This window comes from Terrapene carolina, unplaced genomic scaffold, assembly GCF_002925995.2.
Source record: "Terrapene carolina triunguis isolate 2854851 unplaced genomic scaffold, T_m_triunguis-2.0 Scaffold517, whole genome shotgun sequence".
Classification (NCBI taxonomy): domain Eukaryota; kingdom Metazoa; phylum Chordata; order Testudines; family Emydidae; genus Terrapene; species Terrapene triunguis.
This window is the reverse complement of record NW_020664868.1, coordinates 3,391,720-3,504,624: the sequence shown is the minus strand read 5'-3', so window position 1 is coordinate 3,504,624 and position 112,905 is coordinate 3,391,720. Positions and strand designations below refer to the sequence as shown.

The following is a 112,905-nucleotide window of genomic DNA, read 5'->3' as shown; positions in this document are numbered from 1 at the left end:
GGGGGGAGGATGAGGAGGGACCCCCCACCCACCCTGGCATGTGGGGGGGAGGGGGGAGGATGAGGAGGGACCCCCCACCCACCCTGGCATGTGGGGGGGAGGGGGGAGGATGAGGAGGGACCCCCCACCCACCCTGGCATGTGGGGGGGAGGGGGAAGGGTGAGGAGGGACCCCACACCCACCCTGGCATGTGGGGGGGAGGATGGGCAGTGACCACCCAGCACTGTGGCTTGGCGGGGTAGAGAACAGGGAACGACACCCCCCCCCATCCCCTCCGACATAGGGGAGGGGAAGAGTGGGGAGCGACCCCTTCTCCCTGCCTAGGGGAGAGGGGGTGGAGGACGGGAAGAGTGACCCGCCCCCCTTTCCAGCCCCTGATCCCTGGGGCCTGAGTGGGGGGGATGGAGCATGACTATCCCCGTCTCTCAGACCCCGGGACTTGGGGGGGTGTTTCTCCCCCGCTCCTCTGGTCATGGGGGCAGGCGGGCGGTGAATTGCCTGCTTTGCCCCTCCACCTGGATGCCGGGGGTGAGGGTGGGGGGTGAGGAGCAGCCTCCTTCAGCCCCTGCCCCCTGCTTATATAGTGGGGAAATATGCCCTTTTTTTCTGACCCCGTGACCAGGTACCAGGAGGCAGCCTCCTATCCCTTATTGTGGCCCTCCGGGAGGGTTAAATGGGGGAGCCACCTAGTGCCAGGGAACATCGGTCCTCTCACTTCCTTCTAGGTGGCTGTTGCGTCAGTCCCCACCCTTCTGCCAAGGGTTTTCTCCCATTCTTTTTCTTCTGTGTCAAGGGATAGCCCCCCTCTCTTGTGCCAGGGGGAGAATGAGGAAGTATCTGGTTGCTGCCAGGGAATACTGTTCGCTGTTCCTGGGGTTTTCTCCTAACACTCCTTACCTCACTCCTCCCATGTCCTAGGGTGGTCTGCTCCACCCTCAGTGCTTGGAGATTTCAAGATATGTCCCCCTCCTTAGTCCTCAGGTACAGTGCTGCAGATTTTAGGCCTCGCCCTCTCTATCCTCTTTGCTTTGTGCTTTCTAGGGGAGGGGTCCAGAGTAAATGTACCCACTCTTTCTATTATAAATTCTCTGAGCTGGAGGGGTGGAGAAGAGAAGACCCCTTGTCCCCACAAAAAGAGATGTGGTTTTCCTCTCTTGGCTCCCAGTATCCCCATGCAGATAGAGAACTCTGATTTCCCAGTCGCTGTACTCTCTGGAGTTTGTTACTGGTACTGTAGAGACTCCCTCCTCTCTGGTTTGCCATCATTCCCCCCCTCCCGTTCATATGTCTCTCTTCACGAGTTCGCCGGAGAGCTTGGCCACCTCCGAGCTTCACCTCACAAAATAAATTCTGTGGTGGGTTAGCATATGCAGGTGAATGACAAATGATGGGCACCAGTTTATCATACCTTTGGTTCTAGTAGCCACTGCCCACCATCTCCTGTAGAACAAGGGGTCTATCCAGTCCGAGGGCAAAATTTGAGGATCAGGGTGTCCCAGTTGTCTCAGGGAGCTTGTAGCATGCACAGTTAATTGGGATGCATCAGGCGCTGGCTGGTAAAGTGGGGCAGTTGTCCCAAAGGGATTGGAAACTGCAGCTTTAAATGATTCTCTACATTAAAATAGAATAAATTTGCTTTCTTGGAGGGTCATCTCTCTTTACCTGTCCATTCAGTGCAGACATATATATCCATTTTAGCACATCCTTTGGGGGGTATCAAGCTGCATATGTTTGTAATAACCCTTCCCATAATCAGTTACTAAGGTCCAGTCTTCCTCACATTGAAGTCAACTGGAAACTTATCGACTTCTGTGGCAGCAGGATTGGACCACAGCTCTGAGGGAGCAGTTGTGTGAAGGGCTAGCAAGATTACACCGATCAACTTTGTTTTATTGTCTCTTACTTAGATTAGAAATCAAATCCTGTGTGTGTGTGTGTATGTATCACTGATACACAGTCACCGAGTAAAAACATTCCTATGTGATGTAAATCAAAATAACTTCAGAGATCAGTAGGACAGTCATGAGTTTTTAATTGTAAATGGTGTTGAGGAACATTTAGCAAAGCCTGTGAGACAGAAAACACAGTTTCTTTTAGCCAGTTAATTATAATCAGGAAGATAATATGATCTGCAGTTTCTAAAAGGCCCTTTAGTTTCATTTGCCCTCCAGGGCAGAATTGTGCACCATTTTTGTCCCAGGAATTCAGGTTTATTCTCTTAAAGTGTGACACTGTGAGGTCTGAAAATATTGCCAAGTGTGGCAGTAAATATTTTCTTAGCATGGTGAACTAAAGGTTTGGACCTAGGTTTTTTTTTTTTTACCATCATTCACATTCTTACTGGAAGAAAGAAATATTTGTGTATGTTCTTGTGCTTGGTTTACATAATAGAATGAGCAGACAGATTTACTAGGAGCTGATGTTTTTCCCTACTTGCTTGAGCTGATAACTGATTTTGTAAAGACTGTGGGATGAGCAGCTTTCCATGCTGTGAGCTGACATTGAAGGAGGGAGTTCAAAGCAAATGATATATTTATATCTGCTTTTGTTCATGTATTGATGGCTTCAAGAATCTGTGGTGGTAACATTTTCTGTGATAGTTACGTGTGCCCGTTGGTGTAAGGAGGTGTGTTTTCTGCATAGATTCTGCATTTCTCATCACTGGAACCCCTTTAGTAGAGGTAAAGCTGGGTTAGTGAGGACATTCTTATCCAAGGAGTAGGTGATGAGGGTGTGTTCCTAACCATTATTTCTGTGAAAGGAGCTGGGAATTACCTGACCTCTTTGAAAGGCAGTAGTGGCCATGTTGATACACCTCTACCTCGAAATAACGTTGTCTTCGGGAGCCAAAAAATCTTACCGTGTTATAGGTGAAACTGCGTTATATCGAACTTGTTTTGATCCGCCGGAGTGCTCAGTCCCGCCCCCCCGGAGTGCTGCTTTACTGCGTTATATCCGAATTTGTGTTATATCGGGTCGCGTTATATCGGGGTAGAGGTGTAATTTCTGCTTTTCCTGACTTGTAAAGCTGTTCGTTCAGTGTCACATTCTGATATGAAGTTACTTTTATTTTTTCCAGTCTAGCTTGGACCTCACTTTGTAACACCCAAAGTGCTCAGGTCCCAAAGGAGGTGTTGGATAATGAAGAGGGTGGCAGGTAATGTGCAATACTGAATGTAAAGTTCTTGTTTTTAATCGGCATTTTGGTTGCCCAGTTCTTGTTTGCATTGAACAAGTGAAATAAAGCACAAACATGCCCTGTTTCATTTTTTTGCAGTTATTCAAATGGAAATTAATTCATATTTTGGGGGGGAATCGACACTGTTTTTTGCCTTTGTAATTAAGACTACACATTTTTAAAGAAGACTTAACTTTTCATGCTGAGTCATTGTTGACCCAGTTATCCAATAGCAAAGATCTGAATGAATGGCTTGAATTACTGCAGTTTGTTTCTATATCAATATTTCTGAAAGTGCAGAGCCCTCCCTACTTTTTAATGATTATATTCATAATGTTCATTCTGGAGTTTTGCAGGGTTATGATGGAAGAGATCTTTTAGTTTTCCCTTATTCTTCTGCAAATTTAACAGGTTTCAGAGTAGCAGCCATGTTAGTCTGTATCCGCAAAAAGAACAGGAGTACTTGTGGCACCTTAGAGACTAACAAATTTAACAGCTTTCTGTTTCTTGATTATGGAGGGTGGTGGGATTATTGTCAACATTAAAGTATTCTCTTGAGCTGTGTCTTAACTGAATTATTGCTTAAAATATTGTGCTTTTCCCATTCTGTTTTCTCCACATACTACCTTTTGTTAAATTTGGATTCCTTTTCTCTAAATTATCAAGAAATGTTAAAACTACAACTGGCCCTGTTTACCCTAGGATTTTAAAATGTGTTATCTATCACATTTTGAAAACATAGCTTTTTCCTCGTGTATGTCTGGCCTTGGAGACTGCATTTGTAGTGCTGGGTGCACTCCCTTGTAGGAGCTTGTAATATTAGTTTTTTTCTCAGTGGAAAGGGCATTGTCTATCCAGGGGGGAAGGCATGGGGAGCTGAGTACAAGGGGAGATAATTTTTGGTAGCCAGAAGACAACACTTTTGACTTCTGGTTATCTGAGCACCAAGTTGAACTGCATTTTGAATACATGGCCTCTATCCCAAAACACAAGTTGCCATATTGATGCAATCTCTATCTGGACTCTTCTGCAAAGTGACTATAGTGTATTCAGCAAGCATCAGGTCTCTGTGCAACGAAGAAGAGAATGAATGTCCCGTCATATGCTCATACCCTGCATTCTAAAAGGCCTAAATGTTTTCCTGCTACAGTTGGTGGCTTGTTTACATATTATAAATTTTCTGAACAGGCTGTAGTAATTTTTTTAATTTAAGACCTTCCAAAATCTTTTTCTTTAGATAAGCAGTAAACATCTCTAAACATTTGACAGTGTTCCTTCAAATATGACGGATTATTTCTCCCTTTGGGAAAGCTGCAGTCATTTTACAGCATCAGATTTACAGAGAGACGCTGTACAATCCACAACATACACCATATCCTGTGTTATGTACTTTGAAAATTAGTCTAACTGATGTATAAATTGACCATGACCAAAAGCAATAAGTTTCTTTGTTGCATATTAAAGCAGCATGTTGGAATTGTATTGATTTTTAAATATAGTTGCAATGAACCTCTGAGGAAACCTTTAAAATCCCAGTTTTTCCTTCTCCGTGGAAGGTCAGTGATGTGCAGTTTCATAATCTATTGGAACCTCTGCATGTACTGACACACGGCAGCTGTGTGAGTGAGTGATCACACTTCACAGGAATAAAACAAGAGAAAAATCATTACCATTAATTGCCATAGACAATTAAAAAGACCTTTTTTGGTAATAAATTGTTTACAAATGAAAGTGGATAATATGTTACATATGAGATTATTAGACTTCTGACAATGATTCCTAAATCTGGATTTTTAGACAAATAGGGGCTTTTATATCTAAATAGTGATTTTATGGGGGATAGGATACCTAAATGGACTAGTGATAATTGGCATTTTAATCTGGTCAGATAGAGCTTGGAGTGGATGCTTGCTTATTTTGTAGGTGGACTGCTGGCTGATGTAATTTTTAATGGCCTGGATTCATTGATTTATTTCTTTAGCCTGCTGACTGATGTGAGATTCAAGCACTGATTAGTCAGTAAAAGAATGCAAATGAACCCATTTGATAAATGTAAAAAAAAAAAAAAATCTTCTGTGAGGACTAGCTGTGGGCCTGTGAAATTGGCATTTGCCCAGTAAACGGTCATTGAATACAAATGCTTGGAAGATGGTGGGTTTAGCTCCAGTGGCCAGTGAATTTGAGGGCTGCGTGACTGAGGTTAGTGTCTTTGTCTTGTTTATGCCCAGATCAGTTTGCAGTGTGACATGGTGATGTTTACCTTTTTCATATGTAATAGTTTGGAATTTTATACAACCCTGTCATCTGAGTTCTAGTTTAAAGTCTTGCTTCTAGTGGCATATGATACTGGAATGAGGAAAGTGTTGTAATAAATATGCTTACAGAACAGTATACATTATTACTTATGCTTTGATTCTTGTGTTTCTGTTTTTCTCTGTCCTGTTTTTTTTTAAATTATTTTCTCCTGATCTGGATTATCCACATTTTTGGTTGTTTCAGTTTTTTGAGTCCATTGGAAGTTGTTGAAAATAAACTAAAATCTGATTATTATTATTATTATTATTATTATTTTTGCCTACCACAATCCTGAGTGCTTGTTATCAAATATGATGGTGCACATGTAGTGTCCTTGGTTATGCTATCACAGTTGCTTTTTTTTATTCCCTGAGGTGCAGTGTGGCAATATGTGCCTATGGATTTGCGAGCAAGTTTAAGACCATTATCCTATCAAATGGCCTTACTCTCTGATATTTTGGTGAAGTACTCTTTTTAACCATTGGGGTCATCCACATTCTTGATGAAACCATGATGATTCTTCATTTCCCCTTCTTTTATTGCTGCTGTCTCTTGGCCCTGCATCTCAGCTTCCATCTTTCTGCAGATGGCTGGGCAGGACTCCCCCCCTCCCCCCCCAGAGAATCCATCAGTGCTGCTCAATTGGCTGAAGGGGTCACAGTTTAGCAATGCTTTGCATATTCCTTTCTCTCCCTTCCCAGGGGCAGTGCTGCCTCTGAAGTGCTTCCAGTGTTTGTCTCTCACATAGCAGTGCAAAGCTGTTTTATTAGGTCTCTGAGCCAGCCTTACTTATTTCTGACCATTACTTGTTGCTTTTTTGCTGCTATCCTCCTATACTTGATGACAAATTTTCCAAGTGTTTTCTTAGGGCTGGTCTACACTGGGGGGTGGGGGTGGAACGATCTAAGATACGCAACTTCAGCTACGTGAATAGCGTAGCTGAAGTCGAAGTATCTAAGATCGAATTACCTGGGGTCCACACGGCGCGGGATCGACGGCCACAGCTCCCCCGTCGACTGCGCTACCGCCGCTCGCTCTGGTGGAGTTCCGTTGTCGACGGTGAGCGCGTTCGGGGATCGATATATCGCATCTTAATGAGACGCGATATATCGATCCTGGATAAATCGATTGCTACCCGCCAATACGGCGGGTAGTGAAGACGTACCCTTAGAGTTTTTTTATATCCTTTTGAATCCTCATCTGATTAGGATGAAATTTTAATATCAGTTTTGTCTATCGAATATTGAGTACATTGGCATTTGTTCATGGTAGTTGTAATGTGCCCTAATTTTAGTTATTTATTAAAGGGTGTGGAGAAATGTGGTGACAGGAGATTGGAAGGAGTAAGACGGACTAATGGAGTAATGGAACGGTTCACTGAAGATCCAACACCCTGGAATATTGCTCTTGATGCTGCTAGATCTAGTTTTTATTCTCATTTTACTGCTTTTTTGGGGTGTGGGGGGTAGTGTTACATTTCTATTTGCAAAGAAAAGCCCTGCCTTCACATTCCTCTACAGTGGTTGGCTCTGACCGCAGTCTGACATTTCACTCTTGATTATTAGAGAATTTTTCTCTTTCCTAGTGAATGTATTTGATGGGCACCATGCATTCAGTAACTTGTCCCTTGGATCCCTGCTCTGTTAAACTCGTTAAAGATTTTCACATTTAATTGGTACCTGGTACTCGTATTCTTCTTCTTTTATCTTGCCTTTCAAAAGGTTGTTATACTTTTAAAGAAATTTTCCTTGCTGTCTGGGATTTCTAATTTTAGGACAGTGTCACCCAGGCTTTTCTTAGCTAATCAGTCACTGGTCCATTTATCTCAATTCCTTTGATGTCCAGTATGATTTTAGAGCGGGCCTGTGGTAGTGAAGCTGCATTGGTCCACAGAGTTAATGCTCTTACATGGCTGTGGTTTCAGGGTAGGCTGTAGTAATGAAGCTGCGTTCCTCCTCTCTGCTAATGCTCTTACATGCACCGATAACAGGGCTGTATCTATAATTTCTTTTGGATATTTCAGAAGCCTTTGATATGCTGCTTTGACCGTGACACTATGTCAGCTTGCCTTGAATCCTGTGTGCTGGTTACTGGGGACGCATCACTATGGTTCTAATAGATAGGGGATAACAGGCAGTCTGGTAGCAGAGTGAGATGAAGCTACTGCGGCCCTCATCATCTTGTTAAAAATAACAGACTGTTGTTTGAATTAAACAGTATATCGGGGTACAGGGGAAACTTATAAACTACTCGTCTACCCAAGTATCAGGAAAACCAGTAAGTTGACTCCCAAAAGTTGCTGCTTGGCAGTATATACTAGACTTTTGAGCTATAAACCTGGGATCTATTCTGCCTTATAATGTTATTTCTAACAATATTTTCAATATATTCAGCTTTTAATTGTCCTCTTACAGATAACTGATGAGGCCTTCTACATTCTCTTTCACTTTATTTCTATGTGTTATTCTGTAACCCTTGCCTGTATTTCAGTTTACATGTTGCTGTGCGTTTAATTCAAACTTTTGGTTCCAATAATGCTATGCCTGTTTTCCTGTTGTCGGCAGACATGCATAGAAATGTGAAAATCGCTCATTTCCAGTAGAGTGGTCGTGCTGTTTCAAGGTCTTGCCATTAGTTCTGGAAATACCTCTTTCTATTGACTTTGTAGACAGTTTCATTTTGGTGTCTTGATCTCTTACAAGTTTCCTGTCTTCAGTTAACCTCCTTCCCACTGAGTGTACCTTTGTCTTGGAAGCAGAGCTAGAATATATTGTCCTCTGTTGAAGCTGTGACCCCGACACATGTATTGGTGTATCTTTCATTATTGATTATCAGGTCTAAAATTTGGAATGATACAGTTCTGTCCCACATATGTCAGGATGTATATTTGAACTAAAATAGCTTATTTTAGGACTTGCTTTGCTATGCTGACCCCATTAACTTGTGACTTTTTGCTAGAGCGGAGAAACAGGTCTCTTGGGTCCCTGACTATCTTTCTGCCATGAGATGCACAGAATAGTTACAGTTGCTAGTTAATTTTTATCATCTATCCCAGGAGTGATCTAGTGACTAGTCCCAGGTAGTGGGGGAGAATGTACTTTTTTTCTTCTATAGGGCCTGACTCAGGGAAGTCAATGGAAATATTCCCCTTCACTTCAACAGAAGTTGGATCAGGCCCTAAGCTGTTAACACACAGAGCCTAATTCTGCTCTCTGTATACAGCGCTTTTGTTAGAATCCAGGGGAGTTCCACTTGCTGAGGAATTGCAGAATAGGATAGGACCTGCAATAATTTGCTAAAATGTAATGCTTTTTCTTTCAAGGTGAGAGAGAGAACTGTCACTTAAGGAGATGGAGGGTGTACCTATGGGTGGATGGCCAGATCAGATGCTGGGGACACCAGATGATCTTCCTGGTGACACCTTCCCCACAATTTCCCATAGCGGAACAGTATACTTATTATGCTTTCATCTGTGCACTGACACACACTCCTTTTGAATATTAAAAGGGAAATAACCTAGATAACCCTAGATATTACATTGGAAAAAAGGAACCAGATATATCAAAATCTCTGCCTCTTCATTTGATTATTTTGTTTATTATATTTTTGAACAAGTATTAAACTATTGAATGCTTTAGAACAAATTAGATTGTCAGCTTGCTACTATTGAATCTCTAATGTTAATGTTGTAGAAGTATAAACATGTCATGGTAAACAGTAGATGTTTCAATAGTTTTTTCAATAGATGTTATAGTAAGGTATTTATCTGTTAAATTAATATTAGAGTAATGCAAGTAGTATCCTGTAGGTATTCTGATGTTACTTTGCTTTAAAAGATGCTAGCTTTAAGGTCCCACAAAAACAGTCACAACAAGATATACCTCTACCCCAATATAACGCGACCCGATATAACACGAATTCGGATATAATGTAGTAAAGCAGTGCTCCGGGAGGGCGGGGCTGCGCACTCCGGTGGATCAAAGCAAGTTCGATATAATGTTTTCACCTATAACATGGTAAGATTTTTTGGCTCCCAAGGACAGCGTTATATTGAGTTAGAGGTGTAACTTAATACTAAGAGAGCCTGCAAATGCTAATGAATTCAAAGTATTTGTTAAATTAACCTCTTTCCCTCTCTCCCTTTTGGACTTCTGGGTGTATAACTGTAAACAGAACAAATGTGTTCTGATAGGCAGTAGTGTCCAGTGACGCGCTCATGTTCCTGATAACATCCCTGTCTACCCAGATGCTAAACTGGATTTGAGGACATTAGTCAACTGGTGTAAACAAATTATCTGCTTCTGTGTACATAGCTTGTTGGTGTCAGATTCGAAATGCCTGCACTTCTTGGAGGCATAGTTTTGAATTCCATCAGGGGTAACTTAGCCATATTAAGTTCCATTTAGCTTCCCATGTGTGTTGTGGGGTGTGTGTGTGTGTGTGTGAAACCTGAACAACTGTACTGGTGGACATTAAAGATACGATTGCACATTTTTTTGGGAAGAGACATGGTTGCCTCTGTTTTTTCTCCCTCCACTTCCAAATGTTGCTTTGTGTTGTGTGCACCTACTGGCTGCTGCTCTACACCACAAGGTGACTGTTTCAGTACTGTTCATATATTTTTTTTTAAAGCATTTGGGTGGGATCTGTCAGGTTGAAAGGTGCTATGGAGAGGTTTCTCAAACATTTACAGAGTGGCATATATTTTAATAGCATGTTTTCCTTCTCATTCATAGTCAAATGGACCACTTCCCTTATGATTCAGGGTCACTTACTATCTCTGTAGCAAATTCAACAATTGTTTACATAAAACAATTTAGAAAAGTGATTAATGCACTTTTAGTTTTTTAAATGAGATTTAGAATTCGAAATGAGGAAGAAGGGTCAACACCAGCTGACAGCCAACTCTTCAAGGGCCACCAATGGTCTGTGTACCATACTTCGAAAACCTGTGCACTGTGGAATAATGTAGTATGGCTGTAGATGTGTTTTAAAGGCCAGTATACTACGTAGGTTCCAAAGTCTCTTTGCAGGTTCTACTGAACTTTGATTTACTTTCTAATATTCCCAAAACCTCACCCAAGATCCTACTGAATTTTTCTTGATGTCCCCACAGATATAGCCTAAAATGAACATGTGATCTGTAGTTCGTATCTCTCATGGTGACAGCGGAAAAAACAGTCAATGTGGACAGATACATGGAGTTTTTTAAATTATCATTCTGTTTTGGACACAGTGTAATCTCTGGTGTGGATTGGCAGGCTGTTTAATTTTGTTTTCTTGATCTTCACATGGAATTGATATGTTAGGGTAAGTTTTCCTATAGGCCTTGATTGGAGCAGAATAACACCCACAATAAAGCAGTTCAGTAATATACAAGGCAAAATATATCTTCTACTAATAAAATTCTGTATTTCACTACTAAGTGTTTCCAAGCCCCAAGAGCAGCTTTATTAGAAGTAAAGTTTCTCTATCCTTTAAGTTTTAAGTAAGGATTCTTTTCTTGTGTATTGATCTGTGAGAATTTCAGTGACTAACAAAAACAGCATTCTAGATGTGTAGCAAATGGTGGTTCGATGTTGAAAGTGGCAGATATGGTTATGGAGACTTCACACTTACTGGTTGAAAATATGGAATGTGCAAAGTCAACCTTTGCTTCCATTTGAAACAAGTGTTTCTACTTTTGTTTGAGCACTGTGGACAAACAATAATCCCAAGGATTTGTATAAATTATCAGTAGGCAAGTTGAGAGAAAGGGGATTCTCTGTCACCTTCAGTGTTGAGTTCCTGGATTTATTCAGCCCCCAAGTGGGGGCAGGGACTGTAGAAGTCCTACAGGGAAACCTGTGAACATCCATGCTTAGGATGGTTACCCTGATTTTGGCTGTATACCAGTGTGCTGTGTACTGTTCAGAGCATGGTGGGAATTCCATCTGCTTACCGTCCAAGACTTTATCACTCATGTTCAACCAGAGGCCTTTCTTGGCCACATCCACTCTAGAAAGTCAAATTCTGCTGTCTTTGACTGGTAAAGAACTGGAGTTACCCATAACTTTGGTGATGTTACTCTGAATTTACATTGGACAGAATTTTGTCCTATCAGTTTGGGACCCCCATTGTATTTTCTCCTCTAAAACAAGTTTGAATTTACATAAGCTAAATAGAAATAGAAGGAACTGAATGATTTTAGACATTTAAAAAGTAGTTGAAACACTTATCATAAATCTATATCTAAGTTTTGTGGATAGTTCATAATGTGATGTGAGATGGGGACAGGGTTAAAAGCTGTTTGTTCATAAACCATAGAGTCCTAGTGACATCCCCCCACCTCTGGATGGGAGATATATTTACAATCTTAACACTCAGATTTTTTCATTTGGGAATTCTTTACGTAGAAATTTTTGTCTGATGTTAAAGTGAGGTGTTACAAAGGCCATGGCTTAAAGTAACACTTTTGTTTACACTGTGTGATGAGTATCGTCACTCTTCTTCCTTATAATTTAAGGTGAATCAGGCTAGATAAATGTATCCCTGTAAGAGATGAAGTACAGTCTTTTCATGTAGCTGGTATAATTTGAAGTTTAATGTCTACAGTGAATTTCTATCAAAAGATTAACTGGCACTGAGAGGACAGAAAGAATGGCTTTGAGGGGAAGTGGGGATGACAGTAGGATTCAGAAACATCGGAGCAGAGCGGAACATAAGTTTTGCTGTACAGTGGTTTGATTAAGAGTCTATAAGCCAGTCTGGAAGTCACAACCCGGATATGGTCAGGCTGTCAACTGGTATAATGGGACTTTCTACATTATTTTACAAGCACCTGTCTCTGGATCTTTGATGCTAAAGCATAGTAACATTAGCAGATAACTAATTTCAAGCTGCCACTTTTCAGTTTTTGTTTTGGGAAGCCCATTTTCATAAAACTTCTCATTTAAATAGATGCTGTGATTAAAGTTGAGCTAAATGAGCAAATAGACTGAGGTGAGAAATGGGTGGTAATCCCATTAAGCTTTAATTTTCTACTGCCTCATGTTCCCTTCCCTTAAAACCTACATCTACCTTTAACATAAGCCATATCTCCACTGGGACTGAAACTTAGTTAACTATGTTTAACTCAGCTCCAACTAAATTGGTATTTAACACAGTATGACTGGCCAGCATGGATGAGGCTAAATTATTAGTATGACACTGTTTTCTTTTTAAAACAACATGATTCTAATGCAATTTGGCCTCATCCTTGCTGACTCTTGAAAGCATGTTAGGAAATAGTTTGTTGAATTTTGCTTTAAACTTGAGTCATAGGTAAGAATCTTAAATCCAGTTTAAGGGAATATAGATGGTGGGAAAGTCTCTAAGCTTAAACCAAATTAAGAAGTTTAAAATGCTTTTCTTCATTTTTGGTGAAATGGCAATACCAGAAGAGGGATACCACCCTCATAATGGAGAACTTCATGCTTAATCCTGAGAAGTTACTGGTTGGTTTGTGTTCTGAATCATTAGGTTTGAAATCCCTTATGTATTTTTATAACACCTCGCGCCTGTAGGATACTCTAGTCACCCCAAACCCAGAGTAAACAAATCTGGAGGTGAAATAGCCATTTTATTTCCTTCATCATTCAAATGCAGGTACAACTCACTTGAGTCAAAATCCTTGGAGTACATTCACTTATTCTGTGAGTCCAAGAAGCAAGACTAACTTGAGCTTTCTGCTAGTCTGTAAACCTCCAGATCCCAAAGGCTTCCAAGAGGAGCTGATAGGGTGATGAGATTCACAAGACTCATTGTCCCGAGAGACTTCAGCATCACTATGGACACTCTCTCTGACATGATAAGCCCCAAAACTCCAGTCTGAACACTGCACCCTAGGTGTTTCTAAGGTACTTCTGCAAATCCCACCTGTGGTTGGCCATATTCTGGATGGGATTCTCGGGTTGCATGTGGAGGTAAGAAAGGCAGTAGTAATTGTGTGTTGCTGGTCAGACCACTTTCTACTCTATGTGGAAATAAACTCTCACTACTGCAGTGAAAGAAGAAATTACTACCACTGTCTTTCCCTGAAAACTTTTTGCTCCCCCAGTTTCAAAAACTTTCTTATGGAAAAAGAAACTCAGTGAGATAGCACAACTCCTCCCTTACTACTTTTATAGACTTTAGCACTGAAGCCCCTTTCCCACTCTACTGCCCACACGTATTGTCAGGGTTCTCAGGTGGCAAAGTGGGAAGGAAGAAAACTTGTGCATCAGTGTCAGAAAACATAGTCTGATACAGACAGCAGACACACAGAAATTCAAGAAGTCTATGCTGTTGTCGTAAAGGAAACAGAGAGCTCGCCTCTCATCTGCTTTTGAAGCAGTAAAGTCACGTCCTGCAGAGCTTTGCTGGATGATAAATTGCTTTGTAAACTCACGCTGCCGCCACTCTTACCCTAGAATGTGTCATCTGCCTTTGTGAGGAATTATATTGTCTCACAGAGGAGATCACCCATATGTGGGATGGGCAAGAAGTAAAAGTCGAAAGCAGGCCCAGAAATACAAGAATTTGACCCATTCACATGAAGTAAGCATGGAATCATTACAGCCACAATGTGTGACTCTGAGCCCTGCCTTTTCTAAATGGTAAAGCTAAAACATGTAGTTGTCTGACCAGTATTAAAGAAAACATTGCTTAGTGCTAAAGTCTTTGCAAAATACTGTCAGAGGCCGCCATCTCTTTTCTAACCAAGATAAATAAGAAGCTAGTACCAAAGAGTTTCCAGTGACACCTGTTAGCTGTCAGTGTCCTGGATAACTGTCCAGCTTCAGGGCAGGTCATTGTAATGAGAAAGCATTTGTTTTGGTGAATGACTGCTTTTGATTGGTAGCCAGGTGAAGTCCATTCATATTCCTCCTGCTGGGACACTTCTTTTTAATATTACTGTTCACCACCTGATACTGCTTGATATATCTGTCCTGTCTCCCAACATGCTGCAGGGGTGAATAGAAATGTTGAATGCCTCAGATTAGTTCTTTCACACCAAACTTGGGTTGTTGTGTGTGTGTATGTTTTTGGCAAAACCTTCAGAACCTCACAAGGCTCAGTCTTCTTACCCAGATTGTTCAATGTCTGTGTAAAGCTGACAGTTGGTGAAATAACTTAGGCTGAAGTGCCAGCAATTCACATCAAAACTAGTCTCTGCATCTTTTTTTCAAATAGTCCCATCTCCCAGACTTGTGAATGACTAGCCAAAATCTTTTCAGGGTGAAGAGCAGCTTGTTAAAGCCAACCCCTGCCAGATAGATGATGCTGGTAGGAAAAGGGAGTCACTTTGAAGAACTTGCCTCATAACATCCCCCACTATAGATGCCTTCCGATTGATGGTATGGAAGGTTGCTTCCCGTCCTATCAGACATCAAGCTGGCCTGTGGTCCATGTTTGTATAACCTCCAGGGTTGATTATTACAACTCATATCTAGAAATGAAGCTGTGTACTCTTAGAGCTTTTTAAAAATGAGTACAAGACACAGTAGCTCTCCTATTGTAATGTGTTCACAATTTTCTGTAAACTTATCATCAAGCCCTTCATGGGATTGTCCCAAGCTACTTGTGAGATCTCTTCTCCCTTCACGAGAACACTCACCAGAATGACATGCCACTGCAGTAATGAAATTGTCAGCCAATAGGAAGAGGCTTGAGGGTATGGGAGACAGAATTTTCACAGGGGCTTTACCTGTGCTGTGGAGCTCTTGCAAGTGATAAGAATGACCACAGAACCGGCCACTCGGCCATAATTGCAAAATTCATGTCTTCAGTTAAGCTTTCCCTCAGTTTTCTCATACATGTGCACATAGCACACTTATTCATGCAAACCTAAACAAGCAGAAAAACTCCATACGAAATCTATAAACTAATTAGCTCTTTGGGAGGTGCTTAGGTGCTTAGAGATGGGGACAATGCGTTGTTATTAACTGATACAATATAAATGCCCAAAGCTTTTGTGAATCGTGCTATACTCTTGGTCTGTGTCTTGTGGCCTGGGATTAATAAGTGTTTTTTTTAAATCCTTTTATCAGTTTCAAATTTGTTACATTATAACTCTGTTTGGTATCCCCTTGTTCTTGTTTTAGGAGGGTAAATGAAATGTGTGATAAGCCTGTTAACCGTTCATTATTTTTTAAGAAGCGCTAAGATACAATTTTCAAAAGCATAAAAGTTCTATGAGAGCTAAGCAAGATTTAAGCTTCTCAGTGCATAAGTCACTTTTGAAAATGGGACAAAGTCAGGCACTTAAAAAAAAATGTTACCGCTAATCTTTATACTTTTTGCCTACGGAAGTCTTTATCTTCTGCTAATCACTTTTTGTGATCACTCTCTGGACCTGTTCAGTTTCTGCTGAATTCTTTTTGGAACAGGTGACCATAACTGAACACAGTATGCAAGCCAAGGGAGTACCATTGATTTCTGTAATGCAGTTATATCTCAAATATTCTCCATTTCTTAACAGAACTTAATGTCTTGTTTGGTTTGTAATCATTGAGACTATATTGTGTCCTATTCCCTCCCTCATCCTGTAGTCTCAAGGAAACCCTGATTCTCTAAGGTGAAATGTAACCCTGATAGCTGAATACAAACTCCAGAAGTACTTGGGTGTTACTGTGATGGATATGTTAGCAATACCTAGCTTAGAATAAATATAATGTGTGCAAAGGTCTTTCATGTTGTGTAGTTCTTAATGTGGAACATAAGTGACAATTACATGTTGGGGGTTGACCTCTGGGAGCGGCACTGACATACTTGTTTTTTTGCATTAATGCAAATCATGCACTTCTAGTGACATAAGATACTGTTGAAATGAATCTCCTGGCTGGAAGTCTTGTTAGCTTTAGCGGCTTCTACCTTAAATCTATTGCATCTAGTGGATTTTTTTCCTACAGCCTAAATATTTGTTGCCTGTGCTGATGAAAGCTTCGGAAGATTCTTTTTGTATGAAAGAAAATGTCTCCAGCCACTTGTCAATTGCTTGGTTCCTGTTCCTGCTAGCAGAGCTGGTAGCAGATCTTTTCTGTAGCTCAGCTATTAAATTTATGGCTGCCGGTTCAGTGGCTAAAACCTGGTCATTATCTATGTGATTATAGTTGCAGGGGTCTTAAGTAATCATTAGGAACAATAGACTTACCTGTCTCCTTGAGGAACATCTTTGTCCAGTGAACAAACTGGTGGAGGTGGAGCTTCCAGATTGAGATACTGCTTAACTAAAGCCTGTTTTTCCCCCCTTCAGAGAGTTTTAATGACCCAGCCAGAGGAGGAGTCCAGGCCGCTTGGCTATTGTCCAAGTATTCCACCATCTGAGCTGTGAGATGTTACATGGCACTTAGATATCACAGTGATAGGGTCCTTAGAAATGCCTGAGATAGCTAGCTAGTAGCAGAATACCTCAAATTATTTGCTGGTGCTGTGACTTCTAAATGTTTAGGGCATGATTCTGCCACTCTTACAGTACCTTACCCTGCAATTAGTCCCATTAGAATCAATGGGACACCTTGCAGTTAAATATTACTCAAAATGAGTAAAAGTGGCAGAATGGGCCCTTCATTTTAAGTGTTCAGCTTGCTTGGTAGTCTGTTTTGAAGTAGAAATCAGGGCTTCTGTTATCTGCTGCAAATAACAGGTTGACAGAATTTTTTTTCAAAAGTCCAGAGTAAAGACTCTGAGTCTGTTGTGCAACCTGACATTTTATTTGGCAGCCCCGTAGATGCAGACCCTTCAATAACAAGGTCATTTCTGAAGAACATTTAGTGGCTGAAAATTTGGGACGTTCTTGTTTGGTAATGCATGTCGTTTTTTGCAGCAGCTTTGTTTAAAACGTAATTTTTGGTCTGTAATTGGAAACAAAAGTCTAATTTACTGTTGCATTAGATTGCAACACTGTACTTAGTGCAGGGGTTCTCAAACTTGGGGGGTCGCGAGCTGTCAGCCTCCACCCCAAACCCCGCTTTGCCTCCAGCATTTATAATGGTGTTAAATATATAAACACGTGTTTTTAATTGATAAGGGGGGGTCGCACTCACAGGCTTGCTGTGTGAAAGGGGTCACCAGTACCATAGTTTGAGAACCACGGACTTAGTGTGACTAGAGACTGGAACAGAGCAAAGCTTTAGCTATTTGTACATTTTTAGATGCTGCTCATTGGAAGGTGTTTTTTGTTTTTGTTTGTTGAGTTTTAGAGGGAAGGCTTGATCGTTAAATGTATTTAATCCACCTAATGACGGGCAGGAATCCTTATATCCCTCCCCCACTCATTTTCACAGCTCTGGAATGTGGACAGATGACTTCCGAAGTTCAGGTAATAATTTATAATGGAGCAGCTAGCATGACTTATCAGGGTTTAACCTTTTTAAAAAAATCCCTCAATATACGAGAATGGAAAATGAGATATGAAGTTTCACTGTTTTCAAAGCACTTAATCAAGGTGACTTAACTGGTTCAAAAGCAGAACCAAGGTGAATTATTCATTCCTTAATGCTTTGTTAATTTTAAGGTTCTTTTCATTTAAAACAATCACTTTGTTCAAAGGCAGCTAGGTTTATAGTTAGATTTTTATATCTTTTATACAAATTAAAACAGTATTAACTGAGTAGATGTTGGGTGAAGTTCTATCTGATATTGGTGAAAGCCCCATTGCTTTGGTCAGTAAAAAATATACTGCATAAAGTATTCTAGGTAATAGTCTTGTATGGGCCAGAGAGTGTGGGGCAGACAAGAGTCAACTTAGATGACTTAACAGGTTTCTTTTATCTTTTTATTTCTATAATCCACATAACTGCCAAAAGTATAGTGAAGGTACTGTTCATTCATATCTGATAATGGAATCCGTCAATAGCCACTAGGAATTTGAAGGACTCTTCTTAAATTGCAGCTACGTGTTGCCCCCATAATAGCTTAATTAAGTTTTAAAGTGAAAGTAGTTCAAAGCTACACTAACATGTTTAAAGGCCTGGTTTTTGTGTTACTATTTTCATGTTATTTAGCGTGTACACAAGGGTTGAAAGCAACGTGGCAGGGCTTGGTCGTAGTTGTGCCCAAATATACAAAGATAAACTGATGGCATTGTGAGATAGGAAAAATAGTTTTCTGCACTGGAGTGGGGCATCTTTGCCTCCTGGAAGCTGAGGTCACTTTAGAGGAGTCTCCAGAGGTCTGTAGAAGTACTGTGGCCAGCCACCTCTCTATGAAGGTATTTTTGCTGTATAGGAAACAGCCTATTATTGGCTTGGTGTGTGGCTGTTGAAAGAGAAATTATATCAATAGTCATTTTTAGACTGCCGATGAATTTTGTTCCTTTAGGAATATGGTGGCTTTTGTGCAGAATTGCTTGCGCTTGTGTGCTTTTACTTAAAATTAGAGTTAACTCTTAATTCACTTTTGTCACTTTTTCCACTTTATATCTCCTGCAGTCTTTTAATAAAATTGGAACTAGTCAAACTCGGAGCTCAGGTTTTGGGTCCAGTAGAGGCTGGGAACACTGTGGAGGAAGCATGGCTGTGTTTTTGGGAGAAGGAAGTGCCTCCTTTCAATCTGTAGGTGTACTGGGCACTGTGGGAATCAAGTACAACCTAGTGCAGACTTTGGGGAGGTGATATTGTGTACATTGAGCTCCCATAGATTGCAATTGGAGCCTGATGTCCAACTTTGTCTAGTCAAAATCATTGAAAAGTGGTGCGTAAGCTCCAGTATCTAACCTGCTGACATAGTAGGACCACATGGGATAAGAAGGAAGGTCCTCTCATGGATTGGTAACTGGTTAAAAGATAGGAAACACAGGGTAGGAATAAATGGTCAGTTTTCAGAACCGAGAGAGTTTAATAGCGGTATCCCACCGGGTCTGTACTGGGACCAGTCCTATTTAACATATTCATAAATGATCTGGAAAAAGGGGTAAACAGTGAGGTGGCAAAATTTGCAGATGATACAAAATTACTCAAGATAGTTAAGTCCCAGGCAGAGTGCAAAGTGCTACAAAAGGAATTCTCAAAACTAAGTGACTGGGCAACAAAATGGCAGATGAAATTCAATGCTGATAAATGCAAAGTAATGCACATTGGAAAACATAATCCCAACTATACATATAAAATGTTGGGGTCTAAATTAGTTATTACCACTCAAGCCAGGATGGGCAGGGATGGTGTCCCTAGCCTCTGTTTGACAGAAGCTGGGAATGAGCGACAGGGAATGGATCACTTGATGATTACCTGTTCTGTTCATTCCCTCTGAAGCACCTGACATTGGCCATTCTCGGAAGACAGGATACTGGGCTAGATGGACCATTGGTCTGACCCAATATGGCCGTTATTACGTTCTTAAGCTTCAGGCAAGGGTATGACACAGCTTTGGGTGGTAGTACTGGACAACCGCTATGGATAAGATGATAAACCTTGACGAGCATACTACATTCTGTCTACTGTGGATCATAAGGAACACCTGCTTTCTGCATGACCTTGCTGGGGTGGATGGAGCAGTAGTGAACTACCTTCAGTCATTCCCCTCAGACCAATACCAAAGAACTGTGGTGGGCAGCTGTCCCTTGTTTTGAAAGGCCATTATGTGTAGAGTCCCACAGGATTGGGCCTGGGTCATTGCCCTGCCCCCACGCTCATATTCATTGGGGCCTCTGGGAGATGTGGGTGATGGCAAGGGCTCTAATGCACTAATATGCTGCTGACACCCAGCTGTACATCTCCTTTTAGTGGACACACACTGCACAGTTACCGCTTGGCTGCTGGCGGAAGAGGAACAGAGCATATGGGCGGTGTCGCAGCTACTAGTCTGAGACTTTGCAGCAGGCAAGAAAAATTTCCCTCTCTTCCTCCTTCAAGAATCTTATCAGGGAATACAGATCTGTGACTGACTTGGGAGTGCAGATGAGAGTCAGAAGTTAAGGCCAGAAGGGACCACCGGATCGTCTGATCTGACCTATTGTATATCACGGGCCACCAACACCACCCAACATCTGAAATTAGACCAAAGTATTAGAGCACTCAGGTGACTTAAACTTCTGTGCCACAGGCAGCGAATAGGAGGGACCAAGGCACACCAATATCAAAACCTTTCTGCTGTGTGTATGTGGGATAATGAGCGAGATCTGAGGAAATTGAACAGGGCTGTTGACTGAGGAGACTGCTAGTTGTGGAGGGGGATTGAGTGGCTCCAAGGAGGGACAGCCATAGGGAGCTAACTGCTTTACCTGCAGGGGGCTGCAGCACCTGTCCTTCAATTGCTCCTCCCCTACTGTCTTAACATGGATGGGAAGGAAGCAGGCCCCAGACAGTGATCCCAGCTTGGTGCTGCTTCAGATAATCAAAAAGCACTCTCCTCCCCCCCCCCCCACATGGTGTCCATGCACCACTGTTGAGAAGTAGTTGCCTGATCACTCCTTCAGGCTTGTAGCCCAGTCACTTGAGGGGGAATGTCTCCCTTCTGCTTCTCTAGAGATGGATCCCTGGAGGGAGTAATAGAACACTTATCTGCTGCATGTTTGTTTGTGGTGCCCATGTAAAGAAGAATGACCCTCGCCCTGCCTGCAATCAAAAACCAAGGGGTATGTGTGCAAAAATAGTTGGTTGGTTAGTTTTATTACTTTAAATTCATGTTTTACTACATAAACCCTGTGTTTTAATTGTGGCTTCGGGGTAGCATGTGGGGGAAGTTGGTAGACTTTAATTGGGTAGAAGGCTGGCTATTGAGGTTTTGCAAATGCTGCTTTCTCCTCCAATATTTCAGTGATTTTTTTTTCACTTTCCCGTGGATTAGAGCCGTAACTCTTCTTTTAACTAATGTATTATCTCTAAATGGGCTTTTCTTTGTAAAATGAAAACGTAAGAACCTTTTATTCAGGAATGTATGCAGGACAGACAGATTTGTTCCATGAACTGCCAGTGCCATAATGAGCTGTTACATTCCACTGGGTCGCTAATCTGCAAACAAGATGTACCTAGTAGATGAGAAAGCAGCAGTTCTTTAAACCGTGTCTACATTAGACTTTATTTCCTTTACATTTCCCACTGGGGCAGTTTACGGGTACTAATGCTAGTGTAGACCATCTGCCATCATTTTAACGTGTCATCCAATATTGCTTGTAGTAGGTCTAGACCAGGGGTTCTCAACCTTTTTCTTTCTGAGGGCCCCCCCCAACATGCTATAAAAACTCCACGGCCCACCAGAGTCACAACAACTGTTTTTCTGCATATAAAAGCCAGGGCAAGCATTACGGGGTAGCAAGCAGGGCAATTGTCGAGGGCCCCATGCCACAGGGGTCCCCACAAACCTAAGTTGCTTTGGCTTCAGCCCCAGGTGGTAGGGCTGGGAGCCCTGGGCTTCAGTCCCACACTGCGAGGCTTCAGCTTTCTGCCCTGGGCCCCAGCAAGTCTAACACTGGCCCTGCTTGGCGGACCCCCTGAAACCTGCTCCTGGAGCCCCTGGTTGAGAACCACTGGTCTAGACAACAAGGTGGCAGAAACGCCAGAAATCACCAGTGCCTTGTCTATGCAAGTTTTCCCACTCTTGCTACCATTTGTGGTATTCATGGTGAAAAATCTTGAGAGGTGGGGGTGTGGTGTGGGATCCATGATTATCTGTTGCATCACAAACCCATATCTTTAGAAAAGTACATTAATGTGTATGTTATCGAAGACTGTTCTTTGAAACAGGGAATCTCTCATCATCTACATCAGGGGTCGGCAACCTTTCAGTAGTGGTGTGCCGAGTCTTCATTTATTCACTCTAATTTAAGGTTTTGGTGCCAGTAATACATTTTAATGTTTTTAGAAGGTCTCTTTCTATAAGTCTATAATATATAACTAAACTATTGTTGTATATAAAGTAAATAAGGTTTTTAAAATGTTTAAGAAGCTTCATTTAAAATTAAATTAAAATGCAGAACCCCCCCAGAGCGGTGGCCAGGACCCAGGCAGTGTGAGTGCCACTGAAAATCAGCTCGCGTGCCGCAGGTTGCCTACCCCTAGTCTACATGTTTGTGCAGCATTTAGTACACCAGGGACTTGATTCTGACAGGGCCTCTGAGCTACTGTAGTACAAAGTATATTAACTTTGAAATCCAGCACAGTGGTGGAGGTTGATTGAGTTTCTATCTAAAAGCTGGGCACTCTTTTTGTTACATGCACAGAGTCATTCAAAATTAAGGGCCAGATTTTCAGCTAGTGCAGGGGTGTTCAAACTTCATTGCACTGTGACCCCCTTCTGACAACAAAATTACGACATGACCCGGGTGGAGGGAGGGGGGGCCGGAGCCTGAGCCCCGCTGCCCCAGGTGGGGGGAGTGGGAGCCTGAGTGGGGGTGGAGCTCGGGCTTCAGCTTCAGCCCTGAGTCCTGGCAAGTATAATGTTGGCCGTGGTGACCCCATTAAGAGGGGTCCTGATCCACAGTTTGAGACCCACTGAGCTAGTGTAAATCAGTGCAGTCTCCTTGACTTGAGTGAAGCTCAGATTTACATCAGTTGAGAATCTGGCCCTAAAACTTTTAAACCACAATTTAGGTAAATTTTTATAAATACCTTGACTAGACAGTTGTAATAAATATATGTTTAAATGAGGTTTATTCTGTATTAACTACAGCGGTTGAGAGTTCTGCAAGAAAGTGTATGTTTTATAACTACATAAAGGGTTAAATATGCCATGAGGAAGTTCAGAGACCAGAAAACTGTGAAACAAATGGACAAAAGCCAGGAGTATTAGTGTTGTCTTTGAATTTCCTGTCTTTTGTAGGTTAGAATCATAACCTTGAGGTTCTTTTAAATGCAGTATATTGTCAGTGAAGTTAGTCAATGAGCAGGTTGTTAGGTACTCTTATCCGCTGTGAATAGAACCTGGCTGATGGGAAGGGCAGTTGTTGCTCTGTTTCTTAGTGACCTTTATGTGCAACATCAGGTGTATAAGATTTGTATGGTTTTCATAGCTTTTGTGAAACTGTTTAATTGTTCATATTGTTAACTCCATGGCTGCTGTAGCAATACACCACCAACATGGTGTGTTTTAGATTAGCCAATCGCATACCTTGGGTGTTCTGTGAAGCTGAAGGTTGAGTGCATCCAGACACCTAAGCACATCAGTATCCCACCATTGCATATGCTGGTTGTTCCCTAATTTCAAAATTTTTATAATACAGGCCCCCCCCCCCGGCCCAAAAAAAAAAATGCTGGGTGTGTGTGGGAGTTGGCTTTCTATATATCTTTCTGCTGTGAAAGTGAGTTTATAGGGAGAAGGGTTAGAAAAGCCTTTTCTCTATTTTGAGCCTGTTGTTAATTTTTTTCCCCTCTTAAAATTCACTGAACTGAACTATTTGAGTTCCTTCTCCTGACTCCTGTTCCTCATTTGGAACATCTTGTGGCCTAAATGCTACCCATAACTTGCTTTCTTTTATAAATCAAAACAAAATAGGGAGTAATGACTAGCTTCCAACTTAGTTTTTATGGCAGAAAACGAAAGTTGTCCTCTGGCCACTTATTGCCTGCCATTTAGCTGGGGTCCTGGGGAAGGGAGAAGGGGAAATAGAACCCTGCAATCACCCCCACCCCTCTCTTTGCTAGAGGAGATAGTATCACTTGAAAATGGAAAAAGATCAGGGTGGATAAAAACCAGTGATTTAAAAAAAAATCATATTTTTTTTATTTAAATTGGATTTTTTTGATAAAAGATTTTTCCTCAAAAAGCATATCTAAAGATAGTTTTAATTAAGATATATTATAGCTCAAAGATACCTTATCATGGAAGGATTATAAATTCTAATTCTATAGTATGAGACAATATATTCATGTAATGTTTAAGAAAAAATTTGGATTCAGAGACTGTTGAAGTGATGATAATCTCACTTTTAACAGCAGTAGCTTCTTCTGCCGGTGCAGAAAGAATATTTTCTTCCTTTGGAATAATTCATTCCAAATTGAGAAATCTTTTGGGACCTGAAAAATCAGGAAAGCTTGTTCTTCTTTTCCAGATTATCAACAAACAGGAAAATGAAGGTGAGGACGACTGAGTTATCTTCAGAAGCCAATATTTTAAGTTTCTCATAGTTGATTTAATTAAAAAAAAATTTTATTTAACTATTTTAGTTAAAAACAATTTTAATAAAAACAAACCTGATGTAAAAAAACGTGAATGTTTAACTAAATTCAAAAATTTGTATGCTTGTTTTGTTAAAATATTATGTTTGCTGTTGAAGAAAAAAATCCATAATACATAACGTTGTTGTTTTAGTTAAATAAAACAGTTTAAATGTCTGTCAGGTGATGTTCTCCTAATCCAGCATGGCAAGAAGATCCTTCAAATATTAATGATTAACCTGTTGAATTGGAGATAGTTCACCTCCCAATGACTTCATAAATATCTGCTTCAATTACCTTTGGTAAATGAAATAACCAAACAATCATTCATTTTCTGATATAGCTGTAAAACTAATCTGAAAAGTTTTCAAAATAAATCACTTTAAAAATGTAGAATGTGTACCTTCTAAAAACGAAACCTACATCTATCTCTGAGTTGTGAAGAATATGTATTAAGGTTATAAGAACCAACAAGAATGCACTTTTATGTAGAAATCCATGATTAAATAGAGTCTTCCTGACTAGTGATTTAAATCAAATCCACCCTGAAAAAGATGCACTTTATCAGGCTGTGCTGTAAGCTTCAATACATGTCCTCTTCAGAGGGAGGTGATAAGGATTTTGTATTTATCTTTAAAGGTACCCTAGATTTTAGACCACAAACTAAAATACATGTATCAACACAAGTTACAAATATATTTAAAACAATGTATTTGAAAATCATCTCCTCACCTGTCAAGACCTGTGTTCAGGGTTCTCTTGCTGACATCTCTAGCTTAGGGTAATAGACACATCATCCTGCTCTGTTTTAGGTGTTAGTCATGATGTCAGCTCTTGCTACAGAGAGACCACTGAAAGCAGATTTGGGGCAAGTAAAAGTAAAGAGGGTTGTTGTTTTTTAAATGTTACATATTTACAGTTGTAAGGCTACATGTGTATGTTAATGATCTAAGATCTTAAATAGGGTTTGCATTTGACTTCACATCCCCAGGAGAGTAACGTATAATTTTGTGAATGTTAGCAAAACTGTGGTATAGGTGGCTAGAAAGAATAATGTCACTGTCCTTCTTGAACCTTTTAAAATCAACTTTTATGCAACTGTGCTTCTGAAATCCATTTTTTCATCTTCAGCGTATTAAAAATCTAATTTTCAAAGAATATGAAGCAGATCTGATTTTGGGGTGGGGGGAGAGAATGGCAGAGGTATTTGCAGTTTTTTTTTTACCTTCATTGTAATAAAGTGTATATCTTATGATTTGTAAGCCCTTATCTTTTTTTTTTTTTTTTTTTTTTAATTAGAATAATATTTTATTTGGAAACACCATTTGTGACATGTTTGCCTGTTTGAAAGTACTCTTTTGTATCAGAACTTGTTTATCCTCCAACTGTTTATTTTTGTAAAAGCAGCAGTATTACATTTAAGGAAGTACTTACGAAGTCACCACTGGAACTTGCTTTCACTCTCAGAACAACTTGCTTTTGGAAATGTTAATTTTATGACCAGCCTCTAAATGTCTGAATGCCTAAAAATGAGATTTCTCAGTGAAAAATTACCCCCTTACTGTAGGGCAAGACAAAGGTGAATAGTGGAAGCCTGTTCTGGTTTCTGCATCTGTTAGCAGGGAACAGTCCAAATGCCTGGAGATTGGGTCATGTTTGCTGTATCAGTGGAGTTGGATTTGCTATATTAAGAACTGAGCTGGTTCAGGATAAATGATGAAGGAACGCTCACAGTTGCCCTTCTTTTTTGCTGTTGATTAAGACTTAGTACATTCCTCCCTTTATTCATTTCAGATTTAAAACATGGCACTTCGCCAAATAATTTCTGAAATTGATCCTCACATACAGTTCTGAAGCTTAGTTGTTTTGCTGACATTCTTTTGTGCGGTGTAAGGAAGCGGACTTCTGTGCAGGCCTATAAGAGGGTACCACAGTGATTTTTGTGGGGGAGGATGGTCAGTGAGGGGGTGCTGCATAGCATGTGTGGCATGTAGGCTGCGTGCACGCCCTTTGCCTAAGAATAGCCCATCTGTTGCGTGAGATTAAGCATTTCAAATCCAGATGGTTAAAAGCTTAAATCAGTCTTTCCTAAGATACAAATGACCCATTTCAGAGACTTTCTACACTTGGGCCACTGTGATGCAGTGAGAAAATTTACAACTCTGTGAGGAAATCCTTCCACACTGATATACCTACAATATGTTCAGCATCAGTGTAATGGCATCCTTTAGTGCCATACTCAAGGGTCATTTGGAGTTTCCTTTATAAACTCTGATTTCCTACAGCATGTAATTATGCACATTCCACTGGCATACAAATTGTCATTCCTGTTCCCCAAAACATCCCTTAAATTGGGTTAATTTGTGATCAGTTTTAAAAAGAACTGTTTGAGGATAAATACACTATCCCATATAACTTCATTTAGGATGTAGGAATACAGAATCCAGTCCTACTAGAACAGTGTGGGAACATCACTTCAGCATTCAGTTGAAGTAACTCTCAAGATTGACAAGTACCTTGTCCTCTCAAAAAACTTGAAATGTGCCTGTACCAAAACTTGGGTCCAGGAAACTGATGGAATGCCTTTCTACTACGAGTCTCATGATATAAAAATTAATATTTAGAAGTTCTAGGTGCAGGCTAGTAAACTCTTAATTGTCCAGCAACTCAGGACAAACAGACGATCCTATCTTGACATGGTTAATGTAGTTACCGTATGCGTATATACTCAATCATAAGCCGGTTCGTTTATAAGCCAACCCCCCCAAGATGGATAAGTAAAAATGGAAAATTTTTATGACCCATTCATAAGCCGACCCTATAATTCAGGGGTCAGCAAACTTTGGCTCCTGGGCCATCAGGATAAGCCACTGGTAGGCCGAGATGGTTTGTTTACCTCGAGCGTCCGCAGGCATGGAGGTAAACCTAAGTAAACCAAGTGTCCCAGCGCGCCAGCTGCTTACCCTGACGGGCCGGGACAGCAACTGGTGGGGGAAAATCGGCTTATGAACGAGTATATACTTGTTGCTTACCTGCACTTACAGTGTTGGGTGTGTTTACTGACTGACACATCTAACTTGGGGCTGTTATTGAGAACAAAGGCTCCACAACCTAGTTGTCGTTGTAAATTTTATTGTTCAGTATTATTTGATTCTGTCTGACCTGCCTTTTTGCTAAATTCTTCCGCTGGCTTATACCCACGTGCCCTTTGAAGTGAGCACGCACAAAGTTGGCTATATGTTTCTCCAATCAGTGTAACCAGGATTTTAAAGATCGTATCCGCTGTTCCCAGGAGGGAGTGACATATGATGTAACAATTTTAAAAAGTTACCCTTTTTGGCTACCGAATGCATGTATAATATAAAAATACAAATTTGGACAATAATGTGTAGCTTCAGATGAAGGTTTTTCAAAAGTGACTTGTGACTTTGAGTGCCTCAATTTTTGAGTGCCCAACTTGATGCTCTAAAGGGACCTGATTTTTCAGAGGGTGGATGCTCGGCACTTTGAATATCAGGTCCTATAAGAGGTACCTGAAATCAATGGTCACTCTTGAAAATCTTAGCCCAGTATATTATTGTTTGACCTAATTTATACCAGAAGGTATATAGAAAATGCAATGTGACTGTTAATGTTGTTGGACAAACTTTTGTAGCACTCCTTGTCCTGGGTGATTTGCACAGGTATTGGACTGACGTTTCCTAGATTTCAGCAGTAACTTTAACATTTCATATTTCCCCCTGCCCCCAAAGTTAAGGCATCTGGGGTGGGACAGGGAAACCACTGAGATGCCCAGATAAAGACTTAAACTTACTGGAAGCATTCTGTTCAGAAACAAATCTGCTTGCTTATTCTGTATTTTCTAGATTTCCCTTCTCTCTTGAACCTGGGGCCTGGGCTAAATATGAAGTTGCACAGGTTTATCTAAAAGTGTGTTTTTAAACTGATTTAGTTATCCCTGTGTGGATGCGCTCTTATGTTGATCTTCCTTGCATTGGTGAATTCACAGGTGTAAGCCGAAGCAGTTTTAAACAGAATATGTTCACACAGGTTAAAAACACACCTTTAGATAAACTGGCATAACTTGGGATCTTTGTTAGGTAACTGACTGAGCCAGATTTCTTCCGTACCTGAAGCTGATATTTTCAGAGACATTAATTGGTGGAAATGTCAGAAGATTGGCAAGGATTGGGAAATAAGCAGGTGTAGCAGCTAAGCTCCTAGAGAAGCTCTTTACATGCACATTTTCTCATTAATGGATGAGAGGATAGCACCCATCCCCCCTGAAAATAACATTCAAGCAAAATTTTTCTGAACCATTAATATGCTGAGCTTTCCAGGAAGTATAAGTAGTTCTTTAAATTTAATGTTCAGAGTAGCTGTTCAAAATAATAATAATAATAAAAATATTGGACAGAATAGCTTACATCACACAATATCCCCAATTTGCCCTTTCACCTATGGACTCTGGTTTTTAAGGAGTGAAGTATGGTACTTACAAATATAGAGATCTTCATCCCTCAGCCATGTCTGGTCTTTGAGGAGCTAAAGATACTAAAGAGAAAATCTCCAGATTTGGACTCTAAGGATCCTGTCATCACTCCTGGTAACTGACTACCATGGTGTACCGTCATTGCTTTTGTGGGTTTTAGATAATCTAGCCGGGTGACTCCGCTAATTTTAACCACCTTTTAAAGAAGTTGAATGTGCTTAAGATCAAGTGTTAAGATTGCCTTCTCAAACGCAAATGCACAATACCAATTTCAAATTTACAGCAGCCTTTGTCTGTTGTGTAATTCAGTCCAACAGAAGAACTTGTAAAACTGCATTATCCAGACATCAAAGCAAAGAAAATATTTTATACTAGCTGCATATTCAATGCTTAGCAACAGACAGAGTTACTGTGAAGACCAACAGTGTTACCAGTATACCAGTTAATTTCTGTCTCATTTTAAAAAGCTTACCACATCAACATCATTCTGAGATTTTCCTTTTAAGCAACCTCCCCTCTCCAATTTCTGCTATTTAAACATATCACCATATTGAAAAATAGTATAATTGGAACCATTCCTTCATTAGGCATTAGTTTAAGAGGACTTCCTTGTTTTAGTATATAAATCTTGGTTAAGTATATGGAAAGTATATTCCTTTTTATGGGGTTTACTTAGATCTTTTCACTCTCTGAACTACTATGATCCTGTTAGATTGAGTCTGTTCCCCCGCAAGTACAGGAGATAATCCTCCTGGTAGAAGACATATCAGATATTAGACTAGAACCATACTTGATCTTAGCTGGAAGGCAAACAGAAGACTTTACATTCTGCTGCTCTAGGAATTATTTTCAATATGTTAAACAGGAATACATATGCAGTGTTTCGTCTCCTTCCCTCCCCTCCCCTCCCCTCCCCCCTTCCCTTGGGGGTGGATGGGCTTTCTCCTGTCTCCAGAACTGACTCTTATTTCTCCCCTTCAAGTCTCTGTCAGGCTGACTCATTTTTCCTGCGGAGTACTTGCTCCCAGGCTTTCGAGGGTGGGTTGCTCCCTTCTCCAGCCCTCACCCTAAGGTCCTGTGCAAACTACAACTTTTAACTGAGTTTGTAACCTTTAGTGACATGGCTGACTTGTGGTTTGTGCCAACACACCACAAGATATGGCAGTTATAATGATGGCTGGGTAAGTAGTGTCCATCGTGGCTAGGCTAGCATGCGGTTAGTAACCATGGAAGTTAAATGTTTTGTCCTTGCCAGAGGCCTAGGCTGGCACATGTTATCCTGTAATCAGTCTGTCACAGCTTTTTGAACTGGGAGCAGGACCCTCACCTGTGTCTGTGTACCTGGTTTGGGTGGTCTTCCCTCCTGCCAGCTGGTGTGGTTGCCTCTTATGCTTATCTTTGTGCATGTTCTCCAGGCACTCAAATCCCAGTTGAGACCAGAAGGAGAACTGTCTAGTGCACTGTTACAAACTTGATTTAGGTGCATGGTAGGTGCAGATACACAAACATAAATGTGATGGAAGAAAAATTGCTGTGTGGACACAAACTGAACTGTAACTTGTAACTGGGTGAGGTGATCTCCTTCTAACTGATTACAAAATCATGGTTGAGGTGGTAGCATGGTCAGAGTACCTCTCCTAGCCTAGTATTCCCATTCGTTTGGGTGACCAAACATATACAGCTAAGCAGTGGGACTTCTGGGAGATGGCAAATGAGTGTGAAAGTCAGAATAATAAGATTGAGACACTGCATTGATAAAATATTTTAAGGAACAGTTTACAACTAGTTGCCATTTGTGTTTGTGATTAAATGCAATGTATTGAACTGTACTGACCGAGTCTTTCTTGAGTTCAGTTCTAGTCGTACTATAATTTCAGAGCTGTAATACTGATTATTCTTTTTCTTTTTCCTAGGGGGAAATGCAGGCTATCCAATGATGAGACTCAGTGAGAACTGAGCTGCTGCTGGTGCATACGGTATGGGAACAGCAAACTTCATTGCCCTGGCAGTCCGCCTGGATTGATAACTGTCACCCCTCCTCCAGCAAGCTTTGAAATTGCACGGAGTACTGGAAACACTAATCCTCTCGGAAGCAGTTGACTGTGGCAGGATGTGTGGATGATGATGATGGCAAGAAAGCAAGATGCTCGCACTCCCACCTACAACATTAATGTGGTGGGATTGTCCGGGACGGAGAAGGAGAAGGGGCAATGTGGCATTGGGAAGTCTTGCCTCTGCAATCGGTTTGTGCGGCCTAGTGCAGATGACTTTCATTTGGACCACACTTCAGTTCTCAGCACCAGTGACTTTGGAGGAAGGGTCGTCAATAATGATCACTTTCTGTACTGGGGGGAAGTTGGGCGTCCCCTGGAGGATTGCGTGGACTGTAAAATGCATATTGTGGAACAGACTGAATTTATTGACGACCAGACTTTTCAGCCACATCGTAGCACGGCCCTGCAGCCCTATATCAAAAGGGCAGCTGCAACCAAACTTGCATCAGCTGAAAAGCTCATGTACTTTTGCACTGATCAGCTAGGGCTGGAACAGGACTTTGAACAAAAACAAATGCCAGATGGAAAGCTACTGATTGATGGCTTTCTTCTCTGCATCGATGTTAGTAGAGGTATGAACAGGAACTTTGATGATCAACTTAAGTTTATTTCAAATCTTTACAATCAACTAGCAAAAACAAAAAAGCCCATTGTGGTGGTCCTGACGAAGTGTGATGAAGGAGTGGAGCGGTACATTAGAGATGCACATACTTTTGCCTTAAGCAAAAAGAATCTCCAGGTTGTGGAGACATCTGCTAGATCCAATGTGAACGTTGACCTGGCTTTCAGCACTTTAGTGCAGCTAATTGATAAAAGTAGGGGGAAGACTAAAATTATCCCCTACTTTGAAGCTTTGAAACAGCAGAGCCAACAGATAGCTGCTTCAAAAGATAAGTATGAATGGCTGGTTAGCCGCATTGTCAAAAACCACAATGAAACATGGTCGAATGTCAGCCGAAAGATGCAGTCCTCTCCAGAATATCGGGACTACGTGTATTTGGAAGGAACACAGAAAGCCAAGAAGCTGTTCCTACAACATGTCCATCGCCTCAAGCAAGAGCATATAGAGCGCAGAAGAAAGATGTATCTTGCTGCTCTTCCTCTAGCATTTGATGCTCTTATTCCTAATCTGGATGAAATAGATCACCTGAGCTGCATAAAAGTAGAGAAGTTATTGGAGACTAAGCCAGATTTCTCAAAATGGTTTGTTGTTCTTGATGAGACCCCTTGGGATGCTACTAGCCATATAGACAACATGGAAAACGAATGCATTCCTTTTGACCTGATGGAGACTCTGCCTGCAGAGCAACTTTATGAAGCTCACTTAGAAAAGCTGAGAAATGAGAGGAAAAGAGCAGAAATGAGAAGGGCTTTCAAAGAAAATCTGGAGACTTCCCCTTTCATAACACCTGGAAAACCATGGGAAGAGGCTCGTAGTTTTATTATGAATGAGGAATTTTACATGTGGCTGGAGGAATCTGTCTATATGGACATCTACTGCAAACACCAAAAACAAATGATAGAAAAGGCAAAGGAGGAGTTTCAGGAACTGCTTCTGGAGTATTCAGAATTGTTTTATGAGCTGGAGCTTGATGCTAAACCTAGCAAAGAGAAAATGGGTGTCATTCAGGAGGTTTTAGGTGAAGAGCAAAGATTTAAATCTTTACAAAAGCTGCAAGCTGAGCGAGACGCCCTTATTTTGAAGCACATTCATTTTGTGTATCACCCAACTAAGGAAACTTGTCCTAGCTGCCCAGTTTGTATCGACTCTAAAATCGAGCACTTGATCAGTTCCAGGTTTATAAGACAATCTGAGCGCAATCAGAAAAACTTGCTTTCTGATTCCAACATAGATAGGATCAATCTAGTTATTCTTGGCAAAGATGGCCTTGCACGTGAACTAGCAAATGAGATTCGAGCTCTGTGTACAAATGACGACAAGTATGTGATAGATGGTAAAATGTATGAACTTTCCTTGAGACCAATTGAGGGTAATGTCCGACTTCCTGTTAATTCTTTTCAGACACCAACATTTCAGCCACACGGTTGTCTCTGCCTTTATAATTCGAAGGAATCTCTATCTTACGTTGTGGAAAGTATTGAAAAGAGTAGAGAGTCCACCCTTGGCAGAAGGGACAATCACTTGGTTCATCTTCCTCTGACACTAATACTGGTTAACAAGAGAGGGGACACCAGTGGAGAAACACTGCATAGCTTAATACAGCAAGGTCAACAGATTGCCAGTAAACTACAGTGTGTCTTTCTTGACCCCGCTTCTGCTGGCATTGGATATGGACGTAACATTAATGAAAAGCAAATCAGTCAAGTTTTGAAAGGATTACTGGACTCGAAGCGTAACTTAAATCTTGTAAGTTCTACATCTAGCATCAAAGATTTAGCAGATGTTGACCTTCGAATTGTTATGTGTTTGTTGTGTGGAGATCCTTTTAATGCAGATGACATCCTTCTACCTATCCTTCAGTCCCAAACCTGCAGACCTTCCCAGTGTGGCAGTAGTAACTCAGTTCTACTTGAACTACCAATAGGACCACACAAAAGACGGATAGAACTGTCCATCCTTTCATACCATTCCTCATTCAGCATTAGGAAAAGCCGGTTAGTCCATGGGTACATTGTGTTTTTTTCAGCAAAACGTAAGGCGTCCTTGGCTATGTTACGTGCCTTTCTTTGTGAAGTGCAGGATATTATCCCTATTCAAATTGTGGCACTCACAGATGGCTCAATAGACATTTTAGACAATGACTTAAGTCGAGAACAGATGACTGAGGGACAGGAGATTGCCCAAGAAATTGATGGAAAGTTTACGACAATACCCTGTAGCCCGCCTCAACATAAACTTGAGATCTTTCACTCATTCTTTAAAGATGTGGTGGAGAAAAAAAATATAATTGAAGCCACTCATATGTATGATAATGCTGCTGAAGCATGCAGCACGACAGAAGAAGTGTTTAATTCACCTCGGGCTGGCTCACCTCATTGTAATTCAAACCTTCAGGATTCAGAAGAAGACACTGAGCCACCATCTTACAGCCCATTTAGAGAGGACACATCCATGCCCACTTTGCCCAAAGATCATTCTAAACTGTCAATGGAACTGCTGGAGGGGAATGATGGTCTGTCTGTCTTTTCTGTTATGAGCACTTTCGAAAGCAAGCTGAACAACAAAGTACCTCCTCCAGTGAAACCAAAGCCCCCTGTACACTTTGACATTACAAAGGGGGATCTGTCTTATTTGGAACAAGGGCATAGAGATGGACAGAGGAAGTCTGTGTCGTCTAGTAGTTGGCTGCCTACAGATGGTTTTGACCCTTCTGATTATGCAGAACCTATGGATGCTGTGGTCAAACCAAGGAATGAGGAAGAAAATATATACTCTGTGCCTCATGACAGCACCCAAGGCAAAATCATCACCATTCGTAATATTAACAAAACTCAATCTAATGGCAGTGGTAATGGTTCAGACAGTGAAATGGACACAAGCTCTCTGGAACGTGGTCGAAAGGTGTCTATTGTTAGTAAACCTGTGTTGTATCGGACAAGATGTGCGAGACTTGGGAGATTTGCCAGTTACAGAACCAGTTTCAGTGTAGGAAGCGATGATGAGTTAGGGCCCATTAGGAAGAAAGAAGAAGACCAGACATCCCAAGGATATAAGGGGGATAATGCTGTTATTCCGTATGAAAGTGCAGATGGAGAAGATCCAAGGAGAAGGAACATTTTACGAAGCTTGAGAAGGACAACAAAGGTAAGATGCTAATTTCTGGCTTTAGAGTTTGAGACTTAAAATATACCTTGGATTATAGAAGTCTTTTTCCTCCATGAGAAAAAAAGCATACACTTTCTAATAACAGAGTAGTAGGGGAACGGTTGACTTAACTGGCATCAACCTCACAAATTAGACAACCCAATGAGTATGAGCATTAAAAACTGGGCTCAGAATGACTCTTTAACGGTCATTTGTATACTTCATATATTTTTAAATTGCCCCTACACATGTTCTTAATTTCTAATTTCTGACTAGATCTCTGTGAACTGTGTGTGGAGGAAGGTAGCAGAGAGTGGGGAAGGAAGGAAGATGATAGTAAATAGTTCATCACCAAAGAACATCTCTCTTGTGTAGAGAGATCCTTGTATTGCACCTAAGTAAAAAATATTGTTCCTAATAAGTGTTGTTTTATTTAGTCTTAATAAAGCTTCTTGCAGAATACTCTTGGGTTACTTCCTTAAGTTGAATGTTACAATCTAACGTGATTGAAGCAAGAAATCGTTTAATAGTAAGACTGATGCTGTGCCAAAGAAAACCTAAAGTGTTTGTTTTACTGTAGCGAAAGTGGTTGTCTAACATGATTGCCCGTACTTATTCCGTACAGTTCTTGGGATAAGTGTGCCCCCCTCTTCTCCCCGGCCCCCGAATCTTTGAGAGCAGTGTCACTTGTAACCATTTTTCACCTTAACCCTCCCCCCACATAGCTTGTTCTCATGTAGGTTTCTGAGGGTGTAGTAGGGTGAGTGCCCAGTAGTTACTTTCATCCACTGAAAACGGAGCGAGCTCAGAGCATGCTGTTTCTTGGTGCTTCCCTCACCCTGTGTGTAGTTTTGGGGGGTTTGGGGTGTATAATTGACTGGTCTGAAGATTCAGAGCTTGGGTACCAGAGGCCCACTTTTCCCAAGAGGTGTGGGGCTTGTTGTGGGCACCTCCGTAAAGAGAAGGGATGAACACCTTATGTTATGTTGCACAGTGGTCCTTCTCCTTGGACTTACTGTGGGGAAATGCCAAAGAGTACAGAATCAATAATGATGGAAGATGTAATCTTTGGCTTGAATACATCTTTATATGTAGAATAAATGGCAACGATAGATTTTACGGAGCATGAAAAGGAGGCAGGAGACTGGTGACTACATAACAATTGGTGTCAAAATTGAGTCCTTAAAAGCACCTTGCTAGCAATTTTTACAGCCTTGTTTTTAACTTAATTTAGTCATACAGGAATAAAAATTTAAATTCTAACTCCCTCCTTTGTCCATTTGTCTCCATACCTGAAAGTATCCTTATCCATGCATATAATCCTACAATCATGAGATGATATCACGTGAATGCTTTGAGATTATTTTTTTTACACAGCAGCGATGTTAAACAGGTTTATCAGTATATTTCTTCACTAAAAAAGGAATGCTGACGAGCTTAACATATACAGTAACGAGAAGTTAACATGAAACTACTATATTTTGATACATTGCCAACAATTTTATGCAAATATATTGGTATTAGTATAGTATGTCATGGTTAGAGCTAGCTGCACCTGTTTCCCCCTTCTGTTCTCTTTCAGTGAACCCCTTCAGGTGTCAAGTCTCATGCCTTTACCTGTCCCAGGGTGGAATTCTGCAATTCTTCTACTCTTAGACTGGGCCCTAGGCTACAGTGTCCTGCCTATCCAGCAGGTCTGACTGAATTTGGGTAACCTGTGGTTCTTCATTTTGGGAGTCTGTGACCAATGGTATACAATGATTAGACAGGCTTCATAGAACCAAGTAATTGTTTATTTTAACATTTCCCAGAACATTTAGACAAAAAGGGTTTTAAAATAGTCTGCATGCATGTCTAGCTTAGCTAAATGCATACCCTTCCCTGACAGTAACTTGGGCCTCCTAGCTTCTTCAGACATCCTTAATGGGGTGTTGTCCCAGTTGGGTTTCCCTGAACAACTACTTGCCTCTTGAGAGAGAATTCCTTTTTAAACCTGCCAGAGTTCTTTTGATCTCATGTGTTCTCAGGCCTTTTCCTGTCCTGATTAATACTAGTTTTGTAGGTTAGCTGGAGAAGAGGCAAAATCTTCAAAGATAATAGTCCTGGTATTGTTCCTTTACCACCCTCAAGTGTTTGCGAAGAGGTGGCTTATCTTGAGCAATTCTTTCCCATCCTGCCGGTTTTTTCAGACAGTCTCCTGTTGCAGTAAATCATGACACTCAAACAGTCATAAATTATTATGCAGCAGCTCTGAATGTGTCACAAAGTACACTTAGCTAAAATCAAGAAGGAACCCCTCTGTGGCTCAGAACCTGAAACGGGAGAATAAACAAATGCAGAGGAAGATAAAAAGTCTTGAACCCAGAGAGACCCTAGAACTGAAGGTATCTAGATTAGGCAAGTAGATGCTGTAGGAATGGTTCTTCAACATTCCTTTTTTAAAAAATAGCCTAAGGTGCTTTACTTATCTCTGTTCTACTGATAACACTAGGCACAGCCATTGCAATCAGATTTACTCTTTTCCAGGGCGTCTCCACATTGAGAGACTGAGAGTCACAGTGTTTGGTGCCAAACTCCTTTGGCAGTGAACATCGATCTCTTTTCCACCAACTGTCATGTTTTGGCAGTCAAAATCCCTCCCCCATATTTTTATCCATATAGGCGGGGATGTTGGGAGTATCGAGTAGTGAGTGAAGTTCTCCATTGCCCCAGGACCGATGTCTTTGATTTTGCTGTGCTGTATGTCTCAGGCAAATTAGCAGGAAGTTGAGACTGGAAAACGAATACTTCAAAGTTCTTGAATCTACTAACAGAAAATATCACTGAAGCAGCATGGCTGTACACCTATTCCAGGGGTTCTCAAACTGGGGGTCGGGACCCCTCAGGGGGTTGCGAGGTTATTACATGGGGGGTCGCGAGCTGTCAGCCTCCACCCCAAACCCTGCTTTGCATTCAGCATTTATAATGGTGTTAAATATATAAAAAAGTGTTTTTAATTTATAAGGGGGGGTCGCACTCAGAGGCTTGCTGTGTGAAAAGGGATCACCAATACAAAAGTTTGAGAACCACTGAATTCAGTTGAAACCAGTCTGCACAACTGCCAAATTCCTTTACTGAATTAGACAATAAACAGGACTTCTGGCTTGCTGGAGCACAGGTTTCTTGAAATGGCCCTATGACTAGATATTAAATCGACATATTAAAAACTACCTTATTCAAAAGGAACTTAAGGTGGGATTTTCTGAAGTACCTTGTTTGTGGTAAGGTATTTAATTGTCAGCATTGGGAACTGAAATATTTTATCAATGGAACAGGTAGAACTGAAATAATTGAAGAGTGCCACATAGCCTTGTATGTCCACTTTACCTCAACCCTGGTATGGAGGGGGTTACCTGTGAGGGCATTAGTGGAGTTTAGTCTCTTCTGCACTCTCCTTTTGAGTCTGAAACCATCTCACTTGTGACAGAGGTTTACGTAGATTCCTGTCTACTAGGAATTCGGCTGAGACCCACAAACTCACTTTGCATATTTTGGAAAGGCATTGTGTTCCTATGAGGTGAACGGTGCTGTAACCGATTTTGTAATCTTTTATATGCAATTATAGGGTTTTTTTGTTACAGAGGTGCTTGTTGCAACTTCATAGTTAAGGCTGAGTTCCAATTTGCACTTAAAGTAGGATTTCAACTGCTTTGATTCGTAAGTAAAATGTGTTGGCTTTCCCTTCACCCTCCCACTTTCCTGGTTCTTATCACGCAGACAGCAAGCAGCAAAAGACCAGAGGTCCGAAGCACAGACAATGCGATGTTTTTGGGGGTTAGTTTCTAAGCAAGCATATTCCGAAGCCCTTCACACCAGTTGGGCGTATCTCTATACGCCGATAGTCTATTCCCCAGTGTTCTGCTCCCACCTCTGATGCCGCAGAGTCTTGCCTGTGTCCCTGTTCCCCCCCCTTAGCAAGCATGATTCCAATTTCGCAATATCTTCCCCAAGCTAGCAGCACTAACTCTGAGTACGCTATGAATTTTCTGAGAATTTACAAGTAAATCCATTGATTAATTTTGAGCAACAGTTAGTTAATTTGAGTCCATTAAGAAATTTAACATCTGTAAGTCATCTTTGTTTCAAATGATCTTAACAATGAAATAACACACTTCAAACTTCCCACGTAGTTAAAATTAATTGAAATCATGGACATAGGCTATATTTGAAGAAATTAAATTGTAATTAAGATGAGTTGTATCTGTTATGATACAGATTACAGACAGGCTCGGGTAACCGTAAATGGGGTCATTGTGATGTTAGATTACTCAACCAATGGCCACCCTTCCTCCACAGCTGATTTTTGTCCAGCAGTTCTATTGCATATAATGACTCATTGATTTGAGGCTCTGTGGTCTCTAGTCAGGAATTCTCATCAGTAGATTGTGGTCCAACCAGCACTGCTCTTTAAAGATTCCATGGTGGCATACTAGCTTGAGCCATCAGAGTTTGTAAGGCTCCCTACGCACTGCTTTCTCAACTCCACTGTGCATTCAGGAAGTACTGATGAACTGAGGCGGGAGTGCAGGGGAAGCTCTTAAAGCACAGACATGTTGGGTTTTACGGACGGGGCTCTCCTTATTCTCCCTTTACACAGCACTGATCTCTGCAACACAATCTGCAATGTCCTTTTTGGTTTAGAAGGCTAAGGGATAGATTCAGCAGAACACTTTGGCAGCTTTGTGTTACGCAAAGCTGTTGTTAAACCCATATCCACTGGCTTGTGAACTCTGGCGACATTGCACTGTTTTCGTACACCAATGAATCTGCCCTTTAAAAGTCAAAATTAAAACCAAGTAAGGTTGATACTACATATCTTGAAATAAATAGAAATCTTGCATGGTAGAATTCTCTTTAGGCTTCTTTTTTAGTGTTTGTGTATGACGTTTTAAAATTTAAAACTAAGGAAATTCCTGGGAACGCGAACTACATTAAGAGGCGAAGATCTATAGTGTGTATCAGTAATTTAAGGGTAAGAAATGTTGTTGTAATATTGTTGTAAATATCCAAAAATAAAGGATTGTAAACCCAAGCAATTAAAAATTAAGGTAATATTTAAAAGAAGTCAAAACATGTTAAAGAAAGAAATGCATATTTAAGGCACCTAAACAGCCTTAGCTCTGCTCTGTAGTAATGCTATAATAGGTAAGAAATATGAAAAAACAAACAAACTTAATCTAATCTGGGACCACACACCCTAAAATGCCTTAATCATAATCAGAGACAAGGTGGATGAGGTAATATCTTTTATTGGACCACCTTCTATTGGTAAGAGACAAGCTTTTGAGTTTACACAGAGTTGCTCTTTTTCCCCACAAAGGTCAGTTATAAACTGATCACTATCAGTCCTCATCCTCAAAGGAAACCTGCACAATACTTTCAAAAGACAAGCCTGGGAGCTTAAATTTATAACTTTGCAAGACACTAAAAATCATGGTCTTAATAATGACACTGGATTTATGTCATTTTATAACAATCTGTAATCCACTTACTCCCCTTTTTGTCCTGTGTCTATAGGGATGTTAAAGGGTCGCTTCACCTTGAATGGTCCTTTAGAATGTGGTGTCTACTTATGCTACGCTATCTGTTCGACCTTGTATTTAGCTATGACACTCTACCTTTTCCAGACCCGAGGAAGAGCTGGTTGGTCCAATTAAAGATTATTACCTCCCCCACTTTGTCTCTCTAATATCCTGGGACTGACATGGCTACAACAATATTGCATACAAAGATAGAAATGTATCCTATAAAGCTAAATTGCTACTTTTAATAATATGTAGATCCCAGAATTGAGACTTAACTCTTTATCTTCCTCCTTCAGGCTTCCACTTTCCTTATAATTCATGAGTAACATATCATTTACTAATTAGGTATGTAGGATAATGTACCCAGGAGCTGAGACTTTTGTCTGTGCATTTCAGCTTTACGGGTTTAACATTGGCAGTATGATATCCTATTAAAACAAATGCCTGTACGGTCAGTGTAAAAAGCACAGAACTTTATAAGCACAGCAGAAAGCAGTGGATTACTTTTTTAGAGTCTGGAACACCTTAGGGACAAATAATTTGCAATTAAAATTTCTCAGACTTAAACTTCCTCGTCCCAGGAGTGTTACCAGTGAGCATGCAATGATTAGTTTTAAATCAGTTTTCAGTTGATTGTCCCGCATCTTTGAGAAAAATTAAATATAAGCGTGGTCCAGATCTGGTATTGTGCCATAAATCAATAGGCCCTTGAATACTACAGTATAGAAATGCCTGTAAATAAATGGTGGAGTATCTTTTGAGGGCATGTATGTGGAGGGAGGGGAAGAATAGAGACGCAGAGACCATATATTTAAAATGTCGATTTGAAGGAGTAGTGTAAGCGTAAGTGATGAAAGTCCACTGTGTGTATCTAAAAGAGTTGGTATTTCCCAGCGCCCACGTCAAGAGGTCAAAGGGCTTGGTGTAAGAATAGCAGATCTAGCAACAGAGCACTGTGTGCAGAATGCTAATGGGGGAAAGGGCAGGAAATTCTCTGACTTCTCAGCTAATTTGCTAGTTGCTATGAAGCTGTGAAATTTACATACCAGGTAATGGTTTCACTGCAGATGTAAATGAAATATCTTAATTGCATTTCTAATACATCTATCATGGTAGTCATAGCTGGGTGTGTTTGTCATGATTTCATTTCATTCTTTCTGAGCTATTTTGAAATCAGCCTGTTGTCTGCTATATCTACTTGATTTCAAAATGAATTGTGTACATTTCAGGACTGCTCATGAGGGCAATGCTACCGAAAGTCTCTTCATGCACCGCCCTCTCCCTCCCCCCAGTGTGTTCATCAGAGGAGCTGTGCAATTGATGTTCAGAAAATACTGGTGAGCTAGAGAAACCGTTCTCCCAATATTCCTTTGGAAATCCAGATGCATAGCCTTGCTCATATGGCCTTGCCAGTAATACCTCATCTTTAGTACGCTCTTCTTTGAGTGAGAAAGTATACGTCTTACTTGCTGCCTACCTATGTGTTCCTTATTCTGTAAGGATGGAAAATGTGGAGTTAGTCCTGAAATAAGAGAATCCCCCCCCAAAAAAAAATTTCATATTTTCATTTGGAGAGTTGTGTGTGAATTATGAATAAACAGTAGCTGGTGAACACTCAGGTTTCCCTGCCCTTCAAAAGATGGTGAATTTTGACAGACAAGTTGAATGGTATGAAATTTGAACCTGGTGTAATCTTACAGCATGGAAAAAAAAAAATTTGTTGTTGTAAGGAACTATAGTGGTTTGCCGTGTAAACATCCTCTCTCACCAATAGGACTACAGTTTTGTTCCTGTAACGTGAAATTATTGAGAAGGCTATTCTTCAGTGATTATGTAAGGTCAGTGCTGCTCCTTGCTTCAAATTGAGCTTTCCACACAGGTTTTGCCAACTTGGGCTGTAGAAGATTGTTCCTTACAATGAACAATAATAATAGCTTCTAAATGGAAGGGTATTCTCATTCTTTCATCCTTAAACTCTTGTCTTCTTAAACAATGTTGCTACTGCTTTGCAAAACAGTGGTGATTTCATACTTGCAGCAGCTGTCCCTTGGCAAGCAGGGTAGGGTGGTATACTTCTTTTCATTGGCATTGGAGCGCTGTTCCTGAAAAACAAAGGAGGGCTGAATTGGTAGAAGTCTTGTACAGTCTGAGGAATTGTTTTGAAGTGGAGAGGTTTTTGCAATTTTTAAACCTTTTTGTATTGTGCGCTTGCTTTGAATTATAAAAATAGAATATCTTAAAAAAATCTGTCAGCGCTTAACACCGTTGGGAATTAAATTAGAATAAGAAAAAGCCTATTTTTAGAAAACTATATTCTCTATTCTAAGACCCTCAATGGCATGCAGACCTCTGACAGGAAACCAAGTTTTAATTAAAAAGGAGGTGAACTTCATCAGTTCTTGACCTATAAGGTGAGACAGTCTTACCTGGGTGGGAACAATCTCTGAGGTGCATGAGAAGTGCTGATACGGAGAGCTCCTTTCTGTAGGAAAAACATATATTCATAGACCTGCTAAACTGTGCATTGGTTTAAAGGGACACATTTTAGTAATTTAGGTGCAGAACTCAGTGCTTAAATATTGTGCGATAAGTGCTGTAAAAATCGATCACAGATGAAAATTCGAAGTATTTCTTAACTAAAAGATCACAGGACAGGGGAAATCTCCTCCAAAACCCATTGCTTATAGAATACCTGGATTAAAAAAATGTTTTGTGCTTGGCTATCTCAGAGCCAGCAGAGGGAGCACAAGTTAATTGCCAAACATAATTACTAGCTCTTGATGTTGATGCACAAACAATTAAGTAAATTGAAAGGCTTTGTTAATTTCAAGCTCCATTGGAAGCACATGGAGAGAACCTCAAATATTTGCCAAATAGAAAATGGCAAAATTAATAATTTTTATAATAATGACAATCTTTCAAGCATCTCAGAGGGAATAAATAATGGAGTAAAAATACTTGTTCTGGTGTCCCTTTTTTAGTAACTTACCCATTACATTTAAAGTGTTAAACTGCAATAGCATGTTACCCTGAGGAATTCCTGAGCTGGCCCCAGTCAGTGCTCTGATTCTTTGAGTCAAAATAAAAACTTACCTCAACTCATCAGTCTGTTGAACTCATTATTTGTCAGATAAGGGCTATATTCTGGCAGTTATTTTCCTGAGGTAAGCTCATCTGCATTAGATAGATACACTTGGATGTAGCAGGTATGTGCATAGATTTTTATGGGCAGAAGGGCCCATTGTGTTCATCTAGTCTGACCTCTCGCATAACACATGCCATAGAATTTCATCCTGTGCTTCCTGCATCCAGTGGTAAGTTGTTCCAGTGGCTAACTACTCTGTTTGTTTTTGTTTTAAAAATGTGCCTCATTTTCTGGTTTGGATTTATCTAGCCTCAACTTTTAGGCATTAGTTCTTGTTATGCTTTTGCTTGTCTAAAGAGCCTTCTACTCAGATATTATCTGACTGTGGAAGTGCTTATAGAACATGACATAGGTGCCTCTTAGCTTTCTCAATAAGCTAACTAAAGCTTATTAAATCTCTCTGTAAGGCATGTTTTCATGTGGTTCTCTGGTCCATTGTTTATGCAGTTAGTAACTGTTATTCTCCTTTTACAGATGGTGTAAATTAGGCCCAGAGGTTATGGCTTGCCCAAGGTCACATAGCTAGTTGTCATTTTGTTTTCCTGGTCTTAAAACGAACATAGTAACACTTACACACTTATTGCTTTGTATAGATGTAAAATGAAGGTTAATACTCCACATTTTCTTATCTGCTGAAAGATTTGTATAGCGATGTTGCAAAATCCATTAGCTATCCCTGAAGAACTGATTGAATCTGGCAAATAGAAAATAGGAAGACTTCAGTTAAGGCATTATGACCTCCATCTTCAAAGATCAAGCTGCTAATAAGAGGATCCAATTCCCTCTAATCTTTTTTTTAGTGACTCATCTGATACTAGAGTTTGTTGCAGGGCAGATTTTGTTCATTTCTTTGGGCTAAAATGATATAATAGAGCAAAATATACACTGGCACGAAATCCAAGACAGGGATGGATAGAGGAGAGTGTTCATCAGCTTTTAGAATTTGTTTGGTAAGAGGCAAATTGTGCTTGGCATTTTAATTGGTTCTGCAAGTTTTGTGTTGTTTTAACATATTCCTGTTTTGTCCTGCCAGCTTTTTAGTTAGTAGCCTTCCGCACTCTGTTCAATGTTATCTGCTTGTTCCTGTAAAAGGCAAAGATCCCTCCAGGTATGTGGTAGAAAACAGTTGGTTCATGAAATCCAAGCTTCAGGCATCACAAGGGGCTTGATCATACCATTTCAATTCTATCTTTTCATGAGTGTTCACAGTGGCCTTTGAGACAGTATACCTAATATAATCCATGCAGTAGTGCATTACTTAAAGCATACAGCATCTGCACCTTCATGAGGCCAGCTGTCAGAGTAACATGTCCAGTGTTGGCTTCTTTAAAAGAGAACTGGATAAATTCATGGTGGTTAAGTCCATTAATGGCTATTAGCCAGGATGGGTAAGGAATGGTGTCCCTAGCCTCTGTTTGTCAGAGGGTGAAGATGGATGGCAGGAGAGAGATCACTTGATCATTACCTGTTAGGTTCACTCTCTCTGGGGCACCTGGCATTGCCCGCTGTCGGTAGACAGGATACTGGGCTAGTTGGACCTTTGGTCTGACCCAGTACGGCTGTTCTTATGTTCTACTAGCCTTTCAGTCACTTTGATTTTCATGATAAATTTATTCTTTCTTAGCATCTTCCATAGTCTGCAAGCTTTCTGTAGCTGATTCAGTACTTGGTGTGATCACAGTTGGTAAGAGATGATGTAATTTAGTTCTAGCTACCTTGTTTTAATGCAACAGAACTTTAACTCTGTAGATTTTAACAATGGATTATGATGCTTTTCACCTCTAGGTTACTGGTTTGAATCCAGCCCAGGATGATAGGAAATTTAGCATATTCCAACTTCAGTGGTCCATATGAAACAAACAAATGGACTTTTGGCCCAGCCCCAAACAAGGATGTGTTTCCATATTTCAGAAATCATCATCACTAATTGGCCTGCAAATTGGCAGTCTCATTGGAAGCGAATAATTGAATGACACACTGAAGCTGAACGATCTTTCTGAATGCGAGAAATAGTTTATTCAAATCAGGTTTGATTCTCGGGAGTCAGCTTGTGTTACTGCTGTCTGGACTGTAAGTAGAAAACATCAGTCTCCAATATTACCAAACCAACACCTTTCACCAGCATTAAATTCACTTTAAAAATACAATTATTTATTATTTGTATTATTGTAGTGCCTAGAAATCCCAGTCATGGACCAGGACCCCAGTGTGCTAGACACTGTACAAACATAGAACAAAAAGACGGCCACTGACTTTTTTGCTTGGTAAGAAAGAAAGTATTACTATGCTTTTTCCTCCTCTTTCAGTTTCAGGCTGGCATATGTGGAGTTGAGTAGCCCCATTTGCCCACACTGGAAGAGTGCCTAGATTGAATAGGATTGCAGGGTGCCAATTTTATTCTCATTTGGTGTATCAGGTAAAGCATATCAGCATTGGAGAGTGGTGCTGGTAACCAGATTCCAGCATCAGTTCCTCACAGATGTCTAGTGGAAAAAGGTAGCTCTGCTTGTGACCTCCTTACAAGTTGGTTGTGATTGCAAGTTGGAAAAAGCTGCCAGCATAGGTGTAGTCATTGCTTGACCCACCCTTCAGTCCTCATTTACATTTGTAGCCGTTTTCTTTCGCCTTTAATCTTGTCGAGTAATTAAGTAGCTAAAACCTCATCCCAGAATGTAAGTCTTGTCCAAGTGAATTGCCTGAAGTTTTGCCTGATGTGGTTTAGATGCAGAGATGCCATCATCTATGTGATGCTTCTTGGCACTTAACCATCATTCCCCTTTGTTACAGGGAGAATGGGCAGCTTTTCCCTTAACCATCAGGCTGCTCTGGGCTGCTGTTAGAATTCTCTCCATATTCCTGCCATCAAAGCGATGCTGTTGTGTCAGTGTATCACTCTGTGCAATCTGATCAAATCCTTCAACACGCTGGGGCTGTGCCCTTGCAGTTCAGCTCAGTTGAGCAGAAACACTATTTTTTGCCAAGTTCCAACAGATCAATGAGCTACTTCAAGAATGCAAAGATCCAAATAGTTCTGGCTCTCAAGGTAATTCTGTTCTCTGAACAGCTACCAGACTCTGCTTTATTGCTTTTTTAAAAAACAAACACAACCTCATATACCATTTTGTCAGCTATGTACCATACTGTTGTCCAAAGCATAATACATTAGCATTTATTCAGCACTTCGTGTTTTCGTGTTCTGCACAGCCATTAATTAATCCACCCTCACTCCTCTGAGAGAGCTAAATATTATCCCCATTTTACAGATGATTAAATATTTTTAAAATAAAGACAGCTATGCTTTTAAGTCTGTGTGGAGAACTCTCAGCAGGATCATGATATAATTGCTTCATTAATAGGGAGTACAAAGCATAAACCTTGAAGCTTTTTGTCAGTTACCCACTTCTCGTTCCTGGTCCTTTGTCTGCTTTCCACTTTCTCTCACTCTAAAGCCATTCTCTACTTTACCTGTTACGGCAACTTCCAGAGCCTCTGTTTTGAGAGGGGAAGAACACTGAAGAATGTGCTGCTTCGTTAGGTGCTAATAAGTGGGTTCTCAAGCCCTTCCTTGGAAAGCAAGAGTATTGTCATTGCTGCTGCTTTATTCCTTGTCTCCCATCCTTTCCTGGTCTCCGTCAGACAAGAAGTTGGAGTCCTGGAGCAGATTCCAAGTGAGTCTCCTACATAGCAATGCAAGCATAAATTATAAATATCCCTGTATGCAGGCCTTTGTTTCTGGCAAGGTTCTTAATGCTGAGACCCAGCCAAGACACCTGCTGTTTTTATAGAAACTGTCAGCGGGCCTGAAGTGCTGTGAAGAGCCCTTACCCTTTTAAAGACCAAACAATTATATTCTCTCTGAGCAGGAGATGTGTGGGGCAGGCAGTTCTATTGTATGAACTGGACGTGCTTTTTTGTAAGTACAATTCTTGGTGATTTTTTTTTTTAGTGAATTCTAAAAAATAGGTAGCACTGACATGCGTCTGTCTTTCTAAAGACTTAATTTATCTCCTTTGTAGAGGCTTTCAGTCTGATTTGCTAACTGAGAATTAGCTGCTGTAAATGAAGATGGATGTTGGGATGATGTTGCTTTCTTCTTGCTGAGTGCCTGCTGCTGCTCTCTAACCCTTTTAATGGTTCCCTAATGAGTGATACATGCCCAGCTAAGGGCAGGGGACTGTCCATTAGACATCTGGCAGGTGGCACCGAAGGGTGACGTTTCCAGCTGAAATTTACAAAGTAACCCTTTTATTGCCTGAAGTTCTAGAAGGGTTTCTACATATGTTGTAGCCTCAAATTTCCTTGATGCCCCGACTTCGGTGCACACTGCATCTAGTCACAGGCAGCTAGAGGTTACACCATTCTGTTGCCTTTCGGCTGAGTCTAAGGCCTTGTCTACACTGCCACTTTACAGCGCTGCGACTTTTTTTTCTCAGGGATGTGAAAAAACACACCCCTGAGTGCTGCAAGTTTCAGCGCTGTAAAGTGGCAGTGTAGACTGTGCACCAGCTGGGAGTGCTGGTACTACTCCCCTCGTGGAAGTGGGTTTTTTACAGCACTCTCTCCCAGCGCTGGTGTTGCGTTTAACCGCGTTTAACATGGCTAGTGAAGACACACCCTCACAAACTTCTTTAGAAATCTGCTAAGTCATCAGAATTTGCTTCCTGTAAACGTTTATCAGCAGTTCCTTTCCCCTTTATAGTTCATCCACCTACTACTTCTGAGGAAGGAAGGAAGAGAGATTCATAGTTCTAGTATATGTATTCCGCCATCATCCTGCTGTGCTATAGATCAGTGGTTCTCAGTGAGGGCCCAGGGCCCACAGGGGCTTGCAAGCAGGTTTCAGGGGGTCCGCCAAGCAGGGCTGGCATTAGACCTGCTGAGGCCCAGGGCAGAAAGCTAAAGCCCCCACCACCTGGGGCTGAAGCCCAGGGCTCCAAGTCCTGTCACCCGGGGCTGAAGCCGAAGCCTGAGCAACTTCGTTTCGCAGGGCCCCCTATGGCATGGGGCACCAGGGAATTGCCTTGTTTCCTATCCCCTAATGCTGGCCCTGGCGTTTATATGCAGAAAAACTGTTGTGGCACAGTTGGGCCATGGAGTTTTTATAGCATGTTGGGGGGGCCTTGAAAAGAAAAAGGTTGAGAACCCCTGCTATAGATGATTAAAATGATGTACAATTTGAAAGCTTTCTAGTGATTGGAGTCATCCCAATTACAGCTTCCTGTCGTCTCATTGTTGGATCTCTGACTGAAACACCGATTGCAAACTTCTTCTCCATTGAAGAGGTCTCTCTTGTTTGTTAGCCCTGTCCAAGCATAGTGTACCGTACTTCCTAGGGTTATTTGGGGAAGATGAGGATTTTGTCATCTTGGCAGTTGTACGTGATGAAATTTGTATTGAATTTCAGTAGATCTGTGAGCTAGAGTATGGCAGCATTATTTTAGACAGCTTCCCAAAAGGGGTGTGCTGAGGTTTTTCATCTGATCTTGGAGCCAAATCTGAGAGGGCAGTGTCCCTTTTTCACCTGTTCATTTATTGCACAGAGCAAGCATGCACATAGCAAAGGGGCATGTGACAAACTGCACATCACAGACATAGTAGGTGTGGCAAGGGATTGACATTAGGATTGAGAACTGTAAAGTACATATATTAGAAAGGTGGAAATAAGTGTCTCCCTGTACTGATCTGCTCACTTTTTCCTCACTTTCTGTACACAGGACCAACACACAGAGGTACATCTAGTAGGTTACATTACAATTGTTGTGTGGGGTTAGCTTTAAGTATGGACAAGGTTTTCATTCCTTTTTTCACCACTTTTTTGCTACTAAATTTGTCACGTGATACCTGTTCTAAATTTGCTGTTTGCTTTTATTGGCACAAACAAGATGCTGTGCCTGTTGCACAAAAATAAACGTTTCTCTCATTATTGCAAACTCAGTATTGTTCTAATGTGTCCATGTGTGTCACCACTGCTATGCAGGAGGAAGTTTTATAGAAACACAGACTAAACAGGAAGTGATCTGTTCCAGCGGGGCGGGGATATAGACAATGGGGTGTGTGTGTGAGAGAGTTTCTTGGAGTCACATGGCCCAGCATCTGGATAGCAGTGCTCTCTAGGGAGGTTTGTTCATGCAGCCGTATACAGTTATTAGGCTTCTAGAATTACAGTTCTATGATATTGCAGATCAGGAGTTTGAGTAAGAATAATCAGCTCACCAGGGCTCAAAATAAATCTGGACACCTGCTCTCATAAGTTATTTTTGTCAAACTAGAAACTGTATGGACACTGAGCCACCACTGATTGATATTGTCCAACACTTCAACATCTGTGTCTTCCGCTAGATCTCCTACCATCTACCTCATCTGGAGAGAATGTTAATGCTTATTTTATGAATCAGTACTTATTGAAAAGCATTTGACTAGCCAGCTTGCCTATTGAAAAGTGTTTGACTAGCCAACTTTTATTCTTTAGATGTACAAGCATTTCAAAAACAATTAAATGCACATAGTGCCCAAAATAAGTTGCAGGGAGCGTCTTCACTCAACCAAAACCATCCTCTCTCAATCCACCTGCTTCAGAAAAAGACTGAATAAATGTGTAGTGTTGGGGAGGGAGGGAGGGACAAAAAATTGATAGGAATGGAAAAAATTCTGATGGATAAAGGGCTGTTCATTGAGAGTGCCCTTCCTGTGGTCCACTGATCTATAAATCTATGGACAGTAAACTCAGCCCTGTTGATCTCAACTATTGCAGCATCACTCAAAGAATGGAGATAGTTTCATAGATAACTATAGCTCAAACCATAAAGATGGGACCTAGTAGTTTGAATGTATCTAGAAACTGGTTGGAAGCCTGTGCAGTTCTAGAGCACAGATGTAATGTGCTCCCTACGCAGAACAACACTAAATAAATGTATCAGAGGGGTAGCCATGTTAGTATGGATCTGTGAAAAGCAACAGAGTCCTGTGGCACCTTTAAGACTCACAGATGTATTGGAGCATAAGCTTTCGTGGGTGAGTGCATCCGACGAAGTGGGCATTCACCCACGAAAGCTTATGCTCCAATACATCTGTTAGTCTTAAAGGTGCCACAGGACGCTCTGTTGATTTTTACTAAATAAATGGCCAGCCACAGTCTGAACTAGCTGAAGTTTCCAAGTGGTTTTAGGGTATGTATACACTGCAATTAGATACCATTGCTGGCCTATGCCAGCTGACTAGGACTCACAGAGCTCAAGCTTACGGGGCTGATTAATTGCGACCCATAGATATTTGGGCTTGGGCATGACCCTCTCACCTCTCAGGGTCCTAGAGTTTATGATCCTATGTATGTTGTGGTATTTTTCTTGTTATATTAATTCAAGGACATTCTCTTCTACAGAAACCAAAGCCAAAGCCTCGGGCATCCATCACAAAGACTCCGTGGGAAAGTAATTATTTTGGGGTGCCTTTGTCCACTGTAGTGACTCCAGAAAAGCCTATTCCCATCTTTATCGAGCGATGTATTGAGTACATTGAAGCAACAGGTAAGAATTTCTCTTGGGGCAAGCATCGATGAGTAAACTGTCCACTGCGAGCTTGGTACAAAAGTCATATAGTTTGTTAGGAAGTCCAGGATCATATTACCCTTGAGGGAGAGAGGGTTATGAAAATGTTTGTATGCAGATACCTTTGTACATATTGGAAAACTGGAATTACATTTTCCTTAAGCTTCCTGCATTTAACTCTTTAAGTAAGCCAGGTTGCACTGCACGCTTTTGGAAATAAAATAAAATAGGTATTATACTAAAATCTGTATTACAAGCAATCTGATAGGTTAAATTGAAATGATTGTCTTTACAATACAGTATTAGGCTGTGAACTTGAATTCCCATTCCTTGCAATTTCAGCTTCCCTGATTTGTATAAGTAATTGACAAATCATTTGTATTTCATGAGATTAGAAAATGAGATAATTTGCTCTGTTGGGATAAAGCTGAACTTTATTTTGGTGCCAATGTGGGCTTGGGTTTGTGGCTCAATCATACTACACTGAAATTGTATGCAGATACTCTAGAACCATGCACTTTGCTGTTTTGTGTCAACAAAAAATAGCTCCTTTAATTTCATTTTGTTTGGCAAATGTATTAAGGTTTGTAATGCACTGAAGATGTAAAGTGCCATTCTTGTGATTTCAGAAGTTTGCCAAATACTTACTAGCCACAGAACTAAATGTGGTAGACAGAGAGTAATATGAAAATACCGCTCCCCCCAGTCAACAATGTCAAGGAGTGGTGTCCTAATGAGAAACCCAAACCCAACATCCCCAGTGTTGTCATTCTCTTCATAGCACTGGCCCCTAACTTGATGTGTTTCATGATGTGCGTGGCTAGGAAAATCTGATTATATACTGAGTTTAATTTTCTGTCTGGCTCCTGGAGAGAGAAGGATTGGGTGTTCTTCCTTCCCCCTTACAGACCCAGAGTGGAAGGGCATCAGGAAGATTGTCTCTTTTTTACTTTGTTCATCCTCTCCCTGGATCACACCCCTACTATTGCTGCTGGTCTCTGCCTTATAGCAGAGTGAAAACGACATTACTTTGGCCTGCTTCACTGTGCTACTGTGAATTGCTGTGAGCAGCAGCGGCATAGATTAAGGGTATAGCTGCACTACAGCTGCTGCAGTTGTGCTGCTGTAGCGCCATAGTGTAGACATTTCCTCCATCAAAGAAAGGGGTTTTTCCATCAATGTACTTAATCCACCTCACCGTGAGGCAGTAGCTAGATCGACAGAAGAATCCTTCCATTGACCTAGTCGCATCTACACTGGAGGTTAAGTTGACCTAACTGTGGTGCTCAGGGCATGAAATTTTTCACATACCTGAGATATGTACTAGGTCAACCTAAGTTTTAGGTGCAGACCGAACCTCAAGCCTCTAATGTTCTTGACTGTTTTTCAGGGTGGTAGGTGGGGAATCAGTAAGAAGGGAGGAAGAGAAAACATTCACCTTTTACAACTCTGAGGCTAGGTCTACACTACAGCGGGGGGTCGACCTAAGATACGCAACTTCAGCTACATGAATAGCGTAGCTGAAGTGGCGTATTTTAGGTCGACTTACCTGGCTGTGAGGACGGCGGCAAGTCGACCGCTGCCGCGCCGCCGTCGACTCCGCTACCGCCTCTTGCCGCGGTGGATTTCCGGAGTCGATGGCAGAGCCATCAGGGATCGATTTTATCGCGTCTTCACTAGACGCGATAAGTCGATCCCCGATAGACCGATTGCTACCCGCCGATCCGGCGGGTAGTGAAGACGTGCCCTGAGTCTGCCATAGGCATAAGGAATGGCATGAGCAGCCAGTTAGCAACCTGTTGTCATGTCAGCTGAACACTCATGTGCGTGATAAAGAAGACAGAACAGTAGAGGGGCAGTAGTGGAAGGAACTATTGTTCAAGCATAACTTAAAATTGATTTAAAAATGACTCCATTTCCCATCCTTCAGTATTAGTGAGTGTTCTTATTTGGCTTTTCCCTTCCCTGTGTTAATACAATAGGCCCTGAGATTATTCCTGATTCTAACACTTGATATCAATCTGTTTTCTAGGGATAGAGAGTTCCCATACCTAGTTCTAGTTCCATTTCTGGGGGAGTGACTTCTAAACCTTTCAACACTGCAGTAGGGCTGCATGAAACATGCATTATTTTGGGCCTACTTGTAAATTTCCCCGTTTGCTTGTTCTGCACCTGAAGTGTGATGCAAGGATTTAATTTTGGAAGTTTGTTTAATGGTTAGAGATTATCCTTGAATTCTGCAGCTAGGGTTGAATTGTACTGAAAGTCATCACGAGATTTAGTTCTACCATAACTTCTGTCAAAATTCCTTAAGTGGCAAAGAATTCTAGATGCCCTAACTCAGGGGTAGGCAACCTATGGCACGTGTGCCGAAGGCGGCACACAAGCTCATTTTCAGTGGCACTCACACTGGCCGGGTCCTGGCCACCGGTCCGGGGGGCTCTGCATTTTAATTTAATTTTAAATGAAGCTTCTTAAACATTTTAAAAACGTTATTTACTTTACATTCAACAATAGTTTAGTTATATATATTATAGACTTATAGAAAGAGACCTTCTAAAAACATTAAAATGTATTACCGGCACGCAAAACCTTAAATTAGAGTGAATAAATGAAGACTCGGCACACCACTACTGAAAGGTTGCCGACCCCTGCCCTAACTATATCTGGATAGTTTACTTGATTCTGTTTGAAATACACTTTTGTGTGTGTGTGTCAGTATTTTTGATCCTTTTTCCCCCCTCCTCTGGTTTTTACTTGCTACTTTCAAAGCCTTGATAGCATTTGAGGTGGGAGGTGCTCTTAGTCTCTAGTAATGCAAATTCTTCTGCAGTAATAGCTATGCTCAAGATTACAGGCTTACACTAATGTGTTAGTAGCCCAACACAGTCAGGCTGCGGATTACAGTCTCTTTACGTCTGGATTTATTCCCTCTAATCCAAGTGTAATCAGTAATGATTAAGTATCATTAAGTGTGGACGAACTGCCTCAGCCTGCTGTTAACCCTGATAGCAACATCTGGAGTTGAGTGATGGCGTTAACACTCTCACTATTTGAAACTTCATGACAAGGGGGGAAATGCACGGACTTTTAATCATTCAAGGTCTGGGTCAAATGAAGCCTAGACAACAATCCAAAAAGTCAATTTTAAAGTGTGATATACTGACTTAGTTCCAATTAAATAACTCTTCAGTGTACGTCTGTATGCTATATTTGAAAATGCTTCTTTAGACAAATACTTTCTTCTGTTTGATCTAGTTGTTAAATGCCAGCAAAGCTTTGCTGGAGTGCTAAAGAAAGTAAATCTTTGGTGTCCTATCCCCACCTTCTCAAAAGTCATACAACAGGGTAATGTGTACAGACAAAATAAAGCGAGTGACATGTATATCAGGTTTCCGACTTCATTTAAAATTAAGACCTCAAGTATACAGAACCTGCTTTTAGAATAGAGTTGTAGGTAGCACCCCTATAACTTTTACTGGTCCCTTCCATTATGCTGTTCCTTTGTTAACGGTCTTGGGGTTTGACGTAATGTGTCGATGGAACTTAATATTCAGCTACCCTTCTGTATCCTCTTTGGACACTGAGTTTATAATGCTCTGATGAACTGGAAGGTGAAGACCCGACACAGATATTGAAAATCCAGTCACTGATATTTCATTTTCACTGATTTTTCTCCAGTAGGTTTGATTTATGAGCTTATCCCTTAATCCATATTGGGCTTCAGAGATGTCCTAATACCTAAACTACCTTCTCTGAAGAGCAGCTTTTTGCTAGACACAATTGCATTTTGGTCCCCATCTGTTCTAATTTTTTTCACAGTGGTGATATGGCGCCTCAGACCTGCGTGGTATTTAAATTGCGGTCAGGATTCATCTGTTGGAGTCTTTGCTTTGACCAATGGAAGATTTTCTCTTGCTTGGTGATATGTCCGTTTAGCTTGAGGGAATTGCCATTTTCTCCTGAAGAGCTTTGATCCTACAGCTGTGGCCTTGAATGGCCATTTTCTCTTGGGGGCTCTAAATTTTTCTACATATGTTTCAGCTTTGTTCCCTTATGGCTTATCTGAGGGAAGAAAGGGGACAGCATCTTTGTTGCTTTGATGGTATAATTCAGGCATTTGCAACATGGTGACCAAGACATCTGTAAAGACACAAGAATGTATTTTTCTAGACAGAGCTAAATTCACATAGTTCTGTTTCCTGCTCAACACCCAAAAGAGCAGGACATTCCTGAAGAGATTCTCCAGTCTGAAACCTGAAGTATTCTGCATGATCAGAATTTCCTAGGTTGCAGCTTATCTGTGTGTTTGTATGGGGGAACATCTTTTGTCATTGCAGTCCAGCTCTGTCCACTTAAAGTTCATGAGGGAAAAGAGATTCTCTTCTTGAAACACTTTATAAAACATGGTTTCTGTCTGTTGCATGTGCCTATTAATTTCCCTATCAGTGATACAAGTTCTAACATTTTTAATTTATTCACCGTACCATATCTCTGACAGTTTGTTTATACTGCAGAGGAATGCAGAAATTAAAAGGAAAAATGTACCTGTGGAGAAGTGGTCAGTCATTTGAATTACAAATGATTGAGTTCTTTTGTTGTTTGTTGTCGTTGTTCTTACTATAGTATTGCAGTAGTGCCTACGAGTTCCAAACAGCAATCAAGGTCCCATTGTGCTTGGCACTGTTCAAATGTATAACATAGGTGCTCCTTGTCCCCAAAAGCTTAAAATCTAAATCCTTTAGTGTAGGCAGATTTTAAAAGTTGCTACACAATCTGCTTTGGCTTGGCTGGAAAATTAAACTTGTTGCTTTCTGGGAAGGGGTAACTGCTCTTGACCTACCTGACTATTTTGATCTACCAGAGTAGCTGAAAAACCCAGGCTCCATCTCTTCCCAGTCACCATACACCTGTGATCAGAGAGCCAAGTCAACACATTCAAACTAATGTTCATCACCTCCCCATCTGCCTTCTCTCACCAGAATAGCAACTCAGTTGTGTTCTGTTTAGCCTCTTCTCTCCTTACCCCAGAGGAGCTCAGTTCTCTTTGCTTCCATTCCATGTGGCCCCTCTCTTTCACCGTCCCCTCTGAGTGATGTCACTCATTCTTCCCCAGCCTCATCCATGGCCTCTTTTTGGCAGGTAGGAAACCTGACCCGTTTATTTGCCCAGATATTACTTCTACTTTTCCTGAGCTTCTGGGTACTGGTTTAGTTAAATTGGTGCAAGCTTCTGTGCATACGTTCTGGTTTCAGTTTAAGAATGTCTACACACAAACAACTGTCGGGAATGGTACAGGTAAACTTAGTCCTGCCTCAGTGCAGGGGGCTGGACTTGATGACCTTCATTTGTGATTCTAAACTTGCACTGTCTACACACAAACTTGCACTAGCAAACTAAATCCGTTAAAAAACAAACCTTTAGTTAAACTGGTGCAACCCGGTGTGTGTAGACAAAACTTAGAGTATTTTACTCCTTGGGTATGTTGGATTGGGTTTTTATGTGCACAGCTACACTGATGTATCTGAGTATAAATTGGTTTAATTTTTGTACATTTGCTTTAGGGATAATCAATATGTCATATTTGCTGGCAGTTACGGCTTATTTTCATGTGTGTTTAAATATGTGCATTACTTTAATTGTAATGCAAGTTTCTTTTGGAAAAGCCAGTAGCTTTAATTTCCTGAATAGTGGTCTGAAGTTGGCTTGATATAAAAGGAAATGCCTTGCTTAAGGAGTTATAGCTGCCCTGTTTGCTAATCATTTAATACACTGGAGGAATGGGTTATACTGTTCTCTCAACTGGCAGTTCAAGCACGTGCAGTCAGTTGTCTCAGCACGTACAGATTCCTGTAGATGAGTCTGAGATTTTTTGACCATCAAAATACAAAGCCTGTTATCTGGTCTTTCTCCATGGGCTAACGTAAACTAAGTGCACTGCAGAGGCTTGTAAGAGAGCTCGAGTTGTAAAATTAAACATATGCACTTAAAGGGGAAGTTGGCTTTGCATGGTAAGAGAGATAGTGGGGGTGAGTGGTGGCTAGTTAATCAGAACTCCACTAAATGATTGATAATCGCCGTATATACTCGATCATAAGCCGGTTCGTTTATAAGCCGCCCCCCCCCCAAGATGGATAAGTAAAAATTGAAAATTTTTATGACTCGTTCATAAGCCAACCCTATAATTCAGGGGTCAGCAAATTTTGGCTCCCGGGCCAGGAGGATAAGCCGCCGGTGGGCCGAGATGGTTTGTTTACCTCAAGTGTCTGCAGGCACGAAGGTAAACCTAAGTAAACAAAGTGTCCCGGCGTGCCAGCTGCTTGACCTGACGGTCCGGGACAGCAACTGGTGAGGAAATTTTTTGGGGGGGGGAGAAGCTGGGGGTCAGGGGAGTAACCCCTGTGACCACACCCCACATGATCCCACCCCTAGCCTGGGACCCCCACACTCTCCCCTTCCCATCCCTTCCCACCTTATCTGGAGAGAGCCAGGGGAGGATGTCTCTGGCCTGGCTGGAGCTGCTCTGGCAGGCTGGGCAGTGCGGCTGCAGCCTGCTCCGGCAGGCCAGACCGGGCGGCGCAGCCACAGCATGTTCCAGCGGGCTGGGCCAGGCAGCACGGCTGCAGTCTGCTCCGGCGGGCCGGGCGGCGTGGCCACAGCCACAGCCTGCTCTGGGGGGTGGGGCCGAGCGGCATGGCTGCAGCCTGCCAGCCCTGGAGCTGCAGCTGCTTCAGAGGCTGGGGGGAGAGCAGCGTGGCCAGAAGCGGAGAGACTCTGGCCCCTTCTCTTCCCTTCTGGCTGTGCTGCCTCTCCTTGCTCCTTCTGTTGAGGGGAGGGGCTGTGTCCCACCTCTCCCTCTCTATATCCGTTCATAAGCCGACCCCCTTCTCTGGTGCTTCCCTTTTTTACAAAAAAAATTCGGCTTATGAACGAGTATATACGGTATCTCAATATCAGGTCTCATAAATGTGTTCTAATATGTGAAGGGAGGAGGACAACCCCAATTTCTTGGTTTTCTGAGAAATATGGCAGTGAGCTTGTATTAACTGTATGTAACTAGTTCTCACCAAACTCCGAAGAGCCCAAAAGGTATAGTTCTCTTTCCTCTGTTTACACCTCTCTTTGTGGTATGTACAAAAAATATGCAGTAGTCATTGATTTACTAATCATTAAAGATTTGTTCCAAAGAAGATTCTCTTTTATAGACTTGATACGAAGGGGCCTTAATGTTTTGGTAAGAGTTTGGAAAGGTGATTCTTTGTTCTGCTTGAATTAGCCAAAAGTGAGGGTGAAGGCCAATAGGTTGTTGCTAGTAGAGGTCAAGGGCTGCATGAGGAAGGCACGCGGGGACTAAATGGTGCAGGGGGTTGGTAATAGGGTACAGAGTCTTTCCCCTCTGGGTCACTAGTTCAAATCAAACCAGTATCAGTAGGGACTGAAAGTTAGCATCTGACAGCTGTTCATTGGCCTGCCTGAAAGGAGCTCTGGTGGTCCTAGAAAATAGAATATCCCCTTTTGTGACTGAGTGCCACAGTCGAAACTGACAGACAGCCACTAACTAACATGATTTGGACTCAAAACAGGTGGTGGTTTTTTTTTTATTTAAAGAACTGAAGTTAACGTTCACAAGAAGCATCAGAGAGAAGTTCTGAACATTAATACAGATCTTTTAAGCTTAAACAATTGGACAATGTTGATTTTTTTTTTAAAAAAAGTAAACATGGTATTCTGCTAGCAGATTAGTGCTTACAATAGAGAGAGAAATATCTTAGTGCTTCACAAGTATTTTTAAGGCTGTAATTGCTGTGCTAGGTTTTTATCTTAAAGCCGTCTTTGCTTCAGCAGCCTAAAGATGAATAAAATGCAAAGTGGTGTGGTGGTTTTTCTTCCTAATATCATGCCAGAGGTTCTGAATGCTGATTCTTCTACTTACATTTTGCACATCATCTTTTGGCTGCTGCCAAAACATAAATTATTTTCTTTTGAACATGTAACTAAAGTGTAGTATTCCTCAAGTAGTAGCATTTTCAGGCATAGAACATCCAGCAATTTTGTAATACAATCCTGTCGAGCTTCCGTTTTGTCAGAAGTAATCCTGTTCTAGAATTTAGGACTGCCTTCAGATTAACTCTAATCTCTGGCTGTTGCATTCTGGTAGAACTGCATAATATAAGGCCATTTTTCTCTGGAGCACTTTGAGTGTAACTTCTGTTTCTACTGTTCAGTGGGAAGGAAGAGCTTTGAATGAGACCTTTTTCAGAATAGGGACTATAAAATTCTTCCTTCCAGGAATGTTGGAATATAGCAATAGGAAGCCAGATCTTGTTCCTGCTATCATTGTACTATGCTTCTTTATGAATAGATTGCTTCTTATATACGCTTGCTCTTTTCTCTGAGCCTTTTGATTAATCCATTTGCAGCCATTCTGTGTGAGAGATTGGTTTGTACTCTGAAATGGCCGGTGCGTAGAAAACAGTCCTCTAGGATTCTGTCTGCAGACATTTTTAATATTGCGAAAACACAATAGTCTGTCCCTCACAATAGAAAAACCTCTCTTTCTTTAGTGTACTAATGAGATATTAGGCTTTCAGTCTGTCAGTGCAAATCGCTCACCATCAGCTAGAGCAGGTTCATTGGCATAGCTGAAATGAGGTATCCCATTAGCACCGCTTGCTGTCGCATCAGCGGGTCAGGGAAGGTTTAACCACCAGTTAACACACACATCCACTTCTCAGATTCCCGCACAAAGGAAATTGGCTGACAAGGATCTACATGTCATGGCTGCTACCTAACCAGTAGGTAGTTCCATGCCTTGCATGAACATCTGACTTCCTTAGTGAAAGGAGAGATGAGTATCTTCAATTAGAGCTGTTGCATATTGCAGCATTGGTGTTAGAAAAACCATCTGTAATGATGTCCGCCCTAGCATGGATTTGCAAAACACTTTTCACAACTATTAGAACTTCCACATTACCTTTCTAGGAATCAGTTCAGATGTACTGTGTGAAGTGTGGAATCATGCTTACGCTGCGCTGCGCTTGTAATAGACACAGAGGTGTGTGTATCTACTTGTTGGTTTGGATCTTTGTGATATTAGATTACCTGGTATGGCTTTACTAATACAGTTCCCCAGCAAGCTCTGAAGCCCTGTTCACACTGCAACTAAACCAGCTTAAGCTAAAATGTCCAGTGGTGCTGTCTCAGGCTATTTCTCTAGCAGGGTTTGAACACAGGTGCAAAAGGTTTTTTTATTTAAAAAAAAAATGGTAAGGTGACATGATCTAAACATGTTGACTATTCAGTGATAAATCATGTGGTTTTTCTTGTAGCATGTTCAAAGTTCATAATGCATCAGAACTGCAGCTAGTCCTCACTGGGTCCTCCCCCTGTGTTACAAATAGCTAGCGGAATGATTTTACGGGCAAGGCTGCTTCTATCAGATGAATGCACCTGCTTTACATCTTTAGCTATAATGTATTCAGACAGTGCTGTATAAATAGCTATCAGGGCAAGGTTTTTGTTAGTGCATCTGTAGCTCATTCTGCCCCAGTGGGATGAATAATACCCTGCAGTTAGCAGTCAGAATTCTCCCTCAAATAATGGAGAGCTCTGAGTATTGTTAATCTCTTTCTTAGTTTGGTAGATCAGTTAGAGGCTGAGAGCCCTTTGGGCAGACCAAGTACTGGTTGGTTGGTTGTGCAGTGCCCATTGTCATGTTGCTGACACCCTTTATGATGGATATGCTGAGAGTGCAGGTCTAACCTGCTCCAAAACAGGCAGAATCAGCACATACAATAGATCTCTAGCTGGTGTGTTAGAAGAGGGATTTTGTTCTGTATGGGAAGTGGAATGGCAGTGATCAGCCATGGATAATCTCCATAGTGAAACCTAAATGGTGTCACCTCACCTGAAGATGTTTTAAATCAGTGGGGTTGACAATTTAGTTTTTTCCTTTGCTATGAAAATCTGTTTTTACCTTTCATGGTACAACACTAAACACCATTTGAAAGATTAGCTTGCTTCAGGGTATTTCTCTGGCCCTGATTTGGCAGGGATTTGAGTACATAAATATATATATTTTATATTGGACATTATGATGTATGCTTCCAGCAGGTCTTGAACTCATTCTCCTGGTGATCACATGCTTCTGTTTTGATTAACTCTATAGCATGAGCAGGGGAATCCATGTTTTATCAGTTTCTACCAACTAGTGTAATTGAAGGTTTTGGGGGTTTTTTGTTTGAGGGCTCATAACTTTTTCATCAATGTTTGCTCTGAGTTTTAACTTCATGTACAAGAGGCTTTTCCTAGAGGAGCCTTAATCTGTATAGTAGAGGAAAAAGTAATTGTAATGAGGAAAATAGTTAGCAAGTTAGCCAAAAGGGAAAAAAAACTTGTAAATGTAGGGAGGCAGGAAGGCCAATGGTTCAATTCTGTTAATGTTTGGCAACTTACTTGGCCACTCTGTGCCTTTATTAGTTCAGCTTTAACACTGTTTATTTAACCAAAAAAAAAACCAAAAACAAACCCACAGAAAGCAAAACAAAACCCTAGAACTTAATTGAAAACCAGAAGTAATGCAGTTAGCCCTGATATCCTGGAAGATAGGCTGTATTGCTTTTTTTAATCTAACAGCCATGAGCTCTTGACAAATGAAACTGCATTATGTTGCAAAAAGAACAGGAGTACTTGTGGCACCTTAGAGACTAACATTATGTTGGTTTCTCTCAGTCAAAAGACTAAATCCAATTCACTAGTTACAAGCTTGCCCTGTGTATGTGTTGGTCCTCCAAACTACACTCTTCATCAGTTCATCTCGGCAGCATTAATAATTGAAGGAATGTGACTAACTATGGAAGTTCAAACAGAATATGGATTCTTTTTATCCCTTATAGCAATGGCGGGTGAAACTGGATAACATGTGAACTATTTTAATATTTAATTTTAGCCAGGTTGAGCTTGATGCCTTAAAATAAATCCTTGCATGTTTGTCCCCCTAGGAAAACTAGTCTGTGAACCTTGGATCTAAAACTGAAGATCAAATTTTCTAAGTGAAGTAACTTCTCTCTTACCTACAGTAAAAAGAGTAAAGCTTCCAGTTTGCTTGCTATGTGGGCTAAAGTAATCACTTCTGCTATCCCACCTTCTGCATGAGGGTGATACTGTCTGGAGTTTCACCTTGTGGTATTTCACATATGGCATTCAGTGATTTACTTGTTGAAACAATTAATTTCCCAGCGGTTAGCTCAGTGTTTAATAACACAAAAGTCTTAGCAGCAATGCTGCTGATGTAGCTTTGATATTTTTAAATACAAGAGGTTCTTGGGGGGGAGGGAATATCAGTAGGTGTTCTTGTTAGTGCAATATTGCAAGAGGGTGAGTCTTCAGCATAACTCCCTGGATGAAAGATCCATCAGCATTACCTATCTCTAAAGGAAAAACTGCCTCAAGCTATAGAATTGGGACTAGAGAGAGATGAAGAGTATCTCCATTACCTGGAAATATTCTTTCTGGGAGAACATTAAAACCCACAGCTGTGGATTCATGGCTGCGTTAGATCAGATTGTGTGCGTCGTTGAAAGTTCACATGTCAGCCTCAGCTCTTTGGTTGCAATTGAAAGCGCTAAATAAAAACGGACTTTTGATTTTGTATGGATGGTTGTGACCTCCATCACTGTTTGCTAGGCTGACTGAATAAATGAGCAGAGTGCTTTGTGTGGAAGAACACATTTAAATTTTAACATTTAATTTGTGATGGTGTCTTCAGGAAGGCAACTTCTTGTTAGATCAAGAGACCTTTAGAAAACAGATTCTCAGTGATTATTCTGGGAGACAGATATGTATTTTATGATAAGCAGAACTGCAGAAAAATGTCTTTCAAAAGTTGGGAATCTTACAATATATCCCTTTGGAATTTGTATATGTTATCCTAGTCCTGATGACTATTTATTGCTGGGTGTGACGAAGTGGGAATTTTCTGTAATATTTTTATAACACCTGTGTATGCCTCAGTTTCCCTTATCTTTTGCATGTTACCAGGAGAGGGAGAGGCAGGACTGTTTGCTCTCAGGGCAGCCTGGGAGACACAGATATGAATGTTACTTAGCTCTCTGAGCCTGAATAAGTTGTTAAAAAGGACTGGCCGAGGCTGACCCCATATCAGTGGAAAATCTGAGAAGATGGCAAATCCAGTCACCAGGACATTGATGCCTAGCAACCAAGGACCAAGAGAAAGATGGAGTTCCTCACCTTTCAGCAGAAAAGCTGAGCAAAATCTCCCAGCTCGAGAATAACAGACCAGGGAAGATGTGAGGTGGGGGGACAAGAGTTGCCTGCTACAGGGAGTCATGGGCTCTCACCTAGGAACTGACAAGGAGGTGAGACGGAGAGAGATGGAGTATGAACATGAGGGTTTCACTACAGCTTGGCTGGGGGCTCTTGGCTAACCAGAATGGTCTATGCCTTAACCTTCATTTCTCTATGCTAACATAAGGACTTCCTATGTTGTGTGCCAGTTGATTGATAAACCCTACTGTTTTGACAACATTTGAGTGTCACTGCAAATGCTTGGTGAGGTGCATTGATCCCTGAAGAATGTATGTCTCTACCAGGAGTATGTCTCAGGTGGACTTACTGAACAGAGCTCATAGTATGAAGCAGGAGTGCTGAAGTGGCAGAGATCAGCCTCAGGAGACAATGAGGCCGTGTGGCCTATCCTGTAGGAAGAGAGAATCCTCTTGGGGGTTTGGCATAGTGAAGGGGTTCCTCTAAGAGACTGTTCCAGAGCTGGGGGTGTAGCACCAATACTGTGGATCCGTGACCTTGATGTCGTAAAGATAGTCTCCACTTTGAGAGCCAGCTGGTCACATCTCATCCTCTATGGTTTGATTTGCAGGTAGGTTTCAGCATTAGATAATTGAATCATATTTAGCCAAGCAGATGTGGCATGTTTTAGTACGGTATTTCTAGACTCTAAAGCTCACTTCTCCCTTCCTTTCCCCAGGTGTAGGTGGAATTTTTGAATTTGCCCTTGTATGTTGTAATATGTGGGGAATAAGACTGTTATAACTTCAGAGCCGTTATCTTTTCCGGTTATTGTCCTGTGACACTTTAGCTTTTTTCTATACCAAGGTTAGACTTGCAAGCTCTTCAGGGCATTGTCTGTCTATAAGGTACCATGTGCATTTATACCACTACTGAAATGACAGCCCTCTCCACCTTTCTATTTTCCTCTTGGGAGCCTGTATTTTGTACTGTAGTAAGGAGGAGTGAGATTCTTATGAACATAACAAATCTTCTTTTCTGTTGGAGTCCTTGGGTTGAGAGTACCGTGGTTCTGGTACTAGAAGGGGTACTTAGAACAGCATATATTTATTTACAACGTAGGGAGCAGAGAGTTATTTTAGATAAAATTCACCTAAAATTTATGACTTTAACAGCTGTTTGGTGTCTTATTGTCATATTTTAGTAGGTGGAATTAAATAAACGCAGACGGGTATCAGGGACTGGATTATTTTTTGCTGAATGGCAAACTTGTGCCTGGCAACATCAACATTTAGTCCCTGCTCCAAGGAGTTTATAACTTACTTTATTAACTAAGATTGTATCTAACATTGTAAAGACTTGGACTCTAGTACTTCAACATTTGCCATTTACATCTGTTACCCGTCATCTTTTATTTGCATTCCGTTGACCCATAAAATTAGAGGGAACGCTGCAGTATATACATAGCAATCAACTGGGTGCACCTGAACCTGTGTTGGAGCTTGAGCTGCTTCAAAACCAATTGTGGGATCCTGAGGAGCCTAAACCATTGCAAAATGTCCGTAATAAATGGGAGGTGGTGGGCACTGTCGAGGTCTTATTCTAGGAGAGTGGTGGTGGTGTCTGAAAAAGTTGGAAACTGCTGTTTTAAGCTACCAGTCATCAATTTTAGGGAACTTTCTTCTGACATTTGTCTCCCCCCCCGAACCCTATGTCCTGCAAGAAGTGTTTGCTTGCCTCTGACAACAAGCAGAGCCTGTCCTGGCTCTGAAATTCTAGCAGCCATTTAAAGAGCTTGGTAGTCAATGAAGCAGTTTGAACAATGATCTGAAAGTGGTTTTGTGTGAATAAGAAATACATGGTAAATGAATGATTCATGGCAATCCAGACAAAACCTCTCCTCTAATGATAGTGTTGGGCTGGGTTTGGCAGCAGACTGCCAAATCAACTGTATTGTTTTAGATCAAAACACTGAGATCTATCATTTGTAGAGATGAGAAATTTACATATCTGGTTTTCTCTGTGCAGTCCTTTATTTCACTAAACAGATCTCTTTCGGCCTCTGGAGAGCTCAGTGAATGAAACTTGCACTTGAGGTCTCAATAATGTGTCATTCGTTTGACAGGTAATTGGGTTAAATCTCAATGGCTCTGTGGCCATGGGACAGTCACCATGCTAATATCCTACTGCGGTTACCACTGTTTTCCCACATAGAGGGCTTTTTGACTTTGCACAGCTACAGAATGAAATATTTCAAATGAATGACAGTTTTTTGACTTCCTCCCCCTACATCAGTGAGTCTCAAACTTTTTTACAGGTGACCCCTTTCACATAGCAAGCCTCTGAGTGCAACCCCCCCCATCAATTAAAAATGCTTTTTTATATATTTAGCACCATTATAAATGCTGGAGGCAAAGTGGGGTTTGGGGTGGAAGCTGACAGCTCGCGACCCCCTATGTAAGAACCTTGTGACACCCTAAGGGGTCCCGACCCCCAGTTTGAGAACCTCTGCCCTACATTTAAAATGTTTCCTCCATTTCTGGATGATGGAAACATGATTTTGCTTAAATGTGAAGACTGATGCATTCATTTAAATGTTTCAGAGGGGTAGCCGTGTTAGTCTCCTCTATAAGTAAAAACAACGAGGAGTCCTTGTGGCACCTTAGAGACTAACAAATTTGGGCGTAAGCTTTTGTGGGCTATAACCCACTTCATCAGAAGCATGGAGTGAAAAATACAGTAAGCAGGTATAAATATACAGCACATGAAAAGATGGGAATTGCCTTACCAAGTGGGGGGTCAGTGCTAACGAGGCCAATTAAGTTAGGGTGGATGTCAACTGTTGGGAATGGGCTACAAGAAGGCGTGAATGGGTGCCTGCTCCCAAGTTTGAGGTTTGTGGTGTCCTAGGCAGCTAGGAAAGCATGGAGCCGGGAGAGGGGAGGTTGACAAAGGGAGGGAGGTACACAGATGGCTTTGTCTTCCCAGGAAAGGCACAACCAGTAGCAAGTTTGCATAAATAAAGATGCAAATTTCTTTTGTAGGTTTTAGTAACTGATTCTACAGACATATAAACTGTGGCCTAATGGAGCCTGAATAGATGACTAGTTCTGAGGAAAGGTGTGCGTACTTCTAGGTCGATGACAGATGGCTGTTGTAACTGTCTGTTAGAGATTCTACTCAGTTTACTGTACAGTGATTATTCAGGAAGTTTAAAATCAAGACTATTGCTTGATCAGAGTGACAATGGCAGTTCAGGAAGTATGAAGTTAAATACCAAACAAGGCAAGGCTTTGAGCCAGTAAATGTTTCAGTGAATACTTTCACAGTGGGGGTCTTGTGATAACATCAGGGCTACAGAGATTTGTCTTCAGTGTTGTTCAGTGCCAGAGCTTATTCGGAAAGACTTCTAATTCATTACAGTCCTGTTGATACTGGCCAGGGAAAAAGTTAACCCTTCTAGTGAGCAGTGGCTTTTTAAAACAATGTTTTTGCTTGAAAATTGCTAACAGGTTTTGACAATCAGTGCACCCAAGCAATGTTAATTCCTTCTTGTAGTGATTCTGTGAGAGGAAAAATATGAAAAGAAATTCTTTAAAAATCACTGACACTAAAATGACTCCTTAGTTATGCATGACAATTACAACAGGGCAGAGTTAAGGTTGTTTGGATGTCTTAACTGTATTTCTTGCACCTTACAGTAACATGTTCGGATTTCTTTTAAGTATAACCTTAACTTTGAATTTCCTGGGTTTATAATGCCTGATTCTAGGATAATTACAGCAGCTTTCTCATGTTTTTTACCTTTAAATTATTGATAATACTCTCTGCCTTAATGTATAATTGGAAATTATATACAGTTTAAAATCTCTGCTTTTATTCCAAGCAATCAAAGTTGTTTTTAGTGTATTTAATGTAGCCAAAACCTGCTGCAGTTCTTCTCAAACGGATTAAAAATAATTTCCACCTCCATGTATAGGGAGTGACGTGTTCTATGGACCATCTAGGAGAGTGCTAGCTAGTACAATTCCTCTGTCTATGTGCTGGAAGTGAAGAGGGAATTAAACAAGCTGATAGTTTCCTCAGACATTTCTTAACATGAGAGCCTTTATCCAGCACGATCCTTTTCAAATGCATGAAAACATAGAAAGATTAATGTAAATTCTAAGGTGATCTTTACACAGAGCTCAAAAAGATGTCACTTTACCGTCACTGACACATCATGAAAAAATGTTGCTAAATCCATTTAGAGACAATTCTGCAGATTATAGTGTTGCAGCAGCAAATTGGGGTTGAGGTAGAACTTTCATTCTAAACCTCCATTTACAGGAACTTGGTGGGTTTTTTTGTTTTTTTTTTTGTTTTTTTTTAAACTGACTCGTCAGTCTATTTCCCATGTTAGTTCTCTGTTTAACACATGGATTTTTTCAAGTGTGTGTAGAATGTTTACTGAAATGCCCCTCTGTTTTCTTTGTGTTCAGGTAATTCAAAATGTTCATTAAAACTTCAGATTTGATACGAGCATAGTCCTCCATGAGGAAAAGTGCCTATAACATCCTTGAAGAATTGTCATTTATAAACCAAATTGTGGATTAGAGTAATGGATATTCTCTTAGTAGCTTTTTATAAGTAAGTGTGTGTATAAATCTTCTGTATATAGAGGTTTTTTTAACCCTATATACCTTGGATCATACAAAGAGCACATAACTTGGCTAGGAAATGCCCGTATGAAACGGCAATTGTGCATATCTGTATCTGCATTTTGTTTTAAATTCAGGAGAACCGATTTAAGGGTCTCCTCTGTGTATACCCATGTCTCAGTTAAACAAGCATCCCATATAAACAGTTTATACAGTACTGAATTTTACCACTCATTTCATTTGGCTGAAGCCTGATTACAATTAATGTACATTTTATTAGTGCATAAAACAGATTAACTTGTAATTTAAAATATAAAATTAGTAAAATGAACATAGCCAGTGCATTTCTGGCCCTTTCCTGATTCACTAGGAGACATGCAGAAAATAAAGCCGCAAGCAAATTGTGACTTTTAACTGCCACGTTAACGCTTGTAATTGGCAGTGTTTTAGGCTGAAAATCACCACAACAAAGTGGATTGAGCAATTAGTCGTCCTGTAAAGTGACAAAACACTTATTCTGTTCAGTGAGAGAAAAAATCGGTTATTTGAGGATTGGCGAATTAAAATTGGCTTTCTTGTTATCCATGCCTTGTTAGGAAAATAGGAATTGCCAAATTGGATCAGACCCATTGTCTAGTCCAGTGTCCTGTCTCTGACAGTGCTTACCCCACGTTCCGAAAATAGTGCAAGAAGCCACACAGTAGGCAGGTAGTGGGTAATCTGCACCCCATTAAGGTCCCATCCTAATCCTTAATTGTCAAATTGGTTTAATCTCTGAAGCATGAGATTTTATATCCCTTCCAATACTTCTTGTTACCATTAACTATGGATATTCTTGTTACCCATATAAGTGTTCAATTCACCTTTTGATCTTGCTAATTCTTGGCCTTAGCGATGCCCTTTGGCAATGAGTTCCACAGCCTAATCATGCATTGTTTTTAATATTAATTATGCATTTTTTTGTTTGTTTTTCATCAAAAAGGTTAGCAGTGATTGGGCAACTAATATAGTGAACATCGGTGTCAGTGGCATGAGATCTGAGGCTAAAATAGGGAAAGAATGAGTTAAGAATTATGTAGGTCTCGCCTACACTAGAAAACTAGGTCAACCCAGCTACGTTGCTCAGGGGTTTGAAAAATCCACAACTCTGGGTGACATAGTTAAGCTGACCTAAATCCCCTTATAGACAATGGCAGTTCAATGGACGAATTCTTCTTTCGACCTAGCTATCCCCTCTTAGGGATGTGGATTACCTCTGCTGATGGAAGAACTACCTGGCGTAGGTAGTGTCTACACCGAGGCTACGTCTACACTACCCTCTATGTTGGCAAAATTTATGTTGCTTGGGGGGTATTCCACCCCCCTGAAGTTACACCGACATAAGCGCTAGTGTGCCCAGTGCTATGTTGGCGGCAGAGCTTCTCCCACCGACATAGCTTATGCTGCTCACGGGGGTGGTTTTTTATGCTGCTGGGAGAGCTCTCTCCCATCCGCATAGTGTCTTCACCACACGTGCTGCAGCGGTGCCACTGCAGGACTGTAAGTCTAGACATGCCCTGAATGTTACAGTGGTGCAGCTGTGCCGCTGAAGCGTTGTAAGCAAAGACAAGCCCTTAGACAAATTAGATGTCTTCAAGTTGGCACCTTAGAATACTTAAGGAATTGGCTGAAGAGATCTTTGAGGCATTAGTGATTATCTTTGAGAACTCATGGAGGACTCCGTTTGGGGGTGGGGCAGAGGCGTGGACACATTCTATTACTGGTAATGGGGGTGTGAGGGGAAAAGTTTGAGGACCATTGAACTAACCTAATATCCTTCTTTGACAGGGTAACAAGCCTTGTGGATGGGGGGAAGCAGCAGCAAGTAGAGGCTACAATTGAGATTGGAACCCCATAATATATATTAGTACATTGCCAGGCACAGTGGGATCCAACCTGGTACTTGTCTTTAGATGTACTCACAATGTAAATAACAATTGTGGCAGTAATTGTACATATACATAGTAAGAGATGATCCATCATTAGTAATCTTTATCCTTCCTTAATGCATACAAAGGAAAAGGTAGTTTGGGGTATTGGCAAGTTTAAAAAATTGATGCAGCCGTATCTTGTATTGTGCCAAAGATGACCAGGATTTTCAGACAGTATTTCACACTGTCAGCATTGGTAACTTTTTAAGAAACCATTTTCTGAAATTTTCCTGTAATTGCCAAAACCTTATAAACATAAAATGGCTGTCAGGTTTTGGAATAATAGAACTGAATTTGGAATCATAGAGCTGTGACCTGGTAAGAAGGTAACAGAAACCAAAAGACCAAACTGTGCACTAAGACAGGCAGATGATTTTATACATCTGTCTTCAAATTTCAGGATTGCATAATCCAGTTCGTTCTCTTAAAACAGGACCAAATTAATCCTTTGTGTAACTCCATTTATTTTAGTGGAGTTACAGCAGGAATGAATTTAGTCTATAGTCTCTGTTCACAGCAATGTCCTTTCTATGAGTGTACAAAATTCTGGGATGAATAACAGAAGAAATGGTAGGGTTCACAGTTGTGTTGTCACTAGCCAGCAGGGCCGTAGCAACAAAGAACGTGGCCCCCTCCGAACATATGTCCGGGCAGGGCCCCTTACAATGCAGAAACTGGAATGCGGTATTTATTTTGCCACTTTTAGGGGCCCCCTTCCTTGCGGGGCCCCCTCCAGTCGGAGGGTACGGAGGGTGCTCGCTACGCCTCTGCTAGCCAGATTATACGTTTTAATACAATGACCATGTCTTGGCAACATTGTACCGCCTATGATTGCTCAGTCTGTGCTAGAATTCAGCAGAAACTTATTAACGGAATCCTAAAGTACTTTCACACTCTTCCAAGAGAGTGCTACTTAGAGAGAATACAGTAACTTTCATGCCATAGTCTCAATTTTTTTGCTACACTTAATCTAATTTTTAGTGGTCACCATTGTAGAGATCAAAGTTTATTAGAAGGAGGCCTATTTTTTAAATTTAGAAGAAAATGGTCTTGTGGTAAAGCCACTTGATTGGGACTTGGCAGACCTATGTTCAGTATGAAACTCTACCAGACTTCCTGTGTAATCTGAAGAAAATCACTTAATCTCTCTGGGGTCAGTTCCCAATTTGTAAAATGGGGATAATAGCTCCTTTGTTTGTAAGCTCTTGGGGGCAGGGACTGCCTCGTACTTTGTCTGTACAGCACTCATCACAACAAGCCCTTGGTCTCAGTTGGGGCCTCTAAATTAATACCATAATACAAATAAATAAAATTTAGGATAGTTCCACTCTGGCAGTTAGTTTGCCTTTTAATAGATAAAATGTATAAGTGATTGAACTAGCAAAACGTATAAACTGTTGTTGCATTATTTCTAATGGTGGTGAAAAAAGGGGTATTAAAATACATCGTTCCTTTCAGTATTCTGCATTTTAATGAGCTTATTAGTGTTGGTACCGCTTTTGAAAAAATAGTGAAATATAATTTGGGATAAAACATGGGATTAAGCTGAGTTGAAAAACTTCAGTAATGTTGACATAACGTAGCATTTTTTCTGTGGTTTTAAGGTATGGTTTAAATGATACTTTGAGATATGCTCAGGTGTAATTAAGAAAAAATCAAATTAGCTTTAATATAATATTAGGAAAGATTCCTAACAGTGAGATCTAATAATTTGTGGAATGTTCTCCCATGAGATATGATCGAGGAAACCTCACTTTAGACAGGAGCAATCCTGCTTTGGTCTCAGAGCATTGCACTGTATGCAACTATGAAATCCTTGATGTGATAAGCCAGTTTCTATGGAGACCAGTATTTGGAATGGATCAGAGGGTCTCAAACTGTAGTCTGCGGATCACCAGTGGTCCACAAGCTCTATTCAGGTGGTCCGCGGATAGTTCCCTCTAAGGTGCGCGCCTGGGCGGCCGCAAACAAGAGAATGAAGAGTCACCCACCTAATTAGTGGAGCTGCGCAGGCGTGGCTCCACTAATTAGGTGCCTGGACCCTGGAGAAGACGCACATGTAAGGCGAGGTGGTGGCCTTGGGGTGAGTGGGAGGGGGCAGTGGGGTGAGAAGAGGAGGTGGGGGGAATTTGAGACGTGCAGGGCTGCGGCAGCCAGAGAAAGAGGCGACTTTCCCCAGCTCCAGGGCTGCGGCTGCCGGGGAGAGACCCCCTCTCCTTCCCAGCCTCAGCTCTGTGGCTGCTGTGGTGGGGGAGAGACCCCTCTCCTTCCCAGCCCTGAACTGGGCTTTGTTCAGAGTTACCGCCTCCATTCCTGTTCTACTGTAAACACTAAAAACACCTCAAGGTTCTTGTTAATGAAATCGAGGAGTACGGTGGCACCTTAAAGATGAACAGATTTATTTGGGCATAAGCTTTCGTGGATAAAAAACCCACTTCTTCAGATACCCCCTGATACTTGTTAATGAAATGTTGTTAATGTGTTAAACTTTGGTTCATTAATGCCACTGATTGTGTCTGGATGACAACATTGCAGAGGTGAACCTCCTTGAAACAGGAAGGGTCTTGCAGCGTACACTTGCATCTCTAGTGATTTGTTGTGGAGACAGAATAGCAGTCAGCCCTCTCTTTCAGAGGGTGAATATAGTGTTGTAGAGAAAGGGAGAAGAGTACTGATGAAGAAAGAAAATCTTCATGGGCATTCTAACAAGTTCACACTTTAGGATTCAGAGTGTCTCACATACTTGGCAGACTGTTTACTCCCAGCTGCTTTTACACTTCATCACTCAGGGCTTGTCTTCATTTGAAACGCAATGGTGGTGCAGCTGCATCACTATAGCACTTCAGTGTAGACACTACCTATCATGGATAGTGCATGAACTACCCATCCCCCTGCCGGAGCCCAGAGCCCCCCCACCACGGCCACCAGCCCCAGGCTAGTGCCCCGGAGTGCCGGGAGGGCGGGTGGTGCGGCCCCAGCCTTCCCAATCCTGGAGCGCTGGGAGGCCAAGTGGCGCGGCCCCAGCCTGAGCTGGGGCCACTACGCAGGAGGAGCCGCAGAGGAGTCCTGGTGGTGGAGCGCGGGCAGGGCCATGCCTGGCTGTTTTGGGAGGCACAGCCTCCCCTAGCCTATGATACCCGCCGCCTATGCTACCTGTATGCCAACGGGAGGGGTTCTTCTGTTGGCATAGATAATCCACTTCCCCTGCAGGTGGTAGCTATTCTTCTGTCGACCTTCCGCTGTCTACCCAGGGATTGGGTTGGCTTAACGATATCGCTCAGGGGTGTGGATTTTTCACACCCCAGAGCAATGTAGCTGGGTCAGCCTAACCTTTTGGTGTAGGACTTGTTCTCTTTTATTATTTTGATATCTGTATCTGTTGTTTCAAATACTTTAATTCTTGAATCAACAGACCCATAACAAATGGTGTTGAAGTAGTAGAGACTATAGTCCAAGAGAAATGTTCTATACCAGGGAAAAGTGCAAAGCAGAAATACTCAGGACATCATGGTTTACCTAGGGCATACTTATGGCTTATCTATACTTGGAAGCTTACCAAAATAGCTATTCTCGAATGTTTACTCCAGAAGAACGATTTCAGTAAATTTTGTAAGTGTAGACAAGTTTGGTGCTATAGAAACGGATGCTGAGATAGAAAGAGATTTGGTAATGTAGGTATTTTAAAGATGTCTGAAGATGTGCATTTCCGTACTAACTGCCGAGATCACTGAAACGGTTTCTGGTTTAGATCAGGACATGCGTTCAGAAACTCCCCAGCATTTATTATCTGTAATGGGAGGCACAGAAAGAACCAACCAGATGTCAAATCCATATGATGCCACAGACATGGTGTGATGTTTGCACCTCTCCTTTTCCTAACCTAGGGATTTATGACACAGCTGGCTGTGTACACAATGCCTTTTCTAATTTATAGAGTGACAGCATCTGGTCGCCTGGCTGGCAGTCATCAAGATTGTCATAACAGACTGAGTAGATATCGCAAGTCCATGTTTCAGTGAAAGAAGGCGGCGTATTGCCAGAAGTTGACACACTTACTCTTTAGAGAGATCTTTGCTGCCAAAGAGAAATACCCAGTAAAATGCAGGGCCAGAGTCTCCTGGGCTGTCTGACACCTTTCTCTAGTGCTAGGTCCACTCAGAATTTAAAGGAGAAATATGGATTGTGTGCAGAATTTCTGCCTGTGTAAAGGGTGAGGGGTGAAAATCCTTTAAATAAGGACACTGGCAAACTTATTTGATGCAGCCAGTTATGAAGCACCAACTAATGTAAATAAAAATGACAAAAGATAATGGATGGCGAGGAGAATAAATCTGGCCTGCTCTGGATGACTCTTTGGAGGATGATTTAATACCAGAGTAGAATATTTTTCTTGTCAGCTCCTAATATTCTATATTTAAAACCACTTTGTTAATAAAAGTTTAGATTGGGATAAGTCATGTTAGTGTCTACTTGTAAACTTAAGAATGTGTCCTACATTATATTTTTTGTTTTGTTTGTTGTGGCTTATATATTGAATGTGTGTAAATATGGACAGATAGTCATAACGGTTTAAAAAAGAAACCACAGATTTTCACGGAAAATAGTGGAGTTAAAATTGAGAAAGTATGAATACCTTACGGGAAAAATATAAGTATTCCCTTTGTTCTTCTCTTAGGCATCCAATTCAAACCAGGTGTAACTCCATTGGTTCTCATGACCTCTTACCCAAGGACTGAATTTAGCCTGTATTTCTAAAACTCTGGTCTTTTCTAGAGAGTTTCATCTGTACTGTATCAAGTTTATTCCTTGTTCTGTTTGTCTTGTGGGTGAGACCCATTTTTCTTTGAGTATTGTATTTTGCTTAGTTACTTCAGGAGACATAGTCAACACACAATCTAGACAGTTTCAGCAAACTAGTTTCAGGTGGTCCACCATGTTCTGAACCCTGTACCAATTTTATTTTATGGTTTTGTAATCACATTTCCTTTTTTTTTTTAACTCCCTGGTTGTTGTGTAATGGACCCATACAAACATGGGAAACAGTGGAAGTGACTGTTCAAATTGCTATCAAATACATTAAGTATATTTAAAATCATAGAACAATATGTTCTTTTAGAAATGAGATGAATGCGTGTGTGAAATTTGTATGAATGCTATTAGTTTGTGGGCTTAAAATCATGGAAGTTTTATTTTTTTAAAGCAGATTATAAAAATATTTTTAAAACTAAAAGGAAATATTGCTTTCACACTTTATATCGTGGAGATTTTGAATGTGAGTTTATAATTTAAAGAGCAGCTCTGTGTAAGCCCCAAACTTCTCTCTCAGCAACTGAAGTTGGTACAATAAAAGATATTACCTCACTGACCTTGTCTCTCTAATATCCTGGGACTGACATGACTAGGACAACACAGCTTATGAAAAAAACAACAACCCATTGCTAATGCACAGAACTAGATATCTGCAAATAGCTAGATCTTAATTCAGGTGACTTGCATTTTCAGTATAAGTCTTTTAATATTTTATAAAACCAAAATTTCAGAAAAGAAACTAATGTAGAATATGGTGGTGAAATAACATTACAGGTTTGGATCTAATCGCAAAAACAAGGAAATCCCTTGAGACACAAGCTTTAGTGTTTATGGTGATTACAACTTGCCTGGCAGGAAAGAATGAGGTGTGTGATATTCCTCAAGTGATTGCCTGTATGGATTCCACTCTTGGTGTGCATGAGCCTAAGACTGGATTATTTTGGCCAGCAGTGTCTGTGCCAGTGCCCTTGATGACCTCATGCCCCACCACCCGAGGACATAAACTAGGGAGAAAGTCCTTGTTTCCTTTTTATCACTCTTGAAAGAATCCCTGCAGTGTCTGCCTGCTTCTCTGCAAACTGTGCTAGTGTTGGTTATTGGTATTGTTAATTAGTTAGTCTTAGTCTTTCTGCCCTTTGGCACAAAAAATCTTTAGTCAGTTTATAGTCTAAGCTCCCTGACGCCCACTATAGGGGCTCGAGCAATGCAAAAGTGAAATCCCTGGAGTTCAAACCCCGCACCTCAAATGAAACTGCAATCATGCTTAATGTCAGGCGCTCCAGGTGCCTCTTTTTGTTCAGAAATATGACCTCTCCTAAGCAATGTTCTGTATGTCACTCCTTTTCTAAGTGGACTCAAAGCTAGAGGTTCATCTAAAATTGTTCCTCATGGAGCGCTTTTTGCTCTATCACAGGAACAAGAGAAATTTAAAATGACTACCGAGGGACAGATAATAGCCCACATTTCCCTACATACGGCACTGGATGCATCGTACACAGCGGTGTGTACTATGGCCACATCTGTGGAAGAACATCCTCCTAGCTTCAGTCCTCTGGGATTCCCAGGGAAGTCCAAACCACAACTGAGGACCTTCCCATTAAGGCTAATGAACTTAATTCCAAAATAGATCAGGTTCTCCATTTGTTGAAGGTACTTCAAGAAAACTTGGCATTCTTTGGGACTGTGTGATCCAGCCCCAAGAAGAAAGCCACTAAGACCACAGTGTTCCTCTTTCTTTCCACCCCTCTTTGGCTTTTTATTTTTGGGAAGCCTGGACTCTGATCAGTTCAGACCAGTGTGTCTTGGAAATTGTCAACAAGGAGTATTCTCTCCAATTCCAGTCCCTTCCTACTCTCCTTCCTTATCCCCTTTCAGGGATTTCATGAGATACTGTTGAAAGAAATGGACTTCTGTCTATAACTTGGATCTCTAGAGAAGGAGGTGTACTATTAGAGTTCAGGAGCAGCAGGGGGTTTTATACCCATTATTTTCTCATCCCAAAGAAGAAAGGGAGTTGTTGGCATCCCATTCTGGACCTTCAACATCTTGGCAAATTCCATCCATCGTTTCAAGTTCAGGATGGTGACTTTGGTCTCTGTAATTCCTTTGGTAGATCCTCAAGACTGGTTCATGGCTCTTGACCTTCAGCATGCCGTTTTCATATGTCCATTCGTCCAACCCACAGGAAATACTTCAGATTCCTGATAGGAACATCTCACTGCTGGTACAGGATCCTGCCCACTTTGGTCTTTCCACAGCATTGAAGGTATTTCATCATGTGCTTGGCAGTTATGGCAGCTTGTCCAAGGAAGCATGGGAACCAGGTCTGTCCATGTCTCAACTTCTGGCTGATCTGAGGAAGGTCACACCAGCAGCTGACCAACTTGATTCACATGACTGTAAGGCTCTTCGGTGCATTGGGTCTCAAAGTCAACAGTGAAAAATATATTTATTTCAACTCAGAACATAGAGTTTTATAGGAGCTGAGTTAGATTCCGTCAGTGCAAGTTTACCTTACATAAGAGAGGTTCCAAACTATAGCGAACCTCATCAACCAACTTCTGTCTCTCACAGACATCGTAAGAGCATGCCTTAGACTTCTGGACGAAAGGCCGCATGCACCTATGTGAAGCAGTTTGCTAGGCTTCACCTACATTCCTTACAAAGGTGGTTAAAATCAGTGTATCTATCCAGTAGGCACCGCATGGATATATGATGGTCACAGTCCTGCAAGAAGTCATCTCCTTGCTAAACTGGTGGAAATACCCTCTTCAGGTGTGCAAGGGAGTACCCTTCTCTGCAGTTCTTCCAACCAAGACACTGGTGACAGATGCCTCCACTGAGGAATAGGGGGATGTGCTCCTTCAAATGCAGGGGATGTGATCCTTCAGGAAGCTAGTCTGCACGTAAATGTCCTGGATCTCAGAGCCATCCACTTGGTATGCAAAATCATTTCAGCCTTTACTCCAGGGATCCACAATCCAGGTGCTCACAGGCAACACCACAGCTGTGCATTATGTCTACAGGCAGGGAGTAGCCAGGTCACCAGTTCTCTGTCTGGAGGCCATTCAGCTCGGAACTTGATGTATTTATCATGCTGAAGGCACTGCATCTTCCAGGCTTTCAGACTATTTCAGCAGACAATTCCCAGACAACTGTAAGCAGCTGAATAAGGACCCAGTGTTGCAGACCATCTTGGTTGGGCCTGCTCCATCCTTCGAGTGAGGGATGTGAGGATGTCTAGGGCACAGGTTTGTCCCAACAGACTGTTGACTAAAACATCTGATCTTGTGCGAGTGGGGCACACACATACCAAGAGTGGAGTCTGTGTGGACAATGCATGTTGAAGAACCGTAGTTACTGTAAGGTAAGTAATAGTTCTTTTATCTTTATAATGTTTTTACTGCTTTTTGGTGAATTTTAAACCCAGAAATTGTCAACCCCTGAAGCTGCTCTAGCAATCTGTTTCTAACTGCTCACAGGCCCTAGTTGGGTTAGTTCAGTGTCATCGTAGGTCATTCTTTGTAGCTCTGAAAATTACTCAACAGGTGCATTTTGTGTTTTGTTCTCATTTGTTGTTTCGTGCTGCTATATTTTTTCAGAACTAATTTAACTTGATTTTTCTCTCCAAGGCTGGATTAAGGGTTCTAGAGACCCTAAATGTCATGAACCTTGCCCTGATGCTATCCTTCGGATGTAGTATGTGTTTTCCCCCTCAAAAACTGCAGTATATATATAATTGTCCTCTGTGTTTTTTTGCTCCTTTTCATGACTCTACAAACACATCTGTACTAGTGCTTCTTGTGTTGTGCAACTCAGAAAATTGACTTTGCTATCATTTTTCTAGTCACTAACTAATATGCCTAATGCCCCCCCCTCTTTTTTTTTCCTTCGAGTGATGATCCGGAAAAGAAGAGGTTCTGTCACAGGGATAATTTCAGATGTATAGTAAGGCCTAAACATCTGGGAAGCCTTCCCTGATTGAAAAACTAGATTTATTTCTAGTTATCTGGATTATTAAAGGTTTCTTTCATATCTAAATATCCTGCTAAAAAACTTAGATTGTCATGGACTATTATCGCCGTGGATGTCTCAACATTTATGAAGGTCTCCAGTGAGTCATTTGATTCTTGGTAGCTAGTGTATGTGAATCTTACTTTCTGGTTGTAGAAATGTCAGCTGGAAGAATGAAGTGCTTTAGAGAGGCAAGGTATATTTGCATGTTTATCCAAAATTCTTTTCTGAAACAGATTAAGGTTCTACCTTCATTAACTTTCCCCACCACTTGATTCTAAGATTTGGCTCATGTAATAAAGGTTGTTTATTGAGAATGAACAAATCTCTTTGGATAGTCCAACCAGCTTTTTTCTTTAGATTCTAATTCATTAGCTGGGCCTCTGATTAAGGACTATGTTGAAAATAACTGCTGTCTTTCTTTTCTTGTTCTTGCTGATGGGAATGCCACTTAGGCAATGTTAAAGTCCTTTCTACTGGAGGGCTCTCAGCAGCCTGTTTTTGGTTGGTGTAACCACACAAGATATCCCAGGGTAGCCACATTGGGTTCATTATATATCTTTGTCAGATGTTACTGCTGAGAATCTGACAGCAAGAGTGAGAAACCCAGCCGTTCCTACTTCTTAGTATCTTTCAGGATGTTGGTCATTTTGTATTCTCACCTTACTTCCATTATCCGTGAACTTTCTTACAGCTATTGACAAAAACTAATGGGGAGCAAGCATACAAGTGAGATTATACGTGAATTGTGCTGTTGAAAACACTGCAGCACATATCTTTTAATCTTGTCATTCACTGCCCTGACTAGATATTAACCAGTGAAAGTCATGTGTTGACACTGACATGAATTACCAGATGTAACCAGTCGGTGCTGCTGGAGCATACCTTGGGCACTGTTAGGAGCAATAAGGTGGGTCACCCAGAGACTGATCGTTGAGGAGAAGAAGACAAGAGCAGAAGGCAGGTAGCATTAGAAACCTTTGATGAACATAGACCCTGTAATGAGCATGACCCTTATATAAATGATCATGTTGGTTATGGTGCTGTTCTACCTTTTCTGGTGATCTCCCTTTAAAAAGTTTTACCTTTTTATCATAGAAACCCCATGCTGGATTTGTATCCCCATTATTCAGGTACCCATTCATTCTGTGTGTTTCACTTCAAAATGAATGGATTGATCCTCTCCTCATGCACTGGATACATACATATCTTGGGAAATCTATTGCCTTTGTGTGCAGACAGGTTATCTTGATTCTTCACAAAATTCATGTCCGTATGTCTGAGGATAAATCTTACTGCTTTTTTGCACATTTAGGTTCCAGTAAATCTCTCAAATGCAAGCCCTGTCTTACACTGCTGTAGCGCAGCTACTTGGGGGATTTGCATGGATATGGGGCAAAAATTCCCTTCTATGCTGGAGCTCCCAACATTGCCAGAACCGATGGAGCTGGACCCTTGTTAGCAATGGTGTAGACAGGGCTTTGTGTCTTAAAGTCAAGTTACTCCTTTGCAGCTTCTTCCCAGGTTTTATTTCTGTTTATATGAAATTAGTGGTTGATATTAATAGTTCAGTTCAGGTCAAATGATGTGTAGCCTGTCTTGATGCTACAGCTTTGCAATGTCTGTGTGGCTGGTGTAAAACAGGATTTCATAAAATAAACATGGAAGTGGATTGCCGGAAATATTAAGTCAGTTAATAAATACTGATGAGACATGATGGGTGAGGTCATATCTTTTATTGGACCAACTTCTTTTGGTGAGAGAGAAGCTTTTGAGCTTACCCAGAGCTTTTCTTCAGGTCTGGGAAATGTACTCATGCCATATCGAAGTACAGGTGGAACAGATTGTTTAGCATAAGCCATAAATCCAATGTCTCTATTGAGTCCATGTCTTTTAGTATCTAGCAAAGTTATGAATTTAAGCTCCCAGGCTCATCTTTTGCAGGTGTCGTGCAGGTTTCCGTTGAGGCTGAGGACTGATGTCAGCTATAGAGTGATCGCTTTGTCAAAAGTGTTCACCCACAAATGATGTGGTGTTTTTATCTTCTATTAATTTTTTTGTGAGTTAATCAAGAGCGTAGTAGCAGTGGAGGTATGACTACAGGTTTTACATGTGTTGTTTTGGCAAGATCTGGTGCTGCTTTGAGTTGGTGGGTTCTGGTCTCTGGGGCGTTTGCTTCTGATAACGAGCTTGGAGAGTATGGAGGGTTGTTTGAAAACCAGAAGAGTCTTCATCCTCAAAGGAAACCCGCATAATACCTTCAAAAGATGATCCTGTGAGCTTAAATTCATGACTTGGCTAGATACTAAAAATCATGGACTGAATAGAGACACTGGATTTATTGCTTATTACAACAATCTATAACTTAACCTCTCCCCCCCCCCCGCCCCAGCTTTTCCCCTCCTCCTATGGCTGGGAGGTAATGTTCATGGGTCACTTCACCTTGAGTGGTGACTTGAAATATGTTAACTACTTATGCTAACCAATCTGTTCCGCTTTACATTTAGCTATGACAATGAGAGTGACGCTATACTAGAAGCATGGCGTCAGCGGAGCTGCACCGCTGTAGAGCGTCTGGTGAAAACGCTCTGCGCCGACGGGGGAGAGCTCTTGCATCGGCATAATAAATCCACCTCCACGAAAGGCGGTAGTTATGTCGGCATGATAGTGCTATCCGTACTGGTGCTTAGGTCGGTGTGACTCATTCACACCCCTGAATGACACAAATTATTCTTGCATGGTGTCAAGTATCAGGAGGTAGTAGTGTTAGTCTATATCCACAAAAACAACAAGGAGTCCGGTGGCCACTGGACTCCTTGTTGTTTTTCTAAATTATTCTGAAGCAAGTGGGAGTGTAGCGTAGACATGGCCTGAGTATATTTCCCAGACCTGAAGAAAAGCTCCGTGTAAGCTCGAAGCTTCTCTCTCTCCAACAGAAGTTGGTCCAATAAAAGATATTGCCTCACCCACCTTGTCTCTCTAATATCCTGGGACCAACATGGCTACACCAATGCATACATTAAATATTGCTGTTGCTCAGTCATGAAAGGGGATGGTTTGAATTTACAAGTTACGTTTGTTTCAATTTTTCATTATATATGTTGTCAGCATTATGCCTCTCGTTTAAGCTACTGGTAATTAATTTGTCATTTTCTCTTATTAGCGGCTATGGTGGACGGTCATTAAGAGAAGGAATTACTCATCTTACTTTGTGCTGAGTGGTGATGTTCTGTCAGAAAAAATTAATTGGGGAACAATTGTGGAGCCATCTGCAGTCTTCGCAGTCCCATAGTGTTTAATCCCTTTCCATCTACATGTCTGAGCAACGAGTCTTTGGGGAAAAAAGAAAGAAATTGCCAGAATGTCTGTGACTGATGTTCCTTTTGTTTCATGCATTCATTGCTTAGTATCGCTGTAAGGTTCAACAGTACCAGTGTTACTTAAGGCAAGAACGATGCTGGCTTTGTTATGTGTGAGTTTGGTGTGACAGAAATGATTGAGGGCAGATTTGCTAACAGGAGTTAGGGAGAATGCAGACTTTTAATGACCATACTAGGCTTTTAAACAGCTCTTCATATTTTTCACTGCTTTCTTTTTCCAGTTTGCACATCCCTGCGTTGATTTCTCTGTGGCTCTCCCATTTTATATGAAAATGGAACTAGCACTGGGGTCCCTGTCTAGGCTGCCCCTTTCTTGGGAACATGGTGCTGTAGCAGTAATGGTTCACCATGGGCTGGGGCTTGTAACAAAACACGAGAAGCAGAGCACAATAATCTTTGGGGAAAGTGCAACTCCTGGGGAACACTTAATATGAACAGTATTTTATAGCACGGCAAAAGCCAGAAACAAATCTTAAGAACTAGTTACTGTCAATTTAAAGTCATCTTTGGACAGTTTGGGTATGTCCATCAGTAGTGAGTCAAACTGAGGCTATGTCTACACTACCGCGGGCTCGATGCTCCAGTGATCGATGCACCAGGGGTCGATTTAGTGGGTCTAGTGAAGACCCACTAAATTGGCGGCAGAGCGCTCTCCAGTCGACCGTGGTACTCCACCAGGAACAAGAGGAGTAAGGTAAGACTCTCCTGTCGACCCAGCGTGGGGTAGATCCCGTAATAAGTCAACCTAAGCTACATCGACTCCAGCTACGTTATTCACGGTGCTGGAGTTGCGTAACTCAGGTTGATGTGCCCTGGTAGTGTAGACCTAGCCTGAGACAAGTGTGAGCAAGGACCAGAAAGGCAGAGCTTCAGATTAAAGGCAAAGAGATGGAACTCTCTTTTCTTGCTCTGTGTGTGCATTAAACAGGTACTTGCCTTAATAAGCCCCGCTGTCTAATGGCTTGTGTTGAATTTGGGCCGCAGGGAGACAAATGGTGGCAGCTGTTCCTGTTTTTCTTTCCAAGTGCACAGACACTGATTCTTTTGTGTCCAGCCCTGAATTTTATGATCCTCTGGGTTGATCCATTAACCCAGTGTTGTTGTTTTTCTGAGGAGGTGAGTTTCTTTCTGTGAAATGAGACCCTGATACAGACCACTTCTTTAGCAATTAAAAGCTTTTAAACTGTACAGTTGATGACCTGTGTATTGAATAAATCCTTTGCCCTTCAGATTCAAATAGCATTAATGTACTGCGCATCATAAGACAGGTTCTCTGCTTTTATCTCACTGAACGTGGGCTTCTCAGAAAGCATCCATTAAAATGATGGCTAAATTGAGACATTTGTTCTCCCTGCGTATAGATTCACTGCAAGAGTTGCATATCCTTCTAGTTGCACTGCAAGTGATCACCCTCGCCCTCTTGTGTCCAATCGTTTCTGTATATGCTGTGGTTACTGCAACAGAGTTGCATGAGCGGCTGTATGTACAGGCATTTGTCCTTGGGATAGTAATAAGGAAAGGAGCAATGGAGGGGTAGCTTCTTCCTTTAGCCGGATTCCAAATACCCATGGACATCAGGAGTCACTTGCTTTATTTCTTCCATCTGTTGCACAGATGTGTGGAAAACAGAAGCACCTTTTTAAATCTAATTTTATGCCCCAAGAAGTTATTTAGTGAAACAATGTTATTTGTTCAGTATATTCATTTAACAGGTTAACATCCTATAGAAGCTATTTTTGCAGTTGCCACGACGTTTATTTTAGGTAAGAACCAGTATTGTCCTCTGCTTAGAGCAGAGGGGGGAGTCAGAGACCCAGATTCTAAACCTGATTCTGCACTGGCTTGCAGTGTGACCTCTGTGTTTCTTTCCCCATCTATCAAATGGTGACTCAGGCCATGTCTGTGCTACAGTGGCACGGTGACACCACCATAACTATGCCACTATAGCACCGTACTGTAGACATTTCCTACAGCAACAGAAGGATTTTTCTTTCCCCTGTTGCTGTAGGTAATCTACCTCTCCGGCACCTACACTGCGGGTTAGGTCGGCTTAGCTGCATGCTCAGGGGTGTGAACTTCTCACATCCCTGAGTGCTGTAACTATGTTGACCCAACTTTTAAGTGTAGACTAGACCTAATTATATTTCTCTCTCAGTATATGCTTAACTACTGTTTGTTTATAAAGTACCCTGAAATCCTCTGAGGAAAACTGGTAGAGAAGCACAAGTCTTTTTTTTCCCTCTGGGTATTTTTGCAAAGCATATTGCTTGTTCTAAGGATTAAAAGTTGTGCACCACTTTCCAGTTCTTGTGACATGGTAGGCTTTGCACTGATTCATTTTTTTTTCTCCTTGTAGGCAGAGAATTCGGTTCCACCCAGATAACACTTCCACAAAGTTGCACCCTTCTGATTCCAGTCCTTGCACTGACTTCTTGTGTCCTTGTTGTTTCACTAGGGTTGAATACTGAAGGAATCTATCGTGTGAGTGGAAACAAGTCTGAAATGGAGAGTCTGCAGAGACAGTTTGATCAAGGTAATGTCTGTTCCTATTGGGCAAAGGGGTTAGGATGTGACAGTAGTATAGGAAATAATTTTTTTAATTTACTTAGGATCATCTAGTCTAGTCCAGATCAAAGTGATTTGTTTTTGTGCAATCTGTTTTGATTCCAGGTGCGGGCCTCTGTAATCACCTTTTAAACTATTACTGGTATTCAGACTGAAAGCTGAGAAGTCTGAATGTGACCATGAGATTAATTGAGATTAGTTGTAGTGGGCACAGCTTTCTTTAATATTTGTTCATTGACTGATTGAGAATTTGCTCTAATTTCTCAAATCTGACCAATCAGATTGTGCTAATGAGCCAAATTATCAGCCAGTACTGCTGTAAGGGTGGTTGGGCTGTGTTGGGACTCTGTTCTTTGCAAAATATTTAGGCTATGTCTTCTCTGTTGAAATAATCAGGATCCTATGTGTGCTGTGCTTCCCCAGCTGTAGAATTTGCAACACAGTCCACCCCTTAAAGCAGACTTGTGCTCTAGAATAAAAGAGATGGTGGTACTCGAGACTACAAGGGCTAGAGATGGTGTCCCTAACCCCTGTTTGCCAGAAGCGACAGATCACTTGATGATCACCTGTTCTGTTCATTCCCTCTGTTCATTCCCTCTGAAGCACCTGGCATTGGCCACTATCGGAAGACCTTTGTTCTGACCCAGTATGGCCATTCTTATGTTTTATTTCATTTTTTAAAAAGATGTTTCTAGACCTTGTGGATGTGAAAATAACTTTAAAAATGTGAAACAAGTGTGAATCAATGCAAGGTTTTATTTTCTGGCTTTGCAAACTGGCCTTGTCTAGTCTGCAGGTAAAAGGTGTATTTTAAATTGTGTCTGCTAACATGATTTGAAATACCATTTTGTACCCAGTGTAGAAATAGTTTTAATGCTGTTAACACCCTAGAGTTAATTAGGTACCAGCTGACATGGTTTTAAAGGTATTAAACTATATCTAGGCTATGTGGTAAGTGATCTCAAACTCTAATAATTAATTTAGTTTTAAAAACACTTTTTCATAGAGTACAATCTGGAACTGGAATAACCAATCTGTTTTAATTCACACCTTCATTTATTTTGACTTGAGTCTGTGGGTGCATACTTCTTTTGGATTTATCAAAATAGAACATTTTTAATCTGAAATAAATGGGTCCACATGCAGATTTGCACCAAAATAGATGAGGGTGTGAGTTCAAAGAGATTGATATTTTGATTCCAGGTTGTGTAAACAAATTTATAATCTAGACAAGACCTCAGAGGTGTGAGCTGCTCCATTATCTTAATGGGGTTAACTCTGAAACACAAAACAAAATAATTTTAAACTACAGTTTCACTGCTTGAGGCTGATAATTTTAGTAGAAACATCCAGCTGTTGTATTTAGTTCACAATCCCAAACTGTGTCCCATGTCTTCCCAGATTCCAGAAGCCCCACCTGTTGTTTACCCAACTCCCATCGGTCCCAGACACCTATTGCCATCCAGTTTTGTATTGTCAATGCACAAATTTTCAGCACATTCAACACTTAAATTTATTTTATGTTGTATCAACAGTTGATAATCAAAACAAATACCATGGTGACTAGCATACTGATTGTTTGTGTTCATATTTAACTAAATGTCCATGTTTAAATTTAGATGGGGGTGCCAGAGTACCGCACAGACATTAGGTCCTTGAAAATAATCATATTTAATCATGGTGTTGTGCACTTTAGACCGTGTAAAGTAACCTGTTATAAGGCTTCTAGATTCCTAGGCTAAAGCATGATTCTTTAAAGGATTCACACAACTTAAGAACTGGGCAGGTTAGAAAATGAGTTAAATTAGTTTAAGGTACCCTGAGCCTCTTGCCAGTTTTTGTTCTGTTACAATTTTCCCCCCCCCCCCCTTTTTTTTTTTCCCCCTCTCTCTTCTGTTGCTATGTGGAAAATCCACTGATAGTGGGAAACTAACTGCAGGGGAAACAGTGAAACTGAATAGAAGCAATGTGCTGTCAAATGCGCCAAGTAAGCAAAGTGAAAACACAATGAGAAATATCTTTTCTCTAATCTTTCAATTACAGTAATCATAGGTATTACTTGGAACAATTGTAGGGGAAAGGATGTCAGTAATATGAGTTTTAAGTTCGCTATGTCCCTTCAAACAGAGCAAGTCTTTTCTGATGACACAAGTGAGGTGAAAACGTGTTATAACATGTTTGGGTGACAACCAAATTTAACTGCAGCTATTTTTGTAGCATGGGCAGAACTGATATTCGTGACCTTGCAATTCCTGCCTTGGTTTTTAAATTCCTGGCATCACAATATGTACCATAACGCTTGCAAATAGGATTTTCTGGCTCTGGGACATCAAAAGCTTGTACGTTTGGCAGTTTTTGTGTGTCTTTGTTGCTCCTGGCCTCTGTAGACCATCTTATCTGACACTTTCCCTTTGCCCTTATCTAAGTCTCTCCCTTTCCTTCCACACTGTTCTGTGAGTGGTTCAGTTGTTTGTAATTAATGTATTCACATGAGGTTTTGCCACTTTGTGTAGGAGTTCTTGTTTGACATGTTCCTTCAATAAAGTGTTTAAGAGATTTATTTAGTGCAGATAAATGAAACTACTAATTCCCGTGTACCAGTGTTTAAACTTCCAGTGTTTTTGTAACTCCTAATGTTTTGTTCTTCCAGGGCCCTCACTGACCATTGGGATTTTGATTATTTCCTGGTCTGAAAAAGCAAATTTAGGACTTTAAACATGATAAAGTGACTTAAAACTGAATAAATGTAGCTCTAGTCATATGAAAAGTTTAGGGATTCAAACTAGCTTTACGATGATGTCTACTATAGGGTGACATGATAGAGCAAAACTCTTATAATATCATTTTACGTGATTTTTAACATTTTAAAGGTGCCTACAGACATTAACTGCAATGATGCCACATTTGAGTTTCTTCATCAGTAGCTGCTTTGGGGGAGGGATCTGTAAGAAGATAGATAAATTAGCAGAAAAGTATTTACAAACTGCAGGTGGCTTTGAAAAATAGGACAAGGCAGGAATATTAGTAATCTCATTAGCCAGATCCAAAAGGTTCATGGCAGGCAGTATTACCTACTGGGTAGGGTAAGAATGGAAGTCAGGACTCCTTTATCCCTTTTCTGGACCTGTCAAATTAACTGCCCTCTCAGAGCTTCTGTTTAGCAATCAGTCAAATGGGCGTCATCTTACAGGATTGGAGTTTCGCACAAGACCGAGGGATGGTTACTCTGTGTTCTGTGCAAGACGTGTTTTTTAGCTGTTTGTCACATAGAGAAAGTGCTGAATGTAGAGGGCCTAAGTCTCATTTGTAGCCCGCCAAGTGATTTCTATCTCTTCCCTGTCAGGATCTCATGCGTGTCATTTGCTTCACTGCAGCAGCTGCATGTCTTGTGTTTGGTGAGTTTTAACTGTTAAATGCTTTCATTGTAGATCACAATCTAGACCTGGCAGAGAAGGACTTTACAGTGAATACTGTGGCTGGTGCCATGAAAAGCTTCTTCTCAGAACTACCCGATCCTCTGGTACCGTACAATATGCAGATTGAACTGGTGGAGGCCCACAGTGAGTATGCACAAGGCAATGGGTGACACCATTGTTTCAGAGCATAAAGAATCCAAATTCTTCTGTCCATCTGGCATTATAGGAAACTGCTTTCTCCTGTCTGAAATACATCAACATAGTGGCAGAGCACGTTGTGCTGGCAGTGCCTTGGCTTTAATTGCAAATTTCCTAGCTTTAATTGACTTAGTCCGTATTGTGTGTTGTCATCATGACAACAGTAATAACTGTCTCCGCTTGTAGAGCTTAGAGCAAGAACTGAGCTGAGACATTTGTGGTGCTTTCCTAATCATACCGTTCTATCCTCTGCCTATAACATCACGTTCTTTAGGACGTGGATTGCGAGACACAAATGCAGGACTTGGGTGCGTCTGGAAATTTGCTTGTTCCAATATATTGCCCTGGGATGCAATGGGTCCTGAAGTCAGCGTTGTTTGGGCAGGTATAAATCCAAAATTGCAGCCAGTTTCCTTGCACCTCAGTGGGGTGAATCCTTAATCTCTCGGTTTGGAGTTTAGCCCTTGCACAAGTTTTTCCTTCCCTTTATTTCTTTTTCTAGCTGCTCGGCGGGGGCATTGACCCACTGCTTTCACATGCCAAAAAGGCAGCTGCTACCTCTTAGGGCTGAGCAAGGCTTTCAGTCTAGCTGCTCGGTCAGTACGTGATCTCTATCAGCAGCCAAGCCCTGATCTAGCCAAAGTAGTCTTCTCACAGCAGAACCTAGGCTGCCACAATGAATACATTATAGTGAGTGGTATCTCCTTATGTGCCCGGCCTGCCACCCAACCCAGTGACTCTATATCTAGTTGCCCTGTATGAGCTGGGTCCGATGATACGCACTCCTACAGGATGGTTCTTGACAGTCAGTTGGGTCTCTGGAGCATGCTGCTGTTTGCCACAAATAGAGGGAGACCGTGTAATACACAGCACTGCCTGTTAATGTCTCAGTGTTCCATAGAAGGCTTTTCTTCCTGGATCAGCTGGAGTTTATAAATGCTTTCAATGCTGAACTTGGGTGGGCTGAAAGTTTCCGAGAATGGGTTAATGTCAGGGAAGAGAACTCCATCGCCAGTGGTTTGAGGGCATCTAATGTTAGCAGTAGACATCATGCTGAGGAAAGGATTAAAGACCCAGTGAGTCTGTCCCCACACACACACAGTAGTTGCTTCCTTCAGTACACTTCTTTTCCTCCTCCCCTATCCTTAAGATAAAGTTGTGTGGGGCTAACGTGACCAGTGCCCTTAGAGAAAGAGCCTTTGGATTAATGCATATTAATTAGGCTAGGAAAGCCATGGATTCAGCTGGAAAAATGGCTCTCTTGGCAGTTATGTTTAGGGGTTCACAGCCTGCTGGAAGCAAATAGGTTTGTTAGTGATAGCCTTGCCATGGTGCCATCTAGAGGTGGAAAAGATAAAGGCATGCTAAAAATTCCATTGTGTGAGAAAATTGCTGACACAGCATCTTTTGTTTGCATTTCTTTTTTTTGACTTAAGAAATCTTGGCAAGAAAAATCAAGTAATTCTAGTGCAGCAGCCTTTCTAAAACACGCATATCATCCCAGTTGATTCTGCTGTGAAGACAGCACGTTAAAACAGTGAGAGCCTGGTGTGGATTTAATTTCCCTTTTCATTAAGTGTCCTTGTTGCTACTGCCCTTTCGCGGATATTCACAGCATCTTTAAGTGTGGTAGAGGCACAGCCCTGCGCATTTTAACTTGTGGAACATCTACCCAAGGGCTAAGCGGAGCAATGAAATGAGGCCTGCAAGACAAACCTACACATGCAAGCAGGAATTTAGATGTACAATTCAATGGCGGGGGAAATGCAAATAAAATATTAAGGCTGAGAATTTAAATGAATAACACAGATTCTCGTTAACTCAGTTCCCTTCTGCATATTTCATATTTATTTTAATTACAATCTCCATATCCAGGCACCTGACAGTATTAATGGATTATCCTGATAGTTCCCGGGAAGGGTAGAGGACTTTTGTTACCTGGTACTGCTGAATCACTTTTAACAGCAGTGGGATACTTTTGTTCCAAAACCTCAGTACACAGACAGCCACCGCTGGAATGGTAAATACATAACCAGAACAATGTTTGACATGCCTCTTTGGCTTCAAGGAAGGCGCCAGGTACATCCAAAAGTTACCCTGGGCTTGATGGGGGAGTCCAGGGAACACCATTGTCAGTTCAGTGTAGTGGAAGATCATATTTTCCTTCCATTTAATTCTTTCTGAAAGAGACTTTTTTAGCGAAGGCCGATGGTTTGGAGAGACGTCTCCAAATCACCAAGAGTTTGTGTACATGCAGAGTAGCACTGGTTTTACAGGTGTGATTCTAAAGCAATTTCATTAAACTGGTGCAAAAGGTGTGGACATGTTTATTTCAGTTTAAGCCTCTCTTCACCAACCTTTGCTCCCGAGGACCAGTTCTTTCCCTCTGCCAGCCTAATGCTCAGCTACTGCCCATTCTGGTTTCATTGGTTTTCAACCAACCTGCTTTCCAATAGTGGTTCCCAGTCCCACAAAGGTTGGCTGGGTTGAAATCATATGCTAGAGATCAGGGACAGTTACGGGCAATGAGGAGCACAACTTGCTTCTCTCTAGAGTCCTGCCTGTCTCCTTGCTGCAGGGACTAGTACTAGTGCCCCTAACCCTCCCTTAAAGCCAGCCAGTTCCTAGGTAAGCTATCCATCTGGGAACTAACCAGGTTCAAAGAGTTAGGCCACATCATCTGGCTCATTGTTAGGTGCCTCTGCTCTTCAGCACCAGAGCAGGATCTTCTGAAACAGGTGGAAAAGACTGATGATTTGTAGCAGCAATGGGTTATTGCTCATATCTGAAACATCAGGTTGATTGTAGAGGATGAGGTTATACCTAGAGTGGGATAAATGTGGGTCATCTTCCTGTAAATCCTCTCTTCCCCTTGATTGGGTTGTATAATGGCGAGGGGTGTATAAGGGGAGGAAGACTCATAGATTCTAAGACTGGAAGGGATCTTGAGAGGTCATCGAGTCCAGTCCCCTGCTCTCATGGCAGGACCAAATAATGTCTAGACCATCTCTGATAGACATTTATCTAACCTACTCTTAAATATCTCCAGAGATGGAGATTCCACAACCTCCCTAGGCAATTTATGCCAGTGAATTTATTCTCCTTTATTCTGGAGAGCTGCATGTACTTTATGGATGATAGAATATGGTGGAGGTACCAATCTCCGCCCTGTCCTTGAAGGAGAGAGAGAGCGCTGGAGACCTGTTGTTCAGGATGCTCAGGAGCAGGATAGGGAAGTATATAGTACCAATGCTGCTTCATAATTTTCCCTCCCCACCTCAGAATGAGGGCCTAGAGCCAGTAGGGTACAAGGCCAGATCTTGATACCTTCAAAAGATGGAGTTCGTTGCCTTGTTGTCAGCCTCCAGGCTTATTCCAACTTGCAGCACCCTCCCCTCCCTACTGGCCTCTCTGGGCATGTCTAAGTTAGACACACAGAGCAGCCTTCTGTATCAAACTATGGTCTGATGTGCAGGAGGAGACTTACTCAGATGTAACAAGGAATTCTCTTCTTATGTGTGCTGGATATCAAAAATACCAGCCTGGTGCTCCAGCTTTCATCCCTCTTCATCCAGTGTTGGGATGCCAGTCTTATCTGATTGTGCCCAGTGTTTGTCTTTGATAATGCTTTACTCGAAGGTACATACGCAGCTCTATTGGACTGCTTTTCTAGGCCATGTACTGGATGGAAAAGGAAGATACGAGTGTGGTAATTATGTTCCCCAAAGGCAATATAGCAGTACACCAAGGATGATGTGTTCTTTGTAGGGAAGACTTATTAATTGAGCTATGAATCTGCTCACTCACTGTTGCACCCTGGAGGTCATGCAACCAAGTAGGATGTAGCACTTCTCCGTATGCGGCGATTTGTGCGTTTAAAGGGTGAATCTATCCTACACCACCTGTGGCACAACAGTTAAGTGCATGTGGCTTTAGGGTTAGCTGCTGATGGTAAACTTTTGGATTGAACAGTAGGATGACACTTGTCTGAACAGATTCCCTGAGGTGCTTGGCTCCTCTTTGGAGAAGACCCAGTGGGATTCACATCCATATGTTTGAGCAGGCTCTCTTTGCTGCTGGCGGCCTTTGAGTTGTATTTAATCAGCTCATCAAAGGCTCATGAGCATTTCACTTCCTCAGAAATTTCTGATTCTCATCGTTTTTTTCTTTTGACAGAAATTAATGACCGAGAGCAGAAGCTACATGCGCTCAAAGAGGTGCTGAAGAAATTTCCCAAGGAGAACTATGAGGTCTTCAAATATGTCATCTTTCATTTGAACAAGTATGTACAAGATCTCTTACTTCTGTCTGACCATGGATGGCGGTTGGATACATAGACTGTCCCCTTTATTCCATGAACAGCTTCTTAACATAAGCTGTGTACAAAGCATTGGAACAATATTAAGCTAATTTTGACTTATTTAGCAGCTGTAATAGAGTAGGGAAGCAGCCTGGAGTGAATTTGTTCCTTGGCAGTTGTCCCAATTAGGCGGGCATGTCATTTATCGGGGGCTAATTAAGTTCCATAAACGTTGCTACATCAGAATTAGCAGAATTCTATGGGGAAAACCTACATTAGACCCACATCTCTCCAACTCCATTAGTTTCTGCTTAGGATGTCACTTGCTTCTGGAGGTGTAAGGTCACTTCTGGTGCTGCAGAGTTTAGAAGTCAGCAGGGAGCCTGCATTCATCGTTCTGCACGGCCCGTGGGAGGGAAGCGGAAGAGCTCTCCCAGAAGGCACATGATAGCTTGGGTGTGGTTTTGAGCATGGTTTCCTAGTCCACCGGAATTTGGATAATGCTGTCAAGGGGACGAGTTGGATGCCAACTGATTACTCCCTGTACCCTTCACGTCCTAGATATGTGAGCGTTCTTCCTGTTGTGAACAGACTGTGCTCACGGCCTCTCTCTGTTGTCTGTTGCAGGGTCAGTCACAACAACAGAGTGAATCTGATGACGAGCGAGAACCTCTCCATCTGCTTCTGGCCCACCTTGATGAGACCTGACTTCAGCACTATGGACGCTCTCACTGCAACTCGCACCTATCAGACAATCATTGAACTCTTCATCCAGCAGTGCCCCTTCTTTTTCTACAATCGACCAATTATCGAGCCCCCCAGTGCTACACCCAGTTCTCCGTCAGCGATTCCTGCCAGCACACCTGTCTTATCCAGCACACCTGTGATGACTCAGCCGTCCCCACCACAGACTCCTCCTCCATCACCACAGTCTCCTCTCCAGCCTCTTCTCCCACCCCAGCTTCAAGCGGAGCAGCACACACTGTGAACTGGTGTGGGAGAAAGGAGGTTTGGTCTTTTCTCACACAGCGTGGAGATTGGAAAGAAAACCCAGGGTTCTGTTGTCCCCCTCTCTCTACCATCCTGTTGCAAGCTACAGCTGTGTTGGCAGTCTGAGAAAGCAGGAACAAGTTGGGGCATTGGGTGCACATTTTGAGCGTTCCAGACTGGTGCCTGGGACTGGGTTGAAGAGGACATTGGACCTTTCTCTTGTTTGTGGGGGTTGGGGGGGGGCACTTTTGAGTACTGAATCTGTTCAAGTGTGATTGGTTCTGATCCAAGCCAACCTACGTTCATGACAACACTACCGAGTTCAATCTAGGGCTCTGAGATCTATTGCTTCTGTCCACTTGGCTGCTTGTACAGAACATGTCCTTTGACTGGCTCTTCGCAGCACCCTCAGCCTGTGCATGGGAAAGATCCTGCCAGAGCCGCAGAAACACCCAAACACGTTCCGCAGGATATGGTTGAGGCTCATCAAACACTAAAAAAAAAAAAAAAAAGACACTAATCATGGGGACCATAACTCAGAGCAATCTCACTGCTAGCAGATCAGCGTAGCTACTCCGAAAGCTGCATCGCCACAGGTCTGGACCCGGTATCTCTCTAACAAGTACCGCTTTGTGTGTGCACAAAGCTAGAATGTAACTTTCTCTGACTTAACTGATGACCAGGGTGGGAAGTGAGAGGAATCTCCCTTCAGAACAAAGGAACACTGGAAAACTAACATGTTCCCACCATCCACTGGTTTTAATCAAGAGATGAGAGACGTGGCACAGACGATGGCCCCTTTTCCTTGGAAGCAGAACTACTGTGCAGCAGGTTCCTTAGGAGAGTTCAGGCTTGTTGGGCTGCCCTTGATTTGGCTTAGCCTTGCCTTTTCCGTGACAAATCACTACATCTCTCTCACCCTGGTAGAATTTGGCATTAGCACTTACAGGACGAGAGGTTTGGAAACACAGTAGATGTTTACTATCAGACAAGCTGGATTTTGATTCCTTTAAAACGCTATTGTTACTGAAACACTTCTGTTAAACTGTGTATGGGGAGGGTGGTGGGCAGGTGGTGGGACTAGAACACTTTTTTCTTTTGTCGGTGGAAAGGTTTTTCAGTCCAGCACTTATTGTGCAATGAGGTTGTGAGGGAAGCGTGTGTCTGCAGTGTGTCACAGGGCTCTGAAGGCACGGACAGTATTGCAGCTTACTTGTCCATGGCAGGGACTGCGGTAGTAAGGGTAGTAGCCCTCAATTGGGTGGCTGCTGAAGCCTCTGTAAACCTTGAGGACATTCTGGCTTTGTGGGTAAGACTCGGTGCAAGTATCCCCGCTAAACGGGGAAGGTGGAGTACGTTACTCAAGGCTCTGATTTTGTTTGCTTAAAAAAAATTGTAGCCAACCTGATGGCATCGTGGGAGAGGGACCCACCTTCCAGGCCCTCTTTGTATCTCCAGCTGGTAGAAGTTAGGTGACACACTTTGGCTTTTTGACAAAGGGTGGTGGCCGCTCACTGCATTCTCACCTGCTGCTGGTTGATACCACAAAATTAGCAAGAAAGGTAGGGAGTGAATGTTGAAGGGGAGTGGGTGGAAAGAAAGCTGTGCATGAGTAAAAAGGATGGTAGGTTCTCAAGGCTCCATTTTGGACTGGCCTTCAGGATCCGTACTTGGATCCCTGGTATGGTGCCACCACAGAAGAGCGTGTGCAAGTTTAACTAGTGCTACGTGACATGCAAAGTGCTAATTTGGCACCTGAACTGCTGTACCTGCTGTCCTCTCACTCACCTCCATTTGCTTGTGATGTGTGTGTGTGTGTGTGTGTGTGTGTGTGTGTGTGTGGTCCAGTCCTGCCCACAGCCCTGCCATCCTGTCCCCGGCCCCTCTAGACTGTCTTGCGCGCATGTCACCTTCCTCCTCCCTCTCTCCCCACACGTAAGCTGCTGTGTGTGCGAATCACGTCTTAAACCTGTGTTGTCTCCCCATCTCCTCTTTGTGTGTGGCCTCCCTATCCTCAGTAACATAGGGCAGTTTTTAACTGGAGTTTCTATGGTACCAATGGGAGAAATCCCTACAAAGACCCTCCTGTGTCTCCTCGCACTTTAATATGGGATCTGTGATTTATCACTAGTTTTTATCTTTCAAGGATGTTTGAGTCCCTATATCTAGGCAGTTTAAAAAAAATTAAAAACAAAAATGGCCCCAAAGCACGCCCTGCCCTCCTTACGCCCTTCGGCACGCAGAGCCAGCTCTCAATGAACTGAATCCCTCCTATAAATAAGCTGGGTTATTTATGTACTGACAAAACTGCATTTAAAGTTATACCTATGACAGAATAATGTGCTTGAAAGTACTTCTTATAGCATTCCTCCGAGTTTTATATTCTCATGCTTTAAAACAAAAGCTTTTATGTAAATATTGGATGATGTTTTTTTAGAACTTAAACCCCCTCCCTCCCCACAAAAGCCCTTAGGTTGTGCATGTGTGATGCTAACGTTCTGAGTGGAGAAGGAGAGTTGAAGCCCAAGGTTGATTCCTTTCAAACCTTTCACCATAAAATAAGGACCCATCTGTGCTCCATTGGACTTTCTTGCTTCTCTGTAGGCAGTGAGGATGGGAAAGGGTTTTTTTGGTGTTCTTCCTTTGGATTCTTTGGGGTCATTTTGCATTGTGTAAAAAGGTTTGTTTCCGTGCCTTTCTTATAGGTCTGATGTGCTAAACTTCTCTCTAGACAGCTCTTTGGTACCTCTTTCCAAAACCTGCTCAGAACAGAGCCATCCTGTCTGAGGATGTTGGGAGGACGGGACCTCTTCCTTCACACAAAAAAACAAAAACAAAATCCCATTCCCTGCAGAGCAGTAGTGCATTCTTCCCCCGAGGCACTGATCAGTTCCTGTTGTTCTGCCTCAGAACTAAAGCAATCAGTCTCAAGAACTCCCATCCTGGATTCCTCTACTGTGCAGAGGCTGGTTCTGCCCAGTTACCCATCTGTGGCCTTGAGATTTTGTCCTCAATTTGTGTATATTGCTGACTGAAGCAGCGAGGCATGGCGCATAGGGAGTGGGGTGTGTAGGAAGGGCGCAGCCATTGTAATTGTACTGATCTAGTCTGAGGTTCTAGATGCAGTAGGGGAGCCTGCTTTTGCCCATAGGATGGAAATAATGTACCTCATTTTAAAAAACAAGAACACTGCTGATTGATTTCCTACGGGATTTGCTCACTAATTCTGTTCTACCCTGAAAGACCCTGGAGATGCCTGCTGTGAAGATAGACTAGCAGGCCCATCCTAAGGGAAAGAGGTGTATGTTACAGAACGTACTGTCTCCAATCAGCTGGCACATACCTGGTTGCAAAGCACCTGATTGGTTGCTCCTCACTGACAGGCGTTAACCGTCTGTCCCTCCCTGAGCAGTAACGTTCTGCCCATACCTCAAACACTAAGTTTTTCACATACCTTTCATGCCACCTGTGCTTTACAAATGGTCAAGACTTTTCTGTGTTCTGGGGAATGTGGTTTTTCTGTACAGTGGAGTGACGGTTCTAGAGCAGACAAGAAGTGCATGTTTGGTTTCATCATGCATGTGGTACTCCTGGGGGAATTCTGCGCCAAAAAATTAAAAATTATGCTCACAATACTTTAAAATTCTGCATATTTTATTTGTTGAAATAACATAATCACATCAGTTTCAATAATTTTAGTAATTTATTTCAAAATACCTATCAGCAGGTGTGTCTCTAACAATACAGATAACAGAAAGATTGAGGAAATGTTTTTTGACAAATTGATTTCTTACTAGACATATAACTACAGACCGTTGAGTAATCATTCATTTACACTACAATACAGAAACTGATTTCCTGAACCCCTCAGAAGCAGTGCAAAGGCCTGCGGGAGTCCAGGGAAACAGAGGAGCTGAGGGAGAGGGAAGTAATTGCTGGGAAGAAGCCTGGATATGAACTCGGGGAATTGTTGGGTGTAGGTGGGAAAAGTATGGAACGGGGTTTGTGTTTTTTTGTGTGGGGAGGGGGACTTTTGAGGAGCCTCCCACATGCAGACGCTGGTTGACCACTAGCCTCTCTCATTCAGTCAGGCACATCTGGCCCTGGCCTCATATGTTCCTGCACCCCCACTCAGCCACCTCTTCTCCCCCATGTGTCTCTGTACCCCTATTACCCCTCCCCGTCTCCGCGCCCCCTCCTCATCTCCATGTCACTGCATTCCTCCTCCCATTCATCCTCTGCCCCAGTCTGTCTCCCCCACCAGCCCTTTTGAACCCCAATCTGACCCCCCAGCAGCCCCATGTGCCCCACGCTGTCCGTCCCCCTATATCCCGTGCCTCTTGACCTGGCCCCATGGGCAGGGCACTGCGAAGAATGCAGCCTCTTCTCTTCCTTAGCAGGAGCTGAGGCTGCTCCTGCCCAGAAGTGGCACGGCCACAGTGACCCCTGGTGCGCAAAAGGCGTAACTGCAGAACTTGTATTTTCTGCTGAGAAAAAACATTCTGCGTGGCACATGAATTCTGCGTGTGCCCCCCCCCCGGAGTAATGTGGTTATGTTCCATTAACAGCACTGTTCCTACTGCAGGCGGGAAGGGTGGGGAGGAAAAGTAGGCACCGAAGGGTGGAAATTTGAGTAGTCTTTAGCTTCTAGTTGCGTTTTGAAAACTGTCTTGGCTGTGTGCTCACCATGTGGCTAAATCAGCTATCCAGCGTGCAGTTTATCTCCCTAGGAGAGTGTTCTGCTAGAGGCTGGAAATGTGTCTGCTTCCTTGCCCATGTAGTCTATGGTACCTATCATAGAGATAGCGGTAAAATTCTTCCAAAGTATTCATTTGTTTTGTCAGGCAAATGGATGTTTTCTTCATGTGTTTTTTGGAAGCGCTTAGGACCTGCTTCATTAATCCAGCGCGCTCCAGCTTTTCTGTGATTCTGTTTTTCCTTTCTTGTGTCACTCCGAGCATCCATGATCCTTGCTATTCTGTGTTATTTTAAAGTAAAATTTAACCCTTTTAAATAGATTACAGGCAGCTGAGGTTTAAGTCACTTGTTTAAAAGAACCTGATCGAAGAGGATTGGCGACGGATGCTTATTGGACACTAGGCAGCGTTTCTGGACATGTAGCCAGCCCTTCCTTTCAGCTGTGCTCGGCTCTTATACTTGGCAATTACATTTCATCAGTGATTATACCTGTAACATTTCATAGTTCTTAAACAGTCATCGGAGTGGGGAAATAAATTTTTTAACCACTTCCACTTTAATTGCTGTGCTGATTATTCGTCTTTAATTTCAGTGACTCAGCAACTGTGGTCCAGAGTCTGATTTTTTTTTTTGTACAGCCACGTACGGTTTTAGTTTCCCTAAATCATTTCCTCATTCAAGTATGTGTCATTCAGTCTGTCTGTCACTCTAACCCAGAGCGCTGCATAGATTTGCAGAGCTCCCACTGTTATTTTCTCTCCCTGCTTCCTGTGTAATAGGTCCTAGTTTTTCTAGGTTTAAAAACCCTTTTTGTAAAATTGAAATACAATAGGAATATTGTATTTTAAATTTAGTTTAAGGCAGGACATAAGTTATTGTTTAAATAAAAAAAAATCCTTAATTTTTTCCCTGTGTACATTTTAAAAACAAAAATCTGTCTCTTAAATTGTATGGGAATAAAACTTGTCCTGAAAAGTTGGATTAGTACGGCACCCAGCTTATTTTTCTGGTACTTGTATTTTCACATGTAAAATGATCTCTATATATGTTGAATTAACAAATATTTTGAGTTCAAGAAGAAGAAAAAAAAAACATATTAATGGTATTAAAATGTGTTAGTAGTTCCAGCTAAGTATGTGCCCGAAACAAGTTTTTTGCAGGAAAAAAAAAAAGTGAAGATCTGTATGTAAAGAACAGTATAACGGTTATTTCTTTGTATTTTTAGGGGCCTAACAGCTACATCCTTTAGTTATTGGTGATAGAATATATTTCCTTTTACGCTTCTTTTAAGGACATTTTTAACAATTTGTGGTATTTTCCAGGGCCAATCCAATTAGTGCATGATAATGTTTCAAGCTCGGGGCCAAGGAGCCCGTTTTCTGCTGAGTTAAAAAAAAAAAAAATCATGTATTTGCTACAGAGTATTGTAATTGTCTCAATGGGAATGGTGTAAAAACTTAAAGGCCTTACGTGATATGTATCATAGTTAATAAATCAATCTTGTAAAAAACAAAAAACAAAAAAGAGAGCTCCCTCCAAAACCAACCCATGCGGCTGTTTCTTCTGGTGGCTTCCCCTCTGTCTTGTTTCTCTTTGTCGGCTCTGGAGGTTGGCAGTGTCGCTGCAGGCTGTCCAACAGCCCACCAAGGCAGGCTACGGGACAGTTAAATGCCTATCAGAAACAAATCTCCACCAAAGGGGGGAGTGAGGGGGGAGTGAGAGAAGAGAGTGGTTATTGGGTCAGTACTGTTGAGTATCACAGTACTGGCGTGCTATGGTGGGGGGAAAGGCCACACTGTCCGGGGCTGGGGTGTCAAACTCCTGAGCTGCTTGCTGTATTTATCGGCCCCTCTGGACAACAGAATCTCACACTGGACTAAGCTTTTTCTTCAGAAACAGATGTAGCCCTTGCCTACATTGTGAAGATAACAGTCCAACTCTGAAGTGAAGGAGTTCTGGTAAAACCAGCCTGAGCACAGCTCTGAGATGTGAGAACTGGTCCATTCATCTGTGGGGAGTGTTGACTGTGGAGACTAATGACTCTGCGTGGGCCAGGTTTTCAAAATGATTCAGGCCCAATTTGCACACGCCACTGCTGTACACAGATGGCTAAATAACCAAAGGGCAGAAATAAATAGTCCTAAACGTTCCCCACATCATTGGTTTTTGCTGCTGACTGGATCAGTAACTTTACTAACTACAGCTTGGTGTAATTTTCAAAAGCTCCTAAGTCCCATTTCAAGCAATTTAAGGGTTAGGCTCCTAAATCATGTAAGCAATTTAGAAAATTTTACGTGTAGTTACTACATATAAAGGCGGCTGTATTCTTCCCTTGATCCTAGTGCAAACCTTCCAGTGTCACTAAAAGGAAGCTCTGCTGGGGATCTGGGTTGGTAAATGACTCTAATTAAAATATTAAACACCTTCACCTTTTTATTCCCCTCCCTCCTTCCACCAATGGTTTAACCCTTACGTTGCTGCAGGTGCATGGGTATCAATCTGCAGCAGTTAATTATCTTCATGTTCCGAAAAGAGCCGCCTTATGCCTGCCTCTGCTCTCTGCCACTGGCTCCTTCCTTGTAAGGGAGAAAAGCACTCCAGTTCCTAATCCTATGCTGCACCCAGTGCTGGGAGCCGGTTAAACTGTGGGCGCTTGCTAAGAAACATCTTCCACCCCATGGAACGGCGGGGATGGGTTGGGGGTGCTGGCAGACTTTTCTGAGTGAGAGGTGTATTTAGCATGGTCTCATCTGAGGGGTCAGTGCCTCTAGCTGCATGTATTCCCCCTCCTTAGAACACTTATTGCCGCCCGATCCTCTGTGTAGGGGAGGGGGGGCGGCTCTGTTGTAAAGGCTAACTGGAACCCTGCAAAGTGAAAGGTAGTTTCTCCCAGGAAGAAGAAAATGGAGGAAACTGGCAGTGGGAGGCTTGTCTATCTTAATACACAAACTTTGTCATGAAGCAGTTACACCGCATACTTGCTTCACAAGCAAGGGCATGAAAAGTTATGCCACTAACAGTCCATAATCCCGACTCACTTAGAGGCGTACGCCTTACCCGTAACACCCCAAGGCAACATTAGCTGTCCCCCTTTAACTTTCCCTTCTCCACAAATCCTTTTATCCAACTACTCACTACCAGTACTGCTGCTTTCAGGGGAGTTGAGTCAGGTATGTTGTGTGTAGCATAGCTAAGTATTTTTGTATATTAATTTCCTAGGCCTTTTTTTAGGATCAAGCTGGTTTTTGGCATTGCACAAGGGCTGGACAGAAACCAGGGGTGTGGTAGGTGTAAAAGTAACTGCTAATGGAGAAGTCTTTATCCACCATTAACTACTGCTGCACATGCGCTCATGTGTTAGGAGCTGCACGTAAAGAGTATCCATCAGCAACCTGTTGGGGCTTAAACTTTTGGATGAAAAACTCATATTACCAGAAATATATTTTGTCTTCAGTTATTGCACTAGATCTATTTGGCATACATGTCTCTACCTAATTTTAGTAAAAACACTTAAAAAGTGACCCATGCATGGGTTAGACTGCCAACAAAATAAAAAATTGCCAGACAAATTTCAAACTTTTCCTATTGGGGTGGGGTGAGAAACAAAACTACATGGAAAATTCAAAGAATTAAGAAACTTCATAATTAGGGCTGTGGTCTAAAATGCAGCAGAAATCTCTTCTTTCCTCTAAAAGTAGGTAACCTGTCAGTATGAAATGTCATGGAGTTATCAACTGCTTCTATAATAAAGCACTGGGAAAGCTTGGATGAAGGGAGGTCATTGAAGCATAAAACTTTATTTTGAGAGGGACACATCCCCCAACCTTGTCTTAGAAGCGGGCACAGGCTAATCATTACCATAATACATAAGAGCTCTAGTCATGGACTCAGACCCCATTGTACAAGGTGCTGTCAAATCTCTTGGCCCCTGGCAATATTCAAGGCCTTCATCCTCACAGCACCCCTGGGAGGTGGTGCCACGGCTGTTATCCCTGTTGGACGGGGGGAGGAATTGAGAGATTGAAGTCTCTCAACCAAGGTCTCATAGGGAATCTGGCAGACTAGGGTGTTGAACCCACATCTCCATAGGCATGGACTCACATCTTTACAGTGCTGGGGCTACGGGTGGGACAGAACTGCCAATGAAGCAGCTACCTGACAACGCTCCTTGTTCTATCTCCATTGCTTCACCCAAGGGGTCTGGGTCCATTATGGGTTTTGGTCACTTTTCCTCTGAAACATCAGGATGTGGCCATAGCAGCAGGAGAAAGGAGGTTTGATCCGGCATGGGCCACCCTCAGCAGCCCACCTGGAATGTGTGAGGGCAGGATCTTGCAGCTGTTTCTTTGTAAGGGAACAGAACGTGAGCATGACAAGGTGGGTGAGGTAATATCTTCTACTGGACCAACTTCTGTTGGTGGAAGGTACGAGCATTCCAGCTATGCAGAACTCCTCTTCCCGCCTGGGGAAGGAAATCCGTTTCTAAGCCTATATGGGCGGGGTGTCTGTGTGTATCCTTGCTGCCTTCTGCTGCGTGGAATCATACCTGCAGCCAACATGATATTAACTACAGCTGGCTGAAAATCGGCCAATGGAACGTTTTTCTGTTGGAAAATGACTTGTGGAAACGGAAATGTTTCACGGGAATGTGTCAATGCTGAGGATGTTTTCGTTTTTTTAGGGAAGGAGAGGAGACCCTGAAACATTTTGACAGTATCAGAAGGCTGCAATGAACAAAGGGTCTCTGCAGCATCCCAAATCCTGAAACTGGTCTCCGCTGTGCTCAGTTATTGAGCGTAAGCCCCTAGGCCAAGCAACTTAGTGAGGCAGTATTGAAGGAGAAGCTACAATGCTGGATCCAGTCGAAACTGCATGAGGAAGGGAAGGAGAATGGAATCGCCTGCATTGGAATTGACCACGCTGTCCTCAGAGGGAAAGTGACCTTGGGTGTTCAGTGGGCATCCGGAGCCCTGGGTTAGTTCTTCCAGTGCACTCCTAGCCCCCTGTTGTCACAATCCCTGAAGACTGACTGACTGAGAAGACAGGGCCATCTACTGAACCACCAGCACTAGCTCTAGCAGCTGCGCTTTCCCCTAGGGATGTCCTAGACTCAAGTCTAACACTTCTTTCATTTGAGCTCTGAAAGGATCACAATGCAGAGCAACCTTAGCTGAAAGCCACAGAAGTTTGCTTTAAATGGAGTAAACTAACACTTCTTTTCTTTTTTTTGAGTGATGGTCCCTGTGGATAGCCACTGTGTGTGTGTGTGCGTGTTTGTGTGCTCCATCTGCCTGAGACCAGGTGATTTTTCCATAAGGTTGTCTGGTCTCACAACACCTTGTGCTCTGAACCATGGGCATGAGGGGCAGTGTGGACTGAGTGCCTCTCCAATTCCTTCCCTCGTGCTCTGAGATGGAACCCCTCAGTGTCTGCAGCTTTTACTAGAGTGCCTGCTCAAAACACACTTTGTTATGGGAAATAGATTTTTTTTTTCTTAGCTAGTGTTAGATAATTTTTGGGTGTCCCCCTATTAGTCCCACCATCTGGGACACCTGGTAGGCCCAAAATACCAGGCTTCAAACCTTGCTCAGGGTATTGCGCATTCCATCTATGTGCAAGATCTGTCGTTCTGTTTCTCTCCTTCCCCCCCCCCCCCCCACACACACTCACCATGCTCGAACTAGACAGTCTCATGAATCCGGTAGGGTGTGCCTGGAGCTCATGGAAAGCCTGGATCTGGTACCACACTGAAGAAGTCCTCCTTGGCGGTCCTGACGCTCTCGGCCCAACCCAAACCTGCATTATCAGATCAAGCCAGAGACAAAAGTCCCCCAACTCTCCGCCAGCTAGCCCTGAGTATTCCATTATCAAAGTCCTGGCAATCTACGCTCATTCAGAATCATAAGAACAGCCATACTGGGTCAGACCAATGGTCCATCTAGCCCAGTATCCTGTCTCTGACAGTGGCCTATGACAGGTGCTTCAGGGGGAATGAACAGAACAGGGCAATCGCCAAGTCAACAATTCTTTTGGACATTCCCACACTCATGCTACGTCCTTCGCCAGTTCCAAGTACCAGCCATGGCGTAGAGGCTCCAACACCACCGGCGTGCTATTCGCTGGTTCCTTCCCCCAGCCAGAGTGTTATGAGGCAGACGGTACTGATGGCTCCACCAGTGGTCTTGGGCGACCCTTTTCATCTGATAAACCGGAAGCGGAGAGAGCAGTTCATCTGACGGTCCCGAGGTGTGAGATGAACCCTGAGTTCCAGGACCTCGTGGGCACCTTCTCAGTCCCATGAAGCATGTTACTGGCCTTGGGACCAATGGTCCCCTCCTGAGGCCCTGCCCCCACATTCATGTGATCCCACCTACTGGCCGTACTGGGGATCCCAGGATCCATACTTTAGCACTCCGGACTACAGGGACACAGGACATCACTTTGCTCCGAAGCCGCTTCTCAGGGAGGAGCCATGATCCCTACAGGCATGTTTGGAGGAGGAGGAACAGCCAGATCTGCTGGTACTGACTCTTCCACCTGCAGCACATTCTTCCTCATCAGATTCCCCTGGAGGAAACTCAGGACTCACAAGCGTTTGGACATCCTCCAAATTATGGGCCCTAGCAAGGTGATGCTCCCGAATAATGAGCCTGTATTAGAACCCGCTAAGGTGGTCTGGCGCTCTCCGGCTATGTGTTCTCCAACTCCAAAAAGGACAGAGGAAAAGTACCTCGTACGGTCCAAAGGGGCAGACTATCTATTTTCTCACCCCAGTCCAAACTTCCTGTTGATCCAGGCGGTCATGGCCCATAACAGGCTGCACCAACCTTGGTCCACTCCTTTGGACGAGGATGCCAAAGAGACTAGATCTCGTCGGCAGAAAAAGTTTCTCATTGGCCAGTCTGCTGTTCGGCATAGCGAACTACCAGACGTTAATGTCCAACTACGACTTTATTAATGTCCAACAAATCGCTGGAATTAAACTAACAAGCTGCCACAGTTGCTCAAGCTGCAGTTACAGACCATCCTTGACAAAGGAAAATTGTTAGCCAGATCGTCTCTCCAAGCGTCATTGGACGCAGCTGACACAGCTTCCCGCTCCATGGCGACATCGGCAGGCTTCCTGGCTGCTATCCTCTGGGTTCCCTGGAGAGGTCCTAGCAACAGTAACTCTCCCTTTGGGGATAACTTCTTGAGCTCGAAAACAGATGAGTCACTTCATTCCCTTATGGATGCTCATGCAGAACCTCTGCTCCTTAGGGATGTACACCCCAGCACCTTGGAGGAAGTACTCCAACACAGACACACACAGACACACAACGCCTTGATGACATTCCTATCCTGGAAACAGGGCCCTGCCTGGAAATGACCTTTTGCCAGGATGTCACTTTGGCAGGATGCTCGAGAACTGCCAACCAGTCTCCACACCACGGGTTACCTCCACACCCTTGGCCAGTTTCCTCCCAAATGTGGCAGCATATCGTGTCGAACAAATGGGTCCTAGATTTCCTGTCCACTGGCTACGTGGTAGAATTTCTCTCTGCCTCTACCCCGAAACCCCACTCCCCATGCCTCTTCAGGGACCCCTCTCACAAGAGGATCCTCAAAGAGGAGGTGGATTCTCTGATCCAGCCTGGGGAGATAGATCCGGTGCCGCCACAACACAGGCCTTTTATTCCAGATCTTTCTTTGTCCCCACCCAAAAAAAGAAGTGGGGGCTGGAGACCCATCCTGGACCTCAGACAGCTGAATATCTCCATACACCATTCAGGATGACAGCTTGGCCTCCATAAGCCCCTCCCTGGGGCCCAGAGAACAACTGATTTGCCTCTCTAAATTTGAAGGATGCCTATTTTCATACAGGCATTCATGTAGTGCATGGGAATTCCTGCACTTTGCCGTGGGTCCCCCTCAGCAGCCCCAAGAGTTTTCACATAAGTAATAACCGTGGTACCAGTGTACCTGTGTCGCCACGGCAGCCCGGTTAGTCTCACCTCCACGACTGGCTCTCATGAGATGATTGTATCAGGAGGTTCAAACGGCGGGTCCTGGACTCCTTTTACTCATCAGGACTGCAGGTAGATCTAGAAAAGTCCACTTTATAACCCCTCTGTAAGTTATAGACTTTATCGGCACAAATCTGAACTGGGTTTCAGCAATAGCACAATTATCATAGGACAGATTCCTGGTGGCGAGGAACCTCATCACCCAGAGCCCTCAGGCAACAGTCCGATCCTTCCAGGTCATATGGCCTCTTGCACTATCATGGTACCTTTGTGAGACTCCACCTTATTTTGTATGTATAGTTGGGATTATGGAAAAGGGAAAGGTTTTCACTAGGGCTGGCAGGAAAGGGGGAAGGTTGTAGATGCCCTCGATACAGGGGCTTAAAGAGTTACAGTTCAAAGTGAACAAAAGCAGTTCCTGTTTGGGTCCCTGAGACAGTCCAATGAAGACCTAGTGCCTGAGCTGCCCCTTCCAGTCCTGAGTCTCCTCCAGCCAATAAGCATTTGCAGGTCTCCAAGCCAGGCTCAGTTAGTGTCTCCCCTGTGCATTGGCTCCCTGCCCAGCCCACGCTGACCTGCACTCAGCTGGCATGTCTGGCAGTCACAGCCCTGTGCACAGTTCCTGGGGCATCTCTCCCAGCTCCCTGCTGCCATGCGGCTCCCGCTCCCAAACAAAGCCTGGCCACCTACTTGTTCATGAGTGGACCAGGGCGGGGCAAGGTAAGTACAATATGGAGGGGGCTGATAGGAAATGTAATCCCTGCTTAGCCAGGAGGAAGGGCGTGTGCACTGGGGAGGAGGCTGGTGGGAGCTGAGGGTCCCCTACTTTGCGGATCCAGCACAATACACCCTGAGTAGAGATTCTCTGGACAAACGAGTCTTGCTTCCTCAGAGCATCCTAACATCACCCACCTGGTGGGAAACCAAAGCGGCTGTGTGCAGAGGGGTCCCCTTCATTCCCTCGCCCCCCCACAGAGATGGTCATTACAGATGTCTCCCTTCCGGGTGGGGGGACACACTTGGATGATCACACGGCTCAGGGCTCCAAACTGTGCATCCGTCTCTTACGAAGCTTGCAGGAGATTCCTACCCTTCTTCCGTACCGCACATGTCCAAGTTATGTCCAACAACGGGGACCAGGGTATACGATATAAACAGACCAGGAGGAGCAGCATTGGCCCCACTCAACGCAGAGGTGGTCAAGGTTTGGAACTGGTGTATGATCTGATCACGACATCTGATCACCTTCTTGGGAATGCACTTACCGGGAATAACAAACACCTGAGCAGACAGCCCCACAGCTCAGTGGTGGAGCACGTTTTCCACCGGTGTGGCTTCCCATCCTGGGACCTTTTTGCAACCCAAGTGAACAAAACGTATCCAGTCAACTGCTCCCAACCCCAGGGGCTCAATTCCAGAGGTGACGCCTTTCGGGTACAAGGGCCAGAGCCACTCATGTACATCTGCTCTCCCATTCCCCTGTTACCTCGTGTCCTCGGAGTCAAGCAGGACAAGGTAACAGTAATCCTGGCAGCACCTTGGTGCCTGTCACAATTCTGGGTCATCACCATCCTGCAGCTAGCCTCTCGCCTGTACACATGTACTTAGAAGTGTTCCCAAACTACCTGTTTCAGAACAGGGTTAGGGCCAGCCCTCCCAACCTGGCGTCCCTCCGCCCGCGTGACCTGCTTTTTTGGATGGCCAATGAATGTAAGGTTTGTCTACACAGCAACTAGACAACTGCGGCTGGCCCAGGTGGTTTCGTTGCTCTGTAGACTTCTGGGCTCGGGGTGGAGCCTGGGCTCTAGGACCCTGTGAGGTGGGAAGGTCCCAGAGCTCGGCCTGTGCCTGGAAGTTTACACAACGAAGCAAGTTGGCTGGTACGGGCCAGCCACGGGTTTTTCTTTGCTGTGTAGACATACCCTCTGTCCCCAGAACTACCCGGCTAGCACCCTGCCCCAGCATGAGCATTCATAGATTCCAAAGCCAGAAGGGACCACTGTGACCATCTAGTCTGACCTCCAGGTCAGAGAACTGCCCCCAAAATAATTCCTAGTGCAGATCTGTTAGAAAAACATCCCATCTTGATTTAAAAATAGTCAGAATACACCACGACCTTTAGTCATTTGTCCCAATGACTCTTGCTGTTATAATTTACACCTTATTTCCAGTCTGAGTTTGTCTAGCTTCAGCTTCCACCCATTGGATAGACCTTTCTCTGCTAGGCTAAAGAGCCAATTATTAAATAGTTGTTCCCCATAGAGGTGCTTGCTAACTGTCATCAAGGGACCCCTTAACCTTCTCTTTAAGCTGAATACATTGAGCTTTTTGGGTCTATCGCTATAAGGCAGGTTTTCTAATCCTTTAATCATTCTTGTGGCTCTTCTCTGACCCCTCTGCAATTTATCAACATCCTCCTTGAATTGTCCAGGTCATTGCTAACAATGTTCAATAGCTTAGGGCCAAGAACCGATCCCTGCGAGACCCCACTGGAAACAGACCCCCTCGATGTGTGTGTACAATTACAATTCAGGCTCGGTCTAGACTGAACACAACCCTGGGGGACATGCCGTTGAGAGCAACACTGGGTAAGATGCCCTCATGAGTATCCTCTCTAACAACTTCTCCAAGTCTCTGCTCGGCTAGAGGGATGGGGAAAGCCATGGATGCATGCAGTTCTAGCTGTGTCCACTAGGTGACGGGGTTGCACGCAGGTTGTAACAACTTGGCTTTGTAGCCCGTCTGTGTGTCAACTTATTTCTCCAGGTACAGTCTACCTGGATTCTATCCCATAGCTGTGTGCTAGGAGATAGGGGTGCTTGAGAATGAGGCATCTGGATTCCGTAGTCTATCGGGGCGAAGAGGTCTGACAGCGGAGGGCTGTTTAGCAGGCAAAGGCAGAGTGGGGGTCAAAATCTGCAAAATACCAAGTGAAAATAAAGTGCAAATTTTTGGAATAACTGAGATAGGGCCGTGGTGGTTTTACTTGGAGTGTTCAAATTGGGATGATATAGTTGGGGTTGGTCGTGCTTTGAGCAGGGGGTTGGACTAGATGAGGTCCCTTCCAACCCTGATATTCTGTGATTCTAGGCGTCTCTTGCTAACAGGGCCGGTCTAGTACACGTTATAGGGCTGGATGCAGAGATCACTGGGCAGGATTTTCCTGCTTCTGCTATAATAGGAGGTCAGATGAGATGGGGAATATAATTACCCCCATTTTATGGATGTGGGAAACTGAGGTGCAACTAGCTAAGTAATTTGCACACAGTCTCACATATGGCGTCTGTGTCAGAGGCAGGAATTTAAACCCAGGTCTGCTGAGTCCCAGTCCAGTGTGTTACCCACAAGGCCATGCTTCCTCTCAGGGAAGCTACCCCTTGATCTTAAAGGAGCCAGTACAAAAAATTGGGGTTTACATTTTTAATGGCAGCTTCCAGATGTTTATTATGAACTTTAATAATTCACTGTTTCCTTTTAGTATTTGTGGCTGTAGCTTTAATTAGGATTTGGTGCCTGCGTGTTTTGCTTTACAAGGGAGGCAGTTTTTAAGGTTAGTTTTTACATTTTTAATCTGTCGTTTTAAACTATTGCTAGTAAATTTTTACCCACGGGGCTGGGAGGCTTATGGGCTGAGTTCTCTGTACAAAAACATTGTAGAAGTGGTTCTAAAGGATCTTTTATTCCTGTCTTTATAAAGAGCATGCATTTAATGCTTGGACGTTTTATCACCTGTTTTTTAAACAGGGAGGGTGTATAGAACAATCTGTGGGGGCCTGAATCCTCCAGGTGAGGATGGTAACAATGTATAGGCCCTAGAGAAAGTTTGAATTCTTTCTGAGAGTGGTATTTGTGTTTAAACTCTCCTTGGAGGTGGGAGATTAAGGGCTAGAAGCCCCAGCTGAGATCATTGTGTGGTGCACTGGGCAGACACAGTGAGAGGCCTTCCCTGCCCCAACTGCTCACGGCCTAACAGAGGAAGGGAAACTGAGGCAGAGAAAAGGGAAGTGACTTGCCGAAGCTCCCTCAGCAAATCAGTGGCGGAACTGGGAATGGAGTCCAGGTCTTCTGAATTGCAGTGGAGTCCCTAGCCACCAAACCACAGTGCCCCGTTCTCTCTCAGGATTTCCTATCCCCCTGTGAAATGACGCTCGCCCAGTGTACTGGGAATAGAGTGCTATGGCCAGTGGATATGTAGAGGCAGTGTGGCCTAGTGGTTAGACCCCTGGACTGGGACTCGGGTGGTCTGGGTTCTGGTCCCCGCCTGCCAGCTCTGTTCCTGCTCTGTGCCTCAATTTCCTCTCCCATCCTTTGTCCATCTGATCTATTCATGCCAGGGACTTTCTGTCTGCAGACCCCGCCACAATGGGGGCCTGATCTCAGTTTCACGGGGAGCCCCCTCGGCACTACCCTAAATACACTGAATAGCTTGGCGGTGAAGGTGCCCGAAATCGAATGTTGTTCCCACACAGCCTCCACCAGGGGGCAGAACTGCCCTTCCTGTCCTCTGTATTGTAAAGCAGGGTGATGGTGAACACAAGGGGGCGTGGGGGGAGCCAATCACCCTGCACTGGGGTTGGGGTTCACGGGAGTAAGGTGAAACACATCAGCCGCACCATCCACCGTGATCCAAAGGTACCAGCCCTTCTTCACCCACCCTGGCAGCTGCCTGTAGGATCTCAAAGCACTGTAAGGAACTCTCTCGCCATCGCTGGATATTACCCAAGGCCCACAGAGGGGTAGTGACCGGCTCTAACGATGCACAGCCGAGCTGGCCCCTCTGCTCCGGGCTCAGCCCACTGAATGCGATAACCCCCAAGGGGGCCATGGTGGGATGGGGCAGCGGCCGAGTGCGGAGAGTTTGGCTGGGAAGAGAGGGCACCTGGTAACTAGCAAACCTAAGGTGCACGGCTTTACTGGGTGGCTGCACATCCTGGGGCCCAGTGGGGAGATCTGCGGGGCTGGAGATGATGAAGGGGAGGGGGGGGCTGGGTGCGTGGTGGGGGGTGAGTTGCATTCTGCTCTCCATCGGCATCTTTGTGGCCGTGCCCGGTGTTGAGATCCTGGGCCCACGCTGGGAGGTTTAACAGACCCTTTGGGATACAGGGGGCAAGAGCGTTCAGAAGCGACTGGGGGATTTTGGGGGCACCCAACCTGAGGCTCCAAAAGGGGCCTCTGCTGAGCCCCTCCCCCCTTCGTTAAGGGGTCTCCGGTTGTGCCTCTTCCCCAGTGCTTAAAGTGTGTTTGGTGCAGACCCAGCCAAAAAAAACCCCCTTACAAATGGTGCCAGGTCACCGAGGGGGGCACTTTAAGCTCTGTCTTGCCTCCTTCCCGATTATGCAAGACACCCCTTCGCTCCCCGTTTCTCAGGTCACTTTAATCCGCTTCCTTTTGAAGATCTTGGCCACGCTTCTGCTTAGCGTCTCCTGCGGGAGGCGCTGTCTCCCCTGCCACGCTTTCCTTGGGCTCTTCCTTATCTATTCCTTTATCTCCGTAGCGGCAGACAGAATGCGGGCGCATCCTTAAGATGACACCTGACTTGGCAGCCCTAGTGACGGTCACCTCTTGCGCAGAGCCGGAGCGTGTGCTCTCAGAGGTGCTGGTCTCAAAGCCCAAAGGCCAAGACTTGCAATCGGCTGGTTCTGGGATTGGGGAGACCTGGGTTCTGTTTCGGGCTCCGCCACTAACCCTGGGCAAATTATTTCCCTTTTCTGTGTCTCAGTTTCCCCTTCCCCCTTTGTCTAGATTGCAAACTCTTCAGCACACAGATTGTCTCTCACTGTGTGTGGGTGGTGCCTGGCCCGACAGGGCCCCGATCTCGGTCACCGTGTGTCTGGGCGGCTCCCGGCCCAACGGGGCCCCGATCTCGGTCACCGTGTGTCTGGGCGGCGCCCGGCCCGACGGCACCCTGATCTCAAATGGGGCCTCCAGTGGCTACTGTAATATACATACTGCCCATGGAGAATGTTGGCTGAGAGGTTGGGAGTGGGGAGCTGTGGGCCACGGCAGTGAGACGGTTAAAGAGTAGCAAGTGACAGAGAGTCAGTATTGGGTCCTGGCGGTGCAGGGGTTAACGTCGGATGTATGGGTACAGGGTGGCAGGGCCCTGGCGGTACAGAGGTTAACACGGGGTGGAATAGGCATGGGGCAGCAGGGCCCTGGCAGTGCGGGGTTTAACGCCAGGTGGATGGGCACGGGATGGCAGGGCCCTGGCGGTGCAGGGATTAACGTTGGGCGGATGGCCACAGGGTGGCAGGGCCCTGGTGGCACATGGGATAACTCCAGGCAGATGGGCACGGGGAGGGAGGGCCCTTGTGGCAGCGGGGTTAACGCTGGGTGGATGGGCATGGGGCAGCAGGGCTGTAGCGGTGTGGAGGTTAATGGTGGGTGAATGGGCATGGGGCAGCAGGGCCCTAGTGGTGTGGGGGTTAATGTTGGGCAGATGGGCATGGGGCGGCAGGGCCTTTGTGGCAGGGGTTAACGCTGGGTGGATGGGCACGGGGCAGCAGGGCCTTGGCGGCCTGGAGGTTAA

At 42.7% G+C, this 112,905-nt stretch overlaps 1 protein-coding gene across 1 annotated transcript; it reads left to right on the top strand.

Moving 5' to 3' along the window:
• The first annotated feature begins 30,980 nt into the window (after nucleotides 1–30,980).
• ARHGAP35 (Rho GTPase activating protein 35) lies at nucleotides 30,981–94,113 on the top strand. Its single transcript, XM_024219183.3, has 6 exons — nucleotides 30,981–34,873; nucleotides 50,961–51,105; nucleotides 84,659–84,736; nucleotides 88,197–88,328; nucleotides 92,559–92,664; nucleotides 93,310–94,113. Exons 1-6 carry the CDS (start codon nucleotides 31,172–31,174, stop codon nucleotides 93,668–93,670), a joined length of 4,524 nt encoding a protein of 1,507 aa, XP_024074951.2. The 5' UTR covers nucleotides 30,981–31,171; the 3' UTR covers nucleotides 93,671–94,113.
• Nucleotides 94,114–112,905: the final 18,792 nt, after the last annotated feature.

Excerpts from the sequence above, each read along its gene's own strand:
- ARHGAP35 (XM_024219183.3), top strand. The coding sequence starts at position 31,172 with ATGATGATGATGGCAAGAAAGCAAGATGCTCGCACTCCCACCTACAAC. Across the intron at positions 84,737-88,196 it reads GCAGAGACAGTTTGATCAAG|ATCACAATCTAGACCTGGCA; the intron begins GTAATGTCTGTT and ends CTTTCATTGTAG. Across the intron at positions 88,329-92,558 it reads TGAACTGGTGGAGGCCCACA|AAATTAATGACCGAGAGCAG; the intron begins GTGAGTATGCAC and ends TTCTTTTGACAG.